The sequence below is a fragment of the Podarcis raffonei genome, chromosome 12 (assembly GCF_027172205.1).
Source record: "Podarcis raffonei isolate rPodRaf1 chromosome 12, rPodRaf1.pri, whole genome shotgun sequence".
NCBI lineage: Eukaryota > Metazoa > Chordata > Lepidosauria > Squamata > Lacertidae > Podarcis > Podarcis raffonei.
Genome location: NC_070613.1, coordinates 35,449,781 through 35,592,447, shown reverse-complemented (window position 1 = coordinate 35,592,447; position 142,667 = coordinate 35,449,781). Strand labels below are relative to the sequence as shown.

Here is a 142,667-nt window from a genome sequence, read left to right as displayed (position 1 = left end):
GAATGCTTGATTGCTACAAATATTTCATTGTTCAAATGATAATCTCATTTGGATTGGGAAGGTACTTACTTAAACCTGCTGATGGACTGTATCATTATACAATGGTTGTTTTCACTGTTGCAATATTCTTGTCTTCCAGTTTTGTTTTTGTTTTTATACCATGAACTTGCTATAAAAGTTCTGGCTCATCTTACTGTGTAACATATTATGCTTTGATCCCCTGTAACTAGTTAGATGTTAATAAATTTTACATCTCAAATACCATCACACATCCTGGTGTTTTGTGTTGCGGTTTTTAAAATTCCATTGCAGTCTGCCTTCCAAGTGGATAGTTGGAAGCCTGATGCGTCATATTTATACTCGCCCCAGGATATCACCATTGTACATTTTGCCAGGCAAAAATCCTCAATGGTTTGCTGTAACATCTGCGCGCTCTCCAGATTAATGAGGCAAATGAAAGAACATGCCATAGAAATCCCATGCCACAGCACAGATCAGAAAAAATACAGATTTCATGGAGTGTAAGAATGCACACAGGCTTAATTAAGTTGGAAAGAAACCCTGAATATGACTCACACTAGAACTTGCTCAATCTGCAGGCCCAGGTAAGCAGGCCCTTCAAATGAGATACTTCTGTTCGTTTTATTCCTTAGATAAGCAACTCTGGGGAAATAGACGGCTATTAATGGAGCTTCTGGTCTGCTCAGTCTTCCCAGTCTCCATAGTCCAGAACAAATAGATCAACCTAAGACAGTGGTGGCAAACCTATAGCAATTGTGCCAGAGTGGGCACTCGGAGCCATCTGTGGGCATGCGCGCCATCGCCCCAGCAGACGAAGTGGCCAGCCGCTCCTCCCTCCCCCCCAAGCCAGTGCTGGCAGAAAACACTCACTAGAGTGTGTTCCGGCCACAGGGTCATTGGTGGATGTTGTATGCCCCCCACTTCTGTGAGCCAGAAAAGTTTCGCCCACAGTGGCATTGGGAGGAGTTGCATGTCAGCATCGCCCTTGAGCCAGTGCCACCAACTGGACTCATCCACTTCAGCCCCGACTGGGCTAGGCGAGCTGGGTAGCACTTCCAGAGACCACCTTCTGCACAGGAACAGGTCAAAGTGCTGTGGACTCACAGCTTAGAGTTGTGAGCACCGGATTCACTTCCACAAGAAGACAGTCGTCGCACAGCAGAGTACAGCAGAGCATAAACGACTCGGAGAGCAGTTCTGTAGAATATCTTCTTTATTCTATCTACAACTATAATACACAACTATATACAGAGCTAAATGAGGTCTAAGCGAAAATGCTGAACTGCACTGAGTGTCTGCAGCTGCTCTTAGCAGCAACCTTATCTATACACACAATCTCTAACACTCAGTCTCTCTCTCTCCAACACTTTGATGTGAGGCTGGAGCGAAATAAGTAGAGAGCAGAAAACCGCCCCTCCTCTCTGGAGAATCAGCAGAGAACATCAGCAGATTCTTGGATATGGGAGGGATGAAATCTCATTGCACGCCCGCCAACCAGCTGGCGGTCTGCTGTTGGTGAGTGGGCAGGCGCACGCTGGCTGCGTTGACGTGAGGGATTTCGGCGTTTCGAAGAGTGGTTAGTGATTTTCTGTATTCTTCTAAAAAAAAAAAAAGCTGCAGAACGCTGTGCAATTCCTTCCCCCCTAAAAAGCTCAACAATTTTGGGCAATCTTCCCCCCAAAAAAGCTCAACAACTCTGGACCATCTCCCCCCATTCTCTAAAATTTGAGTCCCCAAATTCTTAGTCTTGGACACGGAGGCGTAAATTGCCGTGTTGGCACTTTGTGATAAGTGGGTTTTGGGCTGCAGTTTGGGCACTCGGTCTCTAAAAGGTTTGCCACCACTGCCCTAAGATGACACCTAGTAGGCTCCTTGACAGATGGAAACCATTACAAACTGGCCAGGCAGCCACACCTAAATTTCACGCTGCTTGCAAAAATGTGCTCTCATCTCTGTCCATCTTCTGTGCTTCCTGTGGTGATCTGGAATTCTATTTGCCTGAAGGGTTGACCATATTGAGCCAAAGATCACATGGCACAGCTCTTGCTGGACAAAGTATTGTGGTACCAGCACCAAGAAAATTGCCTCAGTGATATAAAAAAATGTCTTCAGGATTACATTTAGCCACTCCCTACATCCTCCATTGCCCCACCTTCCTCCATTGCCAATAGTTTACTGTGCAACAACTTTACCCTATGCCAGCCCCCCAAATTGCCAAAGTGGGCAATTTGAAGCACACAAGGATGATCATTGATGTCTCCTCATGTGACTTGCAGCTCCGAGGTGTTTACTGCATCCTGAAACTTTTTTTGTGTTATTGGTTTTATCTGTATGATGCAAAAATGACTGGAAATGAGCGTTAAAAACATTGATCAAGGTGCTACCAGAAACCTTTTGTTTGTGCATGTGTTTTGTTTTATGAGAACCTCTGGGTTTAAAGCAACAAAAGATGGTGAACTTATTGCTAGTGGAAAGAGTACAGGTTTACTATTTGGCTTGCTCTGCTGTCAGCTTGGCAGCATCTTTGACATGCTGCCATATCCCAAAATAAAGCTTAAAGAGATCATGGTACTGTATTTCTCCCTATTCATTTCAAAACTGTGAGGTAATAAAATATCTGCCATTTATTTAGCCCTTTGACAGTGTTCAAAGAATTAAATATACATTTTCTTGTAGTTTTTATAACAGCCATATCTTATTGTAGTTTTTATAAGGACCATGTTAAGTATGCCTATATCACTTATGTAGACATCCTATCCAGCAGGCTCATCTGCAGCCAAGACATCACCTGAATTGTACACTAAGGCACTGAATAATAGAGTTCAGGTCAGTGAAATAGAGGAAGAACAAGCAACAGCCCAGCCCAGAACACTTAAAACACCCCATATGGCAGATGGCTCATCTAAGGCATGAGTAGGCAACCTAAGGCCTGGGGGTCGGGTCCAGCCCAATCGCTTTCTAAATCCGGCCTGCGGATGATCCGGGAATCAGCGTGTTTTTACCTGAGTAGAATGTGTGCTTTTATTTAAAATGCATCTCTGGGTATTTGTGGGGCATAGGAATTTGTTCATTCTCCCTCCCCCCCCCAAAAAAATAGTCCAGCCACCCACAAGGTCTGAGGGACAGTGGACCGGCCCCCTGCTAAAAAAGTTTGCTGACCCCTGATCTAAGGCCATCTGTGAGCGCATGGCAAAGGTCACGTTTGAACTAGGAGTTTGATGATTTATACTGTAGTCTCTTAGCACCTTCACTACATCTGGTAAAAGAAACATAATTCCTATTGTTTGAAAAGACAAGATCACTACCAAAAGCATTAAGTAATTAACCTGTGGAAGAGTGGTACAAAATTCAGTTTTCAGAAAATTTCAGAATCCAAGTTTCCAGCACTGATAAGCTTTAAAACTGTTTGGGTGATGCTTGTTAAAATCTCCATAAGGGTGGCTGGATAAGATTTTTGGAGATGACAGTGGGGCATCAGAGCTTTGCATGGCTAATTCTCTTTCCCTCACCCCTGAGGGGAAAATACATTATGCAAACTGATATGTACAGTGGTACCTCGGGTTACATACGCTTCAGGTTACATACGCTTCAGGTTACAGACTCCGCTAACCCAGAAATAGTGCTTCAGGTTAAGAACTTTGCTTCAGGATGAGAACAGAAATCAGGCTCCGGCAGCGCGGCGGCAGCGGGAGGCCCCATTAGCTAAAGTGGTGCTTCAGGTTAAGAACAGTTTCAGCTTAAGTACGGATCTCCGGAACGAATTAAGTACTTAACCTGAGGTTACCACTGTACTGTACTGTACTGTATGTAGCAAGGGGCATTAACTTTTTTTAAAAAAGTAAGCCAACTTTCATCCAAAAATGGATTCTAGGGTCGCATTAAATTACAGCAAGTGAACTGTAGCATTTAAAGAAAACTTTGAACTACGGAAACATGACATCATTACAACACAATTCATTGATAAAATAAGATGAACAAGAATAAAGCTATTCAGTGTGCTAAAAATATCATGCTCTGAAATACCTAGGCAAGTGAAACATTATTGAGTTGGTGCTTAAAAGAATACAGGCAGGGCATTCAGGAAGGCATTTCAGGATCATAGTGCAGGCTCTCATTTGTATGCTAAAGATGTTGGGCTGCCATATTTCAAAAAGTAAAAACCAGATCACCCTAAAAGTTGTTGAGCTTCTTTTAGGGAGACCTCTAAATTGTTGAGCTTTTTTTTCCAGGCCAAAGAGCCACCTTTTGGAAGCCCCCCCCCCTTGGATGTCATTTCTGCCTTTGAAGTCCCAATAATATCCTGGAGAATCCAGACATATGGCAGCCCTAACAGATGAAACATGGAAAAGGGTCTCCTCTGCTGATCTTGGTGCACAAGCAGATTGATATGAGAAGAAGCATTCCTTAAGAGTTTGAGACCCAAGCCTTTTAGAATATTCCAGAGGCAGGCATAACCTATGGAGGGGCTGCAAATGCCAGAGACTTTGCAGATTGCTTCCAGGTTGGCTTTGGCTTATGCCTGGCCTGCAGTGCTATTTAAATATTATAATTTTTGAATGCCCATATGTAGCCACTAGATGTCACCAGAAATCACATAAAGTGTATTGCTTTTGTAGAAGAATAAATAAATGACCTTAAAATTATGCAGTTTTTGGTGGGGCAAGAGTCAAGTATATGGTATATCACTGGAGTGTGTTCTATATTGAGAGTTAAAATTGAGCACCATGGCAGCCTTAAAGTAATTCAATCCCAAGTCAGTCTTCATTCACCTGAGTTACAAGCTCATTTGGGAATCATTACTAATGTTACAGAAATCCTTAGATCAGCAGCTCCCAAGTTAGAGGTCAAGGTACACTAGTGATTTGAGAGAGATCTGAAGAGTGCATTCAAATTTGAAACAACAATCTATGCCCTTTGGAAGAAGTAAGGAGACCTAGCCCAAGTAATAGAATCAGATTTATTTTGGGGAGAAATTACTGGCTCCCACTTTCAGTGAAGACACAGATCCTTCAATGCAACATACTTGAGGTAGCATGTGGTCTGTAAAACTCCCTAGGAGAGCCTGCTGTTGTCCTGTTCTCCTGCCTTCATAAGATAGGTCAAGCAGCTGCTGTTTGGCTTGGGCGATCCATGAAATAAACTGGATTTCTGAATCTGCTGCTGATAGGCAAGGACACCTCAGGAATGAGTGATCCCTGCTCTCCTCCTCATCTCCAGGCCAAGAATATAAATGCACTAGGATTCCTTATGCATCCCATGCTGCAGCTGACTGGAGTCAGGGAATCCCAGAGGCAACACCATTGCTCGGTGTTATGTACTGAGTTGAATAGGATCCAAAATGGAGAAGTCTGGTTGGTCCTAGAAAAATAGGATCCAAAATGCAGCAGTCTGATTGGTCTGCAGGAGCCACCCAATCCAGCTCCAAATGGAAGTGAATCCACAACCTGATAGGCCTACAGGAGAATTCCGAAATTAGCCAATCACGTGCAGCCCATTGTGTAAATAATGTATATAAAGCAGATACTTTGGGGGAACTTCCATTCCTCCTCACCACTATGAGCTGAATAAAGAGCATGAAATCCACTCTCGACTCTGAGTATATTTCACTCAGAAATAAGAATCCCATGACTGCCTGGGAAAGGGGAGGAAAAAAATCTTGGAAAGCAATGTGAGCAAAGCTATCTTACAGTTGCAGGTGGGATGGCTGATCGTGGTTCTAGGGGCTGGTTGAGAAATGATGAGCTGGATTCAGACGAACTCAATTCCTGTTTAAGAGGGTTTATTAAATCATTACTTATTTGTCCCATTGATTTCAGTGGCATCCAAGTTTAATGGAACAAGCTATACATGACTTGATAAATCCCACTGATTTCAGTGGAAGCGAAGCACAACTAACACAGGCTGGTTGCAACCAATATAAGCAAGGATAAAGTGAGAAATCAGTGAAAGCCAACTTGACAAATGGATTTTCAAGAGTGCAGCTCACTGGGGGCCTTTAGCTAGGTTGAAAAATACCCCTGGATTATTTGGGGTTGGTTTTTAATTGGGGTGGAGAGCTGGGAAAGGAAGCATGTTTGACATTCAACGTCATCTAAAGCAAATATTTATACTGAAGTCAAGTTACATGGTAACATAACATGCATGAAACAATGCTTTATCGGGTGGTTTTTTAAAAAATCTTTTTTATGACTAAGCCCTAAGGCAGCAAGTGTTGGAAAAATACAGATCCAGATGGTTCCTAATAAAACATGAATGAGGCCAGATGGCTCTTAACAAAGTACTGCTGAGGCAAATCTTTTAAGAGATATCAGGGACTATTGTTCAAATTTTATCTGAAATTCACAAAAGTGAACAGTCAAGAAATGAGAGATCAATTTATGTTTGATCCACATAACATGCAGGTGATAACCACTTAGATTATAAAGGTGCAACTATATTATCTCTGTATTTGTGTGCCCTGTGGTGTCTATTGCTCACAGGCACAATACTCATCCTGCAAAATAATTCCCTCATGAATTTGAGTTGTACAAAAATACAGTTCTGTTCCAGTGTTGTTCCCTCTCACTTAAATAGTTATTGTACAGAAAAAATGATCCTGTGTAACTGTGTTAAGTTTAAGCCGTGTACATCACTTCTGAATTCTTTGGGGAGGGGATCCTCTATCAATACTATATGACCATAACTTTCTGCAAGGATTCATACTTTTTGTATACATGAGCAAAAACAGCCCATCTGTTGCAATAGTTGGTAGATATTACTTGGGTAAATTGGTCTCTTGGACTATGACACCTGGTGGCTAAAATAAATAACTGACACAAAGTTCTGAATTTGTTCATGAGTAGATCTTGCAGCCAAGCAAACTCTATCAAATCTCCCATTGTTATCGTAGTCCATTGAAGTCCATTGCCCATTCTTTACCTAAACATTCCTGGAATGCTGAAACGACAGAACCCATTGGGTTGTATGTATCCAGTGCTTTTTTTTCTGGGGGGACGCATACCCCTAACATTTTTGTGAATCTTTGTACTTTTGTCGATTTACTGTATTTATTTTCCCTGATCTGAACTATAAAATGGTAATTTTCTTGAGTCGAAATGAGAGTACCCCTAAAACATTTTTTTAAGGGGGAAAAACCATTGGTTGTACTGTATCTCTGAGGTGCAAGTAAGAAGATTCCTTTGGGGGTGATTCCTTTACAAAGAAATTAATATCAAGAGGGTTTTGCTGTTTTTTCCTTCCAAACATTCGGGAAGAAGAAGAAAATAATTCCAAGGGCGCTTGTGATTCAGGCATTTGAGATCTAACTCGCAGTCCTTTCAAATCCGCCAGTCAAAAATCCCCAACGATATTCAGTGGCTGCTAAGGCGGTACTGATTTCTACAGAACTTCCCCACAGACTGACCTAGGAGACCCGGCTGTCCAGGTGCATGGCTGCGCGTGCGCAGTTGGTATGGCAGCGCGAGAGCCCCAGGGCGACCGTTGGGACCCCGCCATGGCTAGTAACGGGCATTTAACGCTCGCCTGGCCCAGCTCCGCTCCGCGCGCATGCGCACCTCGGGCTTGAGAGGCGCGGGAAGGCGCCGTGGAGAGGCTGGTGGGCGGGGCAAAGAGAGAGCGATACACTGTCCGGGTGGGTGGAAGGGAATATAGCAGCAGCTAATCCGCGCTCTTCCACCTCATGGTCCCTTTATTTATTTTTATGGTCCCCTTACTTTATTTTACAAGACACTTTCAGAAAGGCAGAGAGAGCTTTCGAAATAGAGGCTGGTAGGGGGGATATGGAGGGTGAGAGGAAATTTATTATTGTTATTACAACGCATGGATTTCCCCTTATTATCTTTCTCTATATAGGCTTGTTTAGGCAAAAAAGGGGGTGAAATCCATTAAGGAATGCAGTACAATATGAGATCATCACTCCCCGAACTTCAGAGCATGGGAAAGTCACCCAAAGATATATAATGTGGCATAAAATTTGGCTTTTTTATTGTATTATAATCTGGGGCTGCATTTTTATGCGCACCCCCCCCCCAAAAAGAAGAAAACACCCTGAGGTACATGAAATGATTCTCCCCTCACTTTCCTGGAGCTGGGGAGAAGGGCATATCATACCTCATTCAATTCACCTCCACCTTTATGAATTTAAAAGGTTTCAGCCCCAACTTGCCACCTGCCAACAGGCCTCCAAGGCAGCTGGCATGAAGAGTGGTTGGGGCAACTCAGCCTGGTGGGTGGAGTGTCCATATAATGAAATTATTGTTATAAGTGACAAAGCAGTATACTAAATTTAAGGCAAAGTTCTCTCCTCCCCCCTGACTTTTGATGCATGCTTATTTATGGTGAAGTAGGGGTTTATTTGTTTATTAAATTTGTATACCTCCCTTCATCAGTAGATCTCAGGGCGGTTCACAACCGAAATTAGTGATTGTAAATGAGGGGAGAGGGATTTATTCCAGATTAATTAGCAGAGTGCATGGGGCTGTGACCTTTTTGTAAGTGTATCACCATATACAGAGACAATGTTATCTGGTATCTAATCGGGATTCTGTACATGGAGATAGTTTTTTCGTTGTTGCTCACTGCCCATTGTTCAGATTAGTTATAAAGTTGCTATTCCACCCCCCCTCCAAGTGCAGTTAATAACTTGTCTTGACTATATATAAATTAGGGTATCAATGCTCCTACACATCTTGCAAGCATTTTAAGGATTGCAAGATGCGTGAACAATAATAGTCTTTATTTGTAGGTTGTGTCTTACAAGGTTTGACCTGATGGCTTCATGTTTATTCCTGGTTCCAGGTTTTTCTTTTAAAATGCCACTACTTGAGAAACAAGGTAAGAGAGACTTATTTAATGCTACTTTTTAGTATGGTGAATACTAAAGTGATCAGATATGCATCATGAACTGTTAATTTCTTAAAATGGTTGATTTCTCCACTCCAGTTATGTCCCAGTGGAAGGTACTTTTGCAGGGCAAAATGTGATACCATCAGATAATATCTGTTGTTCCATGTATATTCACCATAAGAAGGGCCACTGTTGCAAGCAAAGAGTGTTTATAAATATAGAATTGTACTGTGGTGAGTGTTTTGCTAGTTGATTAACAGCTCTGGCAATAATTTTAAGAGCTATTTTATTTGTGTGTATGATATCTTCTCATTTATAGGCATCTTTTAAAGCTCCCCTTGGGTAACCCTTAAGCCTGTTGCCAGGTATTCTGAAGGATTTCTGTAAAAGAGATCTTATTTGGAAGACGCACTGTGTGCAGGGCACCCCGAGCTGCCCTCTTTATGTATCTGTGGCCAGGGAGAGGTGGAAAATACTGTTAAGTATGTATTTATTACTCCATGCAAAATTGTCCTAGGGATAGATTTCTCAGTGTGAATCTTCAGAATTTCCTTTTTGAATGGTAGGAAGACAAAATGCACTTGCTGATGGATATACTATATATAAGGTTTCTACATTTCCTTTAAAAGCCCAACAGATTAAACCAAATTTCCTTTTACAGCATGGGTTCCAGTGTGCTAGGGACTGGTTATGCTAAAATGTACCTCAACTAACACTGTTTTTTTGTGATGATCAATAGTTTTTAGCAAATAAATTTGACTGAGTGATAAGGAATTGTAAGTCTATCTGAAAATATTGTCTTTAGAACATACTGGCCCATGGTAGTGATCTATTAACACAACAGCAGCACAATAACAAGTCTGCTAATGGTGGTTAATTAGGTGTCTCAAAGTCATTCACAATTGGGGTTTCATATTAATATCAGACACTTTTGACCTCTATGACCCAATTTCACAAGATGCAGAGAAAAAGCACATTCTGAAAGTCTATTCTGAGTGGAACCATTTGCGATACAGATTTGAATGATACCCCATGTTAGCACCTCACTGCATGTGAAAAACTAGTGCATTAGGGACCAAAGTTTTAGCCTAGCCATAAAACATTCCATGTATGCTTTATGCAGGGAAATTATCAGATTTTTGTCATTTTCCTGAATTTTGAAGTAGAACAATCTAAGGCAGTACCACATGCTACTTCTGCAAATGATGGGCCGCACTGTACAGTCTCTGGAGATGAGGGATAATTGCAGCTCAGCTATAAAGGTCCATCCTGCAATCTGTCTTCCTATTTTAAAATCTATTGATCCTGATAGTGAGTGGAAATGTATTCTAAGTGTTGGTTCTTCCAGATATGATAATTTAAGGAAAGGGTGCTCTGTATGTAAACTGCCCTAGAATCTCTTCTTAATGGTGGTCTATAAAATTTTCACAGAAATAAATGTAACATTGAATACTCATGTTCAAAAGGAACTTGCAAAATGATCCATATGACCTGGTTCCATAAAATCGCTAAGGTGTGTGTGTATTATTATTTGAAAATGTCAAAGCAACTAGTATCAAAACTAGCAGATACGATAAGCCAGAATACACTGTAGAACAGAATTAATCAAATAGATGACATTCTTCCCCCCACAGGATGTATTGTGCATCAAACTGAGCACGTCCCTTTGCAATTTTCTGCAAGCAGAGCTTCTGAATTTCAATTGTATTTGGCATAAAATGGTCTGATTCATGCTGGTAATTTCTCATCATGCTAATCATCAACATTCTGCAACTGTTTCTTAACATCCTGGCCTCCTTCCGTGACATTTTGCCACCATTCCCAAAAATATAATTCTTTATTAGCACTTTGCCCTCACTGATATTCTTACATGTTTTTATCTTGTAAACTCCACTCTATCTCATAGATCTGAGTGGGGGCTAATATATTCAGTATTATATGCAGATACAGTGATGAACTAACTTATGTAAGCAAGTAGTACAGACACAAATATATTTGTCTCTAATTACCTGTGATAGTATAACCTACCATCTCTGCATGTTTAACCATAGAAAATAGTGAGCAGATGCTAGTGAAAAATGAAACCTATCTGCAGATTTTGTAAGTACTCCCATTTGAAAGATTGATGTGACTTTTAAAAATTAAATTGTATGTAAATTAAAATTCATTATAAAAATGGATATTTTTTTTATTTAAGAAAAAACAAGGACCAGAGAAAGAGGCTTGTACATGAAATCTGCACCTTTTTGGACAGCAGCCAATCTGTAAGTAATTTATGAAACAAATCTTGCCCATGAAAATGAAAGCTGTGTATATGCAGGTAAGGAATGTCTTATGGAGCAATGCTTAATTTTATGGGTGCCCTTTAATTTTCCCTGTGTCTTTGTGTTGTGTGAGAGAGGGTTGTATCTGCTCAGAGTAGATGCCTAAGTTAATAATGTCTGTTAATTTCAATGGGTCTACTCTGAGTAAAAGTAACACTCGATACAACCTAGAGAGTGTCGTCTTTGAAATAGTTGGTAAAGCCCACTTACATCTCTTTTCAAAATGTAGATTCTGCCAAGAACTTTCACCCACTGGCTTTTACTGTACATACAGTTACCACATTATTAGCGCAATACGTTTGGCGTATACTCTGAGATACTATTATTGCACCACATACGGTAGTCTAGGACTGTGTGCTCATGAGTCCTGGCTCAAACTGAGCCCTTGGAGCTGCCCATGGCTTCCTTGAGGTAAAGTGTCAGTGGGCCACATTTTAAAGCTGCCATAAAATTTGGACTTTTGGGGAAGTGGATCGTGTCTGTTTTGGAAGGCTATGGCCAATACTGAAGCAACATTGCTACTTAAAGCAATCCTAACCGTGTCTACTCACAAGCAAGTCCTGTTGAATTAAATGGAGCTAACTCCCAAGTAAGGGGGGTTAGTGTTGCAACCTAAATTATTCCACAACTTTTTCAGAATTTAATTTAAAAAAATAAAAATATTTAAGTGCCTGCAAAAAAAAAGAGAAGATAATAATAATCTACGTGCTTGGCCACATGTACCTATATATCAGTTGAAAGCCTAAGCAGTGGATGTTTCTCAGAATTGTGATATGTCAGAAGCAAGTCTGGAACTGCCAAATTCCACGTATAAAGCAAAGAGCAACCATTAAAGCCTTTGGAAATACAATTATCTGAGAAAAGCAAACCTGAGCTTTGAGATATGTTCTTGGACTGCAACAATAATGTTTTGTTTGGTTGTGTTTTTGTTTGTTTGTTTAGGTCCAGGAGATTGATGCTCTGAGAACAGAAAATAGGAAGCTAAAAAATGCGGTACCTATCTGACATTTTATATATATTTTATGAATGGCTTAAAGCCTGTTCTTATGCTTCGGTGCCAGGGTTGGAGGTGGTTGTTTCAATCAGAACTTTACTCTTGGTGGCCAGAAATAATCCCTTGCTTGAGTTCTGAATTAAATATTAGCAACAGAGGTAATTTATGCCAATTCATAGGATCTAAGGCAGTAGTTCCCAATCCCCCACCCAACAGACCTCTTGAAAATAGCTGAGGTACTTGGCAGACCACTTAATGACATTTCTGCCTGTTGTAGCCATTGTAATGCACTGTGCCAAGTGCTGTCTGATTTTTAATTGCATGTTAATTGCTTTTATTTCTTACATATTGTATTTTAGTGTATTACAATTTGAATTCCATACAATCCAAAAATAAGAAAAATTGAAAAATCAATTAAAAATAAAAATGAATATGTTATGCAATCAACGTGCCACGTACTGTTTTCAACTACAAATCAATTAACATGCCACACACCACCTGAATGAAGCTTGTGGACTACTGATGGTTCATGGACCACAGTTTTGGAACCCCTGATCTAAGAGGAAATATATCCTATATCTCAAATCTGCTGGTTTTGGGCAAGATGTTGGAGCATGTGGCTTCTCGGCTTCAGGTAGTTTTGGATTATTCCAGTCTGCTTTGGGGATGGAAGCAGATTTGGTCATGCTGGTGGATGACTTCTGCTGGGAAATAGACGCAGAAAGTGCTACCCTGTTAGTTCTTTTGGACCTCTCAGTAACACTTCAAGTCATTGAAGATGTCATCCTTCTAAGTTGTTTATATGGGTTGAATTTAGGATGCATGTTATTCTTCCAGTCCTTCCTGGATAAGCAGCCGTAGAAGGTGGTGTTGGGGAGCTACTGTTCCACTCGATGCCCATTGAGGAGCCGCAATGCTGATGCTTTTTTAACTGTTGCAGGAAGTCATCTAGAGGTTTGAAGTGTCATCAGTATGTGGATGACACCCAGCTCTGCATCTCATTTCTATCTTCCAATCCCAGGAAGCCTGCTGAGCTCTTGAATGGGTTTCTGGAAGCAGTTTTGGTGGGGATGAGGGCAAACAACCTGAGGCGGGATGGCGTGTCCCATTTTGCAGCTTGAGGCAAAACTGGAAGTGCCTCCCTATCCTACTGCCGCCACACCACCTCACTGAAGCATCCCTTACCTAGGTTGTATAGCATCATCTCGACATAAATTGGCTTCAATGCCAGCACCACTTCTCTGCTGCTGGCAGAAGCAATGGGGCATGAGGGGTGCCTCGTGGGTGAGCTGGCTCTGACCTGAGGCTGCATCCAGGTAAAATGGAGGTATTTTGGTAGTGAAACTGACTGCTCTGGATTGAGGTTTACAGTTTATCTTTGATGGGGTTGCAGTCTCCTTTAAAGACCAAGTGTGTAGTTTGGTAGTTCTCTTGAACTCAGCACTAGCAGGTTAAGGTCAGCTGGTGGTGGTAGCCAGGAGTGCTTTTTTGCAGCTTAGGCTGGTTTGCTAACTGCAACTTTATCTGGAGAGGTTAGACATTATCTTGGTTATCCATGTGCTAGCCGTGTTCTGGCTGGACTACTGCAATGCACTCTGTGTAGAGCTGCCTTAAAATACAGTTCAGAAACTTCAGCTGATACAGAATGGATCATGTGATACCAATACTGTACTAGTTGCACTAATTGCTGGTGTGTTTAGGAGCTCAATTTAGAATTCTGTTTTAACCATTAAAGCCCAAAATGAATTGTGTCCAAGTTATCTGAAGGATTCTCTCCCTGCATACCAGTCTGCATGTATTTTGATATTCTTACCTACACACCTCTGAGAGCAATTAGGTTTGTAAGCATGAGGGAAAGGGTCTTTTATGCTGTGACCCACATTGCTGAAATTATTTACTAGCTGATCACTTCAGGAGTTCAGGAAGGTCCCCAGACCCACTTGGTTTTGTCTGCTTTTTCTTGAGTTGTGATCTGTGGATGGCTTTTGTTGTAGTTATTTACTGTACTTTGTGGGATGGGATGCTTGTTGATTTTTTAGTGGTTAATTATTTTGTTCTACTGTATTGTATTTTAGTTGTATGTGGCCTTGGTGAGATTTTCCTCTTAAAGGAAGTGGCTTAAAATAGATAAAATAGTGTGTAAATATTTTGATCTAATACTGTTCTAATTCTTTTCCACATTAGAACTCCCGGCTGCGTTATAAAACAAAAGGTATGTATTTACAAAAGTAAACCCATTGAGGAGCATTCTTAGAGACGCAGCATATTTTATTTTGTGATAGGCAATAAGGATGAAGATATATTCAAGCAAGTAAGTAGGTTTCAAAGAGTAGGGGGTTTGTGGGTAAGAGAACAGGTAACATTTGTAGTGATTATTGCAATACCATGTTGGGAGAGGGTACTTTTATCTTAAAATAGCAACTAAAATTCCACTTGCAAGGAGCAGAATTATATTTTTCTTTCTTCTTAGATTGGGCCCTAAAGAAAGAAGAATATGAAAAGTAAGACATGATATGTTAACATAACATTTTAAACAACAGACTGTGGTCATATCTAAACTTCCACTATTCTGTGGATATGATTCAATACACCTGGAAATTTAGGTTGCACAGTTGAAGTAAATTTAGCATTCTTGCACAACAACCACACACACACCCCGCCCCCCCCCCAAAAAAATACTCTGGATTTTTTGTGATAAGATAAGTGACAGGGAAATGTATGGAACTTTGTGGGATAACACTGACATTGAACAACATCATATAACTTCTGTGCATTTCGGAACAGAAAGATCACACACACATGCACACATTCATGGGCTTGTGGTCTGTCAGCCTCCACCATTAGGCTAGCAGCTTGTGAATGCACATTTTATATTTGCTAACCATTTTGGTTAGCATCCTTCACATGATAAAGAGTAGCGTTTAAATGTAAACATATGGATATGAATTTGTGTTTGTATTTTGATTTACTTTCAAAGTGAAATTGAGAGGCTTTCGGGTGAGATATCAAATTACTTGAATGTCACAAACTTCTGGGTGAGTATAAATTACTTCAGGGGTGGTATATACACTTCTGAAAAAGTGATATCTGGTCAATTGGGTTATCAAGTCATTGGGTTGTATCCATTGCTGTGCCATCAGAGTTCCATTGATTCAATAGGATTTCTGTTTGCTCTTCTCCCCTTGTCCCTCTCCCCAAATCTGCTCCAGAAGGTCTCCCAACCTAATTTTGAGAGTGCACAGAGGGCAGGAAAGGGAAAGAAGGTTCCTTTGTTTGCATGAAAATTCCTTGCCCCACTGGAGCTGTAGCATTGGATACAGCCAATAGACTGGCCCAATCTAGCTAAAGAAACCCATGAAAAAGCAAGGGAGAAAGTAATAATAACTATGGACTTTCCATAGTACTTAATCATGAATACTTTTAGCTTGTTGAATCTAGAGAATGGCAGAAGCCCTGGCCATGAATTATATACATTTGTTGCTCTTTACAGATACAGTATTAGAAAATGTTTTGAAGTTTATTTCTCCAAATGCAACATTCGCTCTTGGCTTATTATATGTACTCTGCTGAATTTTTATGCTGATTTTTCCCCCTATGTTGTTCTGCTTTGTGTATGTGTGTTCATACATGGATAGTGATATTTTTATCACTAATAATTTTGTATGTGTATGATTTCTTACTGAAGGGTGTCCTGCAAAAAAACAAAACCCTTCCACAATCTAATAAACAAATAAAACTAGGATTGGAAAGATTGGGGTTGTGACATGTCATATATCACTTTCCATTACACTTTCCATTATAAAGACGTTTTACTTGGTTTGCTGAAATATCAGTTAGATTGTGTCTTTCTTTTTTAGTATGAAGAGTCTGAGCTTCTCAATAGCCAAGGTATGTTGTTTTAGTGACTGTAAAGGACATTGATGTTTATTATACATCTGCTTACTTTTATGTTAGTCTGTATGCCCTTCCTAGTAATCCTACTGTGTAAGGTGCCAAAATTTCACATTACTGTACTAAATATTTTAACCCATTGTAATCAGCAATAAGAGGGGAACTTCAAACTGAACCTTCATATGATATTGAAGGCTAAACCTTGATTCTGAACTACAGTGAGATACAGTAGTAGTAGTAGTAGTAGTAGTAGTAGTAGTAGTAGTAATTTATTTATTTATACCCCCACCCATCCGGCTGGGCCTCCCCAGCCACTCTGGGTGGCTCCCAACAGATTAAAAACAGAATAAAACATCACACATTGAAAGTTTTCCTAAACAGTCCCTCTGAAGGAGCAGGTATGCAGGTTAGAGGTACGTCTGGATCGATTGCTGTCACTTGAACCCCAGGTGGCCTCAGTGGCGAGTAGTGCCTTCCACAGCTTTAGCTGGTATCCCAGCTTTGCCCCTATCGGGACAGGGGTAGCCTAAATTTTATGTTCTGGTAATCTCTAGGTTAGATCATTGCAATGTGTTATATGTGGGGCTGCTTCTGAAGATAGTTTAAAACTGCAGCTGGTGCAGAATTTAGTAGCCAGTGGCAACACAGTTTGAACATATAACACCAATCCTAGCCTGACTGAACTGGGCATCAGTTACTTTCTAGGCCCAATTCCCAGAGTGTTGGTTATGACTTATAAGGCCTTAAATGGCTCAGGACCGCAATACCTCAAGGACTGCCTCTCCCCATATGAGCCAACCTGGACCCTGTGATCATCATCTGAGGATGTTCCTTATGTGTCCCTCCACAAGAGGTCCAGAAGGTGGCAACACAAGAATGATCCTTTCCTGCAGTGGCTTCCTGTCTGTGGAATGCTTTCCTCAAGGAGGCTTGCTTGGTGCCGCCATTATATATCTTGTCTAGGGCAAGATAAAGTGACTAACAATTTAATAAATAAAATAAAGTCTTTGGCACTGGTTAAGATCCCTGGAATTCTTTCCATCTTTTCTAATGTTAGATGCTAGAAGTATCCTCCATCTTATGCACTTGCTGACTGATACAGCAAGTTTTATACTGTTAGACCAAGCAAAGAGATATTGAAAGATTCCCAGGTGTGCATGTGTATAACATAATATTCAATTTTACAGATAAAAGAATTCTAAGTGAACCTAGAAAACATGCCAGGTGAGGGCTTGACTTTTTCACCCCATTATCTACTTACAGAAAGTTGTTCTAAGTAAATGACTGTGTATGAAGTCTGGTAATATATTTTCTTTAAAATTCAGTTATTTTAGCTAAAATTCTGCAGCCACACTGCTTAACAAAAGACGATAAAAAAATATTCAGTGAGTTCTCACTTGTCTGTGGACATATTTTTCATATCCGCCTAATTGAAACACAGTTTTAATTAGAAAATGCCTTTTCCCTTTGAGCTCTTTCCCCCTTGAGCTATGTACCTGAATAAACTATCTGCTATTTTTTACCTGTAAATCAATATCTGTGACTTTTTAAATGATAAGATTTTCATTTCAATATCCACAGCACTCAGACAGAGGGTGCTTTTGTGCTGGAGAAGAGGTAAGGGCAACTGCATAATTTAGTTTGTTTTGAAATTGCTTGTATGTGAAAGGCATATCCCTGGTGGAGTTTCCCCAAGGAATTAATGCTAGGTTGACTAAAAAGAAGAAGATGATCCCTGTTTAGAAGCATGCTACGCATTTGCCACTTTTGCATAGTGCAGAGTGTGTATGTACAAATGCACTAGCATATTCTACTGGAATATTTATTAACGAAAAGGGAACGGTTAAGGAACCTGAAAATAACACAGCTTCTATTTAAACACCATTCCAGGTAATGGCAGGGTACATGCAGTTTCACATTCTCCTATGAAGTAGATGCACATTTATGACAATGTGGGATACAGAATCACTACATTTATTTGTTTTTGGCTAACTGACATCATTGCTTACCAGCTTCTTGAGGCATTTTATGTAGCCAATTGCTATAGCAATTACTTATCTCATTTGATTAGTTCTTGTTTAATGAACAATAACATCAAAATAAGTTTCTTAAGAGGCCTCTGTTACCAATGCCAGTTCCTCGAAGTACCTAAACATGAGGGGTTGCCAACTGCTACTCTACAATTCTTCAGAGTATAAATATAGAGGTACCAAAGACCAAGTTTTTATTATTATTATTATTTTCAGAATTGTATCACCTGCTTTTTTTCCTTCAAAAAGCAGTCAGTCAAAGCAGCTAAGAAGTACAAAAGCAAGAGTGATTCAACCGTTAAGATACAAATCATCAAATTAAAACATCAGCAAAAAATGACATAAGGAACAGCACTAACATAGAACCAACAACAACATATTGCTTTAAAAAAGAGTGCTTTCAATGCTGGTGGGATATAAATATATGACTACAACCTAACTTATTGATCAGGGATTTCCATATATGAGGTACCACCACAGAGAAAGCCCTCTTGCATATGGTCATCAGTTTTGTCTTAGAACACATGCAAGAGGCAGGGGTGGTTAGATTGGCTCCTGCCAAGGGCCCAGGCATAGAGTGAAGTCAGGCTGCTCGCCTGTCTGTACACTTCCAGGGCCACTCCTTTGCTGCTCTGGGTGGCCGGATGAGGCGTACAGGCTCCTCAGGCAAGGGCACAAGGGACAGAGTGGGGGAGCACCGATACAGCTCCTTGCCAAGGGCACCAGGGAGCCAAGTTTTACCCAGACATGGGTAAAACAGCTGATCTTAAATGATAGATCTTAAAGTTCACATAAGAGGAGACAGTCAAGCAGATTGACCCCGTGCTATTTAGGGCTTGGTAAGTAATAACCAAGACAATGAACTGCACTCTTTTGATGTAAAGAATATGTAACAAACTTCCACAATGAAATGCTTAGAATCATGCCAGATATGAAATTGGTATAGGCTGCAATCCTATACCAATTTACCTGATAGTATGCCTCAACAGGACTTAATTCTGGTTTGATATGTATGGGATTGTACTATAACTGCAGGATTGACCCCTTGTTCATTTGGGGACTGTGGTATATGAGGAAGAAAGATTAAATCTTTCCTCCTGCTGTAGTCATGACAAAACTCACTCACTTGAAGGTTAATTTTGCTTTTATTCCATCCCACAGAACTGTTGAAACTCAGACTGGAGAAGATGGCTCTAGGTATCATACAGTGAAAAATTAATTCTTCTTTAAAACATTAATTTGATTCTCTGTGTACTTAAAATTAATGAAGTGAGGGGGTCACTAAATAATTCAAGTACTTTGCGAATAGTAACTCTTTGGATTTTCCGTGAGGGTGACAAGGATTATCCTTTGTGGATTTTAAGGACAAGTTGCTACCCACTGACTTAGTTTGGCAAAATTTCTGAGACTTTCATATTCAAGTCAGAGAATGGTCGCTGTGGACAGGCAACTTTAGTGACAATAATGTGATGATACAGTGTAGCTATTGTGGTGTGGGGCATCCAAAACCAGCTAAATGTTGAGGCCTTAAGAATTTTGCACCAGTCCTTACATGGCCACAAGTGTGCTCTGACCTGAATAGGAGAACAGGACACCTCTTATCACTCCCACTTTCTACCTTTCACCTCATTGTGGGAGTGACACAATCCACAATCTGGAATTCAAGATTGACTCTCCAGCGAGTATGTATAGGATTGCAGTCATAAAGTGGTGGACCACATCACAGATTATGAACCTGATCTGTTATTATTTTCCCCGATTTAGCTATGTTGTTGAAGACTCATTATCACAGGTAAGCAAAGTGTCTGGGGCTAGGTGGGCAGCTGCTGTGCAATTCTTATACCTTAAATCCAAACACATTGGACATAGAAAGTCATGCTGATTCTCTGCCGAACAATTTCTTTAATCTAAAATCTGATCTGCCCACTTTTTACAGCCATACCAGCCAGCTTGAAAATTTAGCTGTTTTTGCAACTTCCTGTGGTGGCGGCAAGCTGGAATCTTGTACTTGCAGTGTTTCTGTTGTGTTTGTCACTGCCTGTAGAAGAGTCCTCACTATATTAACAATATGAAGCAAACACAGGATTGAGTATTTCACATTTTATTCACTTTAGTTTATTGTACTTATATCTTACGTATTCCCCCTTGATGCCTATTTATCCAACTATTAAAATTAGTCAGTAAATACAAATAGTGAATTGTATCCAACTAACTCATACTCAGAGTAAACCTGAAATCAATGCATATGACTAACTTAAATCCATTGATTTCAACATGTTATATGACTTAAGTTGATAAAACCCAGTATATTTGGGGGGTGGGGTGGGGGGTGGTAATCACAACAGCTGCTTACTCTAGGTGTTTATTGGTTGAAGTGGACTTTTTTTGTAGAAATGCTTAGAATATATTTTTTAAAAACCTATTCATCTAATATTCTCTTTGCAGGATGAGTTTGAATAGCAGGAGTCCAGTGTGGTGTAACAATAACCTATTTGAGTGCTGGAGAGCTTTCATGTTTGACATTTTAAATTTTGGTGAACCATATTAAAATATTTATAGCTATATGCCAAATAAAGAGATTTTAATCCTGCTATAGTTTGAGTTAGTATAGTTATTATTAATAAATTGTTGGTGTGAAAAGCATCAAAGGTATCTGTCTTCACTTGGACAAAATTGCATTTCTTCTGGTGCAGTTTAGAGATTGTTTATCAATACAATAAAGCATCACATAGGCATTGGGTCCATAGGGGCTATGCATGATCTCTACCACTTGTGGATAGGGGCAGCTGCTGCACGTTCTACTGAAAGCCACTCCTAAAGACTGAAATGCAAAACGTACAGTCTGTGACTGCATTGAAATACATGCAGAGTAGGCACTTTGATTACTAACAATTCTAATTGCAATAGGTTAATAGTGGATTCAGGGAACCATTGTCTCTATTCGAGGTCAAACAGGAGAGTTAGGATTGCTTTTGACATCATTCGAATATTTTCCCCTCCCTCGCATATGAGAAGCCCCTTCCCATTCCATGCTGGCCAGACTGACAACTATTTTTAGGGTGCTTCCTAATGGGTGTTTATTGTAGAATGGGCGCGCCTCAAACGTGTGCATCTTTTACAGCGCATATTGTTGCCATCAAATGCCAGCCTGTCTCTCTCTCCCCCCCCCCATTTAATTTAATTTACCATCGCAGGAAGTAGCCTTAGTTAACCCCAAGAAATCGGTGCAAATCCACCCTTTCCCTGTCTCTACGCCCGCCCTTTGTCCTTCCACGCGCTCTTCCCTTTTCCTAGCCAGCGGCATACTGGGCGGGGCGCGGGGGGAAAGGGCGTGGCCCCCGCCGGACTGGGCGTCGCGTCCTGGAGTGAGAGGCAGGCGCAAACAATGAGTTGCAGTCCAGCTGCGCGGAAGAGGGTCGCGCAGACGTCGGGTTCGTGAGCGGCGGCGCGCGGGCGAACGCGGAGCAGCCGTGAGTAAAGGGCCCTCCTCCGCGCGTAAAGTCTCCACAGCTTCTCCCCCCCTTCGCCTCTTCTGTCGCTCGCGGAGTTCTGCCTTGCTTTCTCTCCTGTGCTCCCTTCGTGTAACGCCCCACAGCCCTCCCTTTCGAAAGCCTTGCCTTAAAAAAGGAAAACGACAACAAATTCTGGACGTGGGTCCGTCTCTCCCGCACCTCAGGTTCCTCAGGGCTCGCGCAATAAGAACGCAAAAGAGCCCCACCGTTTGAAGGGCAAGGCTGCTGAGACTGCAGCCCTTGGACCTTGTCTCCTCAGAGGGAAGCCTTCCTCCCAGGTCAAGGGGCTTCACGCTGCAACCTCCAGTTCCCCACAAGTGGCCAGGCAAGGGAAGTCCACAAGCAGGTATAAAGCCAGCAGTGGAGGAGACGGCTATAGATGGCCACTACTGGCCACAATGGCTAGACTCTGCCTCCACGGCCAGAGGCAGCCGTGCCTCTGAAGACCAGTGGCTGGAAACCACAGGAGGCGCCAGGGGTCTCCTTTGTGCTCAAATCCTGCTTGCACTTTTCCCTCAAGCACCTGGTTGGCCGCCGTGGGGACGGGATGCTGGAGTGATCCAGCACGCTCTTCTTATGTTCCCTCCTTGTTTGCTGCCCAACACCTGATGAGTAATATTGGCTAATACATTGTTTGTTTTCCTCTTATTTTCTTGCCTATCTTCTGCCATGGAGCCAGCCCTGATGGGCAGGATACAAATAATAAAATCATCAGCATTATTATCCCCTGAGGTAGTGTTTGTGTGGTTCCCAGGTGGTCACCCATCCGGGCATTAACCTTCACAGCAGGGCCAAAACTAGACTTTATTTCACCTGGGTTCAGCTTGACACCTGTCCCCTCCCCCCACATGCATTTGTGTACACACACACACGCACACAGGATGGAAGCCTCAATGGCACCCTTATGGAGACTTCATCTGGGGCACAAAACCCAGCTAGTCCCAGTAGCTAGTCCCAGACTGGTTTAGCTTCACTGAACTGGTGGCCTCGCGTGTCTCCAGATCATGTTGCAGTAGCCATTGATAAACTTGCTTTTGGGCTTTCCATTTCCTTTTAAAGTCATCCAAGGCCAGCAGCAATTGCCACATCATGCAATGGTCAATTCCCAATATTAATTATGAATACTCTGAAGAGCTACCGGTACTTCCCTTTGTCTTTCCTGGAACTTCTGTGATGTAATTTCATCTTGTCTGCTACTCACCCCGCAACACTAGTATTGAAAGAGGAAGAGGAGGATCCTCTTTATCCATGTTCTCTCGACTATACATAATTCTATAATGTCACGTCACCCCTAAAATCATTTTAAAGTGTTTTAGCTAGTTTAAAAACTTAATTTTTGTGCCCTATGGACACTATATACTATATTCCATATTGAGTTGCTTCACCCTTTTCTTTTATACACACTCCTAAAATAGAATTGCTGTAAAAAAAACCCACCAACCTTCACACACACACATGCACCATTCCCTCTTCCACCCACATATTGTATACCAGTACCAGTGATATGTTTTCATGGGTCTTATTTATACACAGCCATGCTGATTTTTCAGACATGGTTTGTAGCCACACAACAGTGTTGGCCTCTTCCCCACACATAACTGTATAGCAGTGATGTAAACGATTTACATTTATCTGTATCCTGCCTTTCTTCAAGAAGCTCAAGGCGGTATACACAGTTTTCTTTATTTAAATACTTACCGGTATCTGTTGCCTTTCTTGGCCAAGTTAATTTCTCTCTTTGCATTTTATTCACTCTGCGTTTGTTCTTCACAACGACACAGTGAGGTCTGAGAGATAGTGACGGCCCCAAAGTTACCAGGTGACTTTCATGACTGAAGTTGTGGGTGCAGTTTTCATTACAATTGCCCAACAATATATTCTGCTCTGATTAGTCTTTCTTTTGTCTTCTGCCATCAATGCATTTCCACTTCAGGTTTCCTTGTAAATACAACTGCATTAAGTATTCATAGAATCATAGAGTTGGAAGAGACCACAAGGGCCATCGAGTCCAACCCCCTGCCAAGCAGGAAACACCATCAGAGCACTCCTGACATATGGTTGTCAAGCCTCTGCTTAAAGACCTCCAAAGAAGGAGACTCCACCACACTCCTTGGCAGCAAATTCCACTGTTGAACAGCTCTTACTGTCAGGAAGTTCTTCCTAATGTTTAGGTGGAATCTTCTTTCTTGTAGTTTGGATCCATTGCTCCGTGTCCGCTTCTCTGGAGCAGCAGAAAACAACCTTTCTCCCTCCTCTATGTGACATCCTTTTATATATTTGAACATGGCTATCATATCACCCCTTAACCTCCTCTTCTCCAGGCTAAACATGCCCAGCTCCCTTAGCTGTTCCTCATAAGGCATTGTTTCCAGGCCTTTGACCATTTTGGTTGCCCTCCTCTGGACACGTTCCAGTTTGTCAGTGTCCTTCTTGAACTGTGGTGCCCAGAACTGGACACAGTACTCCAGGTGAGGTCTAACCAGAGCAGAATACAGTGGCACTATTACTTCCCTTGATCTAGATGCTATACTCCTATTGATGCAGCCCAGAATTGCATTGGCTTTTTTAGCTGCCGCGTCACACTGTTGGCTCATGTCAAGTTTGTGGTCAACCAAGACTCCTAGATCCTTTTCACATGTACTGCTCTCAAGCCAGGTGTCACCCATCTTGTATTTGTGCCTCTCATTTTTTTTTTTTTTTGCCCAAGTGCAATACTTTACATTTCTCCCTGTTAAAATTCATCTTGTTTGTTTTGGCCCAGTTCTCTAATCTGTCAAGGTCGTTTTGAAGTGTGATCCTGTCCTCTGGGGTGTTAGCCACCCCTCCCACTTTGGTGTCATTGCAAATTTGATCAGGATGCCCTTGAGTCCATCATCCAAGTCGTTGATAAAGATGTTGAATAAGACCGGGCCCAAGACAGAACCCTGTGGCACCCCACTAGTCCCTCTTCTCCAGGATGAAGAGGAACCATTGATGAGCACCCTTTGGGTTCGGTCAGTCAGCCAGTTACAAATCCACTGAGTGGTAGCATAGTCAAGACCGCATTTTACCAGCTTCTTTACAAGAATATCATGGGGCACCTTGTCAAATGCCTTGCTGAAATCAAGGTAGGCTACATCCACTGCGTTCCCTTCATCCACCAGGCTTGTAATTCTGTCAAAAAACGAGATCAGGTTAGTCTGACATGACTTATTTTTCAGAAATCCATGCTGACTATTGGTGATCACAGCATTCCTTTCTAGGTGCTCACAGACTGTTTGCTGAATGATCTGCTCCAGAAACTTCCCTGGTATTGATGTCAGACTGACTGGGCGGTAATTATTTGGGTCCTCTCTTTCCCCCTTTTTGAAAATAGGGACAACGTTTGCCCTCCTCCAGTCTGCCGGGACTTCGCCTGTTCTCCAGGAATTCTCAAAGATGACTGCCAGTGGTTCTGAGATCACATCTGCCAGTTCTTTTAATACTCTTGGATGCAGTTCATCTGGCCCTGGAGACTTGAATACATCTAAACTAGCCAAGTATTCTTGTACTATCTCCTTAGTTATTCTGGGCTGTGTTTCCTCTGCTGAATCATTTGCTCCAAATTCTTCAGGTCGGGCATTGTTTTCTTTATCAGAGAAGACTGAGGCAAAGAAGGCATTGAGGAGTTCAGCCCTTTCTGTGTCCCCTGTTTGCATCTCACCATCTTCTCCTCTGAGTGACCCCACTGTTTCTTTGTTCTTCCTTTTGCTACAAACATACCCATAAAAGCCTTTTTTGTTGCTTTTAACCTCTCTAGCAAGCCTGAGTTCATTCTGTGCTTTAGCTTTTCTGACTTTGTGTCTACACATGCTGGCTATTTGTTTGAATTCCTCTTTGGTGGTTTCCCCCCTTTTCCATTTTTTGTATACATCCTTTTGTAATCTTAACTCAGTTAAAAGTTCTCTAGATAGCCACCCTGGCTTCTTTAGGCACCTTCCATGTTTCCGTCTCATTGGTATTGCCTGAAGTTGTGCTTTTACTATCTCCCTCTTAACAAACTCCCAGCCATCATGAACTCCCTTTCCTTTTAGTATTACTGTCCATGGGATCTGACCCAGCACTTCCCTAAGTTTTATGAAGTCGGCTTTCTTAAAGTCAAGAAATTGAGTCCTAGTATGCTTGGCTGCTCCTTTCCGCTGTATAGTAAACTTCAGAAGAGCATGATCACTCGTGCCTAATGATCCTTCCACTTCTAGCCCACTAACCAGGTCATCAACATTGGTTAGGACCAGATCTAAAATGGCTGTTCCTCTTGTTGCTTCTCCCACTTTCTGGACAATGAAGTTGTCTGCAAGGCCAGTGAGGAATCTGTTTGACCTTATGCTCTTGGCTGAGTTTGACATCCAACAAATATCTGGGTAATTGAAGTCCCCCATTACTACTATCTCCCTTCCTTTTGCATGCTTGGCCATCTGTTCCAGGAAGGCATCATCTATGTCCTCCGTTTGGCTTGGGGATCTATAGTAAACTCCCACAATGAGGACACTGTTATTCTTCTCTCCCTTAATTTTGACCCAAATGCTCTCACTTTGGCTTTGAGGTTCTAAATCTTGGATCTCTTCACAGGTATACACATCCCTGACATATAAATTGGTATTGGTAGGTTTCAATCACTTGTTACCACATTTTTAAGTATAGCAGTTTGGCTGGCATTACTGGGACTTGTATAAGTGTTTTACTATCCTCTCCTCCCCTGCGCCACAAGATCCTACATATGATTACTCAAAAATAAGCTCCACTTAGTCCAATGGGGCTTATTCCCAGATAAGGTGGTGGACTCTCCTTCATTTGAGGTTTTTAAAAAGTGTTTGGATGACCATCTATCAAAGATTCTTTAGCTGTGATTGTTTAGCAGTGACATTGCAGGGGGTTGAACTAGATGGGCCCCTTCCAACTTTACAGTTCTACCATTCAAAATGAGAGAAGTCTTCATCTGTTCCAGCCTTCTCTCACTGTGCAAATCATTTGAAATGTCTGTAAAATTTGGAACCAATTCATACATTTATTTTTGAGGTACAGTAAAGTTCATGTGATGTCTTGACCACTTCATTTTCACCTCTGAAAATAAGGAGCAGTTTGTGTGAAAAAATAAACTGTTCCTAAGAGCACGAGTGTATTACGTCAATTAAAAAACAGTTATTTCATTCAGGACTACTGCAGCTTTTCAGCTGTAGGGAATTTTGCACAAATGGCTCCCTGTGTGAAAATAAAAAGTACGAGGCCATCACACAAGGGTATTGCAACTTCAAAATAGTTATGTGAATTGTTCCTATGTTTGACTTGGAAGAACATATCCAGGGCCCTCCACTGCATTTTAAAATAAGGAGAATGCAAGGCATCCTGGGAACTGTAGTTTGTTATGGATGCTGCAAAGGGAGTAACTACAGTTCCCAGGATTAGGGGAAAAGCAATGTACTTTAAATGTGCATCGAATACACTTTTAATGTATGGTGTGGATCTGCCCACAGCTTACTTTGTTTGCATTTAAAAGATATAATTTTAACTCAAAAATGTGGGCACAACCTACTGATGACTTTCCATTATAATGGGGAATTTGGTACCCATATAATTCTCCCACTGAAATAAAAAATATTTGAGTTTAGTTGGTATGTGCTCTTGGAAGGGACTACAACTCCATAGTAGAGTGCAAAGGGTTTGAAATCCTGGCCTCTCCATTTAAAACCACCTGGCAGCTGGTGAAGTGAAGTACACTCTGCCTGAGACCTTGGTCTAGTGCAAGGCACAGGCAAACTTGGCCCTCCAGATGTTTTGGGACTACAACTCCCATCATCCCTAGCTAGCAGGACCAGTGGTCAGGGATGGTGGGAGCTGTAGTCCCAAAACATGTGGAGGGCCGAGTTTGCCTGGCCTAGTGAATCAGAGTTGACAATACTAGGCTGAATGGACAAATATAGTCTTCCTTGCAGTAAGATTATGTGTCTTGTGTTTTTTTAAAGGTAGAATTTAATTTAAATTAGTAATTTTTGGGGGATGGACAGACATGTTTTTAAGTGAAAGTTGGAATTGACTTAGTGAAATGGTTTTTGGAGGCACTGCTTTACAGCAGCCACAATCTTATTTCCAGGGTCAAATTATTGGGTGATTGTCTTTTAGCAGTAGTGCTGTGGGGTGCATCAAGGTACCGTCGTGTACCCAATGTTGATTAACATCTATATGAAGATGTTGGGAGTGGTGGTGGACTGGATGAGGGCCAACAAACTTGACTCTGAATCCTGGCAAGATGGAGGCACTGTGTGTTGGTGATCCTCAAGTCCAGATAACTGGTCAGTTGCCTGCTTTGGATGGGGTCGTACTCACCCTGCAATAGCAGGTTTGTAGTCCGGGGTGCTCCTGTGTCCATCTTTGCTTCTAGAGACCCAGGGAACCTCAATGGTAAAAGGAGTGCCTTTTACCAGCTTCAATGGGTAAGACAGCTGCAGCCATTTCTGGACCGCATTCACTGTCCACTGTTGCCTGTGTGCTGCTAAACTCCAGGATTACTGCAATGTGCTCTGTGTGGGGCTCCTCCTGACGTTGGTTCGGAAATGGCAGCTACTGCAAACTACGGAAGTTCAGCTGCTCACTGGTCACTGCCTTAGTACGTCATTGCTGAAATAATTCCTCTGCTAGTTAGCAAGTAGACGAAGTTTAGGTTTTGGTGTATAAAATCCTATACAGCTTGGGACCAGGATACAGGAAAGATTGTTGAAATTTGTCAGGTGCATTTTGCAATTGGCTATTGGCCACTTGCAACCAGGTGAAGATGCTCAGATGCCAGGATGACGCCTGACATCACCATCTGGAGGTGCGTGCCTGGGGATCCTTGGATCTTGTCTGTTTTCACATACTAACAACACATCCTGTAGAATTCTATCTGTGATATTTTGTCTGCACGATCAGAACAAATTTCAGCAACCAAAAGATCATATTGAAAAATAGAACCTTCGAGCTGTCTGGCCCGCAAACAGCAACTAGACACTCCTTTTTGGCCACTTGTAACCCTGGTTTTAGGGACACGGGTGGTGCTGTGGGTTATACCACAGAGCCTAGGACTTGCCGATCAGAAGGTCGCGGTTCAAATCCCCGCGATGGGGTGAACTCCCGTTGCTCAGTCCCAGCTCCAGCCAACCTAGCAGTTCGAAAGCACATCAAAGTACAAGTAGATAAATAGGTACCACTCTGGCGGGAAGGTAAACGGCATTTCCGTGCACTGCTCTGGTTTGCCAGAAGCGGCTTAGTCATGCTGGCCACATGACCCGGAAGCTGTACGCCGGCTCCCTCGGCCAATAAAGCGAGATGAGCGCCGCAACCCCAGAGTCGGCCACGACTGGACCTAATGGTCAGGGGTCCCTTTTTAACCCTGGTTTAAGGAGCCATTTGGTGCCTGGCTTACATATCAGCGTTTCTAACACTGCTCCCCCATTAATATACCCAACTGACCATTGTGAGCTACAGCTGAGGGCCTCGTGCTGACATTATTTATGTGTTTGCCATCCTGAGCAAGTGCATATAGATTGAAATAATGGTAGTAGTAGTAGTAGTAGTCGTCATCGCCGTAAGGAATTTCCAGCCTTCCTTTAGCAAGTAGTTTAGTGTGTGTTAGAATGATATCTGGAAAGCCCAAATGATTGTTGAGGGTGGGGGGGCAGACTTTCAATATAATTCCCACGCAGAAATATTCTAGTGCAGCAGCTTGGATATTCATTCCTGCACACAAGGGTTCCTCCACAAAACAGATGGTTGGCACTGCTAGCTTTGGCAGCGCTGATCAGACATTTGGGCGGGGGTGTATTTGGAATTGGTCTTCCGCCCGAAACAGATGATTAGAGCAGGGAGTGCCAACCATCTAGAGCAAAAAGCATTCTCCATTCCACAAGAGTCTTTAGCTGAGATGCCGAATGCCCTGCCCCACTTTATCACAGTCTAATGCAGGCCCTGTTCTAGAAAAACTATCCATCTGCTGGTCTGAATCTGTTTTGAATGAAGGTGATGGTGTTTACTCACATTATATTTTTTAAAATGATTTTTAAAATGTTTTAAAAATGATTAAATTTCAAAACTTGGCTTTAGGCAGTAGATCTTACATGCTACAGTTCAGAGAAGAACATTTGCTTCACGTTTCATTTAAATTCAGAGAAGTTAGGTGTTTTGATTTATGACAGTTAAATAACTATCATGCTATTAATGTTTGGCAAATAGCATGCTTTTTAATAAATCTCATCTCTGTCAGAAGAACCCTGTCAGAAAGGAAACCCCCCCATCCATTTGTTGTCAATGTGCTGCAGCTATTCAGTTCATTTCACAACAGTTACTTGCCTACCAAAATAGAGATAAAAATTAATAGCTTGCCCATTGCTACATGCATGAATTTTGGTGTGGGGGAATCTTTAATTTCCAGTTTTAGAAAACACTGGTTGTAAATAGCTAGTTGTTCTGAGGATTACCAAATTTTTCTTAAAAGAAGAAACCCTGAAAAGGGATGGGGCAGGAAATACTTTGACTTTTTTTAAAAAAAATCACTTTTATGTAACCTCAAAGGAATATATAGAAAAATCATGGCCAGAGTCTGAGAGAGAGGCTTTCATTTTATGTTCTTCTTTAGGAATTCTAGCTGACCAGTGCAGGAACAAAAAATTTTTTTGCCTGAACTCTGACTGTGGGAGTGTCTATATACAGTGGTACCTCGGGTTAAGAACTTAATTCGTTCTGGATGTCTGTATAACCTGAGATACCACTGTAATCTGTACATGTAAACTGTACCTTTGTTGTAATCTCCTCTTTATCCTTCTTATAAGTACAGTGGTACCTCAGGTTACATACGCTTCAGATTACAGACTCTGCTAACCCAGAAATAGTACCTCGGGTTAAGAACTTTGCTTCAGGGTGAGAACAGAAATCATGCTCCGGCGGTGCGGCAGCAGCGGGAGGCCCCATTAGCTAAAGTGGTGCTTCAGGTTAAGAACAGTTTCAGGTTAAGAATGGACCTCCAGAACAAATTAAGTTCTTAGCCTGAGGTACCACTGTATCTACAGGGGAACTCCCAAGCACTTTATATCCGAGTCAGCCCTGATGTCTTTCTAGTATAAGAAAGAACAAGGGATAATTGGATGACATTTCTGCTTCACTTCTGGCACTCTGAAGAACTCTTTTTAGCTGAAAACTATCTCTTAATATTTTTGCTTAGAATTGAAACTAGACCACTAGTCTGTCAAGGAGGTCTGGCACCTGCATCTGACACTTTTTGTGTTACAAAGACACATGTCGTGTCTTCAGCAAAGTGAGTTGTTTGCCACACAAGTTAAAACTAATTAGTTCCATTTTTAAGGATTACCGTATATGTTGCCTGTTCTAATACATGCTGCCTTGCGGCTTGCTTGGTTCAGTATTTAGTCACATGTTCCAGTCACATTGTGGCTGTATAAAAACAGCAGATTCATCAATGAAACTCAAAGTTGTGCACATAAATTATAACTCGCAGTTACATTAATATAAGTTGTTTACATATTGGATAAAACAAATTTCAAACTACTTTACAGAACTGTATTCGCAAATGCTTTACAGATGTTGGTGGTTTGGGGCTCTGTTCTTTCCACTGAATGTTCCAAAATCTTTCCCTCATAGAATTGTAGAGTTAGAAGGGACCATGAGGGTCATCTAGTCCAACCCCCTGCAATGCAGGAATCTTTTGCCCAACATGGGGCTCAAACCCACGATTAGGAGTCACGGCTTGCTTGATATACACTCTGTCCTTGCAGCAATCATTCTTCTTGCTGCATTAAAGGACTGAAACTTGCATGGAAGTTTGTACTTGATAGTGGCACCCAAGCATACACACCCTATCAGATATAAAGAGTGCTTATGTATGAAACCAACACTTTCTCTAAAATAGGTTTAAGCAGAGGCTCCTTTCCCAGTCATCAAGGGCATGTATTTTGGAATGTGCACATATTGTTGTTTGTTTATTGTGACCATTTATAGTCTGCTGTTTATTCAAAGGTCCCAGTGTGGAACATACATAAATATTTAAAACCAGAAATTAACAATTAACAGGTAACACCTGTAGTGTAAACTTTGATACTGGCAGTGGAGGTAGAAAACATCACCTAGGCAAGCAACTTTTTTCCTTTCTCATATATTGCAGTATACCTGCACTGTTGCAATTAAAATTTCCCCAGGAAATCACCTATCCATGCCTGCAGCCATCTCAATTCATGTTTTGATTTTACCCTTTCAGGTATTTAAGAAAGTGAAAACAAAACCAGGATGTTTGCAAAAGCAACGAAGAATTTTGTGAGAGAAATTGACTGTGGAGGAGACTTGATCCCCGTATCTCAGCTCAATAACTTGGACAAATTACAGTTCCTGAACATAGTGACAAAGAAGAAGAAAACCTGGTGCTGGCAGAAACCCAAGTATCATCTCTTATCAGTCACATTGAATGATGTGCTTGCTAAAGATGAACCCATAAAACCAGGTAAAATTAGTTACACGTTGCCACAGGAGATAAGGAAGTATAAAGTCCAAGCTGTTAATAAAAAAGTATTTCAAATCAGACTGCAGAAGATTTGCCTGCTTTAATTTTTGAAAACTTTTAAATATTCAGTTTCGTAAAGGCAGATGTTGCCATGTTAATGCATTTTAACATGTCCTTTTAAAGTATATATAAGATACTAATAATTTTTCCAATGCGAACACAAGTGGAATTTTATTGCACTGATGTTCTTAAGTGGCTATCAGGCTTTTCTGTATTTCAGATACACATCCTCAAGTTGGTAACTTTCAGAAGAGTAAGTCTGTTTCAGAAGAAAAACCCACAGCATTTTTGATATTGATAAAAATATGTATATACCACTAACTTTATAGAAAACATGTACAGCAAATATAAAACCCACAGGAAACACAAGAAAAATGGGAAAGCAAAAAAATTACAAGGAAATGGCCAATCACATAATATTCATCCAGTTGAAAAGTCCTGTTGACACACACTCACAAATAATACTAAGTATAATACTGATGGGACTTCGCTCCCAATGTTTCCATATATTAAATAACATTGGGGATAGCAGAGCCTTGTGACGCCTCGCAGACATGTAAGATTTATTGTGGTGCAAATTTCTGTGAGCTATAGTCCACTTCATCATTAGTTGCAGTCAGGATGAAGCAACTTTAGCAGAACATAGAATCGTAGAATTAAAGCATTCTATGATTTCTGCTTGTGTTTCCAACCTAATGTTTTGATGGTTAAGCTACTTCTATGTTTTTGCTTGTTTTCCAAGTGGTTGTGGAGTCTGATTTTGTGAAGTACGAGGGGAAGTTTGAAGACTATGTCAAAGGAAACATTGAAACTTCATTTGGAACGATTAATCTAGGAGCTGGAGGAAGAGGTGTTGTGGAAAGCCAGTCGTCATTTGGAAATCTGAAAAAGCAAGAAGCTGACTTACAGAAGCTTATGAAGGATGTCAAGGGAAAGTAGGTATTCAGCTTCAAAGCTGGTATCCTTGTGAAGTTTTTTTTTAATAAAAAATGCACTTAATATTAAGGCAGTGTAGTTGAAGGTGCAATATTTCCACAGTACTTTCCAAAATTGTGAATATTTTTTTATATAATAAGTATGTATTTGTTATGAAACAATCTGAATTAACTGACTTTGCAATATGTTTTGCCATTTTGCTCTGATGGAAGATCTCAAGGTAAGCTTTTTTTTTTTTGAAATGTCCATAACTTCTAAGGGGTAATTATTATTATTTCAGGACACTTTTAATGTGTGATGTTCTGTTGTGTTGTTGTTGGGTTTCTGTACATCAGAGATTTCCAAAATTCTTGTTGTGACATTAGAGTGTTAGCTTCAATGTGTAGGTGCATTGCACGAATGCTCTCCGCACTCCTCCCGGGGCTGGGAAGGGGTTAGTTTAACCTCCAGTTTGCTAGTAAAACTGACTATGTCACAAAATGATGCATGTCTAAAATGTGTGACACCAACATGGAAAGTTTGGAAAGCTCTGCTGTATATTATGTTGGAAGTTGTGCAGAGTGGCTGAGGCAACGCAGTCAGATGGGTGGGATACAAAAAATAATAATTTTATTAGCTGAGTTAGTCTGTTATGGCAAAGGCAACAAAGGGTCTTCTAGCACATAAAACCTTAAAAACCCAAAAACCTTATGCCATCATAATTAAGGTAGCATGGTTGTTGGTGCCTTTACTGATCTTTCCATAATTGCAGTGAGCTAAGTAACCACCCAACTGGGTGCGGCTTTTAAATGGTTTTTAATTGAGGAAGATACAGAACAAGGTACTGCCACAACCTCGAAAGCTGTTGAGCCAAACTGAAGCTTTATAGTACAGATCGTGCTTTGTAAGCATGCCTGAAATTAATCCACTGGAAAGCTGTATTTTGAATTGGATTAATAGACGAACTAACATGGGGCTCTGCTTGGTGGAATGTGACAGAGGATTAGATTAGTGTGTGCTGGTCTAGTTAGCTCCCTTCCAAGCGGATAAAACTTGGCTTTATATAATTGCAGACGGTGTTTTGGGTAGAGGGAATGAGGTGGTGGTTTATTGCTCCAGCACTCTGGGGAGAGACAAGAAACAAGATCCAGAGTTCAAACCCCTTTGCAATTTCATAACTACTGTATTTTTCGCTCTATAGGACGCACCGGACCACATGACACACCTAGTTTTTAGAGGGGGAAAAAATCATTCCCCCCCCCAGCCCCAAAGAGCGGCAGACAGGCTGCGCGCAGCCTGTCCGCTTCTTCCAGAGCTTCTCGGGGCTGCAGGGGAAGCCTGGGTTTCCCCCCCAGCTCCAAAGAGCGAAGAAGCCAAGACAGTGAGTGGGATCCATCCCACTGGGTGTCTTGGCTTCTGCCATAGCCATGCAACCTCTCCAGCCAGGAGCTAAACCTCTCCAGCGCGGCTAAAGAAGCGTGGCTAAAGAAGACAAGGCAGCGAGCGCAATCCATCCGGCTCGCTGCCTTGGCTTCCTCTTTAGCCTTGTGCAGCCTCTCCAGCCGGGGGAGGCTGCGCGTGGCTATGGCAATTCCCCCACCTCCCGCAAAAGCCCATAGGAGCCACGCACCCTTTAAGGACTGGCTGCGTCAGTCCCTTCTCCCTCCTGGGGAGAAGCCCGCGAAGCTTGTGTGCGGCTCTTGGGGACTTTTCCTGCCTGCCTCCCCCCTGCATTCGCTCCTTAGGACGCACAGAATTTCCCCCTTAGTTTTTAAGAGGGGAAAAATGTGTCCTATGGAGCGAAAAATACGGTATATACTATGTTCCCCACCACCACCAAAACAATAATTCTTCCCACCCCCACTTCCTTTGTGTATACTTGTGCTACTCCTGATCAACATCTGTAGAAACCTACTGCTTCCTATGGAATTGAATAGCCGTAGAATGAATTATCCTTGGTGTTGACTAATCATATAGACTTATTTACTGATGTATGTCAGTTAGGTGAAGAGGGGATAGGTAGAGTGCATACAATAGATTATAAATAGTATTTGTACAACCTTTAAGAAGAGAGACAACACCAACATGTTTGGAATCTTATGCAGAGAATGCGTGTTTGGAATCGCGCAGGGCAGGGCAGTAGGTAGCAACAACAACGAAAAAGGGGGTAGTGAAAGGACCGAGTACTAGGTCCTGCTTCTCACCTGTGTACACAAACCTTCTGCTTCAAATACAAGCTCCTAAAGTGGCTTTTCCTTGGAGGACTATCTGGGATTTGTTACAAATGTTTGCATGTAACATCTAGTTCAGGTATTGAGTCTCCTTGAAACAGAGGAAGGAGCAAGAACTTTTGCACTTAACTGTGCAAAAGAATGAATATATCCTCAGTTGCTATCCTCTTAGATTTACCTGTTAATTGATATTAGGATGCATTTTCTAGACACTGTAATAGCTAGCTTGTAAAAGCTTGCTGTAATTGATGTTATTAGCTTAACAGTGTGCCATTAACAGGTTTCTTTGACTCTAATGAATCCTGCTCTCTGGAGATTATTAAGGAAGTCTACAGTCTTCTTTGGGGAAATATTTTTTTCCATTCTCTTGGCACATTGGGACATGATTACCTATTAATACCATTAGATTTTTGAAAGGATTGCCTGCTCCCATACAAACCAGCCTTGTTGAGACTTTCATCGGAGGTTCTTATTGTGAATGCCCCTGCTTGCTCACATGACGTGGCTGGCTGCCAGGCATAAGGTGATGCCCCAGCTATGGAACTGCATCCTCAGATTGATTTACCAGACACTGACAAACTAGCAAGGAACATCTGCTTGCAAAACTCTTGTTTGTGCCTCTCTGGTTTGCAATTTGCCACCAAAGAATGAACTCTTTATCAGCCTCTTACAGATCAGTGCTCTGCACGTAGTTCATGGGTTGTCAACCTGGTCCCTACCGACCACTAGTGGGCATTTCAGGATTCTAGGTGGGTGGTAGGGAATTCTACAACACAAGCTGAATCATCTTTCCATTGAGCACTGAGAGGCAGTAAGGAGATTTTTACCATCAAGAAAGATGCATTAGTGGGCGGTAGGTATAAAAAGGTTGACTACCCCTGGTGTAGTTAATAAAGATATTTTTTTTCCTGGGTAGCAATTTTTGTCTGTTTCATACTCCTTCTTCAGGGCTGTTAATCTGCACAATACATTGCTGCAACAAATGCTTGAAAGAAAGCATGAAGTTCTTTGTATCCTGACAAAAAGAATAGTAACAACCCAGAAATGTTTAATATCTGAACATATTCAGACAGAAGAAAAAATGGCTAGTATGGTGGGGATAAAGACAAAAGTTATCAAGGTAAGAACTGGGGGAAAAATTGAATGCAGTTCATTATAGATACGTACTGTTGAATTGCACCTCGCACACATTTAACTTGAGTAATTTCAGCTTTACGTACTTGGCGGCTGGCCAGCTGAAATCGTGCAAATTAAATGCACGCCGGGCAGAGAGCTGAAGAACTCTTAGAATGGCTTGCCAGGCTTTGGGAAGCTCTTGTGTGGTCTCTGGGAGGCTGACATGAGATCTCAGACAGCCCTGCAAGATCTGGCGAAAACCTCCCCAGAGCCCAGTAAGCAAGGTGGAAAGCACCATGCGTGGGGCAAGATCTGCTTGGCGCACCAACTTCAAAAAGGTAGTGATGCTTGCACGGGATACATTCCAGGGTTGTTTTGACTATACACAATTTTGGCTTTATGCACAATCCCCGGAACATAACCCCTGCATAAGTTGCAGTTTGACTGTGTTTTCCTAAAGTAAACTGTGACATGTTCCATTTAGCATCTTAACAGCATCTGTGCTGTTATAGGCCCCTGTAGCTTTCCTGCTTCTGAACAGTTCTTCACAAGTATGCAGTGATTCCACATGCCGAGGTGCAGCTCTGTGGGACATTCTCCTACGGAAGCTCAGTTGCAAGGAAAGCTTTGCAATAATACATTCCTTTAATTTCCTCGTTTCATTTCGGCACATACTGGGGAAGCTCCTTATGGATTGCCCCCTAAGTCTAATCAGGGGTGAGAAAATCTTTGGCCCTCCAGATTCTTTTGGACCACTACCCCCCACCATCTGTAACCTTGGGCTGGGGGAGCTGGAGCCCCAACAACATCCAAGGAAGCCACAGGGTCCACATCCCTGGTCTGCTTACTAAAAATTACATGGCTTCATAGAACTAAAGTTCTGTATACATGTTTGTGCCTGCCCAACCCCCCAGCCCCACGACTTTCTGCTGGCAGGTGTTTAAGAATATTGGTGCCTATGAAAAGAAAAAATCAGGATTACTCTGGAGCAGTGCTAGCTGGGGTGCCTTTGGGCAAGATACCTCGAACAGGCTCCGCTCTCTGCACCCATCTCCACCTTGCCACTGCCCATTTGCTTGCCCTCTCCTTCTGGGTGCAATCTGCACTACCACCCAGAGGGAGAGTGAAAAGCAAGTGGAGAACATTGCTTTATTCTCGCCCTGCTTGGGGAAGGGAGGCAGCCAAAGAAAGGAAGAGGAGCAGCAGGGCCACGAAGCTCAGGAAGTCAGTAGCTGGTCTCTTACAAAGCTTTGAACCCAGGTGCCCAGTGATGCTGGCCTCTGCCCTTGAATCTGCTCCAGATTAAGATTTTGAGACTGCTCCTTTAAAAGAGTGAACCCTGAGCGATCTGAGGGACATTTGTCAGGATGCTTTTCCTAAATGTGTATTTAATTAAGACACTGCAAAAATGGCGCACCATCTTTTCAATGTGGAAATATTCCTATCCAGGTTGGAAGCTATATATTAGCATAGAGGTGCTTTGCCAAACCTATATCACAAACTCAGGCTAACAATATAAAACACTTGCATTGGACTGAAGTCCTATTAAGTCTACTGCTCCGGTCAGTGGTGTAGAAGCTCACAAGCAGTGTTACAGAGATGGTCCCACATGGCTGTGTCTCTGGTACCCTGGTAAGCAGAAAGTTATATACTGCCTCTATTGCTGGACGATCAATATATAGCCATGGAGGATCATTCTTATGGTAGACCTGTGGCCAATTCCAATAATGGTTTAAAAACCAATTTAAGCTTTTTTGGGCACAGCCAACTAGCAGAGGTTGGTATATTAGGACAAACGGGGCACTGTCCTGCCAAACTCAGCTTGCCCTCTGACATTCCTCATCTGTCTACCCTCTTTCTTCTGCACCAGGCAGAGCTCTGCCTGTCCTTCACGCTGGTTTCACCTAAGGCTTCTCTAATGGGCACCAGCAACTACTTGTGGCCAACCTTGTGGAAACAAATTCTGTAACATCTGCACCCTGTGAAAAATAACACATTTTCGTTTTCTGTTTCATCAACTTGTGTAACTGGCTTAGAAAGGATGGAGAGAGCCTTTTTTGTGGTTGTTGTTTTTTTGTAGTGCTGCATAACTAAGTATGTTGTTTATCTTGACGTTCATTTTGTCTGCAAGTTATTACTGGCACTGAATTAAGCCAGTGTAAATTAAAGAGCGGATTAATATCTCCCTCAGGTATCAGTGAGTGAAAATGGGAATGTGATAAAGGATTCTAATGTGATCTTGGAGATCCCTGCTCCCACAGCTATTGCTTATGGTGTAATAGAACTTTATGTAAAGCGTGACGGACAATTTGGTAAGTAATATGTTCATCTTCTTCCCTTGAGCAGCATTACCAAGCTCTGTAGCCTGATGAGCGATGCATTTTTGCTAGGATTAGGACATGATACAGTCAATCAAGTTGTTCACTGTCCGATAACTTTTGAATAGAGTTAGAGGGGAGAAACAATACAAGGATTTGGAAGTGTACACAGATGCTTGAAGTCATTCTTGCCTTTGCTGAATTTGGAAATGCACTTTTACATTTAAGAGGGACTCTGTCCACAGTGTTTTGTCTTGGGTGTATTACAAAAGAGTCTTTCTGTTATCGTAAATGAGCAAACGTATTAGTGACACAAGAGTCTTACTCCCCAACAGATCCATCTGTCAGAGTCGGTCTTGTTCTTTTGCTAACTCATTCAGCTGCTATAATCCATTGTTGCTCATACACCATCTGCTTTTACAGTAGAGTTTCTCCTAGCCTTCTTTTCAATCATTCCCCTCCTGCTGAACCTCTATAGTACTTCATAAGCACCCTGCAGGGTTTTGTGTATTTTTTGGTGGAAGTTTCAGCGATTTATGGATGTTCAACACAAAAATGGAAGCAGAGAAAACTTCTTCCACTCTGTTCACTGCCTCTGCCTCCCAAACCTCCCACGGGACTCAAAGCATCAGGCAGGAAACAGTTAAAGGAGTTATTGAAAGGGAAATTCACAGCTTTGCAGTAGACATCATCCAGTGAGGGTTGCCTTATTTGACCTGCAAAAAATGATCTTACTAGTGCAGGGGAAACAATTTGTCAAATGGGTGGGACCACCTGCCTGTCAATCAACTGACATCATAATGGTCAGGGGTAGCCCAAGACATTTGGGTATCTGAGGTGGACCCCAGAATGGCTCTCTCCCTATCAGGGAAGATCTACATCAGGAACAACGGGAAGAGAAGGAAGATCAACCCTGCCACCTTGCCCCATGGGTGGGCTGGCTCTCATAATGGTGTCAGGTGGTTTGGCACTTTGACGTTCCAAAGTCAGGACTTCAAAGCACCTTGCATGCACCAAGGTATGGCTATAATGAAGGTCTTTCCCTTCATTTTAGCTGCTGCTGTGCTGTGCTGATACAAGGAAGGAAAAAGCTATTTTAGCATCACTTTACTGCTTGTGAAGGTGCTTTGAAGCCCCAACTTGAGGACTTCACAGCACATTCAAACTGAGCAGGATTCAGGACGGGGGTTGCGTTGAAACCACTGCTTGAAACAAAGGGGAGAACTTCATTTTAGCAGAGGTTTCTATCCTACTTAACACTGGGTTCACCTGAACCATGCAGGATTGACCTCCCTGGCCAATTCTGCTTTGTACAATGCTTTAGAAGCTCCCAACAACCAAGTGGTGGTTGGGCACTTCAGAAGCTGCCCAAGGGGGCTTTGTAGTTGTAGGGTGGGTGAGTAGGTGTGGCTTGCCCAAAATGGCTTTGTGGGCAGGCAAAGTTTGGCCTGTGGGCAAGACGTTCCCCATCCCTGAACTAGTGAGAGGAATCAAAGGTTTCCTCATTATGCCCCTCCAGAGTTGGTGACCTGCAGTGCCTCAGACTTATATGTGTCCATGTCAGAATTGATGTTCGAAGGACCTGATGCCTGAATTGACCCTTGCCTGCTGGGTATCTAGTTTGCAGTGATTTCAGACAGAATTTCTTTTCTACCATTTATGATCCTCTTCCACTTGCTCATCCTCCTCAGCAATGCAAGAGTATCATATAGGCTTGCCTGGAACTCATTTGACATTGGCAAAAGGCCAGTGAAAAGATCCATCTGAGGGGCAGGTTAAATGCAAAGCCTTCAAGCACCTCATTTGTTTGCAATGTTCATGGGTGGTAGCATACGAGGTTTTTTGGCTGATATAAGAGAACGGGGCACATATTATTGTTGCTGCGGTTGTTAAGATATTCTGGTTCATCTCCACATATCAATTTTAACACTATGGATATAATTTGATAGAGTGCTTGTGTGTATGCACAGATCTTAAGATGACAACTAAGCATGAACATTAATGATAAAATATTAACATTTCCAGCCTCTATATCTTCTCCCTATTGGAATGGTTTGTTTGATCGAGATAACAAGTGCAGCACCCTTGGGTTTATTAACTTCTGTCCTCTTCGTTGCTGCCCTGCCCTTTTTGGTATTTGGTGATCTTATCTCTCAGGCGTCATATAAGATGGATGTCTCCACTATCTCAGTTTATGTATAGGGAAAGTTTTTAATGTTTTATTATGTTTTTACGTGGGGTCTGCCGCAGAACAAGAGTCCACAACCCTACCTCATGGGGGGATGTCTAGTGAACGAAGTGTGTCATCAAGCAAACCATATTTCCTCTAATACCCAGTTAGTCACTCCTCCGGCAGGAGCTAGTGAAATAAGTATGTTAGCATGGGAACGTAGATGCTGCAAGGCAAACTGTTTCCACTATTCAGGGAGGATACGCTATAGCAGAAGGGCGTTCCTGATCTCTTTCCTTGGTGCCCAGCAACTTGAGCAAAGAATAACTCCCTTCAAATTGGGCCCATAAAAGTTTTATTGACTTGTGTAGTAAAGTTTTATGGCAGCAAATCGCAAGGGATTATTTCATGCATGATGATCGATCAGTTTTCCATACAGTGGTACCTCGGGTTAAATACTTAATTCATTCCAGAGGTCCGTTCTTAACCTGAAACTGTTCTTAACCTGAAGACCACTTTACCTAATGGGCCCTCCCGCTTCCGCTGCGCTGCTGCCATGCAATTTCTGTTCTCATCCTGAAGCAAATTTCTTAGCCCGAGGTACTATTTCTGAGTTAGCGGAGTGTGTAACCTGAAGCGTATGTAACCTGAAGCGCATGTAACCCGAGGTACCACTGTATTCTGTTTCTTCCCATTGAATTGCAAAAAGGACCAAGTCTAGAGTTCTGGATTAGCACCATCTGTACCCTTGGTATATCATCTCCTTTATACTGTTGCAATGCTCTTGGAATACTTCTTCTGTTTGCTATATTTACCGTATTTTACGCACCATAGGACGCACTTTTTCCCTCCTAAAAAGCAAGGGAAAATGTGTGTGCATCCTATGGAGCGAATGCAGGGGGGAGGCAGGCGGGGAAAGCCCCCAAGAGCCGCACACAAGCTCCGTGCGCTCTTGCGGGCTTTTCCACAGGAGGGAGAAGGGACTGACTGGCCGCATCAGTCCCTTCTCCCACCTCCCAGAAAAGCCAGGAGAAGCCGTGCAGCCCTTTTAAAGTGTGCACAGCTTCTGCCGGTTTTGTGGGAGGTGGGGGAATTCCCCCACCTCCCAGAAAAGCCAGGAGAAGCCGCGATCTCTTTAAAGGGGTTGCGCAGCTTCTGCGGGCTTTTGGGAGAGGTGAGGGAATCTCCCCACCTCCCAGTAAAGCCAGGAAAGCCCTGCACAGCGTCTCCCGGCAAGGAGAGGCTTCACGGGGCTAAAGGGGAAGCCAAAACAGCGAGCAGGATCCATCCTGGTCGCTGCTTTGGCTTGCTCCATAGCTGCGCACAACCCCTCCGGCAAGGAGAGGCTGCACGGGGCTATGGCTTCTTTAGCCCTGCACAGCGTCTCCCGGCAAGGAGAGGTTGTGCGGGGCTAAAGAGGAAGCCAAAACAGTGAGCGGGATCCATCCTGCTCGCTGCCTTGGCTTGTGCCATAGCCTCGCGCAACCCCTCCGGCAGGGAGAGGTTGTGTGCAGCCTGTACGCTGCTCTTTGGGGCTGAGGGAGAAAAAAGGTTTTTTTTCTTGATTCCCCCCCCTAAAAACTGGGTGCGCCCTATGGTCCGGTGCGCCCTATGGTGCGAAAAATACGGTAAGTAAGTTTGCCTCTCTGTAGCCCTGCCCTCCAAATGGCCAGAATGTGTATGAACACAGTCTCGGCTCACGTACAGTCCCCATCTCAGATTCTTGCTCACTTTGCATCCACAGTGAGCCTCTGGTTGCAAATTGATATATCGAAGTGGGATAGAAGTAAATCCTTGCCACATAATTTCAGGGTAGCTCATATCTGCTCACAAGGGGGTGCTTTGCTTTATGCTTCTGTGTTTTCCTTAATTTCCAATGCTCTTTCTGGGAATGCATCTGGTAGTATTGGTAGCACATGTGGCTCTTGAGTGCTTTATAACTCTTAACAAACCACAGCCCATATTGCTTTGTGGCTTTGCCAGCATGGAATACACAGTGCCTTTTTGCCAGCTAGAATTAGGGAATTGTAATCATGCAAATAGGCTTTAGGAAGAGTGGGAAGGGGAGTGCTCTAACAGCCACTGATATCACATACAGTGGTACCTCGGGTTACATATGCTTCAGGTTACAGACTCTGCTAACCAAGAAATGGTGCTTCAGGTTAAGAACTTTGCTTCAGGATGAGAACAGAAATTGTGCTCTGGTGGCACGGCAGCAGCGGGAGGCCCCATTAGCTAAAGTGGTCATTCAGGTTAAGAACAGTTTCAGGTTAAGTACGGACCTCTGGAATGAATTAAGTACTTAACCTGAGGTACCACTGTAGCTGTGAAGCTTGGACAGTTGACCAGCTATGATATGGTTTGTCCACATTAATATTTGGGGGGAGGTCCTTTGGCTGTATGTACAGTATACATTTAAAGCACATTTTGTTGTCGTCCCTAAAAAAAAGAATATTGGGAACTGTGGTTTGTTAAAGGTCCTGGGAACTGTAGCTCTGTGAGAGGTTAATTGCAGTTCCCAGAATTCTTGGGTAGGCAGTAAGTTTTAAATTTGCTTTTCGTATGGTGCATATCTGGATCACAGGTCCAGGTGCCACTTACTCCTGGCTGCTTCCTATCTGGCTTATGAAGATATCTTTTCCTCCTGCCTGATCCTGGAGTTCAGAAGGATAACGCAGGCTTCCAGACAGACTTACTCACTTGGGACATTATTAGATAAGATTGCCCTGGGAACAGAAGTTAATTCAATAGCGTTACCAATATCTCTTCTTTCCAATGTTCGCAGCCAGCTCTTATTAGCTTTAACAGAGGCACGAGGAGCGCCATGGCGGAGTCTCATTACTCTTGGGAATAGCTTTAATTTGTATTGCTCTCTCTGTCCCCCCCCCCATCTTGCCGTGTTGCTTGCCTGGGTCTCAAAGGGTTTTTAATATGCCAACAGCTCCACAAACAATTGCTTCCTTCATCTCATTCTCCAGCACAGAGGTTTGCGTGGCCGCGGCTTTTTTATCTTTGATGGAAATGCTTCTTTCCTGGTGCTCTGTTTGTATTTCCCTTTTTATACACATTCTCAATTCAGCAAGAAGGGATATGGATGTGGAACAGTTATATTTAAATTCCGAACATGGGCTGTGAAGTTGACAGTTAGCGTTGCTCCTCCCGTCTCACATTTATCCTTAAGTCTGCTGTTCTCTTCATGCAGATTTCATTACAGTTTTGCAAGAGTGCTGGGGAAAGTGAAATCTCGTCCATTTTCTCATAGATCCGTTTCTCAAAACATCCATGTTGTTAACTCTGGCTCTGATGATAATAATCACAATATAATAATGATTTATTATTTATACCCCGCCCATCTGGCTGAGTCTCCCCAGCCACTCTGGGCGGCTCCCAATCAAATGTTAAAAACAGTACAGCATTAAATATTAAAAACGTCCCTAAACAGGGCTGCCTTCAGATGTCTTTTAAAGATAGGATAACTGCTTATTTCCTTCACATCACATCTGAAGGGAGGGTGTTCCACAGGGTGGGCGCCACTACCGAGAAGGCCCTCTGTCTGAGAATTTGTTTTCTACGCAATTGACATGGAATCAGTTACCTAGATGAATGATGGACTCTCCCTCACTAGGGGTCTTTAAACAGAGCCAGTGGAAAGCTATCATCTGTCGAGGGATCTTCTAGCTCTTGAGTTTTTTCAGAGGAAAGAATTGAACTAGAGCAGTGATGGCCAAACGTGGCCCCTCATCATCCCTCACCACTGGTCCTGTTAGCTAGGGATGATGGGAGTCCGTAAACAGCTGGAGGGCCAAGTTTAGCCATCACTGAAGTAGAGGGCCATCAAAAACCACCCCCACTCCTTTAGAAAGTTCACATCCACACTACAAATTAAAAGAGCATGGCTTCCACCCCCCCAAAGAATCCTGGGACCCATAGTTCGTTGAGGGTGCTGGAAATCTTTGGAAGAGGCAATGTGTTTTAAATGTATGGTGCAGCTGCATCCAGAAACAAAGCATATAATATTATTGTAGTCTTTCCTTCTGCAAAATGAGAGCGCTGCAATCTGACTGTTATATGTATTTTCTAAAAGCTTATAAAGCATAGAGTGAATTGGTGGTGATACTCCAAAGTGCTCGCCCCCCCCCCTCTCTCTCTTTCAAAAAAGATCACACTTTGAATAGAAAGGGGCAGGTCGTTTAGCTGCTGTCTCTTCAAGATTCCATAAGAGTTCTCTGAAAAGTCAGGAAAAACCTCCTTGAAGTCCTTTCCTGGCTGGGCTGTATGTGTGGTCTGATGTCCACTAGGGGGAGTGGTGGAGCCAGATCCAAATCTAACCAGTTCCATTCTTTGTCAAAAGCAAATCTGCACATATTTCTGTGTGGGCTACACAGAGCAAACTTAACCCAAAGGTGTGTAGTCAAGTAGCCCATCCTATGGGAATGGTACTTAATGACAGCAAGCCACACAATATTTAGGTTTTCATTCCACTCTCTTTCTGTACAGATGGGACAAAGAGGGAGTATGAATCCTGAATCGCTAGGACTTAAGTTCCTTTGGGTGACAGCAGAAAAACCATAACGGTATTCATCCTAGTAGTTTGCTTCTATTAGCAAATGTGTATTTTGATGAATGGACAGCCGAGTAAATGGACAGTTAGATACAATCTCTTTCACATAACTGTGGGTCTCGTGGTGTGATGTGGTATTTACTGTAACATGACAGGAGGGAAATGTTTCTCATGGCAACCTTCACTAGTTAAAAAAAATTGAACATGGTACTTGGATCCAATTCTCATTTATATCTTTGAGGAACTGTAAACTAAACATACCATGTTTTAGCAAACTTGCTAATTAGCTAGTTGTGTAGCCCTCCTTCCCAACCAGTTAAAGACTTGCTGGGCAGTAATTTAGCAGTTTTCTTTCTCTCTCTAAAAGTTCAGGTGCACAGGAAGAAAAGTTTAACGTGTGTGTGTGTGTTTGGCAGGCTAACATGTAATCAAAAGACATCTGCTGGGTAATTTTTTGTTGCTGTGTTTCCAAAGTCTTTCTGGATAACTCAATCAAGCCCTTTCTGTTTGACAGAATTCTGCCTGCTACATGACCAAGAGGGTGGCTTTGAAAGGGAGAGTATGGAAGGATCAGCTTATCATTCTGCAGCTTTCCGATATTCTTTCTTCCCCCATCTTCTGGATGCTGTCGATAGCGAGAATCCGCCAGGCCCTGTCCCCAGTGATGCCCCATTAAGTGTTTTGAGCAAAGGTAGGACTGAGTGGAAAGTGTTAAGAAGTACAAAAGAAAACCTGGCTCACATTAAGAACAAAATGGGAGATCAACCTGTTTTCAGTTTTAAATAGGTCTTCTGAAAAGCTCTTAGATATCAGGGTACACAAAGGATCGTTGGGATGTGCATAGGAGAAGAGTGTTGGAGATAATTTGCCAACCTGATTGCTGCAGCATGGAAAGAGGGGTTTAAAATTCCCCTCCTGGTCTGTATTTCCAGCTCTTGAACCTAAGAAATAGACAATTATATTGGTATTGCAGCAAACTTCACACCCAGCCCTTAGCCTGAGCAAGACAGTGTTGTACAACTTAATGTTAAATGGAGAGGGAAACACTGGTGTCAGCTGCTGGTTCATAAAATTCTCATCCCTCTGAGTAGAAAAGGCCACATGCTCCACGTGTTGATATGTACAAAATAAAGAGGTGGTGTTTTGGATTTGAGCAAGGATTTTTTTTGTTACCAATGAATTGAGATCCTCTCAATGGATTTGAGATTGGTGTCCACCATTGGATATATTTATACCACTCTTCCCCTCGAAGTACGTATGTGGGTTTGCTTTGGATTCCCCCAAAAAAACTGGGAGGGGGAACGAATTAGATCTTCCCTTTTGTCCACCTCCAAGTTGCTCTGTACAATTGCATCCATATTTCTGGAGTGTTTTCTATGCACACGTTTTTCAAGGTGTGGTTTCCTTTTACATAGCATGCTATTGATCTATAGGCTCCTCTCCTGGACAACCGTTATGGCATGCGAAGGTACCAAATGTCAAAATGTGGTGCTTTGGAACGTGTGCTTCCTGTTCTGCTTGGAAGGTAGATCATCCCTTGCCGTGAACTTAATTGCGAACTATTTTGGCTACACTGTGCCCCTTCCAGACTGTTCCAAATTAATGTTTTAGGATGCACGCATGGAATAGCAATTTTTGGAGAGCATTTGTTGCACAGCATGGAAACATTTTCTTAATTAAATTCCCCAGCAGAGGCTTACTTAGCACCTTGACCCTGCAGAACCTTGTTTTTGCTCAGGAAGCGCCGCCTTACTCCACAAAGCCATGAGAGAGGTAGGTGCAGCAGCTGTAAATGAGGGTCAAATTGAGATTTAGGGCAGCGAAAATTGGTTGCTGGTGTGCGCTTGCTGTATCTTGCCCAATTAAGGTCTAGTCAGACAAAGTTGTGACAAGAAAAAGAATTAGTTTGCAGGACAGGGGAGAGCAGGTTGCAGCTTGCTTTGCCTTACAGCTTTGAAGCTGCTTTTTCTGCTTCAGTAAAGCGCTTCCATAAGACCTTTGCATAAGGCCTCTGAATGTGGTCTTTTCCCCAAGTTGGTCCAGAGCTATGATAAAAATCGGCCATTTTTCAATCAATGAAACAAAATAGGACTTTCTCTGGAACAGGTAAATTGATTGAAAAAAAGGAATCTCTCTGTATTGCTGAAATTGAAGTGTTTTTTGTTGAGTATCCTCACGACTGTTTTCTTGGTTTGCTGCTCTGTGTGACTATTTCAAAGGCTTGTGGCTGCATCTTGATTTCATTGGCTTACTCTACCCAGTTCAAGCAATCCTTAAACGTAGTTGCAACTGATCCAAATTTAGGCCTCATTTGCCATTCAATCCCAGGTTTTATTATCGGCTCTATAAATGAATAGTACATGAATGTACTATGGGTTTTTCTCTTTTACGGGCTGAGTGCATCCAGAAAGTGCATTTATGTTGCAGTTTGAGTTATGTTTGAGTTCCGGGCATTCACTGTGTTAGCTACCCTTCATACATTTTCCGCACATAAAAGCTTCCTCTTTCTAGAATTGCAGGTTGTGTTTTAAAAAAAGGAAATCAGTTTTCAAAATAAATGCTGCATTTGTAGAGTTGCCCCATATACACCCTGATAAATCATAATGGAGTAAAACATGTACAGTATATTTATATAGATGTAGCATTTATTAAAATGAAACAAAAAAAAAGAAATAAGTGGTGCATTGGGTGAAAAAGGGCAAATTCAGCATTTTAAAAAAACATTTCCATTTATGAAGAAGAGGCACAACAATAACTGGGAACAGATATGCTGTAAAACATCTGGGGCCCTCCAGATGTTGAACTCCAATTCCCATCAGGTCCAGCCAGCATGGCCGGAGGTGAAGTCCAACTTCTGGAGCGGCACCGGTCCCCTGCACCCCTAAACCATTTGCAGAGTTTTACCTCTCTAGCGTAGCGCAAGCTTTCCTGCAACAAAACCCAGAAGTCAAATGCAAAGTAGTTAACAAATGGAGGGCAAATTTGCCACCGTGCTGTGATTTCTAACCCAGGAATGTTATGCCTTGAAAACATATTTAGTAATGCTCTAGTTCAGAAATGGAGATCTTGTCGTCGTCCCCCAAACTGCAAGCCCCAGCCCCAGCCAGCATGGCCAGTGGTCAGAAATGATGGGAGTTGCAGTCCAGTAACATCTGGTGCTGCATCCCTGCTTTTAAAAAATGTTTCATTGAACTGGTAACCTTTGGTTGAGATGCTGTTGAAAGTGTTGCCCCTTCAAATCCCTTTCAGTGTGGTTTCTATCAGCATGTACTTGCTTAATGTGTGTCCCCTTTTGTCTCTGAAAGATGCCTTGCAGTTCAAGACCCATTTCCAGACCTTCATGAAGCTAACGGAGGAAAAGCAGGGAACTTTATACCAACTACTCTGTGATTTTCTGCTTCAGGAAGAAATGGTGACTGAGCTGGAGGATGTGGTAATCTTTTTTCTTTCTTTCTAAATACACAAACTTTCTCCTTTTTATTTATAAGCAAGAATAGCTGATTTTCAAACCGCCCCCCCCCCATGGGCTGATGTGTTTCTGATTCCATATTCAGCATCCCATCAACATTGTCTGTTCTTTACAGCTGGACCATATATGTACAGAAGACAAACCAGAACTCCTTGTAATGGTGGAGTCAAAGCCACCAGAGCAGAAAAACATAGAGGATTTCTTACAGCTTGTTGGAATCCGTTTACGGAACAAACAGTTCCTGCAGAAGGACCCACTTTCCAACAAGGAGCTCCTCTTAGCGGCTCACATCCTCCTCAGTGCTATAGCAGGTACAGTAAGAAAAAAGAAATTAGCTGCTTGGTGGTTCTAGAACTGGGAAAGAAACACCCACCCTGAAAGACTTTGGAAAACGGACCACAGCTGTAGGCTAGATTGGGTCAATGGCCAAATTTTGTGTGAAGCAGTTGCCATTTCTTCCCATCCGTGACATCATTTGTCTACTCTATTCCAACTCCCTGCGATGAAGGAATATTTTGCCCAACGTGGGGATTAAAAGTCTCATGCTCTGCCAACTGAGCACTTTTGCTTTCTCCTGTGATAGAAGTAAATAGCATGCAGTCTTGAGCAGCAGCATTGTGAGTGCAAAGCTCAGTCACCTGGTTCAAGAAGCCAGTTTGCTACATTCTGTGAAGTTGATGGCTGGGAAACTGAGGCTGGAAAGAGAGATGTTCGCTTCTGCTGGGAAACTTGTTAAGCTATTGCTGGTTCCTGAAGAATAGCGATGTCTGTTCTGCTACTTGATTATTATTTTTTAGGATTATTTTTCTCATTCCCTCCCCCATGTCCCCCAGTTCTAGATTTCATGAGTTTACATTGTTAAGGTTTCCATATGGGCTTGTTTCACTGATATGATATGTACAAATTTTCAATTTCATCCTTCTGAACGTTTCGGTTTGCCTCTTATTTCCTTGCTGCAGAACTGTCTGATTATGCACTTGTCTTGCTTCGCGCCTGCTGCGAACTCCAGGTTGTCCCCGCTCTATGTTGCTTGGTAAGTCCTGCAATCGCAAGTGTGCAAAGTCACGATAGCAGTGTGGCTTTGCCCCTTGCATCATCTGCGGCCGGCATGGCCAGTAATCAAGGATGTTGACAATTGTCATCAGTAGCATGTGGAGGGCCAGAGTCTCTGTCATTCCTGGCACATATAGCCCCGCCCCCATTATAGCCTCACACGAGCCCTAGGATAGGCTGATACTGACTGACAAGGTCATCTAGTGAGTTTCCTGCCCAAGTGGGGATTTGAACACAGGTGTGGGTTAAACCACAGAGCCTAGGACTTGCCGATCAGAAGGTTGGCGGTTCAAATCCCCACAACGGGGGTAAGGTCCCGTTGTTCGGTCCCTGCTCCTGCCAACCTAGCAGTTTGAGAGCATGTCAAAGTGCAAGTAGATAAATAGGTACCACTCCGGCGGGAAAGTAAACTGCCTTTCCGTGCACTGCTCTGGTTCGCCAGAAGCAGCTTAGTCATGCTGGCCACATGACCTGGAAGCTTCCTCAGCCACTAAAGCGAGATGAGCGCCGCAACCCCAGAATCGGCCACGACTGGACCTTTTACCTTTACCCTTGTTCAGCACTCTCTCTAGACACTTCCTAAATATTTTAAGTTCACCCTCGCTACTGAAGAGGTTCACTTGAAATTTCATTGTAAATGCCTCTTAACCTTCCTTCTCTCTGTCTCTGAACAGCCTAACAGGACCTCGGCGGATGGCACGCTAACACTTGCAGATCCAGTGCTAGCTCCCCTTGCTGACACCCAAAGGTTTCAGATAGCACAAAGGCTGTTTGCTTTATCAAACATTAACCTTGAGATGACCGAGTCTTGCATAAAAGCTGTAACCATGAAGAAACCCAGATTTTCCCCAATCATTCTCTATATAGCATTGTATGGACTTCATGCATTAGGCTGTAAAACAGCTCAGGCTTGAAGCAGCGGCCTGGGTGGTTTAATAGGATAACTAACGGCAGTATTTAATATCTGTCATAATAGAGTTGGACCTGGCTGATTTGCATCATTACAATGGGAACATGGGCAAATTGGCTGTGCCACTGGAGCATGGCAGAAGTTGAAATGGAGTGTACAAATGAAAATATTGAAGAGCCATGCAAGGGCGCTTCATCTGCAATGCACATATTAAAACACATCTTCAGTATTTGTCTCCTCAGAGGTTACTTCAGAAGCATTTATTTGTTCTATAAGCAGCCTTTGCATTATTGTATATACTAGAGCAGAGGTCTTCAGTGAGTTGGGACCATCTAGTGGGTCTCGGTCTGATCTACCAGCATTGCAAATATATGGTGAAAGAGTTAAGAAAGGAGTCTCCAAATATATGTCTCAGTTAAATGTGGATCTTAGGCCTGAAAAGGTTGAAGATCCCTGTACTAGACTGTTTTGTTATCCAGAACATCTTTGTGGAAGGAGTCATTTCAAATCTGGCCCAATTCCCTTTCCTTGAGGAAGAGGTTGTAGCCACACACGCTTTGAGTGCAAAACACCCTTGGTTTAATCTCTGACACCATGTGTTAGCAGAAATCTAGGGGTGCAAGAAGTCTTTGCTAAGTGGGCAAAGTATAAGGAAGCATTGTGTATTCATCCTGCTCATCTGGGTTCCACTCCTTCCTTTGAAACAGATTGCTTTTTCCAAAAGTCTAAACCAACAGGTTTTGAAACATGCCCTATGTTAACTAGGATGGCGTATTCAATGTTTTACTCAATTAAAGAGGGAATTCACTCGCATGGATAATCTGTACATTTCTGTCTGGCCCCTTTGCTTCCCCCATTTTCTCAGCAAAGCAGTGATGTTCAGTGGTGACATTTACCCTACAAAATGATGTTCAGCAACATTCCGTCAGAGGCATTCAGGAAAGGGCCAGGAAAACTTGCGAGGCAACCCTTTTTCCAATATTAAATTTATTTCATATATACAAAAATACTTTATTAGGAGTTAACAGGATTTCACAGCTTTGTACATTTCAACAATTATACAGAACAACATATGCCTTTAGCGTGAAAACATTGAGGGTTTTAAAAAAAGTTACTGTAGTTTAGCTGAGTAGCACTTAGCCTTGTTCTATGGAACTACTTTAGCAGTTAATTTCCCCGTGGTCCATCAGAATAATCTAAATTGATCAATGCACCAGACAATATTTTTCTGGGATTAGGCTATCAAGGGACATCTTACAGTTCTTATCGACGAAAGTCCTCTTCGGGTGTGACTGCCCAGTGAGGCAACATGAACAGAATGGAGCCGCAAGGCTGTGCACTTAGCTCTGTCTCTCGAGGGCATGCAAATCCTTCCAGCCCTTTGCACAATTGAAATAAACTTCTGCAGCGAGGAGCCTTGTTAGTTCCATTGAAGCTCCCCATGATACCGCAGACATTGACTTTCCTGGTTCTCAGTTGTATAGGAAGCCTCCAGGTAGGTACAAGTCTCCTCACCACAGAAGTTTACTTAAACTACACAGCGCCTTCCTCTACCAATGCTGTCTCTTAGGGCAATAAGGCCTGGAGAGGACTAAAGTCCAAGGTTTAATCAGATTGCACAAATAATACATATCAACTTCAGTGCACATACAGAAACCAAATAATAAGTGATAGATGCTTCATAAAAACCTAAAAAGTACCAGCAATCTAAATTATGAATTGTATAACCTTGACATAATTCAAAGTTTTGGAATCTATCCTTATAAAATACAAATAATAATAATGTACAGTTGTGTAGGACTTGAATATAAAAAATGCATGTTAGTGGCAGTTGATATGCTACGTTAGTTTGAATACTGATGCCTGTACAAAGGTTTGTTTTTCCTCATCAGTGCACTACCCATTTGATAAAGCTTACCAATTTTCTAGTAGCATGTAAGAATGGCTATTTTAGGACAGCCTCAATGACACATTTCTCTTGTCTTTAAACTGAAACAAGCAGGTTAAAATTAATTCATGGAAGACTGATCAAAGTTCTCTGCCACAGTCATGCCAAAACAACAGATCCAACCTATGCCTATTCAGTAGGGAAAATTAAGGGGAGATTACTCTCCTAGCTGCAATAAAGTATTTGTCTACTATAGAAGCTGCACTATAGCATTCTACAAAATAAACCCATAGGAGGCAAAGCCCTTCAGTACTTTTTTATAGATCTTTTAAATACAAAAAAAGCACTTACCGGTATAACTAGATTGTGGCCAACTGTTTTATCCTCTTCATAGCTGCTATTTACTTAGTTTTTATAATGACAAAGTTCCTCTTTAGCAGCTATAGTCAAAACACTGAACTGTAATTTAAAATGTAAGCCAAAGTAGTTTACAGCCAAGACAAAAGCTTCTGATTTAAATTTGGGAAAATATTTAAAATTTGGATCAGTGATACCAAAACTGTGATTAACTTCTCCCAGCTAGACCACACAACTTCCTTACGGCTTATGGAACGCTGTACCTTGCTCCGAGGTTATAAAAAAATACTCAAGATCCCAAATCGGCAAGTTTCATACTATTTCATTACAACAACGAATTTTGCTTGCCTTTTTTGTTTGTGTCTAGTATCATCATTCCCAGGGTGAAAACCAATATGGACTTCCTAGTTGATACCCAATTTTGTGCACATCTGTGCCATTTGAAGAACAAGATCATCTTTCTCCCTTGCTCACAAGACTCCACTGGAGTTCTTGAAAGCAGCTGCCACTACCCTCCCAAAGATTCTACAGCCTATATAAAATAAAGTACCCAAGCCGACATGTAGTTTCTTCTGCATCTGTAGACAGTATAAAAACAAAGCACTGAAACCCTGGATATACCACTGCATCTTCCTTTTGAGATTTCTAGCCCATACATTTCACTCAGACTTGATTTTTTTTATTTTATGAAGCCTTAAGTTGCTGGGTTTTCTTTTCTAAAAAAAAATTTCCCAGGAAAAACTCATGCTTGGAAATCTGTGACCCCTAAAGCAAGATCTAGCAACCTTCCTGTAGTTTTCTCCAAGGTTAAATGGCTTCAGTTTATTCATAGATTTTCTAAAAAGAGAGTTCATTACAACTGTAGCAAAGTTGTTAGCACAAGACAAACAGGGCCTTATACTTAAGCAAAGGGATTTGTGTTTTTGGCATACACATCCAGTAAGTTTCCAGGTTCTGCATTGAAGACAAAGAGATACATGTATCTCTAAGGCATCACTGCATGATGTGAAGCAGAAAGGGAAACACTTGCTCACCAAAAACCCCTAGACTCAATTTCCCATGCCTTCTGCCCTGCCCTGGCTCTACCTCCACCCTTGTAGTTTTACATTGCAGACTTATAGTCTGTCACTAGATACCTTCTACTCCTTATGTTACAGTATAATATGGAAACAGCCCAGGCAATATATTTACAAATTACTTGAGAATATTTTAACACTATAGCAGCTCTGTTGTTCAAAAGATCAAGTAACCGGATACATACAAAAAACCGTATATAAGCTAAACTTAACTTTGAGTAGATCTGAATCAGCCTCATCCATATTGTCTGCAATCCTCAACATTTTGGTGTGAATTTTTCAAGTGAAAAAACTGCAAGCAGAATTCCAATATTCTCATTCTAAGCTTATGTACAAGTATTAAACTCTGTATCGCGCAATGAACTGCATAGTACCCAAGGAATTCAAAATAAAACATTTTCTTTAAAAAAAAATACAACCATATAAGTTGGCTTAAGATCTACAGTTCACTTTTAGAAGATTGCCAGATTTTTATCCCTCAATAAAAAGCTCTCTCAAGAGACTCTGAGCACATATTTCTTTGAAGGTGGGTAGTAAAATGACCAATGCACTTCTAAAGGTGTTCCATTTGTTTTCTACCAGACTTACCTACTACTGTAGGACATTTCTACCCATCTTTCTAATTCCTGCTGATCTGTGTGACTTTAGACTATGTCCAATAGAGGCAGTCGGATAAACCAATGCTATTTTTATTGTGGCGCTGTGGGTTGGCGCTGTGGGTTAAACCACAGAGCCTAGAGCTTGCCGATTAGAAGGTTGGCGGTTCGAATCCCCACGACGGGGTGAGCTCCCGTTGCTCGGTCCCTGCTCCTGCCAACCGAGCAGTTCGAAAGCACATCAAAGTGCAAATAGATAAATAGGTACCGCTCCGGCAGGAAGGTAAACGGCATTTCCGTGTGCTGCTCTGGTTCGCCAGAAGTGGCTTAGTCATGCTGGCCGCATGACCTGGAAGCTGTACACCGGCTTCCTCGGCCAATAAAGCGAGATGAGCACCGCAACCCCAGAGTCGGCCACAACTGGACCTAATGGTCAGGGGTCCCTTTACCTATAGGTGGCACACAGCTGATCATGTGCAGTTCAGTAAATGAAACAAAAAGCGGCAAGCAATTGTGTTTTGGCAGAAGTGACAAGTGGCTTCATTGGGTAATTAGAATGTAGAGCACAACCATGTATGTATGTATGTATGCATGTATGTATGTATTTGAGTTCACTGGTGCTTACTCTCAGGTAATGGAAAATACATGTGAAGTTGCCCGCATTCTTCTCACTTTAGAAGGGAGGGAAGCAATTTTTTAAAAACCCAGCTTGAGCCCCTAAAAGCACATAATGTAGCAAGTGCTCTTTCCAGTATTGTTTGGGATCATTATGCACTGGAAACTGCAGAGGCAAATGGTCATCTGCCTCGGACAGTAGCTACACTGGCAACAGTTCTCTGAGAGTTCAGACAAAAGTCTTTCCAGGACTACCTGGAGGTGCCAGGGACTGAACCTGGTACATTTGCATGCAAAGCAGATTCTCAGCCAATGAGCTGTGGCCCCTCTCTTTAAAAAAGTTTTGATACAACAACAGTACAATACTGAGCACATCGCCATGGCACTGTCCTCAGCAGAAGGACTGGGATTTTGGCTGCTATTATCTGCCTCTCCCCTCCAAACGTATGATAACAATACAAGGGCTCAACATTTGAAAATGCTGCAAGCTCAGCATTTTAAAGTACAAGTACAGCAAAAGTTGATTTAGTGGCACTGTGGTGTGGAAAGTAAAATCACTTTTTGAATATTAATTAGGGAGGAGCTAGCTCAACCCTCCTTTGGCATCACAGTTCAAAAAGTCAGTTTATTCTGCCATCATGTAAAAAGGCATGATTTCATGTTAAACACAGTTGTTCCTAGATCTGTTTCCTGCTGGAGAATGGCAATGACACATGTTTCAAACACACACCAGACCATGGTTGGACTCAAAAGGATCAACCCATGGCTTGGCTATTGCTGCTCCTAATGACACAGTTTAACCAGTTCTTCCAAAATCTTCACAGTAGCAGTATAAAAACTGCATGTCCAGAGAGCTCACTAGCTCTCTCTCAATGTGCCTGACTTTAGGGGCAGCAGTTAAGACAAACATTAGTGTTTCCTATCACTTTTCTTTTCGTCTACTGCCCCTGGGCAGCACTATCCATTTTCAGAGCTTGTGGGACTTATAACCAACATCTAATTCCTGTTAATTTTTCATGAAACTCTGACCTATTTGCTAGTAGCTCTTCCTGCTTTCCAACCGAAGTGAGCCATACCCATCCACTGTGCTAAAAGCAGAACAGAACGCTAAGAGGATAGGGAGCAGATTATGTGGCTATTCAGTCTTAGGATTCTCTCTCTCAAAAATAGTTCACGTTTGGAATCTGAGCAAGAAGAGCCCCAAAGCCTGGGCTATCTTTGCTCAAGCTGGTCCAAAGATGATGCACCAAACCTACTGAAGCACTGGAAAACAAAGGAGCGGGAGTTAACATCTGAGGTTAGGATTCACTGACCTCTTGCAAGGCGCCATTTAAACACAGCTTTGTCCACCAAAAGTAATCATCACATTGTGCCTCATCCTTTAATCCTACAACAGCATCAAAACTGCGGACATACACTTTTAAAGTGTCATTCTGGGTACCACACAGGAATATAATCTTTCCACAGTCTCAGCTGAATACATTTTTCAAATACGTAGCCTAGAGATTTAACGTAATAGAAGTTCTTAAAAAATATGTTATATTGTTAAAAGCTAAAATCTTAAGTAGCAACAGCAATTAAGACAAAGGTATGCAATAATCTGCATAACATTTACAAAATATACTGAAGTATTTAAAAAAATACCTTAAAGGTTTTAAATATATAATACCTTTTTGGTGTCTCATCGTGTCTCTGTATAAGGTAAAAACTATCCAAACCCTGTTTTCTTGTGCACAATCAAAAAAAATTATAAAACATTTTAAGAACTTGTTTGCACTGTCTCAGCCTTTTCCAAGCTTCTCCTTTGTTGGCATCCTATGTATGGAACTTTGGTGTTGAAAATAAAATCTGAAGCCAAGTGCCTGCCTTCACATGGAAAAAATAAATGAAATGGCAGATGACAACCAATTCAGGCACCTAGCATGTTAGTGATGAATGGGCGTATTTACAACAGCAAGCATAATATAAACTATGGTCACCAGACTAGTCTGTCTAAGTGACAATCTGCATTTATATTCATTAAACAGAATATACATCAGCAAAAGTATTTAAGTGAATATGAACCTAAGTTAGTAGATGAATTAATTTTGCCAAAAGAGAAGAGTTACTATGAACACTGGAAGAAAAAGAAACATGATTGTAAAACATAAATAAACCCACTTATAAATAACATTGATTTTTAGGAACTGACAATAATTTTAGGTTCACAAGCTATTTGGTGAATAACACAAGGTAACATGTAGCTCAGAAGTCCCATCACGTCATATTTCATAACACACATAATCACTCATAATATTCTGGCGTAAAATAAAAGCGCGTCACAGAACAATATAGAAATACAGAGCAAAGTCATTGTAAAGGAGCAGGTTCTGTTATTTTAAAGCAATGGTTTTTCACAAGTGAGAACAAACATCCTACATGCTGAGCCTCACTGCAAGGTTCTGTGTTGTAAGGCTCTCTTAGGCTATTTCACCATGATCCCAAACACAATGAATCACATTACATAACTCAGACAGTAATACTTGTTTCTAATGGGTAGAAATGTTGGCTCACCAGAGCAGCCTCCTAGGGAAAGTTCAAGGTATTGCTTTTACTGTCAGTAAAAAGATATACAGGGAAGTCTACAGTACATCTGCCTAAGACAAGACAACTGCAAAACATGTCTATGAACATTAAGCAAAAAGGTGTCAGTAACATGGCTCAGTGCTGGTTGCTTAAGTATTGAAAATTCTGATCACATCAAGGAGAGATACATGTTTATTAGGATAAGGATTAGTGTCTTCTTCTAAATAAGAAAAAACCAGCCAGATAAAACACTTGATTTAAACAGAGTTTTACAAAAAACAACAACATTTTTCAAGTATTTTTCTCCTTATCACAGTGAAAATGTAAGACCAGATGTAGAAGTGAATGTTCCTTAGATGAGTAAAAGGCAAAGTAGTAAATCAAAACATTTATAAAAATGCTTCAACGCATTTCCTTCATGTGGTATGAATAGAAAGATTTGTAAAAAGTTAGAAAAATTAAAATAAATTACATATTAAGTACACTTTCCCTTCAATATATTGTATAAAAACTTGGAATAGCATACCATTATCTAAATATACACAGAATACAAATGCATCAGGTGCTGTTAGTGACTGGCACCTCTGTACAATGTGTTATCGGTATAATGTTTATGATGTGCAGAAAGCCTAGTTTGGTGCTTACACCAGTCTTCAAAAAGAACTGTCAGTATACCCAGCTAATTGGAACCCACTGTGGTTCCGTCCTCAGCTTCTCTGTAGCGGTTTGCAATTTTTCAAAGGCTTTGTCTAGATTGTCATTCACAATGATCAGATCAAAATAGTGGCTGTAAGCTCTCTGAATCCGTGCACTCTCATCAACTGTTTTCTTCAAATCAGTGTCCTGTTTGAAGATTGAAACAAATAAAAACATGATCTGAAAAGCAAAGGAAACTATAAATTCTGCTTTTGTTTTACTTCAGTTAAGGTTTTAAAACTGGCACCCAGATTTTAAACATAATTTATTCAGAAGACATTCTTGAGGATCTCAGTGGGAACTGCTTCCTAGCAAAATGTAGTAGAGACAGGCTTAGAAATGCAATGATATCCTAAAGAGTACAAGTTTTATTCAATGCATGAAAATACTATATTTATTATATGAAGGTCTAAAATCCTTGATGCCCATAATTACATATAAACACTCTAGAATAATATTTGCATGTTAGTAAGTTGACTATAGCTCTGAATCAGCCAACTCTGAAAATATTTTTTTTCAAGTAGCACTATTGCCTCCAGCTCAGATTACAGCAATACAATGTACATGCATTTGAAAAAGCCCTAGAAAACTTTAGTTAGCAATACAGTGAAGCAGCTGCATCCGTGCCAACATATCTCACCACTAACACTAACCCTACAAATGATGCCAGTTTGTTGCCAAAGACACTTCAAAGAGCTAGTGATTATATATAAAGCTCTAAAAAGCCTGGGACCCAAGTACCTGAAGGACAGCATTCTACCACACAAATCTGCTCAAAGTCTGGGATCATCATGTAAGGCCCTCCTCTATCTGAAGTTATATATGAGTGGTGACTTGGGAGATGCCTCACCTGAGAAATATGCTTCCCAGGGAGCCTTTACTCTTAAGTTCTTTTTATGTAATTTCAGCACCAGGGAAATGCCTTTTAATTTGCCTAGCTGTTTTTAACATGTAAAGCAAGTCATCACTCATACTGGTGAATTTATGGGTTGCATTCATTGTTCCTCCTGATGTTTCATTATGCAGCTTTCATATACTTTGTGTGTTCATTGTTTTAATGCATTCTACCCCAAGTGATTTTACTGAGGGATGGCAGGAAAAAAACCAGGTGCCATGCTATGATAAGTAGATAATATAATGCATCTTTAAGATCACAACCTTTCACAGAAACAAGGTGTATGGCCATCTTTCAATTAAACAGCCGCATTTCTTGGAAATGCCGCATTAACTTTATTTGCTGCATTAATCATATCCACACACCCGAATCCTTGTGTATTGGGAGGTTAAAAAAAACAAACCCCATTATGAACATCACTTAGCAAAGCCATCTGCCTACCTAGACCTTCTTGTAAGGCAGCAGTTATCAAGGGGAAGGAAAAGTACTACCTGCAGCAATGTATGGAAGTGTCCATGGTGTAAAAACCCAGGAAATGTAAGAAACTTAGGGACTGAAGGTGGCCACCAAGTACACAAGGCATAGAAATGCTAGTGTTGATGCAATGGGTCAAGTTTGTTCATATATACATTTTTTAAAGTTAGATTTGCCTTACTGTAAGAAGTTTGGTTGTAATCCCTGCATCTACCACGGCTTTGTGCATGGCACGCAATGTCTCAAGTTCTGGAGCAGCAATGAACACTACGTAGGGCATAAACTCTGAAGTCCGCAATATTTTAAGTGCCTAGAGAAAGAGAGCATCAGCTAGATCACACAACATTCTGAGATAGAAAGGAGCATTATTGAAAACAACTTCATACACTAAAAGCAGGAAACTTTAAGAGGATGGAAAGTGTGCAAAATATATATCCCACATTTAAAATATTAAAATTCAGCCTTGCACGATTCAAAGAAATTAGTAAATAGTGAGAATAAATTATGTAACGTCGTAACTGAGTGTTACTTGCTTCTCTAATGATGACCAAAGGCTGCAACCCTGGAGTAAAGTATCTTTAGCTGCACTTTTAATGAGAAGGGTTCTGCTATGCTTTGTCACCTGCAAATCAAATGTTCTCTTCACTGATTAGTTAATGGGATTATAGTCACTATCTGTAATGCAGAGGCTCTCTTAAGGTTAAAACTGCCTTCATATGGTCAGCTATACAATCTTTCCTTTCGATGCTTCTTTTTTAATATAGTATTCTCGAGCATACCTGTGGATTTACATCCAAGATGCACGTCCTTCCAGTCTGAACCACTTCAAGGATAGAATCTATTTTGGTGCCATAAAGGTTTCCTTCATATTCTCCATGTTCCAAGTATCTTCCAGCTTTAACATCAGCCTCCATTTCAACTCGGGACACAAACCTGTAGGCTTGAGCATCTTTTTCATCATCCCTTGGCTTTCGTGATGTAACTAGATAAGTTTGACAAATGCACAACACATCAAAAGTTAGACTGACATCGCCACTTGTCTATTCATGCAATTGGATCTTACAGGGCTCAGATCCAAAACGTGTCCTACATGAGCGGAATGGCATTTCAATCCAAGGGTGGGTTCCCAATTTTTACCAATTTGTATTCTCAAATGTTGGCGCCAAAAACCTGAGAAGTTCCTGAACAGGAACATCAAATGTCACTCTTAAAATTATAAACAAAATTGTCAAGGTATTTTTAAACCAGAACTGCAGACATTCTTACATAGCATAAAGCCCAATGCTGAATCAGAAATAAATCCAAGCTCCATGCAGCTTATTCTCCCCAAGCGAGTGTGTTTTGGTACGGTTTGCTGGCACTCCATTACTGCTAGTCAGACAAAGCTACACCACCACCCCAAAAGCACTGTAAAAATGTTTACTTACAAAATATAAGCCACGTTTATTTCTAGTGTTTTAATCTGAATTACTCTAGCTTTCTTCTTGCATCACAATATATAATACCAGCCTGAATCTAACATCATCAGAGAGAAAGAAGGGAAAGATCAGAATCAAGGGTGACAGTACATACAACTTACATGGCACTGTGGTTCCAAACTTTGTGGGATTTAGTACAATAAACCTGTTTTTCAAACTTCTTCGGCCCACTCCCTGGGCTCCTATTAACACCAATGTCTTTCTTTGAAATGGAGGCATTTTGGCTACTTCCTCATATATCTGAATTTCATGGCGGTCAAATTCTGGACACATTTAACATAATAAAAACAAGACAGTGGAACATTATACAGTTTTGACACTGTTCAGCCCTCTTGCTATACCTTAGGATACAGACAATTTCCTCCAAAACTTCCCCAAGGATGCTAACAACCTTGCTGGGCTTTTGGCGGTATACGAATGTTCTCTACATACACATACTAAATCATAACATCCATGCATTGTGAAAGGGGTTCACTCCTTCACACAAATTGGGAATAATAATGACCCCATGGTTCCCAACAGAATGGAGGAACCTATGCACACGGGGCTGCTTGCTCACTAGTGCTGAAGGCAGACACAGAGCAGAGCCAGTGGGTAGACTCCCACTCCCGACATTTATTGCATATACATGGAGATGCTTGCACACTAAACACTAAACAATATGGGGAAAACACTTTGGAGTTTATTATTTTTACTATGGGTTCTGCATTTACTTTGTTATGTCCTGTATTTTAATACTACATAGAAGCCATTGGGAAGACAGCTATCATAAAAAGCAGCATATAAATATTGTAAATTTCAAGAATATAAAATATTCCAAATATGATTTGGAAAACATTAGGTTAGATTGCAAGAATATACAAATGGAAATAGAGAAAAGCTAAATTTCACCAGGAGCCATTTTCTGGACTGGTATGGCTAAGAACAGGTGCTCAATATAGAAGTATCATAACAGGAGGAAATGAAGATAAAAGCGCTTTTTTCAAATTAATATTCTCCTTATGTTGAAAATTATAAATTAAGAAACAAAATACAAATCAAGCACAATTCAAAATGTTCCTGCTGGGTTTGTTCTGTTGTGATGCAGTATTTAATGCTAAAAGTTCATATACCTGCATTCCTAGTTGTGAGATACATCATCTTTTTCTTCTTTTTACTACTTATTGTTCCACAAAAAGGACCTGAAAATAAATGGGGGAAAGTAAAAATATACTCCATGGCAACTCAGGATAAACCTTCATCCATGCTAGGAAAGATTGGAATGATCTTTTACAAGCAAAAGCTATGCTACCCTTGAGTAAATTGGGTTTATGCAACTGTGGCAGACAAATACCTGTGTTTATAAAGTCAGTTTGCTTTCTACTTAATATTGCCTGTGTACCAGCAGGTGGCAGAAAGGCCTCAAATTTGCAAGGGAGTGAATATTTTAATTGTTGCTTTTTGTTTTATCTCAGGTCAAATAATTTGTAATTGCCAAAACCACTGATGCACTTCCATTATTCATACCTTCTTGATCTTGCAGATTCAGAAGTGATGCAAAGAACTACACTGCTATGCTCCTTACCTGAATTGTCCCAATCCCGTCGAACAAATGCTTTCCTCTTTTCTTCCAAGAACTGGCTAGGAATAAGTCCTGCACTTCCTCCTTCTTTGACATGGCTAGCCTGGAATCAAATTAAACATGTTTTGGCACCAACCCATAGTAAAACAACAACAACTACTACTACTAACGTAACAAATATATTATTTAATATGCTGCAGTTTAGCTACATCAACATGTTTGGATTTAAAGCAATACCACATACTGCTACTAGGTAATAACTAGAACATTTAGTTCAATGTGGGTGTCAGAATAGATGGGTCTTCTGAAACAGTGATTTGAATTTTCTCCCCCACACTCCACCCAAAAAACCCAACTACAACTTACTCTTCATTGAACATCCCCAGAGTGTACTTTTGCTGGTTTATTACCAGTTAAATGTTTAAGCATTCGTTTCATAGTCTTATTTCTAGTATGAAATGTTGACTCAAGTGGTTCATAAACAATCTCAAACATTTTATAGCCAGATTTAGACTGAGGTCTACACGAATCTTCCAATTTCTTCAGAAATCTCCCGAGAACTTCATTTGTTGTTATTTTGCAAACTAAAATGTCATCCCAACACAAGGAAGAGCTTTGCAGAATCAGATCAAAGATCCATCTATTACAGCATCCTGCTTTTTGCTGTGACCCAGGAGATGCATTTGAAAGCCCACAAGCAAGAAATGAAAGCCATAGCTTTCTTCTGCTGTCAAAATCAGCTGCTGTGGCATATTGTCTCTGATCCTGTAAATTGCATCATGACTAGTACTCCATACTAGACTTATCCTCCATGAATTTGTCTATTCTCTAAGAAGCTAGAGACCATCTATCTAGAGGTCATCTCCAGAACTTGTGGCAGCAAATTTCACAAATTAACTGAGCACTGTATGGAGTCATTCCCTTTTTCTTGTCTCTCCTTTATCTCTTTTCAATCAGCTTCATTAAATTACTTCAGAGTACAAGTATCACGGGAGAGGGAGAGAATCCTTTGACCATTTTTTCCACCTTAGACATAATGTTCCTTTGTTCATCTCCCCCCTCCCCTTACTCACCCTTTTTCTAAACTAAAAAGCCCCAGATGTTGTAGCCTTTTCTTGCAAGTTACATCCAATCCCTGTTCATTTTGACTGGCTTTTTCTACACCTTTTCCAGCTGTGGGGTATCCTTTTGTGAGGTGCAGCATCCAGAACTGCACAAAATATTCCAAGTACAGATGGACCAACAGAGCACATCATAGATTTGTATAAAGGCACTACAATGCTGGAGGTTTTATTTTGGACCTCTTTCCTAATCATTCGTAGCATGGAATTCACTTTTTTCACAGCTGCTGCACACCACAGCTTCTTTAGGAGCTATCCACCATAACAAAAATGTCTTTCCCGATTAGCCACCACTAGTTCAGACCCGGATGTGAAGGTATGATTTTCTGCCTCGTGTGCATCGCAGGAGAGACAACACAAAAGCCTGCAGGATCTGATAGCATTAGTGACAAGGAGTCAGACAGTAACTGCCAGAGCCCCCTTCTAGAGCCCCTTCGTGAACCACTGCAAAACCCTCTTAATGCCTACATCATAAAGCCTATACAGAAAGAAACCGTGGTCAAGTTATCAAAAGCCACTGAGAGGTCTAGAATGGTTTGCTCTCCTTCTGTTTTTCTCCCAGCCTAGGAAGGACAAAGCAGTCTCAATAGCCTGCCCATGCTTCAAAAGCCAGACCTGAACCCTGACCGAAGAAGATCTAGAAACTGTGCCTGATCCATGTGCCTGGAGTTCTATAGCAACTTTGTGCTTGTATATTCAGCCCAGAACAGGAGTATCAGCAACAAAGCAATAATTAAGAACTTCTGGGCCCAGAGTAGGCTTATTCAGAAGTAGTCACACCACTGTCACTTTTAAAAGTGGGCCACTTTGACTAGCAAGCAGATGTTTAACACCTTCCTGGACACAGCTGATGAATCCCTTGCTGTTTGTAATGAATCAAGATGGGCAAGGGTTGAAAAGACACAAAGTGGGCTGTACTTGTCCACATTCCTCAACCTCAAAAACTGAATCCAACTGAATCAAGACCACAGGACCAAGTAATGTTCTAATCACTTCATAGACTGACATGGTTAAAATTGTTGCATCTGATAGACAGCAGACACAAGTGCCTTTATCATTGGAGTGCTTTGCATACAAGTCCCACTGGATTCCTTATCATCACCATATGGGCCAAATTGCAGACCTTGAACCACACAGAAAAGTTCCATTGGAAAACACCCTGAAGATAAAGCATTGTTGAAAAAAGAACTGCTTCTTTACTGACATTCCAGCCATGGGGTTTAATCTATAATGAGCTCCAACCAGTGATCAGATTCACTGGAAGTCTTCCACCCCCTCCACAAGTCTTCATAATTGCTTCACTGTCGTCAGCTCCCCTGAATACTAAGGAACTGAAGTAATTCTTAGTAGAAAAATGGTGCTTAGGAACAATTGTGCCAACTGCCTAATAACACCACAGAGTGGCCAAGGTATAGACAAAAGCACTAAACATGCCAACCAGAAAATCCCAATGTTCTTTGGAATGCTGTAACTTCCAATGGCATGTGTTTCCCATTCATCTAGTGTGGAGAGATCCATTAAAGCTCTTCATTCTGCTTTTTTAAATATAATGCTAAGTAATTTTGTGTCATTTCTCACTTCACTGCCCACCCCTAACTTGAGATCACTTACCAGCAACTTAAGAAGCATCAGTTCCAACAATGATCCCTGGAGAATCCTTATTATCTCTCTATGGTAAACATTCAATTTATTTCTACTCTTCGCTTTCAGTTATGAATCTCTTATTCCATGAGTGCTAAGGTTTACTCAGGAGACACTGATGAAGACCTTTTAGAAATCCATGTACAGCACTGTCTACATGATCACCCTTATCCACATGCTTGACACTAAGAACTATAAAAGTTTAGTGGATGACTGCTCTTGCAGAACCCATGCTGATTCTTCTATATAGTTCTTCTATATGCTTGACAAAATCATATTTAATAAAGCTTTCTACCAATTTATTTGGAACAGAAAGCAACACAAACCACAACTATTTCCTCTAATTTCAGTAGATTGTGTTCTTAGTAAGATAAAGAAGCTTGACTTTTGTAACCCAACCATAAGTGTTGAAGATAGCAGGTGTCATTCTTTCTCCTTTTACTTATTCCCAATACTGGGGTATAAACTTAAATCCAGTTCAAATCCAAAAACTTGCATATGTGGCCAACAGCCCGTAAATAATGTAAGAAAATGCAAACCAATCTAATCCAATCAACTTGAATAAAATCACAATATTCACATGAAATTCATATTCTGGCAAGGGGTGGGAGAGTGAGGAAAAATGGAGCAAAAACAGAGCAAAGCTGCTTATAGTACTAAGCTATATGGAAATAAGGCAAATAATTCCATAGGAAGTGTTTCTTCCACCTCCATTTCTCTTGAAATATCTGGGCTGATCTCCACTTACACAGCAGGATCCCCAGTCACGCTCTGGAAAGAAAGCTAGAAAAAAAACTAGAATGCAGTGGGCAGAATGCTAGGATAAACCACAGCTGCTAGAGCAGTGAGCCTAGTGAAATGAGATGCTTTGAATCACAGAGCCAAGGTAATATCAAAGTTCGACCACATCCTTTTTTGCTCAATAAATACACAAAATCTGCCAACCTCGCTAGCCTAAAGTTATATAAGAAACCTACCACCTCATACATTGTTCCTCACTAGGTTTTCTATAAAACATTCATGCTATATTCCGACTGAATAAAGCAGCCTCAGGTAACCTGGCTCCCTAGCAATCAGCAGTGGACCAATTTAAAACATTCCTGTCTCTCTCATTCCATTATTTTTCTTCATATAAAAATTCATTGCAACCATTTGGAATGAACTAATTCTGACCACGAGGGGATGTACATTAAAAATAGCTGCCTACAATTGAAGTTTGAAAGCAATCCCTTATGACACTGAATCATAGGCAGATCAGTCTGTCTATGTGCATTTGAATAGGAAGACTTTGCACAACGATAAAATATGCAACAAATAAATGAATAAAGCTGAGGAAATGACAAGTCTAGAGAAGACTGAATTAAACTTATTGTCTTCTAACCTGCCACCAGTTTGGGTCTTCACGATTCACAATTTGAAGAATTTCTCCTTTAGAAAACTTGAGCCCTGCTTCTTTGCATGGAATCAGGTTGTCGTTATATGGATTATAATCGAAGTGACACTTAACAAATACCTGTAACGAATAATGAAAGGGCTTAGCAAGTTCACATGATGCTTACTACTTAACTCCAGACAATGCACGTTTTTAAGAAGACAATTAAGTTTCTAGCAAGTATAAAAGCAGTTCGCACAAATGGGCACAAATTACTGACATTGGTCTGTTTTCACATCACACTTACCCCGACCATGGCTAATCATGGCTTAGCCCAAATGAGTAAGCGTGTGGGCTCCCAGAGAGCAGAACACAGCCAGCTTGGTCTTCCCTGGTTGTTTTGTTGTTGTGCTTTGCTAAGCCATTGTTTTGCTGAACTTGTTGTCTGAACCCAGACTTGCGCTTTAGCTCACTCCAGGCAAATCACAAGCTGTACACCATAGGGTAAACAGTGGTTAAAGATTGTGGCTTGTCTAGAGAGAGCTGACGCACAAGCCTGGGCTCAAACACACTAAGCCAAACCATGAACTTGTCTTAGCAAAGCACATTAATGAAACTGGAGAGCAGCACAGCAGCTACAAGTTCCCCTCTGAGTGCTCACACATTCACTCATGCGCATTTGACTTGTGTGATGTATGAATGAGGGCATTAAACTTAGTGGCTGCATAAACTATGTTTTAAGTGTTTAAAATATTTCCCAAACATTAGCTAACAATAATCATAGGAGGTGAGGGCAATGCTTATTAAGAAGGGTGCACGACTGAAACTTGTGCGGCAATCCCTGCTATCTACCATGAAAAGAAACCTGCTCCTTAGTTCCAAGTGCAGAAAGGCTGCAGTTGACCAATGGAATAAGGGAATGCTCAGTTAATATGGCTTCCTTGCTCCTCCTACTAATAACCACCTCAGTTATCAATGGAATAGTAAGCCTTAAGAGACTTCTTTTTGAATACATTTAAAGTTAAATTTATGTGGTGTGCTTTATTCCAGTTTTTTTGCAGGTTAGCAGAGCATATATGGGTGGTTCTATATTTTCTGCCGCATATTGCTTTATTTATTTATTTATTTTCTAAAAATGCAAACTGCCAAGAGCCTTTTTGAGAGAAAATACTAGGGAAAAATCAAAACCAAAATGTAAACACTAGTCAGATACACATTACCGAAGAATTGAGAACACTTTGAATGTCTACCAACAACTTACATTTGATGACAAAACTAATACTTTCCAAACATTTAATCAGTATAGTTTGTTCTGTGCTTTTCAAAGAAAAATATCCCTTTTGACATAACAAATTGATCCAGCAAATCCTTCTTCTGTAAAGATGGGCTCACTACTTATGCAATGAGGTTTTCTTTTCTACTCTGCATATTTGAGAACTGAATCAGAGCCCAGCCAACCAAATGTAACTTCACAACATGTTAGTACTGTGTAGACTTAATATTTTTCATAAACTTTTTAAATATAGAAAATTGTAATCTTGAGAAAAAACAAAATGCTAACCTAAGAATTTATAAAAGAAGACTAAATGTAGCTCATTTTTTGTTTTAACTATAAACTGTATATAGTTTAAGCATATGTTGGACACAAAGGTATCAAAGTAAATGATATACTTTTTCTCATTTAAGAGGAATTCAGGAAAGTAATGTAAAGCCCTTTTGTAGACAGTAAAGAGCAGCTTCAGAGGTGATCTCCTGCTCTGTTGATACACTGACGAGTTGTGGCAACGTATGTATTCTAAATGAAAGAAAACCTTGTGCAATTATGTTAGATTATAATCTAACAAGAGAGTCATATTAATCCTGCATAGTATACACTCTACATAAGGATTTCATATTCCATCAAGTGGCCATTGGTGATCCACTGACTGTAGACAACTAATTACTATAGTTATGAGAATATATATATATATATATATATATATATATATATATATATATATATATATACATATACATAAACACACACACACACGAACACAAATATAAAAATAAAATAAAACATATAACCAAATTTATCCCTTGCAATAGTTGATTTAATTAACATTAAACGAAAGGAAACAAATTAAGTGCCTTCAAGTGAAACATAGTACTACTCACCTGTTGGGGAATAATATTATCTCTGTAGCTAGGAAGGATCTTCAGAGTGACACTTCCACTAATACTTTTCAGAAGTTCTTGCAACTCTTTTGGATTGTTTCCAACTTCATGACCATTAACCTCTTTAATAATATCACCCACATGTAGAAGACCTTGTCGATCTATCATTCCTCCATGAAGGATTCTTGCAATTACCAGATCGTTATTCTCCACCCTAAATGTCACACCCTAAATGAACAGTGGAAGGGCATCAGAGTTTATCTCTGCAACATATACCCACATTTTAAAACTAGACTCTTAATACTGTGATTGCGTATCACAAGAGAGTTGTTAAAACTTTTATGTTCCTGAAATCCAAAAAATGAAAAGTACTTCAAATAAGGAACTGACTAACAAAAATCTATTTGTCAGGCTTTCAGCTAACTGACAGCAATGATTCCAGACAATTCTGAGTTCATTAAGGTTTATTCCATTGTGTAGGTAGCAAGAATGTATGCTACCCAGTTAACATATATAAAATCAAGGCCCCTGAGGAGTTTCTGGTAAATGCCATTATTTTACCCAACACAACTAAAGGTTTGAACAGCTCTTGAAAATTCTGAACTACTCAGATGCACTTAAGAACTTTCCCCTTCCCTACTTCTTAGGCTATAGCTTATACACCTTAGGCTATAGCTTCAGTTGAGAATGCATTTATCTTCTTACAACATAGGTTAAGAGAAGCAAGAAAGTCAATACACACAGACATGTCAAATATTCCTCCCCTCTGTATGTAGGGAAGGTGGGAAAACGGAATGCTCTTTCACAATTTACTTACCAGCGGCTCCCCTGCTCTTTTGTGAATGCCAAGTATACGGATGGCATCCACGGGCACTATCTGATTGTTCACTGAAGAATTATTGATTTCTGGGCTAGAGGGAGGAGATTCATAACACTTTGATGCCACAATATCATGGGCTTCCAAGAGTGACTGCAAAAAACAAAACAAACATACATATGTAATGGAGTGTAGCAGTGTGGTTACTAAAGTTACATTTGTTTCTAAGTGATAATTGCCCCAACAGTCAGAAAAGGAGAAATGTAATAACTCCTCAACATTTCTGTGAACAAGTGGACACTGCAAAATTTCATAAGCTCAATTCGCATGTCAAAACAGCAAGACAGTAAGCTTCTAGTTAATCCTTTGTTACTAGTTTTCATTTTAAGGTAATTCTTCCTATGCATGTTCTGCAATTTAGAAAGTGGTGCTTAAATCTCATTTAAACTACAGCAACAAATTGTTTAAGATTAACAGAGGTTTTTTTCCACTTCAGCATGACGCAAAGCATAACTAACTCTCTGGATAAAGGACACAGTGTTTTATCTTTAATTAGATGAAAATTGATTTTGATACATTATAGTGAGTGAACAAAAGTATTTTTTATTGTTAAGAATCAAGTAATCTTACCAGAAAGTGTGGCTCCTTCAGTATACCAACCAACTCTGCAATGTTTTCATCTTTATTTATTAATGGACTGATGTCTTCAAGAATCTCATTTACCAATTCCAGATTGTTGTCCCTGACAGCCTCAAGCTTAGAATCTTCCAGTCGTTCATGAGCCTGTGAAGATTGGAAAATAGACCTTAGATTGACTGGAAAATTTTTGATTAACAACTCTGCTTCTCCAACTGTATTGCCTCTGGTTGCTTGTTCAGATAGTCTAGCATACAACTCTATCTTCTGAATAGTTATTTGGTTCCCCTACCTCTAGCAATACAAGCAAGATACTATGGCTAGCATACAGCTCTGTGGGAGCAATAAAATGTATCTAGCTACAGAAACAAGGTTAGCAGGTTTTTTCCTCACCTTCGCAACTGTTATGGGGACTAAAGGTAAAGGTAAAGGTACCCCTGCCCATACGGGCCAGTCGTGTCCGACTCTAGGGTTGTGCGCCCATTTCACTTAAGAGGCTAGGGGCCAGCTCTGTCCGGAGACACTTCCGGGTCACGTGGCCAGTGTGACGAAGCTGCTCTGGCAAGCCAGCACCAGCGCAGCACACGGAAACGCCGTTTACCTTCCTGCTATAAAGCGGTACCTATTTATCTACTTGCACTTAGGGGTGCTTTCGAACTGCTAGGTGGGCAGGAGCTGGGACCGAAGGACGGGAGCTCACCCCGCTGCAGGGATTCGAACCGCCAACCATGCGGTCGGCAAGTCCTAGGCACTGAGGTTTTACCCACAGCGCCACCCGCGTCCCTGTTATGGGGACCAGTGTTCACTTAATTCTGTGCACCGTCACCATACATGCGAAACTGATTTCTTAAAGCATAAATAGGCCAACAAAGTTGGCAGCTGTGGGTGATATATGGTTAGTGAAAGCACCTTTTACCCGGAATCACAGAATTGTAGAGGTGGAAGGGACCCCGAGGATCATCTAGTCCAACCCTCTGCAATGCAGCTGTCTCATCTGGGGATTGAACCTGAGATCTTGGTGTTATCAGACCATGCTCTACCCAACTGAGCTATCATAAATCCTCATTGGGAAGGGTTTTCTCTGGCCTTCCTGAATTGTGATGCTGCTGCCTTGTATACTGTTTTGCTCACTGATCTATTTACGGCACTTTATTACTTTAGTCTGCTCTTCACTGCTATGAGTGCCTTTGAGCTAAAAAACCAGCATACAAATAAATTGTAATCACACTCCTTGAGATCTTGATGCAAGGAAAGTGTTGCTAGCAAAATGTAATCTGGATATCCAAATTTCCAGCATATACACATTTTATCTTTAAAAGTCTGTTAACAGTGCATTCAAGAATTCTGATATGGAAACTATAAACTCATATATTTAGTTTCTCTCTTTAAGCAGCCATCAGATTCTCTACTCGATTCATTTTTTTGGCACAAGTATAGATTTATCCTCAACTATTGTAAGTTTTAGAAAAACAGATCAGCGTTCCTTTACTGAACTTATGTATACAATGTTGTGATCCTAACTGTCTATAATATGGGAAACTGCCTTAAGTAATAGTTGCCAGTGAACTCAGAGTCACCAGAAACATATCTAGAGTGTCTGTGGGAAGAGTAGAACACCGGGTTGAAAGGAGCAGACAAAATCCCCCCGAAATGCTCAGGCCTTTCAAAAGGCTTATAATTATAATTCATTTTGTTTCTATATCACTTTGTATTATTAAGGAAAAATAATCTGAAATTGGTTTTCAACACATTAAAACATCAAATACAACAATCCAGTTCTAAAACATTACAATCCCCTTTCCATGCTGGATGACATCACTTTGTACACAGGGACTTGAAGCATATTCAGCTGTGAGGTAAGTTCTTCACACTCATTGCAGAATCTTGCTAGTCCATACCAAGAGGGTTATAGACACAGAAATCTAGGCCCCACTGCACACATGATAAAGTCCAGCAACTTTCCATATACTGAGTTCTTTCCAGCCCCACCTTCATGCTAAATTCTGAAGTTAATATTAATATTAATATATACTTATATATATATTTAAACAACACTGTCACCTTAGCAAGTGATCTTACAATAGGATTCTCCATAATTCCTTTCAAGAAAATAAGGTCTATTTCTTCAGCTCCTGCTGATGGAGGCAAGTCCGTAAGGTTGTCCAAAACTTGCTGCATTGCTGCTGAAAACAAAGATGAAAAGGGAGAAGTTGAGCAAGAGCTCATTTTTAAAAAAGTTAGGCTTAATCAAATAAATTCAGCATGCCGATTTTTCCTTTAAAACTGTCATTAAACTATTTAAGGCCCAAGCACACTGTTTTCACGTTATCTGATTATCTATTTTTTAAAGAAGCATTTCAACAGTTTACATATAAGTGTGTAAAAAGCTAAGTCATTGTAATGGTTATGGGGTTGCTTGTGCGTAAGTTGCCGCCACTCCTGGGTAGGTGGCCTGGTTAAACCTTTCCTGGCTGGACAGCCCCTCACTTCGTGGCTGCTCAGTCGCTGGCAGAATCCGACAGTGGGCGTTTCTTCAACCTTTTCCAACATAAAAGTTGTTTGACGCCCAGTCTCCTCCTAGCCTCCCTGCGCGGAAGCCTTCTGCGCAGGGTGGGCATGGGTAGCGGAGGACCTGTGCTCTCTCCGCTGGTGTCCAGTGAAGAGTCTCTGAGCCTGCTCTCCGCTTCCCCCATTGGTCCCCCTCCATCCCTGGTGTCGCGCTGATTTTCTTCCCCAACAGGAGACCTGCCTCTCTCCCTACTTGGCCCCTCTCCAGCATCGTCGTGGAGCCCCTCCTCCTCCTCCTCTCGTTCCAATGGCAGTTCCCTGACAGTCATCATTACTGCTTATGGCACAGTTCAAACCCAGTTACTGTGTATGTTGTATGCTTAGAATAGAGATATAAAAGACATGGTCAATAGTGCTGAACCTAAATGGATGTAATTACTGCCCGCAATTGTATTTGAAGGCACAAGTATACTCTCACAGTTGCTTTAAATTTTAGCTGATCAAAATCCCACCACCATTAAACAAAACATCTTAAGTGCATAATATTGAGAAAAGAAGGTATGCCAGTATTCAGAAATAAGCTGAGAAGAAAAAGCAGCTACCACTTTCAAAGCCACAAAAACACAAGCAACAAGTCTGTTAAGAACACAAATCTCATTTGAGAAAATTCCAGTAGATTCTGTACTGTTGTAATCCAGTTGCCTTTATTGTATAAGATGAACAGAAGACACTCTTAATAGCCCCTTCTTCAAAAATCTATTTCTTTTTCTAGCCAGTTGTACTAAGTACAATTTTTCAGCCATATAGTACCATTCTCAAAGTGAAATGGAGTTGGGTTTTAAGGAATAGCTGCTATACCCACACTTTCTAATAAATGCATCCCATTTCTTCCTAGCAAACAAGTTCTCACTGAAAGCATGTGTAGGAGGCTAATGACAGTCACATTATGCTTTCAGAAATTCTGACAGCAATGGGGATTTTTTTCTTTAGTGGATAAACCAAGGTTGTTGCCAATCACTCTTAAGGTTTCTGAAACATAATGCAGTTGTGATAGTTAACATAAAGATTAGGGGGAGCAACGCAGGCATAGCAGAAAATTCAAGTTAATAATCCAGGCTGTTCTGGAACTTGAAGAAACAGATACTAGCACCTAGCCATCTAAAATATTTTTCCAGTTCTGCCTAAAGAAACCAAGACAACCAGTGTAAGCTGCCACCATGTTTAAACTCAAAGATCTTGAAAGATGCACAAACATTTTTCTTACATCTAATATGTCTGTGTACACCCACAGGTTTTCTACATGCTTGAGACAAATGTATAAGCTACATGGTGTTCAGTTCCAGTCTCTACACCTCAGAAAAAGGTATTATACATCTGGAAAAGGACAACCAAATGATCCACTCCCCTATGATGAAAGGTTACAATATCGGGAGCTTTTTAGTTTAGAAAACAAGAAAAAGGAAGGGGGCAGGACATGACAGACGTGTGTAAAATTATGCATGGTGTGAACAAAAACAGACATACTAGAACAGCGGCCATCCAGTGAAGCTGAATATTGCAAGGACAGTTCAGGACAGTCAAAAGAAAGTACTTCTTCACAGGGCACACAGTTAAAATTGTCTCTCAATGGCTATGTTTCACCAAGTAACTGAAGTTGCCATTGTCTTAGGGAGTAATGTGGTAGGGACAAATGATGTTTGTATAATACCTATTACTGGAACCAATTTGTATAATAATTGAGAATATACGGGAGGGGGGGGGGGACTAAAAAATTCTACTTCACTAAACCCAAGGCTCACATCCTAATCAATATACAGTGGTACCTCGGGTTAAGTACTTAATTCATTCCGGAGGTCGGTACTTAACCTGAAACTGTTCTTAACCTGAAGCACCACTTTAGCTAATGGGGCCTCCTGCTGCTGCCACGCCGCCGGAGCCTGATTTCTGTTCTCATCCTGAAGCAAAGTTCTTAACCTGAGGTACTATTTCTGGGTTAGCGGAGTTTGTAACCTGAAGCGTATGTAACCTGAAGTGTCTGTAACCCGAAGTACCACTGTATTTATACCCCATCCATCTGGCTGGGCCTCCCCAGCCACTCAGGAGGCTCCCAACAGAATATTAAAAAAGCGATAAAATATCAAACATTAAACATTCAAACAGGGCTGCCTTCAGATGTTTGCTAAAGTCAGGTAGTTGTTTATTTCCTTGACATCTGATGGGAGGGCGTTCCAAAGGTTGGGCGACACTTCCGAGAAGGCCCTCTGTCTGGTTCCCTGTAACCTCACTGCTCGCAGTGAAGGAATCGTCAGAAGGCCCTCGGAGTGGGACCTCAGTGTCCGGGCTGAACGATGGGGGTGGAGACACTCCTTCAGGTACCACTGTATATAGTAGCTCCTGAAAATTTATATTGTGCCAATTGTACAAAACACAATCAGTCTTGCTGTTGTAATTTATTTGATATGGCCCATTTCAGGTACACATCTTGCAACATGAGCCCACATTATAACTGTTAATTGTTATAAAAGCAAATGTATTATTATTAGAAAATGAATAATAAGCTCTTTCATAAAATGTAACAAGGCTGCTTACAACATAATAGTAGCAATAAAATCAGTCTTTAATTACGTTTAATAGATACCTATAGACCGAATAAAGCATCAGTAGATACTGGTTGGTTTTAAAAAAACCTCATATTGTGAAAGCCTATCTAAACAGTTCAGTTTTTAGAAGATGTCTGAAATTGGGCTGGAACAACTCCCCTCTAATAAATTTGGGAGCATGTGCATGACACCGCCTCTCTATTCCAATTATTTAATCCAAAAAACCCTGTAAGGTAGAGGCTATTCTGAGAAATGAGACTGGCCCAAGATGAGCCAATTAATTCCATGGCTAGAACATAACCTATTACAGTGTGACTGGCAGTGAATCACCACGGCTTCTTTTCCCAACATCCAATCCCATCCCATCTCAGGGACAGATCCACAAATTTTGCACATTCATACCACTACCACCAGGCTTGCTCATATCTTGCCTCATATCCTCGCCACTCCACTGGAAGTCTGAGGAGCAACAGCTTCTCATTTTGGCTCTGTCCAGTTGCTATAGCTGGAACAAGGAAGGACACCATGGTATCTCTAGAGTTATTTTGACTTTCTCTGTTGTGTGTAGATTGGCTGGCTCTTCAAAACTCATTTGCTCAACAGACATTTGTCCTTTATTTTAACACACTGTCATTTGGATTATATAAAAGAATAATTTAGTGTGTGGATAGGTCTGCAATTTTAATGAATGTTGATTCCCTTTATTCAAAATCCAGAGAGAGATGGCAACCAGCCCAATCCATTATGTTCATGTCCACCATTCTAAAAAACAACTTCTATCAGACTTCTATCAACAGTTGTTCATACAGAGCTCCACAAACAAGCAATTAAGACTATCTCAACCATTTTCAAACAGTGGTGGTTTATCCAACAATATCAGTCTTGTATAAATTATATTAATCTATACTATTAAAATGCAGTGGCCGACATTTATCTTTGTGAGGAAGCACATACTTCCTCAGCAGGATATAAATGATCCTAACAAGTTAGGTTAATGTCCGTCCAGCCCAGAATGTAATATTCAACTGTGGTGGCCAGTATAATTTCTTTCTAAGGTCATGTATTACAAGAAAAGTTATATGGAACTGTAATTCACTCTAAGCTTAAGGAAGACAATGTTTTAATGGCATCTTACAAATGAGCTTCATCATACTGGTTAATAGCTGTAAGTCAGAACTACCAGTTTAGGTATGTCTTTTTCTGAACCCAGTCGTGCTGTTGGCCATGAAAATATCCTTCAGCAATTAATCAATAGCTCCTTAGTACCATGAATGAAAGCATTTTCTTTAAAGTAAACATACAAATTATACAATTCTCTTGAAACAAGTTATCCTTAAAGAAACCAATTACTTATCATCATGAATTATGCCCATCATATTCCACATGAACACCAATTCATATTTATCAAGGTTATAAACCCTAAGCCTTTACATGTGATTGCATGTGATACTATAATGTCTAATCTGAAAGCTACACACGTCTTAGGAAAACAGCCCTGGTCTATCTATCTCAATACTGACTGGCAGCAGCTCGCCAGGATTTCAGAGAGGAGTTTTTCCCATTCCTACCTGGATATGCCAGGAATTGAACCTGGAACTTACAGCATTCAAAGCAGACGCGGTACCACTGAGGTATGGCCCTTCCCCACATATTTTAGAGGCACAGCAAAACATAGGATATTTCAAACATTCTTCATCTTAAGATACAATGTAAAAGGTTGAAGGCAACTGTTTCTCATTTCGGGGTCCCCCCCCCTCTCTCTCTCACACACACACACACACACACTATTACTCTACAATTTTGAAGGAAATGATTCATTTTTCCCCTCAAGAGCAGCTTCAATTCAATGCTTCCAGCAGAATCGTATAAAGAATGGTGGATATATTAAAGTCTTAAATAGTGTTTTTACGCATTAATACAAGTATGGTCAATGCCATTCTTTAAAAAAATGCTTTCCAAAATTAGGCCACTCCTTTGCTTATTCCAGGCTTGCATAGTTACCTATTCATAATCTACAGCAGCTATGTAGTGTCAAAATTCCCAGTGCAATTCCAGGCATGCTTACTCCAAAATCCTGCTGAGTATAATGAGACTTGCTTCTAAGTAAGTGTACTTAGGAATGAAGCTTTAAACAGATTACATCTTTCTATTTTCCCACCCTAGCTACAAAACTATGTTCTATATTGATTAGGACTCCATGATATTTAGAATATGCTTGCCATTAGTAATCTGCCAGTACTATTTATCATGTATGTAGTTCTCCCAAGCTGAACAGTTGTTATCACAGCCACAATTCTACATCAACTGTGACATTTATGGCTTTTGTAGGCTACTGGAGAAAACTGAACATCTGAAGGACAGAAAACAATCTTATAATTCAATACAAGCAGTGACTCCCATCAGAAAGCGACACAGATGCAGTAACATTATTTGTTATCTGCTAGATTTCCAATTGGGTCCCTAACTGGGTTACAACAGCTCCTACCATACAAATACAAGCCCTCAGTTTGAAAATGTCACAAATGTTAGAATGGTCTTCCAGGCTTGTTCCCACCCGCCATGCTGTTTCACAGCAGTTCCCACATTAGTGTGGCATGCAAACATGTTAATGTGCCACATCAGGTTTGACAGGCAGAAAAGCGGGCAAATAAATTGACTGAGCATATGTATACACAGAATAAATCCACAGCCAAACTTGGAGAGTAGGACACATCTGACTTGTTCCTGGCACCCTACCATGAACATAGAGCACATGCTGCGCCAGAGTGCAAGCTGACCCTTGATCTGCATGCAAGAGTCACAGTTTATTGATCATTCAAAACCAGGGCTTTGGTCTAAGTGGAATCAACTCAAGTATTATAGTTTGATTCAGTTAAGGAAGAACACAGGAAGTTGCCTTATACCAAGTTGCCACAGGCCAATCTAGTTCAGTGTTTGCACTGACTGGCATCAGCCCTCCAGGGTTTCAGACTTTGCTTTCCTATAGGTCAGCCTTTTCCAGCCCTCTCTATAGTACATGAGTGCTATTGCATTCATTTTCTGTTTGTGGGCTTCCCATAGGCATTTGGTTGGCCACTGTGGGAACAGAATACTGGACCTTTGGTCTGACCCAGCAGGTCTCTTTTTGTTCTTAGCCTTGAGATGCCAGGTTGCACCTAGGACCTTTTCATGCCAAGAATGTGTTCTACGACTCAGCTATATTGATTCTCCTAAGGCAGGGATTACCAACATGTTGCCTGCTGGGTCCTCTCCCCACATTAGAAGCTTGAAAACAGCATCCTATTGTAGCCAACATAGATTATGTGTTACCCCACAACTATTTCTCTATTTTGCAATTGAACTGGGTGAGTTAAGGTTTAGTTCCCTATATTTCAGATAATGTTACATTGTGGTTAGAGCCTCTAGTAATTTTGAGGAATATATAGCAGCTATGTGGAGATCCTAGGGATGAATATATGGATACAAACAACCACCACAGGGGTCTTTTTTCCATGAAAGATGCAAAGCTGATACTAGCTGATGCCTTTTGGGGGTTACAAAAATGTTAAGTGATTGCCTCAAGTGTTTTAGATGACTCCTGCAAACATTTAATGAGTCTTCTGGCACCTTCAAGAGCAACAGATTTGTGGTAGCATAAGGTTTCATGGATTAGAGCAGACTTTGTCAGATGCATGCCATGAAGTGTTCTCAGGACGCAGATGTATGTGCACACATGGGTACAAAGGGGTGTGTGTGCAAAGAGCAGAGCCAAAAGGATAAGGAACCCTTTATCCATGCTATCATTATGAAAGGCTCTGGAATGAAGTGTGTGTGTCCAACTAAGTGTGTGTATGTTCCTTATTAAATGTGTGTATTCCTTATTTGACACATTCACAAGCTGAGCAATTGCTAAAAATCCATGACAACATTTTTAAGTTTTCTGAATTGTCCTCCGAGGAAAAATTTAAGCCTTGCTTTCAGTGTTTAAATGGCTATTTTTACAATTTAACTTTCAGCATCTGCTTTGCCATCACCTACTGCCATAGTTTTTCTTTCCTCCTGCTTCTAAGACTATTGATTTAATGCATGCTCCAATAATACATTAAAGTGTTAAAAACTGCCTGAAGCTGTAAAAGTTTTTCTATGGCTTGTGAAATGGAAGGGGCATGATCACAGCAATAGGAGTAATCAAAGGGCCATAGGCGATTTCTATCGCTATATAGCTGCATGTAAAAGATGAAAGGACCGCAGAAGTAGGCTGCACTGCTACCAGAACTCTACCTTTAGTCATTTGAAGCCAAATCTACTGAAAGTTGCTAAAAAGATATCAAAGCTGTACCACTATCCCAAAAGAAATCTAACAGGGCACCAAGTTCAGTAAGTTCTAAATAATTCAATAAACATAACTAGAAAAATATTAGTTTGCACTCTGGTTGCAAGTGTGCCTTATTAGCAACTGATATGGAGCGCACAATTACAGTGACAGGAGAGGAAATAAAGCTGCATCTGGGCTTCTTGAGTGATTTTGCTCTCAAGATAAAGAGCCTAAATAACAAAGATTGAGAATCCCAAGGATACATCATATAAAGAAGCTTATTATGGATGGAAAACAAGGAGAAGGAAGAGAACACACAATGACAATGGGTCCTGTTTCTGACTTTAATTATGCTGGTTGGGTTGTTGGAGTCACTGATTATGCAGTAAGATTCAAACCTATTGAAAATCCATGCTGATAAACAGAGAGAAGATCTGAGCTGCAAAAAGCCTACAGTTACAGCGGAAAATAAAGGAAATGAAATATTACAATGCCTGAAAAGGAGCATCAGCCTCAAGAGTTTCAGTTCTAGTAATAAGAGCACTGACAGATTGACACTTGACTGATTCCTCCCAGAAGCTTTATAAACCATGATACAGTTCACACATAAGTCTCTCCTTCCTAAAGCAAACATAAGACTCAGTGGTAGCCAAGATGCAGGGACATTGTGACCTGTGCCACTAATATCCCAGTTAGGCAGTCCAGAAAGATAAGATACTGATAGGTTAAAAAAGAAAAAAGATAATAGGGTCATGTTCCTCCTGCCCATCTCCTAGCACTGATAATCTGCAAGGACAACTAAGGCAATTTCAGTTTCAAAGTAAGTCCAAAAAACAGATTTCAAGATCTAAATGAGTTTCCTCACAAAACCTGGAGCAGGGTTTTCACCACTTAAAATACACTCTTCCAATGCTAAACCTAAAACACTGAACAATAAAGCTTCCTATTAGGGCAGAGGAAATGCGTCATCTAATACTAAGAATCACCCTTGTTCAATTCACCTGATCCTGTATTAACATTCAGTTACTCAGTTACTTATCATGCTAATTGCTTTACTAGTGAATTGTATGCCACTTCCAAGACCCACATGCCAAATTGGTTCTTGTTGAAAACACCAATAATGTCCTAAAATCCATTTGAACATTATCCAGAAGATTGTAAACCCTTTGTTAGGAATGATAGTGAATCTTTTGCCAAAAATTATGCAGCTCATCAAGAATAAATCAAGGTATATAAAAGATTGCATCAATGTATTCATGTCTAATTTCAGCACCCTGCCAAAAAAACCTTTGAACACTGTATTGTTTTTAATTGATACTTTCTAACCACACTTATTATAGTTGAATAGTCAGAAGACTGTACAAGAAGACAAATTTATTCTAATCTTAGGTACAAAAGTACCTATGCAGAAAACAATTCTGTGTGTATATATATATTAATATATATTAATGGCCAGGCTTTCTAATTTAACAGCCAAAACTTTAACAATATTCCTGCTCATGTTGTGTGTGACTAAGTAACTGCTAATGTCTGAAGGAAAAGATGGGTCCAACCAAAAATGTGACTACAATCTTTCAGATGAGCAGCACAACAGATTTTCAATCTGTACAGATGTAAGTGGTATGTCATCATCAGTGGCTAAACTTGGATGTCTAAAAACTTGGCTATCTCCATCCTTTTTCAGGGGGAAAACTTTTTTCCTTCCAAATTTCAAACTGAGAGTTGCAAATGCATGTACTATTTTATTATTAAAGAAATTTTATTGGAAAGAACAATAGCAGTGCTTGCTTCCAAGAGACTGCCAACTGAGGAAGTGAACATACTAAAGAAAGTTGAAGTGCTTCTGAAAAGGAAGACATTTTGACAATTTTTCAATGAATCCACATTCCTTTAAAATTAATTTTCTCATCTCAATCTACCACTGTAAGAAGTGGGGTTCGTGTCTTTTGTTGTCTCAGTATCATACATAATGGGACATCAGACATGGGGTTTTTTTATAATGCTGTTTTTTGTATTTAGCCACATCAATTAACTTACAATCGTCAAAAACTGCTGATGAGGGAAGTGGTCTAAAGTTTACTCTATAAATCAAACTGTTTGGGCTTTTTCAGTATTAAAATGTGATTACAGTCATACCCTGGGTTACAGAGGCTTCAGGTTGCATTTTTTCGGGTTACAGACTCGCCGAAACCTGGAAGTACCAGAATGGGTTACTTCCTGGTCTCGGCAGTCGAGCATACACAGAAGCGCTAAATTACACTTTGTGCATGCGCAGAAGTGCCGAATCACAACCCGTGTGTGTGCAGACGCGCTGCTGCGGGTTGCGAACGCTGTGGGTTGCGAACGTGCATCCCACATGGATCATGTTCGCAACCCGAGCATCCACTGTAAAGCTTCCCTGTGCTGGAAAACAGATATCCACATTTAGTTTGTTAAAACAATTATCTGAAAGGCAGATTAGAGTGTGTCAGACAATTTGTACATTTAATTTGTATCAAACTCAGATTTCTCAGGTGGTGAGAAACAGCCAGCCTTGTATACCTGGCATAGTCATCAGTTTAGCTGTAGGAATCCTAAAAATGAACCACTGTTCAGCTAAGAAGCTCAATTAATACACTGGACAAGTCTGGCTTAAACACTGTCGTAAGCTCCTCAGAGGAAAGAATCCAGCAAGAGCTATAGCTGAAGCTTGTGTCATCCAACATAGGATGGCTTTTCTGCCAAACCCTGCCTACACAGGTTGATGAAAGTGTGTCATGTGACAACTGTTGACTGAACTACTATGTAAGACTGATTAGCAGCATCCTGTTTTGTGTTAGTTCAGTCTTAAATATTTTCATATTTCTTGTCTAATTACATTCCAAACAATCTAAAGCTGCATTCCTAACCCCAATTACCTGGTAGCCTCATTAACTCAATAGGACTTCCGAGTAAACAATGTCATTTATACAAAGCACTTGGTTGATTTCCTGCATTCTCCCTAGTTCTGTTCCAGGCTTTCTGCCTTCACTCTAGCAGTTAAGTCTGCTTGCTTAAATCACTTGCTTTTCAAGCATCTTCTAGAAACTGGTGTCTTGCTCACTCATACTTGTGGGGCAGCTTGTATTTTTTGACAAGAGTACCTGATGTATTTGAGGTCTGAACAAGGAGCACACACCACACAAATGTAAACATTTATTGTACCTTCAAATGATTTGGGCTCTCATTTCCAGAACCAGGCAGAAGTAAAATACATGGCTGCCCAGACCCCATTAACCAAGAAAATTATGTGAATGAACTGAGAAAAGGGGGTTAAGGGGATTCTGCCAAGGGCTCAGAGAAGATAACATTCTGGTCATATTTCAGAAGGGAAGTATGCTAGTGTAGAAGAAGAAAGTTAAGGGAACTTCAGAGGCTGGGTCATTTGGAACAGGAGAAGGAGACAATTTTGTATCAAAAACAGAAAGATCTGGCTACAATCTTCTAACCACTTCAGTCATATGGTTATAGTGAACTGAAATGGAACAAATCAGAAATGCTACACAAACAAGAGAATAACTTAACACATTCATATGGCAACTCATGATAGGCACAAATAGAAAGTCAACCAAACCAGAAATAACTCAAATAGTGCCGAGAATCTGCTAACAGTCCAATCCTAATCATGTTTGCTCAGAAATATTTCAATGGTACTTACTTCAAAAGAAGCAAGTAAGTTTACGATTGCAGCTTAAGTCTCCTAGCAACAACAATAATACTATTTAGTTCAACATGTATGTGGGCAGGGTATCAGTCATTCAATTTCAAGGAGAACAGCACCAGAAAGAAAGAAAATTGGCTAAAAAAACAACCTAAATACACACAGTTGAGAATCAGATTACTGCAGAGAGCATGGGAATTACTAAAGGATTAAATAGGAGGCCCTTCTTCATGTGTCTTCTCCATGAGAGGTGTGGAGGTGGCAATGCGAAAAAAGGCCTTTTCTGCAGTGGCTTTCCATTTGTGGAATGCTCTCCCCAGGGAGGTTCAGCTGGCACCTTCATTATACAGCTCTTCAACCAGAAGATAATTAACATCTTATGCCCTTTTAAATGTGTTTGCGGGGGGGGGGGGGATTACTGGTTTGTTTTGTTCTTGTTATTATGTATTATATATTTTATCTTGTATTTTTATGCTGTGAACCGCCTCGAGATCTACAGATGAAGGGCGGTATACAAATTTAATAAATAAATAATAATAAAACTGAAGATTGATGCAAAGGAAAAGAAATACACGTATCCAATCAAATTATGAAGATCCATATTCACTTGATAGATCAGGTGATCCAGGCAAATCTGCATCTGTATCACTGGTGCAAATATCATGTATTTTGGAAAATCAAGACCTCAGTTGATGAAGGACAAATGCCAGAAAATACCAATATAGTGGTAATTAAACAGAGCCAAGGAAGAGCTACAAAGCAAAGGAAGACTATAGAAGGAAAAACCTTCTCCAAATTGATGAAACGGAAGAACACAACTCTAGCGAGGTAACTATATTTTAAAGGGCACCAAGATGTCTGTTTAAGAACACTCAGTAGCAGCACTAACTCAGGACACAGAAAGGATTAGATGAAGGTCATAAAAGCAACCCTGAAAAACCTTAATTTAAAAATTCTATTTGCTTCATCACAGACACTACTGAAGAAAAATAACCACCTAAGCTACAACTTCGTCAATTCAACAGAATCATACATTCATGTAGAGGGAATAAAGGGAAAGGAAAGGAAAATCAATTCAGTAAGAAAGCATAAGAATCAGGTGTCATTTAAAATCTGAAATGGCAAGGCAATTTAACTTTTAACAAAACGTTAGCCCCTTTCAGACAATAGATGGTAGCCAGCACAAAACTTTCAAAAATGACCCAGGGAGCTATCAGTACACAGGAAATCAACCAAACATTTGACAAGCATTATGGGTGGAAATCACCAAGGCTAGAATTGTTAAAAATAGATGTACATGCCATGCATAGAAGTGTCAGCACAGCTTCAGCAAAGTAAGTAACATCCCACCAAACTATCTGAATTCTCCAAGGGTTTCAGCAAAATGAACTCCATATACTGGATTTTTCAGAATATTTTTATTATGAAAAGTCCTTCCAACAAACGATTTCCAGTGCAATTTGGGTGTAGCCAAAAGCATTTTAATCACAACCTTTAACATTTTACTCTAACATTGTTTTTTTCCTGCATGTTTTGGAGGCTTTGTACAGTTCCTTTGTTCACAATACACGCCCAACTCCTCTAAGTTTGACTGAATTATTATTTGCATTTGGGGAATATGTGAGCCCCATTAGATGCTGCTGACTCTGCTTGGTATGCAAAATAATTAAGAGGAAGAGAAAACTAAAACAGAGGCCAAGAGCCAAAGACCATTTATGGGTGTAGTTTTCCAGCACCTTATCTTCCAATGGCATATAGTTCACCCCTGAAAGCTGCTTCTGAAGGTTTTGCATCCTCCACAGCAAGATTTAACATGATGATAGGAAAAACTGATATCCCCCATGCCAAGTGTAATAAAGTTATTTCAACCAAAACAATGCAGAGCAAAGGTCATCACTCCTGCTTCTAATAGTAGTTTCTAGGTCATTGTGCTAGGCAATAAGTCAGCTCCTAGTAATCAAGATCTTCTGTAAGACAACTCAGTACATTTGTTTCTCTGAGGTACATTTTGACCAAACTTCCCTTTGCATTACAAGGCTGATCTGTTGTACCAACCACTGAATAAGGCTGGTATTCTATGCAAGCTTTATTGCCAGCTCTTACATCAAAGGCTCTCTTATATAAACTGCGCCTTGATATCATCTGATGTATCCATTCATGAAAAGCCTCTCACCAAAGAACCAGCAGCCATCTGATTATATATATATATATATATATATATATATATATATATATATATATATATATATGATTATCTGACTCAGCCATATCTATATAAGATCTGTCTAACAATTAAAGGCATGTCCTAAGTAGGTTTGTTAACTGCTGTTACTTTCATCATTTGGACTGACTGGGTGTATGGAGTGCCTTAAATTAACAGAATCTTGGCTGACTGAACATTTGTAAGGGTTGTCAGTAACTAGTGTTTGGATAACCCCAGAGTAACATGTAGCCCAGCCTTCTCCATGTAGTCCAGCAACATCTGGAGGAACACAGGTTCACAGTGCCTGGCAAGTAAGGTGGGTTTATAAGAGGCCTACTGAATTAGCTAAAGTCAGTTTTTAGTTTCCTTTATTATTTGGAATGCTGAAACTACTTCAATGCTACACTACTTGCTACTGCAATAGGAAAGGCTGTCAAGCTAATTATTGCCATTCAGAATATCTTTAGATCAGGACTTCCCAAACTTGGGTCTCCAGCTGCTTTTGGACTACAATTTCCATCATCCCTGACCACTGTTCCTGCTAGCTAAGGCTGATGGGAATTGTAGTCCAACAACAACCGGAGACCCAAATTTGGGAAACCCTGCTTTAGATGTATAGTCACTTAGCATGGCCGTGAAAACAACTTCTGGTCTAACAAAATCTAGGTGGGCAATGTCAAGTTACAACTGCCTTTACAACTGAAAACCTCCAAAAGTATTTCACTGCTTTAAAGAAGGGAAGGGGACCCTGGTGACTGCCAGATAGTTGGACTGTAACTCCCATCATTGCTGGTGCTGGGTGGAAATGATGTGAGTTATAGTTCAGCAACATCTGGAAGTCACCCAGTTCCCAATCCTTGCTTTAAACTGATGATTAACACAGAGAGAATGTAAACTTAAGATTTAATTTCAGGATATGCACCAAAGTACACCTAAGAAGTTCCCGTGAAACACACTTATTTCAAGTACACTATTTAAAGTTAATATTGTTTAAATTGATACAAAACATTTGATGAGATTTTGTGACTTTATTATTGTATCTATCCCATTTCATTTATTCCTATGAAATGTTTTTTTAAGAGCCCTATTGATTGTCTACTATGTATAGATTCAGGCCATTGTATTACCATGTGTGTACAAAACTCACAGGCCAGTGACATAAGAGAATGACTTATTCAACTGGATTTTGTGTGAGAAAAGACAATCAGACAAACACACCACACATTTGACAAAGATATAAGATTGGCAAACACACCACAGGGCATTGTATCAATGCAGTGTCAATTTGCAGAACTACTAGTCTTTACTAACATCCACTTTCATAAGCAGCATATTGCAGTATGGCTCCAGCTTTCAAGTTTAAGAAAGGAACACCATCATAAGGCAATGATTCTGGGGATTGCAACATGTTCTGGTAGCATTTCAATCCCCCGAACACACTATTACCACACAAGTCAATATATCATTTGTCAGTTTACAACATTTAAAAGTGTTCATACCCTTGAGGCCCCCACTAGATCCCACTATGCCTTTTTCTCAAAACTCTTAAAACTATGACACCGAACGGATATCATATTCCATATTTACATGTTTTTACTTATACATACACAGTGCCCCCTCCCCAAGTAGGCTAAAAATGATTGAGAAAGCGAACAAGACACAAGAAGTCGTCTAAGGTCTAAAATCGGCTTATCCAACAGCCCCCTAGATACTTCAAATTCCATATTCATGCTATCTGAAAATACTTTCTCTCCAAACATAATATTCACTTGTCCTTTTTGCAGCAATCAACAGCTGCATACTAATAATGTGCTATGATCTACAAGTTGCTTCGATAATTTAAATATTATCCAAATGTACCTGAGCATGCACTGAAACCTGGAAATCATTGTGAAAATAAAATTCATCCCTAGATGCACAGCTTTCCACATATATCATTTATTTATTTCAACAGTATTTATATAAAGCACAATTTTTTAAAAAAACCCTCTAAGCAGTTTGCATAAAATGACTTGGTCTTATCAATGTTTTCTGACAAGGAATTATTTTCAATGAGCTGTTAAATAATATCAAAAAATTATGTATGAATACATATCTAACACTGCAATTCATTAATAAAGCTTGCAACACACCTGCTTAGACACGTCTTCATCAGGATTTTAGGCTAATACGTGAGACATCATTTTTTCTTCCACACAGCCATTCCCTTTAATGAAAGGGAATAGGAAGTTAATTAATACATGATACTAATTTATCGCCATTTGTAAATACAGCTGCTTCATTTAGAAGAAACACTATTGTACCAATTTTACAAGAGCTATTCAGGCTTTTCATAAAGATTTTTGGCTTGCAAAATTTGTCCCAGTACAGCAGACAGTCACTTCTTCAGGGTTCTGTCAGTCTCCATATTAAATGATTATTGACAACATAAATATGGTCAGAATAACGATCCAGGAGTAAAACTCTAGATATGATCAAGGCTCAGATGAGACGGTGTACATACAGTGAAATATTGAGATGTCACTGTAATATTAATACAAAAGACAGCTACTAAAAGGAACATTTAACAAAATAAAGTGGCCTATATATCCAAAAACAAACTCCATTATCATTCAGGGCACAATGCCCTGCTGCAATAAACATCTAGCTCTAATTAATAATTTCCTAGTTCACAAACAGCAAAAAGGAGATGGTTGAATCGTCTACCATCTTATCAGCTTATATATCAAGTACAAGATTATTAGAATGACAGAGAACAGTAGCGAGCCTTTTAGAAACAACCCCCCACTGACATGATAGAAGCCATCAGCCATAATAAGAACATTATGACAGTCATCCAATAAACAGATACTAGTGGTTCAAATACAATATACCAGAATTTGCTCAAAGCTTCCTCTAGTCCAAAGGTCTATTTATAGTTACCCTGCCTCTGTTCAGTTTCCAAAGGCCCCTCCTCTTCCCAAAGCCAATAAAATGAAGTTTAATGGATGGATGTAATCCTGAGCTCTGTGCAGCAGAATTGGAAAGAAGCTCTGCAGCACCAGTCATCCAGATCGCTGCACCTAGCTCAAACAGGTGAAAAGGAACCACATAACCAGATCACCACCACTGGTTCTACCACGAGCCAAACGTGATTATCTTATACTGCTGTGTCGTCAGAGCATTAATTTAAATGACGCCCGCCCTTCCTTCTGTCAGCAATAGCCACAACCAATTGGCGGAAAGCCAGAAGCAAGTTCACTCCATTCAGAGCCCAGCCCAACTTACAACAAATGACATCCATGCAAGGTTTTTTTTTTCCCCCATTCACATTTTGTGCCTTAAGTAAAACTATTTCAGCTGCTGTGGCGTGAGAGGCACCCAAGGCATTTCGAAGAGTTAAAATCCAAAAAATTGGGGGTGGGGGTGGGTTAGTAGGTGGGAGAAAGCTACGCTCTACAGTTTCGTAAGGACGAAGCCGATCACACCAAGAAAGCATGATCAAGCCAAAGAACCGACTGGCTAATTTCCCCTTTCCCCTTGTATAGCAACACCCTGGGCACTCAAGAATTGCTACCGTGGGGGGGGGGTGGCTTTGGCACGTTGCCACCCGCAACCCCCCACCTCGCTGCATTTGTGGCGGATTGCAACATTTACCTACCTTCTCCCCCCCCCTCCAGCCTCCCTTCCCCCGCGGCCAATCCACGCGCTCGCCCTGCCTCCCGCCTCCTGGGCTCCAAATCCAGCGAGGTGACAGCACCGCCGTGGCAATCGCAGCCCACCCACCCACCACCCTTTCCCCCCTCCCTTTCCACCTTCAGTTTCAATGCGGATCGCAGCCACCGGTTTCCCCACCACCAACCAAAAAATAAATTAATAATCAACAGCCCAACAAAATACGTGCCTTTCACCTGGTGGAAGAAGCCCAAGGTTTTTGGGGAAGGGAAAGAAGAGCGCGCGGGAGCGACTCTTGGGTGGGTGGGATTTGTCCCCACACCGCCCCGAGGATTTGCTGGAGGAGGCGGGGTGAGCGAGGGAAGGGGAGGGAAGGAGGGCGGACAGGATAATCCCGCAGAGGGCGGGGAGATAATCCCGGGCGAGAGGGAAAAGATTATCTCCCCTCCCTCCCCTGGCAAGTATTTTCTCCTCCACCACCACCGGGGATAATCCAGGGGAGCGCTAAGAGAGGAAGGGGCCATACGAGGCCCGACAAAAAGGGCGGGGGGGGGGCAGAAGAGAGGTGCCAGGAGCCCCTATGGCACAACGGGGAGGAGGGGGGAAGGGTCTTCTCTCTACCTGAGGGAGCCCCTCTCAGCCCCAGGCAGGCGAGGCGAGGAGGCCGCCCCATGGCTCCCTTCGCGCTGAGAGGAGAGTCACGGGGCAGCTGCCGCCGCCTCCTCCTCCTCGTCCCACACGAGCCTCTCTTTCCTCAGCCCGAATAGTAGAGAAACTCCCAGCTCCACACATAAACACCCACACACACCCGGGGGGGGGGAGCAACAGGACCGCCGCGCCGCCCCTCCGCGTGGAGAGGCGCAGGCGCCCGCCCGGCCCCCGGCACAGCTCGCGCCGGACTGTTGAGGAGGCAGTTGCTGCTGGGGCAGTTACCGGCGAGGCGGCCGTTGGTTGGTTGGAACGTTGGTCGGTCGGCTGCCTTGGCCTCGTCTCGCTCGCGCGCGCGCACACCCTCCGCCTCCTACTCCTCAGTGGGCGCCGCTCTGCCTCAGCCCCATCTAACGCTCTGGAAGTCTCCAGCCAGGAGCCCGCGAAACCGCCACCGCCACTACCGCCGGCGGCAGCAGCAGCAGCAGCAGCAGCAGGGCGCACGCGCGCGCGTAGAGCGCTCCCTGCCTCTTGAGAGAGGCACCGTATCTGTAGCGTGTGTGGCTCTGTGAGAGCGCGAGCGCGCGCACTCCCACAATACACGCACAGAGGAGAAAGCGGGAAGCCGCCGCGCTCTCCCCCCCCCTCGCGCGCGTCCCGGTGGAGGCGCGCGCGCGAAAGTTTTCCCTCCCGTTTGCCTCGCCAATTGATTTTGCTGGAAGCGAGCGAGCTAGCGCGCGGGAAGGACGGGGAAACCCCACCCCTTTTCTTCGAAGGCTCCTCCCCCTTTTAACCCCTTAAAATAATTTTAACAACTCGTCTTGGTGTTGGTTGGATCCAGCCTCGCTTCGCTTGGGAGCAAAGGGTTGCCTGATTGAAGAAGTAAAGCGCTGCAGGTTTTAATATCTAAGTAAACGTCGCAAGAATTTCACTGTAAATATGCCTTCTTATCAGAGCCTTCCCCCCCCCCCCACTGCAGGGCGCGATGTGGGGGAAAGGGAGCTCGGGTTTATGTAGGCTGCGGGCACACCGTGCATTTAAAGCGCATGGCTTCTCCCAAGGAATGCTGGGGATCGTAGTTTGTGCCCCCCTTCACAGAACTACAATTCCCAACACCTTTAAACTACAGTTCCCAGGATTCTAAAGGGAGAGACTGTGCTTTAAATGAGTGGTGCATATGCAGCCTAACCTCCCTCACAGAGTTGCTGTGGGAATAAAAGGAGGAAGAGGGAACCACCTTGAACCTGTTGTTAGGACATAAATGGTGTAATACTAAAAATAAAATGAAAAATTAAAATGATTGTTTCTTCTTTTTATCTGAGCTAAGTGAGAATGTGCTCCTGTTGTTCATGCAGTACTTTTTTTTTACTCCCAAGACCAAACGTATACTCTTGACAATAAGTGCTATTGATTTCCATACAGTTGACCTTCAAATGGATTATCACTTGTTCATAGTTTGTGTGGATGATCTTGCAATACACCCTGTTTGTTTAATAATAATAATAATTAATAATAGCAATATTAGCATTAATAGCCATGATAATAACAATGTGTTATAATGTTACTGTATAACAAACAAAATCCAAATGGAAAACCCTAGGCTACATGAATTATGAATAACAAATATGAGGCTTTGTTTCCCACATTTAAAGATCCAGGAGGATTTTCATAATCTATGGAAATGGTATTAAAAGCAGGGAAAGAGGCCATTCTTAAAATCAGGAAACAACCATGAGGTAGCAGAGTACTTTTTCTGTTTTAGTACAGTATATCTGTACTTCCTGTTCCTATATCATTGTATACTACAGACTGGCTTCAACATGTTTTCTGACTGAACAGTCACAAATGCATTGTTCTCCCCTTTTTTTCTTGTTCAGTGAGGTCCACGCCCCAGGCCTGTGTGCCAATCTCAGATTGACACTTCTACTAAAATGGCAGACAGGTGTGCTTAGTTATTGATCTGCAGTCCTTTGGGGGCCCAATGTGTGTGTTTTAGTGCATATCTTAACCTGATAACCTCAACAGAAACCTTGAGGGAAACAAAGTTAAGGGCTTAGAGGGAAATTTGATGAAAAGCTCTTGTGCTGTAAGCCTCTGTGCATTTCTGTGTACTGAAGAAAGGATTTGGCAGCCCAGTACAACTGATTTCAATGTGGCTTTTTCCTGAGTGTGTGCAGGACTGTGGCATAAGGCTCATGCAAGAAACAGAATTTATTTATTTACAAAATGCATGTAACCATCTCATCAATAAATATCCCCATAGCAACTTATGAGCAAGGCAATGTTAAAAATACAATACACAGTAATTCCCAAACAACAATAAAAGACAAAAACAAAATGTTCCTTGTAACAGATACAGTTTGCAACCCAGATTTAAAGCAGATGAGAGGGTGGCTGCTGTACACTATCCAAAACAATTAGCTCTGTCTCTCGGTGTGCATAGGGCCAGAGACATGGAGGGTAAGGGAGCTGTTGCAGTGACCTGTAACACTGTTGCCATGTTTGCCATTCTGTCAGAGAACAAGCAACAGTACACTTGTAGCAAGTGCAAGATGGTTGTCTTGCTGGAAGAGAAGGTGTAGCAACTTGAGACCTGCCTAGCCACACCTCAAGCAACAGTATAAGTAGATAAATAGGTACTGCTGCGGCGGGAAAGTAAACAGTGTTTCTGTGCGCTCTGGTTTCCATCACGGTGTCCCATTGCTCCAGAAGTGGTTTAGTCATGCTGGCCACATGACCCAGAAAGCTGTCTGTGGACAAACGCCGGCTCCCTCGGCCTGAAAGCGAGATGAGCGCTGCAACCCCATAGTCACCTTTGACTGGACTCAACTGTCCAAGGGTCCTTTACCTTTTACTTTTTTTTACCTGGTTTAGTGCTGTGCCTTCCTGACACAGAGATTTGGAGTCTTAATCTTACCCAGTGGGCACAAGTTAGTTAGGATGACACTGACCTTTGCTGAAATTAACAAAACCAATCTTCCCTATTTTTGCCTTTGGGAATGGCCATACTGAGAGTCATTTCTATTATATACAGTGGTACCTCGGGTTAAGTACTTAATTCGTTCCGGAGGTCCGTTCTTAACCTGAAACTGTTCTTAACCTGAAGCACCACTTTAGCTAATGGGGCCTCCTGCTGCTGCCACACCACCGGAGCATGATTTCTGTTCTCATCCTGAAGCAAAGTTCTTAACCCGAGCTATTATTTCTGGGTTAGCAGAGTCTGTAACCTGAAGCGTATGTAACCCGAGGTACCACTGTAATATTTTAGCAAAATGTTTTGAGATACCAAAATGCCCAATGAAGTTTTTAGAAAGAACTGAGACTCAAGGACTTTTGTTGTTGTTGTTGTTGTGGTGGTGGTGCACTCACTGTGGTATTCATTATATTTGCCTTAAAAGGACTACTCTGCAACAATTAGATTATGGACTGCAGCCAAGTGCACTCATTTGCCTTTAACTCTCTCGCATTTCTCTGCAAAATTTGGCGGCATTTGAGAATAACCAAGCACAAGTGTGTGCCCTACCGCATCGTTTATGCTGACACTAACAGCAGTATCAACACACTGTACTAGAGAAAAGGCAGAGCCAGTGACCAACAGTAATGGTACCAAGGAAAGTATCCAAGCAGAAGAAAGGAGCTAATCATCCAAACAAATGGCCACAGCGTAGCATTCATGGCTTGGGAACGAGTTTGATCCATCAAAAGAAAATCTAAACTGTCAAGTGAGCAAAAATAAAATCAGATGATGTTTTATGTTTCTATTTCCATGCCAAAACGCCACTGTTGTTGGCTCTTGTGATGGCATTTAGGAATGCACATAGACATGGTAATGAACTTTATTGAGAGAACAAGATCACAGTGAACATATGGGGCTAAATGCACCCAAATGCAAGCAGTTTGAACAACTCTCATTAATTTTGATAGCTGGGTTAATAAAAAAAACACACCTGCGTGTTCTCCCACCAAAATCTATGAGACTATGGCTGTAGTCCTAACCCTGTTTACCGGGAAGTAAGCCCCCTCAGGACTTATTTCGGAGCCAAAGAGGTGAGAATTGTGCTGTTAAATGAGCTGAACTTGAATGCATCCTTACTTAGCCTTCATATTGCAGTCAAAGAGAATGATACATATTGACAGACTGGAACTCAGAAAGTGTGGCAGGGGGAGAATAATGAGGTGCAGGAACACAGCCATTCGGGATTAAAGTTCACTTGCAAACAAAATTTATTACATATTGATTTTAATTTGCTAGGCAGCAGTAGCCCTTTCCACCTGACAACAAACAAGCTGAATTTCACATACCTGGAGTCTCAAAAGGTACAGATTTACATTTGACCTACCAGAAGAAATTAAAACAGTAACAAACCCCTAACAACCCTTTTGTAGATTCGAAAACCAGGAATATAAAGCCTTGCTGCACGTGAGCGAGGCCTGTATCAAGGGACTGAAATATTAGATGCCTATGTGGCAATTGCTTGAATTACAGTAGCAACTGTGGCTCCGTGATCTGTGCTCAGATATTGTGACTGTACTAAATCCACTGGAAGGCTCTGCCGGCCCAGAACATCAGGGGAAATGAGGAGCATGGGATGCAGACAAGGAAAAATAATGATTTTTTAGTAAAACAAGCAACATTCTTTTAACCATATTTTTGTAAAAAGAAATCAAGTGTGAGTTGCTTTTTTAAAGAAATATCAAACAACTTTTCAAACATCAATTATTCAGGGGCTTGAATCGCCTAGGGATTTTTGCCAAAAATGTTAAAAGTAAAGGGACCCTTGACCATTAGGTCCAGTCTTGGCCAACTCTGGGGTTGCGGCGCTCATCTCGCTTTACTGGCCGAGGGAGCCAGCGTACAGCTTCCGGGTCATGTGGCCAGCATGACTAAGCCGCTTCTGGCGAACCAGAGCAGCACACGGAAACGCCGTTTACCTTCCCACCAGAGCAGTACCTATTTATCTACTTGCACTTTGACGTGTTTTCGAACTGCTAGGTTGGCAGGAGCTAGGACCAAACAATGGGAGCTCACCCCATCACAGGGATTTGAACCGCCGACCTTCTGATCGGCAAGCCCTAGGCTCTGTGGTTTAGACCACAGCACCACCCACATCCCTGCCTAAAATGTTACGCAGTATATACATTTTCTAAATACACCTGGTGACCATTTTAGGTGCACCCAATTCATGCGCAATTGCCAATGCATGGGCCCTTTTGGACCTGGAAGAAGGCAGCACAAGGGTGGAGTGGGGCGTAACAGGGTGGGGGGCACTTATATTCACTTTGCCGACACGTGGAGGCCAGGAATGAAACCCCCACGTGAAATTTTCACTGCCTGTAAGTACGTAGCAAACATTCCCATTAAAGCAGTGGTGGGCAACCTCTAGGCCACAAACCAAATTGAGCCCATCAGACATTCCTCTACCAACCATGCTCACCTATTCCTACACTTGATGTTATATGAGTGGGGCAGGTAAAGACACTGAGGCAAAGAAACCATTGGGAGTCTTAAGGGAGTCCTTGGCAAGCAGGCCGCAACCACACTCGGAAAACCATTTACCTTTCTGGTGGCTTCTCCTCAAAACGCATATTGTAGAGCTGGAGAAGGTGCTGAATAGAGCAACCAAAATGTTCAAGCTCCTCTCTGAGAAAAGGTTATAACACTGGAGCTTTTTAGCTTTGAAAAAGAGTCAACGGAGAACCCGAAAACTGTCTATAAGGCTATGCATGGTGTGGGGAAAGGGGATAGAGAGAAGCTTTCCCCTTCCCCCCTCCCTCATAGCGCAGAACACAGGGAAGATTTGGGACAGAAAAAAGAACATGCTTTTCACACAGTGCATGGTTAAGCCACAGAATTTGCTCTCACTAGATATTGTGATGCTTGCCAACTTGGATGGCTTTAAAAGGGTAATTAAGCATATTCATGGAGGATTAAGCTATCAAGGACCACTAGTCATAATGGCTGAACATACCCAAATACTATCGCCACAAGTGGCGATAGTGCTATTGTGCTCGCGTCCTGCTTACAGACTTAATAATAATTTTATTATTTATATACTGCCCATCTGACTGGGTTGCCCCAGCTATCCTGGGCAGCTTCCAGGAAAATATAAAAACACAGTAAAACATCATATATTATAAACTTCCCTATACAGTGCTGCCTTCAGATGCCTTCTCAAAGTCTGATAGTTATTTATCTGATCAACATCGGATGGGAGGGCACAGGTGCCACTACTGAGAAGGCTCTCTGCCTGGTTCCTTGTAACTTTTTCTTCTTGCAGTGAATTTCCCATAAGCAGTTGGTTGGACACTGTGAGAACAGGATGCTGGGCCAGATGTTATGATCTAACAGGATTCTTCCTATGTTCTTACGTACCAGGCATATCAACAGGATTAAGCTAACCATAACAAACATCATAAAACACATCTACAGTGGTACCCCAGGTTAAGAACTTAATTCGTTCTGGAGGTCTGTTCTTAACCTGAAACTGTTCTTAACCTGAGGTACCACTTTAGCTAATAGGGCCTCCTCCTGCTGCCGTGCGGCCGCGCAATTTCTGTTCTCATCCTGAAGCAAAGTTCTTAACCCGAAGTACTATTTCTGGGCTAGCGGAGTCTGTAACCTGAAGCGTCTGTAACCTGAAGCATCTGTAACCCGAGGTACCACTGTATTTCTCATCTTCCTTTGTATCTCAAGACAGTATACATAAAGGTCCAAGGCAGTCACCCATCTAGGTACTGACTGGAACAAGACCTGCTTGGTTTCATCAAGGCTGCTGTATCAGGGCCTTCAGAGCATATTCTGGGACCATGGGAATATGCCAGGGCAAAAAAGAAAAAATTCAGACGTCTGATAAAGAAAATGGAGACTGGGATAAAGATGCAATACTTGGTGTTTCACAATACAAGCCTGCCCAGTTGACTCAGAAGTAAAACTATTGAGTTCGATAGAATTTACAGCCAGTCTGTATAGGATTGCAGCCTTGATCTCTTTAATAACATCCCCATGTTTTCCCCTTCAAGAACAGTTTACATGGAAGCCAATAATTTCATAAAGGCCAGTTCAGAAAATACACACAAGGGTCCCTTGCTAGGATCTAAATCTGAATGAAATTGTATAAGTGTTATGAGCCAACAGGAGTGTCTCTGAACAGTAATCCTGTGCATATACCAGAGAAAGCTTTCACAAACCCTGCTATTCATGGTTTTATAACTGTGTGGTGAGCTAAACGCCTTTCACTCTTTGGGTGTGAGTCAGATATTGCCACACACAACCTAAAATGGTATTTTATCCATTGAGCACCCTGCACCAAGACCAGCTGCACACATGAGGGGCCTTTACAAAATTAAAAATACAAAAATAAAATAAAATCCTATGATAGACATTTTTGTAGGCATCCTGTCAAGTATTCATGCTTCACATGTCTCAAACTAACAGCACAGAAACCAGATTTTTCTTTCACACTGGGGCATTAAGATCCTGGTAGTTTGGTTTGATTTGGTTATTTTGCATGGCTGAAAGGCTGCACATGAAGCATCACACAAGATTGGACCTCATCAGTGGCAGCCTCTCCTCCTCCTTGCCAGCTCTCCAGCAGCCCAAGGGTAGCATCCAGCAGTGGCCATAGAGAGGCCATGGACAGGCCATGGGGAGCTCCCTCACAGCCACCACTGCTGGTGCAGCTTAGGACAAGCACCAGGTCCTCCTCCCTGAGCTCAGTGGTGCTGCCACTGGCAGTGGGGGACATTCCGGGATCAAATCAGAAGCCGGGATACTTTCTTAATTCAAGGACTGTCCCTGGAAAATACGGACACTTGGAGGGCATACAAATAAATCTGTTCTTTGTTTTTAGATGCAAGGTTGATTGAAGGGAGTATACTTGCAGGACTGGCCCTTGGCCAAATCGTACAGCACATGATGAACAAGCCTTCTGCTCTCTTTTTTATTTTCCATTTCCTGAATTTGATGCACAATTTATTCCTGTCACCATTGTTGTTGTTGCTTAGTCGTGTCCAACTCTTCGTGACCTCAGCGTACTCCAGGCACTCCTGTCTTCCACTGCCTCCCGCAGTTTGGTCAAACTCATGTTGGCAGCTTCGAGAACACTGTCCAACCATCTCATCCCCTGTTGTCCCCTTCTCCTTGCACCCTCCATCTTTCCCAACATCAGGGTCTTTTCCAGGGAGTCTTCTCTTCTCATGAGGTGGCCAAAATATTGGAGCCTCAGTTTCAGGATCTGTCCTTCCAGTGAGTACTCAGGGCTGATTTCCTTCAGAATGGAGAGGTTTGATCTTCTTGCAGTCCATGGGACTCTCAAGAGTCTCCTCCAGCACCATAATTCAAAAGCATCAATTCTTCAGCGACCAGCCTTCTTGATGATCCAGCTCTCACTTCCATACATCACCATATAGGACGATAAGTGTCCGTGCGTGGATCTGATAACAATTGTTCACATGCACACTCTTCGTTGAACTATGAATTTTCTCATGAATAAAGGGGGAGGGGAATCCTACTGTTAACACAACACAAGTATCACCAGTTTTTACAAAGGAAGACGTACTGTTGGTGCTATTTGTTTCAGCAGTTGAATAGGTAGTTGAGGAGTTTGTTTGTGGTCAGCACGCCACTAAGACTGGTGCTTCTTCAAGACCTGCACAGCATGCTTTCACCTCCCTGCAATCCCAGTCCTGCACACTTTGGACTTAGGCCATGCCAAAGATAATAAGAACATAGCGTTTGGAGGGATTTCAAAGGCTATTTCATCCAACTCCCTGATCATGCAGGAAGTCCATTAGTAATTCTCCCCTTGGTAGAAGTGACAATCTAGCTGCTGCCTGAAACCTCCTAAAGAATGAGATTCCACCACCTGCCAGGGCAGTCTGCTACACTTCAGGATAGGAGATAAATCCAGTTTGGATCACTAATTTGACTTTCCAAAAAATTACACAAATCAAAACAGGGCCATCCTTCAAAATTTGCAATTATATGAATTTTGCAGTGATGTTCTCCAGCCAAGTAATGTTTGCAAAAATGCAGAAGCTAGAGTAGCGTGGCATAAAAAACACAAATATTAGTGGAAGTAATGTTCAGAGATGCATTATTCAAGGGCCAATTGCAGAAATATGTATATTAGGCAAAAATGCATGCAAAATTCATATTAAAATGCTGTTGAAATATCACGGGGACTTTTAAAAAATGAAAACCGATGCAGATGTGGAAAATCAAACTTATGACTGGAAAAATGAGAAAACAAAATTGGTATATTTCCTCATCTCTAGTTGCACTGCCAAATAGCTTGCCCCATATCAGGAAGTTTGTTCCAATGTTTAGCTGTTGGTTCATGTCCCACCCTCTGTTGTGGTAGAAAACAAATTTGCTCTATCTTCTGTGTGTTGGTCCTTAAAACATTTGGCAATCATATCCACTCTTAATCACCTCTTCTCCAGGAAGAAGAAGAAGAAGAGAAGAAGAAGAAGAGTTTGGATTTGATATCCCGCCTTTCACTCCCTTTAAGGAGTCTCAAAGCGCTAACATTCTCCTTTCCCTTCCTCCCCCACAACAAACACTCTGTGAGGTGAGTGGGGCTGAGAGACTTCAAAGAAGTGTGACTGGCCCAAGGTCACCCAGCAGCTGCATGTGGAGGAGCGGAAATGCGAACCCGGTTCCCCAGATTACGAGACTACCGCTCTTAACCACTACACCACACTGGGTAAACATACCCAGCTCCTTCAACCTGCCTTCACATGAATGACTCTCAAGGCCAGTGCTTTTTTTTTAATGTGCCGGTACTACACACACACACACACACACACACACACACACAGGTTTTACCTAATTTTATGCGGTTTAACTTTAACCATTTCAAACATTAAAAGGAAAGGTTCCTTTGAACCTTTGGACCTCCCTCCCTCTCTCCATGGGTTCCATATTTAAAATAAAGTTTTCTGCATCTTTTACCATTATCCATCTGTTATATATCCATAGTTACAGTGGTACCTCGGGTTACAGACGCTTCAGGTTACAGACTCCACTAACCCAGAAATAGTACCTCGGGTTAAGAACTTTGCTTCAGGATGAGAACAGAAATCGTGCTCTGGTGGCGTGGCGGCAGCAGGAGGCCCCATTAGCTAAAGTGGTGCTTCAGGTTAAGAACAGTTTCAGGTTAAGAACGGACCTCCGGAACGAATTAAGTACTTAACCCGAGGTACCATTGTACTATAGTTAGTTCCCCATTACAAGTGGCATTACATCCCTGCCAGTGATTTTAACTGTTTACAGTGGTCTTTTAAATAAATTAAATACTTACTCCAGTCTTTTAAGTATACTGGATCTTCTGGGTTTCTGATCTTCCCCATCAGTTTTGCCATCACTGCATAGTCCATCAGTTTTGTCTGCCACTCTTCTCTTGTTGGTACTTCTCCTTCCCTCCATCTCTGGGCTAGAAGCATTCTCGCTGCTTTCGTTGCACACATAAAAATTATTTTATCTTCTTTTGGTATCTCTTCACCTATTATACCTAACAGAAAAGCTTCTCAGTACTGCATACTCTTAAGTACCCCCAGAAATAAAGCACTGCCAGGGCCCATATGACTAACTTCCCACACAGAGAGCATTTCCATTTGGATTTTCCGTGCAGGTCATCATGTGTGTTGTAGGATGAATACCGTAGACTGCAAAGCGCATTTGAAGGACGTGTCTCCCCACCCAGAATCCTGGGAGCTGCCATTTGTTCAGAGCGCTTGGAATTGTAGCCCTGCGAGGAATAAACAGCAGACCCCAGGATTCTTTGGGAAGAAGTTTCATGCTTAAAATGCACTATAAATGGATGGTGTGTGAACAGCCTTATCAGTCCCAGGGCAACTGGCAGAGAGGGGAAGCAAACAGCCTCCAGCAACAGCTTCGTTGCTGCCAAATGTTCTTCCTGGGAAGCCGCGTGCAACCTGCCAACAGGCCCTTGATCTCCTTGCCTGGTCCAAAACGTGCTCAGTTCTGCTTGCCAGTCTCTGTTAGAAAAACTGAGGATTCTTTCAAATGATTAGAGCAAAACGACATGATTCCTTTTTGAATGTTCATGTTCCCCCCCTTTTTTTTCTTTTTGGCCTGTCACATAATTTCTTTCCTTACCTTTTTTCCATTTCCCTAATCATGGACACACACACACACTGTATTTTTTAAAAAAACAAAAATGTTAAAATGCATTTTACCAACAGCCGAGGCACTTTGAAACCTTTGGGTGAAACATAAAAGGCAACTTGTGAGAGCTTAAGGGGCTGGTTTCTTTTTGGAAAATAAAAAAGCAGGAAAGTTGCCGACTAGAGTCAAGGTAGGGGAATATTGTCTGAAAGCCACAGTTGACCTCCTACCTTCAAAAGGTAGGATGAAAGTCTTTTTTATATATATAAAGAGAAAGAAAGAGAGACTGCCGGTGGCTTTTTAGCTGTGTGCCATTCATCTGTGGCTGTGTCAAGCAGGATTTTTATTCTTGCTGGAGACGAGCTACTGTAAATGTAACAAATTAAACACTTCTTTAATTGAATGGTTTTTCGCAAGGAATTGAAAGTGAACAGCAGTGCCTTGTTATAAGCGACCCAAAAGCTAAGCCAGATCATGCGAATAATGACTCACAACATGGAAGGAGTTCATTGTGTGTATCATAGTAGACAAGAGTCTCTGAATCAGGAGAAATATATATACATGAGAAGCTCAAATGGATCAGACAGAATTCCTAATTGGGCCAGCATCCTGTTTCTCACAGCGGACTTATGGGGAGCCCACAGGCAGGACCTAAGCACAACAGCACTCATCTTCCCACTCACAATTCCCAACAACTGGTATTCAGAGGCAAATTGCCTTCAACACTGGCAGTGCACAACCATCAGGGGTGGTAACCTCATGCTACATGAATTTGCCGAATCGCCCTTCGGAGTCTTTGAGTTGGAGGCCATCCCGAGAAAGCAGATTGACCAGATCCTCCAAGTATTCCTATTTTCCAGGGACAGTCTTGGATATACAGGAGCCACCCTGGTTTCTGATTTCATAGAACTGTCAAGTTGGAAGGGACCCCAATGATCATCTTTCTAGTCCAACCCCCTGCAATGCAAGAATCTCAGCTAAAACAAACATGGCAAGTGGCCATCCAACCTCTGCTTAAAAACCTCCAAGGAAGGAGAGTCCACAACCTCCTGAGGGAGACTGCTCCCAGGATTTGATCCTGGAATGTCCCACTTTTCCTTAGGCTGTCCCTATTTTTATCAGAGAAATGTTGGAGGGTATGGAGTTACGTGACCCACGAGCTAAGGAGATAAGTAACCATACAACCTTTAGAAGACATCTGAAGGCTGCCCTTAGGGAGAAGTTTTTTAAAAAATGTTTAATGTTTTATTATCCATATGTTTTATTATTCCATATGTTGGAAGCTGCCCAGAGTGACTGGGGCAGCCCAGTCAGATGGGCAGGGTATTAATAATAAAATTGTTGTTGTTGGTATGGAATGGGACATTCCTATTTTCATTGGAGAAATGTTGGAGGTTATGAGGTTCCACAGTTAGCTGAGGATTTAATTTGGTCCTTAATCTTGCAACATTCAGTTTCATTGGATGGCCCTAAATTCTAGCTTTGTAAAGGAGGGAGAAGAACTACGGCCTCAGCCCAGTATGCCTGAATTAGCGTCTCCACCCCCATCGTTCTGCCCGGACACTGAGGTCCAGCTCCCAGGGCCTTCTGGTGGTTCCCTCACTGCAAGAAGTGAGGTTACAGGGAGAGGGTGAGCTCCCTTCCATCAGATGTCAAGGAAATAAACAACTATCCGACTTTTAGAAGACATCTGAAGGCAGCCCTGTTTTAATGTTTGATGTTTCATCGTGTTTTTAATATTCTGTTGGGAGCCGCCCAGAGTGGCTGGGGAAACCCAGCCAGAAGGGCAGGGTATAAATAATAATAATAAAAAATAAATAAATTATTATTACTACTAATACTACCCACTTTCTTCACATCCATTTTATACCCTTCTTACTCACGTCTTAAAAAATAAACCAAAATGTCCCAAACTCAGCATTTCTTCAGAGGGGAGTTGCTTCACTCGCTTGATCATTTCGATTGTTCATTCCCTCAACTCTTCCATCTCTGCAATATCCTTTTTGAGGTACACAGTATTTTGAGTGCAGTTGAATAACTTCAGGAAACAGTGCATTCGCAGATCTTCTCTTAGTCCTCTAGAGAGTTCTAAAAGTATGAGTAACTTACTCTGAAATAGTGTCATACCATCTAACACAAGTTATCCCCAGAGTGCTTCTACATTAGAAGTCAATGTGGGAACTATCTGCTTATTTTTCTATGTGGGCTCGGTTTTTGGTCTAAGGAATGCGCCTGCAGACACACGAGCCGTGGAAAGTTTAAAAATAACAAACGCAGCAGCATTCATATTACAATTATTTCTGATGGCAACTGGTGTGTGCGAGAGAGAAATCGATACTTTTTCTTACCGTTGGTAACAAGTTAACTGTGACTGCACCTTCTTGTATCCACCATTCTGGTGCGGCAGGAAACAGAAGTAGCAGGTTATTATTAGGTTTATTTTGATAAAGTTTCATCAAAATACATACACAAGCAGTTTAAATTAAGTTTAAATGAGCTACATGGAAAGGAAGAGGGAATGCATATAAACACATTCCTCAGTCTTGTTTTTGTTATATTCATATTTAATTACAAAAAGAGGAAAACAACCCTACTTCACTACCAGGTCCATAAATGGGCATACTCTGGAAAAGGACCGCTTCCACTGGTACATTTAGTAAAATCCAAGCAGGTTCTAACAAAAATATATTGTTTACTTTGGCCATTTTAATATTTTCAATTTGTTGATAATTTTTTTCCTGAAGCGCTACCTGCTAGACCTTTGGAAGCAAGATTTCAACGTAGTAATGCTGATGTTCTTCATAAGTCTGGCAACAACAGCCGTTGCTGCAAGAAGTGGTTTCGAAATCAGCATATTGTTCCAAAAAAAAAAAAAAGAGTTCAATAATGCCGATTGTGGAGAGGGCAAGACTGAGTTTCACAATTCATCCAATTTTTCTGAATGCTAGTTCCCATAAACTTTGCACTTTGCCCCATTCCCGCCATATGAATATGAACCAATAAGATGACATCCTCTCCAATTTAGTGGGGACTCAGGAACCACCACTTATGAGTGATCTGTAAATACAATTCTGTGGTGTTGGCGGACATAACCTAAAAAAGAGGCTTGGGCCAGACTGGAATCATAAAACTGCAGAGTTGAAAGTGACCCTGACTTGATTGTGAGCAACGCAGTACATCCGCCCCATAGCTTTTGCGGGATACCATCATCGCTGGCACAAATAATCATGAATGCACAATAATAATAATAATAATATGCCTGAAAGGACCCTATTTGTGAATCATTCCAGGATCAAATAAAAAACCTGGACGGCTTCTGTAAATCCTGCAAAATAGGATCTGTGAGAAGCGGGCAGATCAAAGTTTAAAAATGGGAGACAGAAAAAGTCATGTGTTTTCTTTATTTACTAAGTTACATACCCCTTCTGAAACTGGTGTTTGCCCTAATAGGAAAAACATATATGATAACAGTATCTGCTTTGCGAGGGACGCGGGTGGCGCTGTGGGTAAAAGCCTCAGCGCCTAGGGCTTGCCGATCGAAAGGTAGGCGGTTCGAATCCCCGCGGCGGGGTGCGCTCCCGTTGTTCGGTCCCAGCGCCTGCCAACCTAGCAGTTCGAAAGCACCCCCGGGTGCAAGTAGATAAATAGGGACTGCTTACTAGCGGGAAGGTAAACGGCGTTTCCGTGTGCAGCTCTGGCTTGCCAGAGCAGCTTTGTCACGCTGGCCACGTGACCCGGAAGTGTCTCCGGACAGCGCTGGCCCCCGGCCTCTTGAGTGAGATGGGCGCACAACCCTAGAGTCTGTCAAGACTGGCCCGTACGGGCAGGGGTACCTTTACCTTTTATCTGCTTTGCAGAGATCCTTGGCCTAGAGCAGGGGTTGGCAACGTGCAGCCCATGGGCCACATGCGGCCCACGAAGAGCATTTTACCAGCCCACGAGCCGCCCCCAAACTGAGCCACCCGCTCACTGAGTGGCGCCAAAAATCATGTCTGCGCAGGCGCGATTTTCGGCGTCGGGGCATGCACAGAAGTGATTTCCGGCGCTGCAGACATATGCAGACACGATTTCTGGCATCGCGCCACACCAGTCCAGCCCACGGACGATCTCCGTGGGAATAATCTGGCCCATGGCCAGTAAACCTTGTTGACCCCTGGCCTAGAGACAGCAGGAACGGAGAGTTTCTATCTAGAGGTAGCTGAAACTCAGGGCGCAACTTTGGGGAGGTTGCAGAAATTGCTCCTGGGAGATCTGCTGCTTCTTTTTATCAGTCTGTTTGTTTTGAGTGGGCTCTGTATGCATCTTTGTAAATAAAGCAACAATAGCAAAAAGCAGTATAAGTTTTCAGTACTCCCCCCCCCCTTAATCCAAAGAAAACTACGTGTTGCAACAGTCATCCTGGAACTTCTCGCTGTTCACAGAAGTGGGGCAATGTGTATAATCCATCCTTTTTTCTTACTATCATTATTTTGCTGAGAGTGTTCACTGCTAAAACCTCTTAGCAACACTCTGCTGGTAATTTCTTTTCTATCCCATTTTACACAGAGGCAGAGAGACCCATACAAATGAAAACTTTTTCCTTTCCTTCTGAAAAGCACTCAAGACTTTGCAAACTCTAAAGGGAAAATCCATTTGGGGGATATTTCCATTTCCATTTACAGCTGAAACCTCTGGAGCCACAGTAGGTGCAACATCTGAGTCCTATCATGAAATGTATGTTCAGCTGAGGCTAGGAATGAATTATTTATTTGTTTGTTGAACAAAATGTATATGCCACAAAATTTTAAAAAATGTAGGCAGTTGACATAAAATCGTATAAAATATTAATTAAAAATAGCAATAAAAGCAGACTTTCAACACAGTAGGCATAATACAAATGATTTAAAGAATCAATAAAATTAACAGTTTGTTTTTTAAAAAATATGCAAAATAAAATTACAGTGGTACCTCTGGTTACGTACTTAATTCGTTCCGGAGGTCCATTCTTAACATGAAACTGTTCTTAACCTGAAGCACCACTTTAGCTAATGGGGCCTCCTGCTGCTGCCGCGCCGCCGGAGCCTGATTTCTGTTCTCATCCTGAAGCAAAGTTCTTAACCCGAGGTACTATTTCTGGGTTAGCGGAGTTTGTAACCTGAAGCGTATGTAACCTGAAGTGTCTGTAACCCGAAGTACCACTGTATTTATACCCCATCCATCTGGCTGGGCCTCCCCAGCCACTCAGGAGGCTCCCAACAGAATATTAAAAAAGCGATAAAATATCAAACATTAAACATTAAAACAGGGCTGCCTTCAGATGTTTGCTAAAGTCAGGTAGTTGTTTATTTCCTTGACATCTGATGGGAGGGCGTTCCAAAGGTTGGGCGACACTTCCGAGAAGGCCCTCTGTCTGGTTCCCTGTAACCTCACTTCTCGCAGTGAAGGAATCGTCAGAAGGCCCTCGGAGCGGGACCTCAGTGTCCGGGCTGAACGATGGGGGTGGAGACACTCCTTCAGGTATACTGGGCCGAGGCCATTTAGGGCTTTAAAGGTCAGCATCAACACTTTGAATTGTGCTCAGAAACATACTGGGAAACGTATTTTATATACCACCCTTCATCATAAGATCCCAGGGTTGTTCACAGAATAAAATACAGGATAAAAACAAAGTAAAATGAAACAGCAAAACAATAACCTCCCCCTTCCCACAGACACATTTAATAGGCTGTAGAATATTAATCAGCCAAAGACCTGGTTGAAAAGGAACGTTTTTGCCTGGCACCTAAAATATATATAATGAAGGTGCCAGGTGAACCTCTCTGGGGAGACCATTTCACAAATGATGTAGATGTATCTGCGCACACATTACATTAAACAGTTTCACATGCAAGCCCTGATCAGCATCATGTGTGTGACTCCTGCTGCTGTCCTGATGACTACCGAGAAGTCACTCTTCCTGGTTCCCTGTAACCTCACTTCTTGCAGTGAGGGAACTTCCATTTAGAGCTTTAAAGGTCAGCACCAACACTAAATTGTGATCGAAAATGTACTGGGAGCCAACGAAGATCTTTCAGAACCAGTGTAATATGGTCTTGGCAGCCACTCCCAGTCACCAGTCTGGCTGCCGCATTGTGGATTAGTTGTAGTTTCCAGGTCACCTTTGTAGAATTCATACACCTGGAACCTATTGCACCTCTGCCTATGAACATAGGATTGAGCTTGAGGTATCACTTGGTTTGCTCCCTAAATGGTCTCGGCACATTTTGCAGTACATTACTTCTGCCATGAAGCTCAACAGGACATACATTAATGGCCTATTAACATGCGATTTCTGTGTGCAGAGTACATAGCTTCAGTCCTCTGAGTGGTGTACTAATTGCCTATTTGCATATGCCTAGCCGTGCTATGAAAATTCAGGCCCTTTTACATCCCCTGAAAAATGTCAATGCTGACTTTAGCAAATCGTACGTATCCTTTGGTTGCCCTTTCAGTATGAGCAATCCATGTTAAGAAGTGGGATTTTATTTACCTGTTGGGACAGTGATTTAAATTAGACAGCTTTGCATATCCTTCTGAGTCATGCCTTCTTGCTAGCTCAGTATTCAAACAAATTCCACCCCCCCACTCCCCAGTTGATATACACGCTCATAGAGCCATGCAAAGCAAAACGGAAGATGGCAAGGGTTTTTAACACACACATAGGCTACAGTTGACTGTTTCACTGTCAACAGGAAAGGACAGCGGGAGCATAGATGGATGTGTGTCAAGCCACACGCTCTTCTTAGCTGCTCCAAATGGAAGAGAAGAAACTGCTGATCCAGGCAAGGGAATAGATGCTGGAAGGCTGAGGGAGGGGAGCATGAGGAAGGGATGCTAGCAGGAGCGCTCAGCCACTGTGATGTTACAGGTGCACTTTTCCAACATTGTCAGCATTAATTTATACCAGTTCCACCTTAGTGGAGTGACAACCTGCCTCTCCTCAGTAGGGTTTCAAGGACAGCAGCAGGTAGACAACAATTGGTTCTGCTTACTTTGCAGTATGGAAGACAGGCACCTCCATCGACCACACTGGATATTGACAGAGTTTTCCAAGCCAGCCCTCCCACACACTCTCCTATGTAAGAATTAGAAATCCCATAGACCAGCGGTTCTCAACCTGTGGGTCTCCAGATGTTGTGGGACTACAACTCCCATCATCCCTGAGCTCTGGCCTTGCTAGCTAGAGGTGATGGGAGTTGTAGTTCAACAACATCTGGGGACCCACAGGTTGAGAAAGGATGCCATAGACCACCCAAGTGTCTCTATTTCCCAGGGACAGTCCCAGATTTACAGAAGCTGTCCCAGTTTCTGATTTGATCCCGGAATGTCCTGCTTTTCCTTAGGATGTCCCTATTTTCATCGGAGAAATGTTGGAGGGTATGGAGTTCTGCGACCCCCTGAGCCAAGGAGTTCAGTAGATATACAAACTTTAGAAGGCACCTGAAGGCAGCCCTGTATAGGGAAGGTTTTAATGTTAAATGTTCTATTATGTTTTTATATATGTTGGAAGCTGCCCAGAGTGGCTGGGGCAACTCAGTCAGGTGGGCGGGGTATTATTATTATTAATATTATCATGAAATAGGACGTCCCCATTTTCATCGGGGAAATGTTGGAAGGTATGTAGACACACCCAAGAGACATTCATTTCAGACCCCACCCTTGCAGCTGGAGTGCCTGGAGGAAGTCATCCACAGACATTAAGAAAGATTAACATTGCTTAGTCAAGTCCGTGACTACTGATTCACAGGAATCAAGAGTACAGAACGAGTCAGAGCACTCTTTTCCTTCTAACAAACCTCCCGCTTCTTTGCAGTATTGCCGACTTGGCGCTACGTCCCAGTCCTATTCTGTAGACTCCATTGTGTTGCCCCTGGCAGACATTTCAGCCCGTTTACAGTCCTTGGAATAGCTATGCTTTCCAATTGTAATTTTGGCTCTCCTCAGAAAGTAAGACAGAGGCCAGAGATAAGGTGATTCATGCTTAGGAATGAACCTGAGGTCATTTTGATTCTTAGAATTGCTATTTCTGCTCCATGACATCGCCCTGAGCTTACACGGCTCCTTGGGCAATGCTTTGTTTATCTTGTTCAGCTGGGAGTGATGCTCCACCCTCTTTCGTTGAAGGGTCAGGTGTGACAGGAAGATACAAAAAGGAGTCCATAGCATCATTCAGCCACAGCTTAACATTGCCCTGGAACTGTTTTTCAATGCGGGGGGGGGGGGAGCTGAGGATATTGCTATAAGAAACTGAATGCCCTTGGACATCTTAGAACTCAACCTAGTATGCCAATCATCTTCCATTTTTATCGTTACTTCCATTCTGTTGTTTCTATTGCACTTAAGTTATAGTGTGGCTGTTTCTAAAAGCTGGTGCAATGAGATCATTGTAGAGACTTTCTTTTGCAACGTAAGGTTGAGGAGCTTAAGATTTGTAGGGTCAGAAACAGAGGGCAGGCATAACCAGTGCTTCTTTTCTGGGGGTACTTAATAATAATAATAATAATAATAAATTACTTATAACCTGCCCATCTGGCTGAGTTTCCCTAGCCACTCTGGGCAGCTCCCGACAGAATATCAATAATGATGATGATGATGGTAATGATGATGATGATGATGATGATGATAATAATAATAATAATAATAATGCGATAAAATATCAAACATTAAAAACTTTCCTAAGTTTTTGGTGCAGTACTGGCACCTCTTTTTTCTAGAAGTAAAGTACTGATTTAAAACTGTGGCACTTACTGTAACAACTTTATAGTGAGTACTGGCACATTTCTTTTCTAGAAAGGAAACATTGTGGCTGAGGAACAGCATCTGTGCTGCCTAAGATTTAGGAAGCGGAGATGGGGTGAGGGGGCTGTGGTCCATCAATTGCTGGTGAACTCCAACTCCCATCAGCCTTTATGGAGGTTAATTTCAGCATCTTTTGTACTTCACAGTCAGTATTTCAAAACACTGATAGCCTGTCTCTCTTCTTACTCTATTTATTTCAATTGCATACAGAGGGAACTATTGCAGTTCCCTTATGGATGTGGTACTATCCATATATTCTCTTGCATCGTCACACAAGAAAACATACTTAAAACATATTTCAAAGGTATTGAATTAAAATACAGTCAATGTGTAATTTGTTAGATGTATTCATATTTTCTTTAAAAATTCTTTATTCTATCTATCTATCTATCTATCTATCTATCTATCTATCTATCTATATGAATTTTAAAGAAAATTCTTAAAGAAATTTTAAAGAAATAGAGAGGCAAACAAAATGATCATATATATATATATATATATATGAACATTTTGTTTGCCTCTTTAAGTGGCTTCATTGTCAGTTTCTCTTCCCACAGGGGTGGAAAGCTTTAATTACTCATTCCAACTTTTCTATTCACCATAAAAAAACCATGTCAGGATATCAGTTATTACATTACAGTGGTACCTCAGGTTAAGTACTTAAGTCGTTCCGGAGGTCCATTCTTAACCTGAAACTGTTCTTAACCTGAAGCACCACTTTAGCTAATGGGGCCTCCTGCTGCTGCCGCGCCGCCAGAGCACGATTTCTGTTCTCATCCTGAAGCAAAGTTCTTAACCTGAAGCACTATTTCTGGGTTAGTGGAGTCTGTAACCTGAAGCGTATGTAACCCGAGGTACCACTGTATTACGATTTTCTCCCTACACCCCAGCAGAAACTGACATTGAGGGAATTGCAGCACACTATGATGCCTGTCAGATCAGAAGCATGTATTCTATGCAGGGCTTCTCGGTTCTGGTACCTCTCAGGTGGGCACCACTGCCATGCTAAGAGAACGAGGGAGGCATTCATGGTGAGTTCTGGCACCTCTGTTTCTAGAAAAATAGTATTGCTTCTATGGAAGTAAATCTGGACATGTTGGAACAAATGGAACCTTGTGGATATGTCTGACCAAGAAGCCTTAGATATCTTCCTTAATTCAGGAGGAGAGGACAGTACTATGCCATCTCCTATCAGACTGTAAAAAAGGTAAAAGGTAAAGGGACGTCCAGTCGTGACCAACTCTGGGGTTGTGGCGCTCATCTCGCTAAGCCACTTCTGGCGAACCAGAGCAGCGCACGGAAACGCCGTTTACCTTCCCACCGGAGTGGTACCTATTTATCTACTTGCACTTTGATGTGCTTTCAAACTGCTAGGTGGGCAGGAGCAGAGACTGAGCAACGGGAGCTCACCCCATCGCGGGGATTCAAACCGCCGACCTTCTGATCGGCAAGTCCTAGGCTCTGTGGTTTAACCCACAGCGCCACCCGCGTCCCTTTGGATCAGACTGTAGAACTGGTCAAAATGAAATCAGCCTTCAAGTTCCTACTCAATCGCATTGAGAGAGTTGTCTTCCACAACATCAGCCTGGACTGATTCTGCCAGCCAAGATTCCAGTGACGGAGAATCACCTGTGGTCTAGTCAGATGAGGAAGATGTGCATGTAGGCACTGCCCTTGTTGCTATAAATGCAGAACTGAAAGGCGCTTCTGATGTTAGTGAGGAGAGTGATTTGCAAACAAATTGAGGTATTATGCTCTAAAGGAAACAGGACCCTAGAATGAATGAATGAACGAATGAACAAATGAATGAATGAGTAAAGAAGTGTTTGAGCTTGCTTTTGTTACTCTGAATTATTATTATTTTTGAATTGGTTTCTATTGAGGCTTTTCTTGTGCAATAAGCAAACAAATAAACAAAGAAAAGTAAAAATAAAAATAAATCAGAAATATTTTATTTCAGTGTGACTTACTTGAAGGATATAGCAGGACAGACTTGGGTTATACAAGGGGCAAAGCAGCAGATATTCCTTGCTAATCCCCTAGGCTGGTTCAACACGAATCAATAAAACAAATAGAATCTGCAAATTGGGAGCTTTCAGTCAGCTTTAGAAAGGATCTTTGCTCAATGGAATTTACACGTGAATAGGCATTCTTGAAGGATCTTGACTGTTGAGATAATTCAGTGCTTTGTAGAAGCTCTAATTCCACTTTCAGCTAATTGCAGAAAGACAGTAACCTGGTGCTTAACAGTGCAATCCTACGTCTTTCTACTTCTACTCAGAAGTCAATCTTACTGAGTTCAATGGGACCTACTCTCAGGTAAATTTAGATCGGAAGCCTAGATCTGAATCAACGAGACTGAAAAGTGCTCAACTTTCGGTGGATCTTGCCCTGCAATCCCCACCCCCCATCCACAGCTTAATATTTTTAAGTGATTAATGTTTTAAAACTTGCCCACAAGGCAAATTGACAGCATGGTGGCTGACCTGCAAGATCAGAGGACATACTCAGCAGCCCATCAAATTGGAATATAATTTCCATTGCTGTGCTTTCACATTTGTATGTATAACAGTTGGAGTAGCCTGGAGTGAGCAATGTGGCTCTATGGGACTTCTAATGTATTTCAAAGGCAATACAACCTACATTTCTCTGAACCAAGTATTCTGATTTTAGCAGTATCCTTCCTGCTGCACACAGTATTTCGTGTCCTCTGAAGAAACGAGAAAACGTCTCTCAAAATGCAATCATTCATAAAGAAACATTTTTCATGGAAGGTGTGAGAAGCATAACCAATTCTATTAACGCCCAATTCATAAGCTAAAGGGTACTTGTTGGCATGCTGTACAGTTAACCTTGTGCTACTTCAGGTTGTAGGTAGAAGGGGACATATTTTTGAATGTGGCCTTGCAATAGAACACTTTCTCCCTATTATATCAAGGAGTAAAAGGTAAAGGGACCCCTGACCATTAGGTCCAGTCGTGGCCGACTCTGGGGTTGCGGCGCTCATCTCGCTTTATTGGCCGAGGGAGCCGGCGTACAGCTTCCGGGTCATGCGGCCAGCATGACTAAGCCGCTTCTGGCGAACCAGAGCAGCACACAGAAACGTCGTTTACCTTCCTGCCAGATGTGCTTTCAAACTGCTTGTTTGGCAGCAGCAGGGACCAAGCAATGGGAGCTCACCCTGTCACGGGGATGCGAACCGCTGACCTTCTGATCGGCAAGTCCTAGGTTCTGTGGTTTAACCCACAGCGCCACCCGCGTCCCTATCAAGGAGAGGGCTATGCTAAACTTCTCTCTTTAATATATCAGTTTGTGACATGGATGCATCAAATTTATATATTATGAAGCGCTGAAAAATGAAAAACAAAACTAGAACCTGAAGTGGTACAATACAGTCCTGGGTCATAACCACACCATACTTTTTAAGCACATGGGTTGTTCCAAAGAATTCTGGGAACTGTCATTTGTTAAGAGTGCTGCGAATTGTAGCCCTGGGGAGGGTTAACTACAGTTGCAAAGATTATTTGTATGGTATGGATGTGACTTGTGTAAGATGCTGGTCATCCAATCTATTGTGCTTCAGTAGAGCCCAGTGGTATTTTCGTTTTAGGCAATAAAAGTTGGAAAAAAATTAATTTAGGAATGGTCTCCTATGCAATGTATGATAAACTATGATAAAATCCCTAATTCCTGCATCTTCTTCCTGTCTTTGGAATATCCTTGCCTCTTGGTTCTCAAAATCCAAGAGGCAAGGATATTCCAAAGGCAGGGAGAAAATGCAGGAATTAGGGATTTTATCATAGTCCATAGGCTACAGTTGACTCCATCTAAGCAATCTAATGGACAAAGATGCCCTAGATAATGAACTAAAGTTAAAAAACCAGAGCCCCTTTAATAGGCTATAAAGATTTAATTCAATGTTATTAATCATCATCATTATTCTTAGACTTCCACCCTTGAGCTTAAAAATTGGTCTCTGCCAGAGCCTTTAACTGTCTCTTCTCCCACAAAATTTGCAGAGGTTGTTAATTCCTCAGTTTGCACTCTGATCATATTTTATAGTGCCAGGAACTTGCCTTTAACAAAATTAAATGGATTTCTAGTGCTTACCGGGGCCAGATTCAGATGAAGAGAGGCCCCAGGCTACTCCACTTATGAGGCCCCTCCCCACCCCAATGTTAGGATTCTTTTCCCGTGTTGCAGTCATGGGATTGTTTATATCACATGACGGTGTATATTTTCATTCCACATTGTGGGAAGCCATGAATTAAAAAAAGAGGTGCTGGTGAGTACAGTGGTACCACTGGTTACGAACTTAATTTGTTCCGGGGGTCTGTTCTTAACCTGAAACTCTTCTTAACCTGAGGTACCACTTTAGCTAATGGGGCCTCCTGCTGCTGCCACACGATTCCCCTAGATTTAGAGGCCCTAGGCTTCAACCTACTTAGCCTATACATAAATCCGGCACTGGTGCTTACTTACAAGGCTCTTCCTGTGGTAGCACCAGGAGGGAGAAAAGGGGTGTGGCAAGAGGAACAGACAAAGCACAAGGCATTTCTGAAGAGGGACAAACTATGCCCCGTTTGGTTTCTGTAAGCAGGTGGAGAAATAGGAACATAGGAAGTGGCTTGTGCTTATTCAGGCTATTGGTTCATCTAACTGCATTGTACACAGTGGTGTAGTAGCAAATTCAGAAGGATAAGGTCTCTTCATGACAGTCACAACCGTGCCCCCTCATAGCCATGCCACTTCTAAGATTATACAATAATCTTATACTGGTAAGGGACACATAATGCTCTTCCTGGGGTTGTTTACCCACCTTTGGTCCCCACCCTGCACTCAGCTCTCACCTGTGGTAAAATATGGACTGGACGAGGTAACTGTTAGGTGGATTCGTAACTGGTTGACTGACTGAACCCAAAGAGTGCTCATTAATGGTTCCTTATTATCCTGGGATAATTGACCATAGGAGTGCTACAGGGTTCTACCTTGGGCCCATTGTTGTTCAGTAGGTTTCTAAATGACTTGAAGGAATTGAGGGGATGCTTGTCAAATCTGCAGATGACGCCAAACTGGGAAGGGTGGTTAATGCTGCAGAAGACAGAATCAGGACTCTGCTTCATTGGAGGTTTTTAAGCAGAGGTTGGATGGCCATCAGTCATGAACGCTTTCGTTGCAATACATGCGTTGCGGGGGTGGTTGTGGTTTGGACTCTGTGTTGGACTGATGTCAGCAAAGATCAGATTTCTGCAGAGGAAGGATAGTTACAGGGTACACAAGTCATTTCTTTTGTTGTCATGGCGTTTGAAAATAATTACTTGACTACCCCAGGCTCTGTAATTCATATAGATCGTTCTCTCATATTTTACATGATTTAATTTACTTTTAAAAAATGTAATCTGGGCACACCGGGAAGCCTTCTCAGAGCTATTCAGATGGGCACAACGCAACAAAAATGTATCATTATCCTCATTAAACACATAATCTCCCTTGGTTCATCTGCGAAAGAGGTTGTTGTTCGCCAAAGGCATTCCTGGCAGTCGCTGAGTGCTGAAACTCCTTAGAATGAACCTCTCCAGGACAGAGCGGAGGTGTTGCTTCCAATTTTTATTTACAAGAGTTTGAGCAATAACATAATGGATTTTGCATGCAGAAATGTGTGCTTCATTTGCAGAAAAGTTTGACTTTTTACTTAAATTATATAGCAGTACTAAGCCATGTTTTAAATGCCGCATTACGACCATGCGCCGCAGGCAGATGTATTTTGGAAAGCATACAAGACAAGGTAGAATCTTTTGGTGCAGCAATTTTAACTACTCCCATGCCCTGCATGTCCATCGAACTATTGGAGCTTCCATTGGGTTTCTGAAAACAGACACTGAAATCTGTGATTATGCATTATCCACATAATGGTAACCAGAGTTTAACATTACATGGATGAGCTGGGGAAGTGTGGGGAGGCACTCTGTGAAATTAATTTCCTCCCTTCCATTTTCTCCTGTGGGTTGGATTTATTTACACCTGCCCTTTTGAATGGCCTTTTGGAAGTCCTGCCAGGTTCTGAGGAAGCAGTAACTACTTGACAAGATTTGGCTGTGGCAGATCAGTGCCTCCTAGCTTTGACCATGCCCACTCCCAACCCTCAGTAACCCCATTTGTAGGATTCCAGCCTCATGTTTGAATCTAATTAGTGCACGAAGGGGTTAAGCCATAGAGTAGGCTGTCCTGCCAGGCTTCGCCTATGTCACCATTTCCCACCTTGAGAAGAAATGAGTCATCAAGCCTTTGATCTCTCCCTCTCTCTCTCTCCATGTGGATTTCAATATGTAAGGAGCTCTAAGCATGGCTTTAACCAGCCTCTTTGGTTTCAGACCAGAACAGAGTCCAGAACGAGTGGGGTTTTTTTCTATACCAATAGTCTGGCATTTTTACATTTTGTGACTAAGCAACATTTTGACTGCCTCTGCATCTATTCTGACTGCTGTATGGAAAAGCCCATGAATCTGACCTTTGAAGAGTTTTGTAGGTATTTTATCACTTACCAAACATGTGATCTCTTTCTATGCTAGGGAAGTGGGGTAGCTTGGAACGAGACTTTAAAAGGGGATATTTTGGGACTCATGGGAAGGACACATTTAAAAAGTTTTACAGCCTATATTTCTACACTTTGCTGAGTGTTTGCAATGTTAAATCTCTGCTGGGGTTCTGTCACCAAAGAGTACTTGGGTCTTGGCGACCAAGATTCAGCACTATTTTTGACCTTTCGCTTGATGTGGCTCCCACTAGGCAAAACTTCCACACACCATGCTCTCCCTTGGTAGGCAGATATGATTCCATTGGTGTGTGGGTTTTCTGTCATTCTGATCTCTCCATCAGATGTGTGAGTGATCCACCACATAATCACGTCTCTCAGCCTGTGGATCTGGTGGTTTGAATTGCTCTGTTATCCCATGTTTGATGAGGAGAAATAAAAATAACTCTTTTAATGCTTTTATGGCTGCTCACTGTGGCTAAACAAATCTGTCAGTTTTGGTTCTCCAAGTTTCTCCTTATTTCCAATCTTGAATTTATTTCCCTTTACAATATTTCTGCAACAATATGCAAGTTGTTGTTGTTATTTTATAAAATGCTGGTGAAAATTCACCAGCATTTTAGTGCAAATTTCTTCTTTGTATGCAATTTTGACTAATATACATATTTTTGCAAGTAATTCCCCCTTATAAAACGTATTTTTGTATTTCATATGTTATTTTCACCAGTACATGCATTTTAATGCACTTATCAGTTGTATTTTTGTACACATGACTTGACTGGAGAACTGCAATACAAAATTCTCAGAAGTGCGAATTTTGAAGAATGGTTTTGCTTTGCTTTGTGTATTGTTTCAAAAAGTGTGAATTTGGTAGATTCACCTTTAAATGCAAACTGAATCTAATTTCTCCCCCCTTTCTACTATTTTAGCACCTCTTTTTAACAAAATGCTTTAATAATAAAACACTGCATTCAGCTTCCCCACAGTTTTTTTCTGCTTCCCTTCATTTCAACAAAGAAACATTGTAAAAATGTGATATTAAAAAGAGAGAATGCAGATCTGTAAGCAGTCAGCATAAAAAGTCGCTCATTCTTATTATTCATTGTTGTGGGGAGTTATTCTTGGTTTGACAATATAATTATAAACACTTCTTTAGTCTATTCCAGAAATTTTCTTATTTTTCTCTGCTCATGTGTTTTTTCTGCTCACATTTGTGCCAGTCTATTTTATGCTATTATTAATTTCTAAAAACCATGAATGTAGCTTAAATTGAATCCTATGATTCCCCCACTTATTTTTATTGCCTCTATATCTTCCTGCCTTTGGAAGGAATGAAGTATATGAACACCCTGGTTATTTTTTTTAATAAAAAAAATACAATTTCCCTCGCACTGAGTTAACCTTCTAAACAGCTGGGTGCTCCTTTTCTTCCACAAAGTAGTTCCTCCCCCCTCACACATAGGATTTCAATTTCAGCAGACACATTTACATTTCTCCTTCTTGTCTAAGCTCCTATAATTTATTTCCCAACTTTTTATAATTGCTTCTTTCCTAACACGGATATCTTATCTATGGTTTTCTAACTGCCAGGCCCTTGTGTTTCCATATCTATTTCTTTCTATAATTTTGCTAGCTTTCTCTTTCTCTGCGTGTAATTTTTTCATTCTCTATGGAGTATTATCTGTCTTATATCATTGTGCTATATTATTTCCTCCAGGGCGCGTGGGGTGTTAAGAGAGGGGTAGTACTTCTGGGGGAGAAGGAACACATCATATTCCTTCTGGAGTAGTTTGTCCGCCTTTGGTCCCCCACCTGCCCTCTGCTCCCACCTGTGGCTCCTAGAAGCTGTCAGCATGAGACAGCGGGGTTGCACCCCGGAAACGACTTCCATTGGTCGGCCAAACCAGGTGAGGGCAGCTGACGGATCTCAAACCCTCAGTGAGTTAGGGACTCCCCCTGCATGTGAAGATAGGCTCTGGAGGATAGAGCGGACAAGACCAATAGTGGATCCAATGGTTAAGAAGGCGATTTCTGCACATACTGTAGAGAGAAGTGTGGGGCAGATGGGGCTCACTCTGTGTGTGTGTGTGTGTGTGTGTGTGTGTGTGTGTGTGTGTGTGTAGGGGTTTTGATAATTTTATACATATAAAACATAACCATTTCAAACATTAAAATACAAGGTTCTTTTGGACCTCCTTCCCTCCCTCCATGGGTTCCATATTTAAGTTTAAATTTGCTGCATCTTTTACCATTATTCATCTGTTATATAACCATAATTATCATAAATAATTGCACATTACAAGCGTCATTACATCCCTGCCAAAGATTTTAACTGTTTACAGTGATCTTTTAAATAAGTTACATATTCAGTCTTTAGAAAATACTTGATCTTCCTGGTTTTGGGTCTTCCCCATCAGTTTCGCCATCTCCGCGTACTCCATCAGTTTCATCTGCCATTCTTCTTTTGTTGGTTTTGCCATTCTTCTTTTGTTGATCCTTCTTTCCATCTCTGGGCTAGTAGCATTCCCGCTGCCATTGTTGCATACATAAAAAGTCTTTTGTCTTCTCTTGGTAGTTCTTCTCCTATTATACAGTAAGGCTTCTGGTTTTTTAACAAAAGTATTTTTAAACATTTTCTTTAATTCATTATATATCATTTCCCAGAAAGCCTTTACCAATGTACATGTCCACCACATATGATAAAAAGTACCCTCCGTCTCTTTACATTTCCAACACAATTTTGAACTTGTTTTTCTACATTTTAGCAATTTTACTTGGTGTTAGATACCATCGGTACATCACAGTTGGGGCTCCTCAACCTGGGAAGGTAGCCCATCTAGGGGGAAAGAAAGCTCTGATCCTAAACCTCTGCTGCCTTGTGCGATCTCTTCGGGAGAAGAAAAGGCTAAGGAGCAAATCCTGCACAAATCTAGAGTGGAGGCCCTAAGACAGCGTCTTGTATGCCTCCATCCAGCAACTCCTGCAGCCAAGCTGGTGTCAAACACGTTGCTCTGCTTTCCTTTGCCCAAACCCTCTGCTATTGTTTTTCTTTCTTGTGTGTACTCTTATTTCCCTTTGCTATTCCTAATACGGCAACTTCATTTATCCTTCTGCCCATGCTCAGAAGTTCCCACACTCCCAGTGTTCTGCTAATACTGTCGGTTTTGTTGTCTGCCTTGAACTCTTTTTCGATCTTTTCTAAACTGGTTACTCTTTTGGTTTAATTGTATTCAACTGTCTAAGAAGCAGATGGTTCTTCATATTCAGTGTCTTTGACACAGTTGATCATTCTTTTCTCTTTTTTTGTATACTCTAGTTTTAGTACTCCTGTGAAATTCTTATTCTCACACCATATTTCTACCATAGTTACCATGCTGTCCCACCATCAATAATTCACTCTCCTTTTCCTTTCTTCTGTCCATCAGGGCTCTTCGATGGTCAGCTTCTAGGCTTTTTATTCGCTAATCCTTTAGATCAAGGGTGGGCCACTGTCTGGATCAGGTCCTGCAAGCCATTTGGAGTAGTTCCTCTGCCCCCCATCTTCTTCCCCCCAACTGCGTTGCCTGAGACGAAAGTGCTACTAATGTGTCTTCAAATCTGAATGGAACTGAATCCTCACCTCCCTCCAATTTCCCCACATCTCTACCTGGGAGTGATTGCTCTTTGAACATGGTGTGGTTTCCTTCTGAGTATAGGATTGCATGGCCTGTGCAATCTTGCACTCAGCAAGATGTCTTTGGGACCATGGGGGTGATGGAAAGGCATGGTTAGGGCAGATTGAGCTAACACAAGTCCATCCTGTTATTGCTAATCACAACACCGAGATGCCAACAAGCACTTCCAGTCAAGGGTTAACAGCAAAGGTGTGTCAGAGCCAGCCCATTCCACTCATTCTGGATAACCCTGATGTTCCCCAGATCCCTGGCTGGGGACTGGGAGGGATAAACGCCCAATGCCTGAGCCAAGGTCTCCCTACATCTGAAACTTTAATAACGTTGTGGCCAATTTTAATCCCATAGCACTTTGTATTGAGTCGTTATTCCACTTGGGAGTCGCCTGGGGTTGGGAGGACTCCGCCTGTCCACACAATTATCCTTACTACAGATCACAGATTAAAAAGGTATGCTGTCATGGATGGTTTCTACTCCATCAGCATGATTTGGCTGGAAGAGGAGGAGGAAGGAAGAGCAGATGGGCTGGAAGGCTGGCACCCAGGGATGGAGAGCAGCCCCTTGTGGCTCTGGATTTCAGAGAAGGGGAAGCAGATCGGCCGGTTCTCTCCAACTCCCCTTCTGTGGAGTGTAGAGCCTCATCTGGGGGCAACACATTGTGGCCAGGCCAGCTCTGTTCCTGAACGACTGCCAGAGCCTGTCGAGTGGCTGCCATCCATCATTCCTCCAAAGGATTTAGTATGCCGGGCAGATAGGCAAGATAAAGAAAATGTATTATTATAGTCATCCATATCATAGCTATGAAAGCAGAGGAGCAATAGGATGAAAATCTGTCATGATGATTGCCTTCCACAAGCGTTCAGCAGTTCTTGAAAAAAACAGGCCAGGAAGGCACCATTATTTTTGTTCCTTTGACTTGTAGGTGTTTCACTCAAGGAGTCTCTTCTGCCGCCTGAACCAATAATTTTCAGATGAGGCGAAGCTGTGTACACACTACATTTTAAAGTGAGTTCAATGCAGTTTGCGCGTTGCTGTCTTTACTGTCATCAACCTGGAGATATCCCAAAGTTTCTTCTGATTTTGATGTGCTCACTTGCGTTTTAATGCAAAAAGAAAAGTATGATTAATTTGGATTAATTAATTAATTTGAAGTGGTCATTTGAAAACACCCAGTTTTGCATCTGAACCTGCCCTTGAGGTTGTCAGTGGACATAGACCTACGTTAAGTTATCCCCCCTTCTTTTTGTGTGTGTTCCTGTTCAGACTGCCATTCATTTTTATTTCTGGTACCCTCAGATACCAGTCTGACAGAGCAATGCAAAGTATGGGAAGTTAGTGGAACTTAACACTAGCTTATGTTAAGCCCATTTAAGTCACCCCTATTCTGAACTCCATTCAGGAGCTAGGCTGCTGCCGGCTGAGCCAGCCTGTGTGGCAGAGGGAAAACAGAGCTAGGCTTACGCCATCCGTTTTGTTAGTGTAGGTTCTGCCGGGCTGCAGGGTCATAAGTCCCTCCTTGACCCCTTTTGCTCCTGCCATACACCTCAGATGCCCCCTTTCTTGAGACTTAGGCCAGTGTAAGTAAGCCCCACTGGCATAGCCCTGGCTAAGCCAGGTTGAAGGAGTTATGCTGTCTTAGCCAGGACAGCCCACTCGCTCATCCTCCCAGATGCTCTTGGATTTTGATTGTGGTGTTAACCTGTTTGCAAAGGTAACAGATGAACCTGCATCCCTTTCTAATTACTGTTTACCAAACCTCAAAGCAACCCCAGGAGAGGGGAAGAGAACCCTAAAACATGCCTCTTGCATAATAAAACCAAACTCACAACACCATCCGTCTTTCTGTACCCCATCTCTACATGCTCTGCCTACAGTATGTTGAACATTCGATGCTTCTGACAGCGTGAAAGAAACACGTTAATGCCCACAGCTTTTTATTAGCCGAGCCAAAGTTGTTTTAATTTTCTGCTGGCAACTGCAGTAGTTCCATCAGACTGCACACCTGAGTTGAATCCAGAACAGGACGCCTTCCTCGCTCTAGTTAGGGGAGTTTTTAACGCTTTAACAGCGTATGGGAAAGGAAGACCCAGAGCTGCACAGTACATGACGCTGAATGATATTCACCTCACATCCAGCAGACTTTCTCAAGTCAAGGACAGCCTGTATTTCATGTAATGCAAATATAAACTACCTGGGCACATTTATTACCCAAAGTCTATCTCTGTGGCAGAAAACTGTCTTTTTAAATGATTCCAAACAAGAGGCATATCTTCCCAGCTTCCCAGCGTAGTTCTGGCTTTATGAAACCACATGCCAATAAAGAAACCAAGATCATCACAGACAAATAATGTGGTTTTGACTGAGCATCTCCCTACCCATATGATTGATTGATTGATTTGTACCCTGAAGGTAGATATTTAAGGCAGTGTGCCAATAGCCTGGGCTCATTAAATCATTCAGCCTGTTATTCTAGCCATCAATTCACCTTGAATTGGCATTTAAAAAAACGAGTTAATGCCAAGCATAGCTATCTAATCGGCTTCCTTTCTCTCTCTCGTGTCTTCCAGGACTCATGTGCCTTTAATAACTGCATAATGCATAGAAATTCAGCATGCGGCTTTCCCTAGCATGGACAACTTCATTGTCCAGAAAGTGGGAGAAGCTACAAGAGGAACAGCCATTTTAGATCTGGTCCTAACCAATGTTGATGACCTGGTTAGTGGGGTAGAAGTGGAAGGATCATTAGGCGCGAGTGATCATGCTCTTCTGAAGTTTACTATACAGCGGAAAGGAGCAGCCAAGCATACTAGGACTCAATTTCTCGACTTTAAGAAAGCCGACTTCATAAAACTTAGGGAAGTGCTGGGTGAGATCCCATGGACAGTAATACTAAAAGGAAAGGGAGTTCATGATGGCTGGGAGTTTGTTAAGAGGGAGATAGTAAAAGCACAACTTCAGGCAATACCAATGAGACGGAAACATGGAAGGTGCCTAAAGAAGCCAGGGTGGCTATCTAAAGAACTTTTAACTGAGTTAAGATTAAAAAAGGATGTGTACAAAAAATGGAAAAGGGGGGAAACCACCAAAGAGGAATTCAAACAAATAGCCAGCACGTGTAGACACAAAGTCAGAAAAGCTAAAGCACAGAATGAACTCAGGCTTGCTAGAGAGGTTAAAAGCAACAAAAAAGGCTTTTATGGGTATGTTCGTAGCAAAAGGAAGAACAAAGAAACAGTGGGGTCACTCAGAGGAGAAGATGGTGAAATGCAAACAGGGGACTCAGAAAGGGCTGAACTCCTCAATGCCTTCTTTGCCTCAGTCTTCTCCGATAAAGAAAACAATGCCCGACCTGAAGAATTTGGAGCAAATGATTCAGCAGAGGAAACACAGCCTAGAATAACTAAGGAGATAGTACAAGAATACTTGGCTAGTCTAGATGTATTCAAGTCTCCAGGGCCAGATGAACTGCATCCAAGAGTATTAAAAGAACTGGCAGATGTGATTTCAGAACCACTGGCAGTCATCTTTGAGAATTCCTGGAGAACAGGCGAAGTCCCGGAAGACTGGAGGAGGGCAAATGTTGTCCCTATTTTCAAAAAGGGGAAAAGAGAGGACCCAAATAATTACCGCCCAGTCAGTCTGACATCAATACCAGGGAAGATTCTGGAGCAGATCATTAAGCAAACAGTCTGTGAGCACCTGGAAAGGAATGCTGTGATCACCAATAGTCAGCATGGATTTCTGAAAAATAAGTCATGTCAGACTAACCTGATCTCGTTTTTTGACAGAATTACAAGCCTGGTAGATGAAGGGAACGCAGTGGATGTAGCCTACCTTGATTTCAGCAAGGCATTTGACAAGGTGCCCCATGATATTCTTGTAAAGAAGCTGGTAAAATGCGGTCTTGACTATGCTACCACTCAGTGGATTTGTAACTGGCTGACTGACCGAACCCAAAGGGTGCTCATCAATGGTTCCTCTTCATCCTGGAGAAGAGTGACTAGTGGGGTGCCACAGGGTTCTGTCTTGGGCCCGGTCTTATTCAACATCTTTATCAACGACTTGGATGATGGACTCAAGGGCATCCTGATCAAATTTGCAGATGACACCAAACTGGGAGGGGTGGCTAACACCCCAGAGGACAGGAACACACTTCAAAACGACCTTGACAGATTAGAGAACTGGGCCAAAACAAACAAGATGAATTTTAACAGGGAGAAATGTAAAGTATTGCACTTGGGCAAAAAAAATGAGAGGCACAAATACAAGATGGGTGACACCTGGCTTGAGAGCACTACATGTGAAAAGGATCTAGGAGTCTTGGTTGACCACAAACTTGACATGAGCCAACAGTGTGACGCGGCAGCTAAAAAAGCCAATGCAATTCTGGGCTGCATCAATAGGAGTATCGCATCTAGATCAAGGGAAGTAATAGTGCCACTGTATTCTGCTCTGGTCAGACCTCACCTGGAGTACTGTGTCCAGTTCTGGGCACCACAGTTCAAGAAGGACATTGACAAACTGGAACGTGTCCAGAGGAGGGCAACCAAAATGGTCAAAGGCCTGGAAACGATGCCTTATGAGGAACGGCTAAGGGAGCTGGGCATGTTTAGCCTGGAGAAGAGGAGGTTAAGGGGTGATATGATAGCCATGTTCAAATATATAAAAGGATGTCACATAGAGGAGGGAGAAAGGTTGTTTTCTGCTGCTCCAGAGAAGCGGACACGGAGCAATGGATCCAAACTACAAGAAAGAAGATTCCACCTAAACATTAGGAAGAACTTCCTGACAGTAAGAGCTGTTCGACAGTGGAATTTGCTGCCAAGGAGTGTGGTGGAGTCTCCTTCTTTGGAGGTCTTTAAGCAGAGGCTTGACAACCATATGTCAGGAGTGCTCTGATGGTGTTTCCTGCTTGGCAGGGGGTTGGACTCGATGGCCCTTGTGGTCTCTTCCAACTCTATGATTCTATGATTCTATGATTCTATGAAATGAACTGAATGAGAAAATAAACTGCCTGAGTTAAATTTGTGCCTGTTGTGCAGGCAGGGCAACTCAGCAGTTCCAGATGTCAAACTCCCCCCTTCCCCACAATCACTTTCTCCTTGCTTGGTTTGGATTGATTTTGTTTATAAGCTGACCAGACGTTTTATGAACAGCTGAGCTTTTCATTTCTTTTTCATACCAACCTATTAGGGTTGTTGGTGCCTAAAGGATATATAGGGCTGGTTGTTATCTTTTGACAGGACTGTCATGAGAGAGGCTCTATCCGAGCACATTCGTCGACAGTTGTGGCAGCCATCGCAGTTGGCCTGAGCTCTTCTTCGGCCTCTAGAGATCTGCTGGGAAGCAATTTGGAGTCGATTGCGCAGGTTGACAAAACACCCTTGCCTCAGCTCGCTGGCATCAACAACAGCTTCTAATTCCAGCTAGGCTTAGAGTCAAATCAAACCTGCCAGCACTTAACTTAAGTGGCACAGTCCTCTCAGTCACCCTGGAAGACCTGTGAGGATGACTTGTCTCCAGGAAGCTCCAAGTGTAAAATATTGCTTGGAATGCAAAGGCTGGAAAGCGAGTTCAACCTCTTAGAAAAAGAACATGGGATGGTACTTTCCACATGGACCGTGACATCAAGGCACTTTCAAATCTGTTATCCCCTTTATGCAATACACTGCAAGGTGATACTGGTCTGTGAGGACTGCACCACGTGTTCTTCAAAAACATTTTAATTGGTCCAGAAGACGTCTTCCTGATGTGTGTGATTTCTACCCAAAAAAGGAAATAAATGCTCCCCCACCTGGATTCTGGGGTAGTACAGTAGATTAAGAGGTCTCTATATCTGTTGACTACAGATGTTGATCTATTTTTCAGATTCAGAATATGAATTCGGCACTCCTGTAATGCACATTTATGTTCTGAATAGAGATTATGTCTTCCATAGTTCTTCTCTGGCTTGGATTATAATATAAACCAGAGAAGAATTAAGGGGAAGAATGAGTTGTTCTTCCCTCCAGCCGTTACCCACTGACTGTGGCTGTTTACTACAGAAACAGCAAACACAGCCATGAAGTAAGTCTCCCTTTCCCCTCCCTTGCTCTCTTCCCCTCCACTCCCATTTCTTTCCCTGGCACCAGGACTAGGCCCCCTGGGAAAATCACATTTCCCTGATCCCCTGGCATTTGGACACTGTATTTGCAAGTGGGAGAAGTGATACGAGAGAGATATAATCTGAGGGGTAATGTCACTGCACTTAGGTCCTTGTGGTTATCTAACCTACAGTGAGCTCCCCCCCCCCCATCATGGTTTGGTTACGCATTGTGTACAAACCATTTCCGCACTGCAGTGTTTGCTGCCATGTGTCCTTTAAGCTCTGGGGAGCTTGAGGCAAGCAGCTCAAGATCTACGGTGGCAATTTTCCTCAAGATTGCTGTGGGAGGCTGACTCGTTCCCTGGCTGGCCTGTATATTCAGCTCCAGTTATGTTTCTCTCACATGCTTAATCTCCACAGAGGCATCTCCTCACAAACATGGACCCTCATCACGAAGACACCTGCTTTCTCCATTTTATTTTACATTTCTCTTCCAGGTAGGACGTGGCGCCTACATTTTGTTGCTGTCGCTTTTATTGACCTCTCTTTACGCTATCCTACCCCTCCACCCAAAAACAACAACAACCCACGAAACACTTATGCCTGATTGGAATACTTATTGTCCTGCTTTTGCCCTGCTTTTCATTCACCATGATCTCATTTTGTAACTGGCAACGCTCCACACTGCTGGTTTACTGCACGTCACAAACCAAAGATTCGCAACCGAGAAAGACAAATTGTGCAGTTTCGCCGCATGCGGAGTAAATGAGAAAAATGACATCAATTATGCAAATGTTATTGAGGGTCTAATATAATTACTCAGGCTTGATTTATGAGACACAGCATATGAAGGTGCATTATCCTGAGTCAGATGATTGTTTTTTCTGGTCTAGCGTTGTCTACTTTGACTTACAAAAGCTTCCTTAGGTATCAGGCGGAGGTCTTCCCCACTGAAGACTAAACATGGGACCTGCATACAAAAAAAGATCTGCTCGGCCACTGAGCTACGACTCCTCTCCAGAAAACTCTATTAAAATTATCTGTTGCTGATGAGACACTTTCACATAGGCTGGGTGCTCTGGTTTCATTGCAAAAAAAGAGGCGCAAAACCAGAATACTTGTCAAAAGAGTTTCCATGTCACAGCCTGGCGAGTCCCCTTGTACTTGCCACCTTCACTGAGTGTGTAAACCAGCTTTCTCCAAAACACTGCCCTTCAGATCTTTTGGACCACAAATCCCATCATCCCTGGCTATTGATCACTCTGGCTGGGGTTTATGGGAGTTGTAGTCCAAAAACATCAGGCTACATCAAGTCGGAAGAAACTTGAGCATGGAGGAGGAGGAAAGGTCAGGTTGGGGTGGAGGAAGGGGCCAAGCGGTGGCAGATTGGCCCCATGCTAGATTTGTGGGCAGTGGCTGAGGAGGAGCACCAGCGAGAGGGAAGGAGGGAAGGGGTGAGGGAGACAGAGGAGGTCGCTCCTTCCTTCTTCTCTCTATGGTCGCTTGCTTTGGGCCAGGTTCCTCATCAGCCGCAGCAACAGCGATGCAACCGCCATTTTGGGCAGGCCAAGCTCAAATACGGGAAGAAGTCCAAACGAGACAGGGGACACTTTTGTCCAAAAATGGGGAGATCCCATTTTTCTAAGGATGGGGGGCAACCTTAGATGGTTATGCAGTCCAAACCAAACTCCCAAAGCTAAAAAATGTTGATTAACAGCACTTTGCTATCCTTAGCCAAACATTAATTCTGTCATTTTGCGGGGAACAGAATTTTTGCACACAATAGATACTACATGCTAATGAAAGCTTCTTACTTTGACACTGTTCTTGGCTTACAGGTACCTTTGACAAAATGACAAGCTCCCACAAGGCCTGGCCTCTGTTAAAAGAGCAAATACCATATCTCTTTGACTATGTCCGCACTCTCTAGTCCAGCATTCTGTGCACGAAGGATTATTGCTCCTTGTTCTCTGTTGCTTACTTTCTTTGATATTGTGGGGACATGTTCTGGGAGGAGGAACAGCATGGTCACACAGATCCTATTTATAGAAACAATACTCTGTATTCATCATCGGTCATACAGCAGAGCAATTAATGGCATTAAAGAGATAAAAACTGTTTTTATCTCTATACCCCAAACCATAATACCTCTTCTGTTGCCAAAACAATATATATATATTGTTGTTACAGGTAGCAGGAAATGATTCTCCCTGTGTGGCGTTGCCCGAAACAATAAACAGATGATTGCTTTCCAGAAACTTCTTCTCATTCCAGGTTCCCAGGCGGTAGAACACATCCAGTAAACATGGAGAAATCTCCTTGATACTACTGATTAATGGATCCTGCTAATGTAGCACTTTTTCAAATCAGGATGTGGAGAATTAATGCCTGTCTGAGTCAAAGCTCTCCAGTTATTTCCAGACATGCAGAACTTAATATTCACCAGAGCTCATTTCCTGATTCTTTTCTCAATACCAGGGCTCAGACTTTGGATGGAAGAAATGTTGGTAAAGAACAAAATGCCTCTGAGTACATCCTGACTCATGAGGCTGTGCAATGAGGTGTAGGATTCAGATCCTGCCTGTGGGTAGGGTAGGTTTGCTGGTCAATCCCTTCATGGCCTTCATGCTGGTTCTTATCTCGAGCACAGCCTGATGCCTCTACTTATCTGCTATGTCATACCCTCCAACATTCCACTGGTGAAAATCGGGACACGTGACTTTGGGGGTTGGACTAGATGACCCCCAGGGTCCCTCATAATTCTACAGTTCTATGATGTATGAACTATGTGAGGCAGGCTGGGGCTGTGTGGAGCTTGCCAACTGCATGATGGCTTCAGCCAATGGGGGTCTCATCTTCTCCCCCCCCACCACCACTGTTTTCCATTTTCCTCAAACACCTTTCTTCTCTTCTCTTTTTTCCTCCCCGCGCCTCTGTCCTTCCCCTTGTGGTCTTTTTCTCCTCTTTGGAGCCTTTGCTGTCTTCTCCTCACATTGATGGGTGCTGTGTGCAACTTCCCCCAACTTAGATCATCCCAGTCTGTTAGCCATACTAGCTGAGGCTAATGATTGGATCCAACAACCTCTGAAGGGCTACATTTCCCCCATGCCTACAAAGTGTTGCCAATTTAAGGTACAGTCATACCTTGGATCTCGAACGCCTTGGCTCCAGAACAAATCAGCTCCCAAACGATCAAAACCCAGAAGTGAGTGTTCCAGTTTTCGAATGGTTTTTGGAAGCCGAACTTCCATCGGGGCTTCCGCGGCTTCCGATTCGCTGCGCTTTGGTTTTCAAACCAAAGAAGCCATGCTCTGGTTTTCAAATGTTTTGGAAATCAGACTTCCAGCATGGATTCTGTTGAACTTCCAAGGTATTCTAGGTCTCACCCAAACACAGGTGCACAGCTTAAGTGCAGAGAGCGCTTTTCCTTCACTGCCAAGAAAAACTGATACATGGGATGGTTTGCAGTTCAATGTGTGTGGAGTGTACAACCAGGTTAGTCATCTCCTTGCAGGCATCTCATGCTGTAGAAATGATCACAGGAGAAAAGGAAATGCTCTGCTTTCAATTTCTTCTCCTGTTTCCCATTTAGGAACAAGATGTCATGAAATGGCAAAGTGTGACTCAGCGACAGCAATACTCTAGATGCCCCCCCCCAGTCATTTTCAGACACCTCTAAACAGCCAGCGCTTGGTGAAAACCTATGGTCATTACTTTTTCGGGAATAGATCCAAAACAGGAAAACAGAAAGACAAAAGCACTAGCAATCTTCTAAGCCCATCAAATCCACATAAAGTCTAGTCTGCTTATTTGTTGCTGACTTTTACTTTGAACGTGTAACAAACAGATCACGATGCTTTTAAAAGGTTTCCTGTTTTTGTCTGTGTGCGCATCTCATTTTCTCTTTGCCCTACAATTGTTTTTCCTCTGTAGCTGCCCATTAGGAGTATAATCATTGTCATATTCTGCTCTGTTTTGACCAAATAGGTACGCCATCTGTTTACATCTTGCAGTTAAACCCAGCAAGGGCTAACTGTTAGTTGTGAATATAGAATCGCAGAATTGTAGAGTTGGAAGGGACCCTGAGGCTCATGTAGTCCAACCCCCTGCAAAGCAGGAATATGCAGCTGTCCCATACAGGGATCAAACCCACAACCTTGGCATTATCAGCACCACGCTCTAACCAACTGAGGTAGGTGCTGTTTGCTGTTTCATGCTCCCTGCCTCCCTTGAGAATCTCAGGTATGATTTTGAGGCCTCCTTCTAGTCCTCATGAAATTAAGAACAAAAGATAGTGGGAACATTCCTGAAACAATACGTCAATGAAAACACAGCCATCTTTCAAAAATCACATTTCTCTGAATTTTGTAGTGTAGTTCTCCAGCCATGTAATGTTACAAAAATGCATAGGCTAGGCAGGCACATTCAGACTGCGATCTACTCCCAGTATAAAATAACTGCCAGTGATCTACCCATTGTCATTGGATGATTGACCAGAGTTGTTGTTGAGCTTTTTTTAGGGAGCCAGAGAGTTGTTGAGTCAGAGTTGTTGAGTCCAAAGATCGACCAGGATTGACCAGGAACACCCCACAATCAACCAGTAGGTCGCATTTGACTGGTTGGACATGCCTGTGCTAGAGGAAAGCAAGCATGGACGCACATATATTTGTGAAAATACAAACATGCATTATATTAGGGGGAAATCGCTCACGTGTATATATGTGTATATTATGTGTATATTAGGCAAAAATGTGTATATTCACAGAAATGTGGCCTTAAATGCTGTTGAATTACTTTTAAATTATTAATTTTTGTGACAATATTGTTTTTTATTGTTCAAAAAAGAAAAAACATAATTACACTTTATGTACCGTACTTCACAAACGCAAAACCGTACACACCAGAATAAAAAAACTATAATTTACACCCCTGTGGCTTCCCTCCGCCACCCCCCGACATCCTTTATACTATAAGATCTTGTTTACATTGTGTCTTTATATTAATTGTTATATAGTAAAGGTAAAGGGACCCCTGACCATTCAGTCCAGTTGCGGATGACTCTGGGGTTGAGGTGCTCATCCCGCTTTACTGGCCGAGGGAGTCGACGTTTGTCCGCAGACAGCTTCCGGGTCATGTGGCCAGCATGACTAAGCTGCTTCTGGCGAACCAGAGCAGTGCACGGAAACGCCGTTTACCTTCCCGCCAGAGCAGTATCTATTTATCGACTTGCCCATTGACATGCTTTCAAATTGCAGGAGCAGGGAGCGAACAACGGGAGCTCACCCCGTTGCGGGGATTTGAACCGCTGACCTTCTGATTGGCAAGTCCTAGGCTCAGTGGTTTAGACCACAGCGCCACCTGCATCCCTTAATCGTTATATACCCATTGTTAATTTTACCCTAGTTTAGATCAACTTTACATACTTAATCTATGCATATCAACATGTTATCTTTAGAACAGTGTTTTTTTCATATAATCTTCAAAGCATTGCCATTCCTTCCTTAAATTCTGGTTGGACTGGTGTCTCATGGCTGCCGTTAGTCTAGCCAATTCTACAAACTCACATAATTTACTTATCCAATCTTCTTTTGTGGGGATAGTATCTCCCTTCCAGTTCCTAGCAAGTAATAGTCTGGCTGAGGCTGCGGCATATAAGAATAACCTTTTCTTATCCTGATGAATTCTGATGAGGACTTAAAAAAATAAATATTTGAAAACTGATGTGGCAATGTGGAAAAATGCGAAATGAAGATCAAATGACAGAATCACTCATCCCTATGCATGCCTGATCATTCCTTCGGGAAAGAAGAAGGCAGAAGCTTCAAGGTGTTTGTTGGGGTCCAGAATCCAGGTACATCTCAAGGAGGAGAGGGAGAGAGGAAGGAAGTCAACAGAGGTGAGAACATGGGCTGGATCAAAAGGCTCAGTGGTCCAAGTCTGGCCCAGACACCAGCAGTTCCCCATCCCTCCTTTACAGTTTCCTATAATTGTACATTGAACAAAGGAAGCAGCCAGATGCCAAGGCAGACAGTGATAGGATTAGCACCATCAGTTCCTCCCACCACCGCACCACAAACAAACAACAATGCACAGCCTTTTAGTTTTCCCCAAGGCTGCTTCTCGCCAGCCAGCTCCAAAACTCAAATTTCTATCTCCGTTGTGGGCTATATTCCAAACTCCAACATCAAACTCTTTCCTCCAGTTCCCACTCATGAAGGGTGGGCTGTGTTCAGGAATCAGGGCAAGCATCATCAGCCAGCAAACTCTTAACGAGAAAGCCTTAGGAGAAGAACATTTTGCATATCTAACTAGGATGCTTAAACAGTATTTTTATTCTATCTGAACTGCAGAGGGTTGGTGGGGGGGAGGAATACCCCTCCCCGCTATTAAATTATGCAGTGAAATTTGTTTTCGATGCTGTCTGCTTTTCTTTTTCCTTTTCCTTTTTTCCAAGTGAGCTGTATATGGGACACTGGAGAAGATTTTAGCTGCTGTAAAGTAATCTAGATAAGTAGTTTTTCCTTTGGAACAAGACAAAACAAACCCAAAGCAGCAATAATAACTCCGTGATGCACACACACTTCCATTGGGTACATTTCATTGCTTTCTTCCGCTTGTCTTATGACTAGATATACAACATGGCTGATGAACTAAAAAAAAACTTTTCCCTTTTTGTGTGTGTGATAGCTCCATACTCTGACTTATTATTGTTGACATTATTCTCTTCCTTTTCTCCTTTAAAAATATATAATTCATTTGTAACTGAAAATCGGTACTTAAAAAAAAAAGAACTATAAAATTCCGAAGAGGTAGCCATGTAAGGATCTTGCAGCAAAAACAACACATTTATGTTTTACAGCACCTTAAAAACAGAGCCGTTCATAAATGTGCTAGTCTTCAAGGTACTGTGCCTCAAGACTTGTTTGTAAAATTCTAGAAGCAGATATCCCCCAAAGGAAAACATATGTTTAAGTCCAGCAGATATTAAGCATTTCTCTACCCCTCCATTTTGCTCAACCACACTGCTTGCGCAATGGCGGCTTGTGGTGGAAGACTACGTACGGGCAAGCAGAATAATTATAATTAATCAACATTTACATGAACAGCAACCCTCAGGTGCTGAGTTATGATGACAGCTAACTAGCCAAAATGGGACTGAGAAACAAGAAGTTGGCAGCTGTAGTGTAGTGGCAAATTCAGAAGTGCAGCTACGTCATTCGCTAACTCATGCGCCTCCCTCAAAATCGGCTGCATAGGTATGATGTGGTTTCACGATCCACAAACAAGATGGTCGGCCGCTGCTCCCTCCCCCCCTTCTTGCCTTTACATACTTCTGAGAAGCCCAAAATGGACATTTCAAGTCAAAAGAGACCATATAACACCAGTCCTGAAAGATCTCCATTGGCTCCCAGTACATTTCCGAGCACAATTCAAAGTTTTGGTGCTGACCTTTAAAGCCCTAATTGGCCTCAGCCCAGTATACCTGAAGGAGCATCTCCACGCCCATCGTTCACCCGGGTCACTGAGGTCCAGCTCTGAGGGCCTTTTGGAGGTTCCCTCACTGCAAAATGTGAGGTTGCAAAGGGCCTTCTCAGCAGTGGCACCCACCCTGTGGAACGCCCTCCCCTCAGATGTCAAGGAAATAGACAACTATCTGACTTTTAGAAGACATCTGAAGGCAGCCCTGTTTAGGGATGCTTTTAATGTTTGATGTTTATCGTGTTTTAAATATTCTGTTGGGAGCTGCCCAGAGTGTCTGGGGAGGCCTGACTATTATTATTATTATTATTATTAAGAAGCTGGCCAACATGTGCGAGTCTACACTATTTTTTGATCTGTGCCAGAATCTGGTGCCTCCCGCCTCTCACTTTCCATTGGACATAATAGTGGCGGTACTGCTTCAGTGCCTCAGAAATTCTGCACGCAGTGTGACCATACCAGTTGCATTTCCTCTGCTGGCTGGAACTGTCACAAAACAGTTCCACAATGTCACAGGATTCCCTAACTCCCCCCCCTTTTTCTGCATTGCTAATCTTCTTCTCACTTCTCTTGAACAGGAAATCCACTGCACCCTTCCTCTTTCACCTTACTTGCACCTTTGGCTATTAAATTAAAAGCAGAGCACAACCATTTCTATACTTCATCCAGCCTGGTGGTTGCGCTTCGCTGAGAATTTTATTTATTTATTTCTTAGCATTCTGTGTTGCGCTTGGCGCTGCCTGAGCCACAGATACAAGTCTCTTTGCTCAACAGTCCATTAAATAATAGTAAAACGCATTGTCGTAAAGTACGGTAGTATGATTGCCCTGGCACTGCGTGAAATAGTCTTTTTATGCCTTAATTAAGCCTTATTACCTTTAAGTTTTAAGGTAATAAAAGCCATTGGGGAGAAATCTTAATTTCTGGATTGGGTATCAAATGCACCATGAATTAATTTCATACTCAATAAAAACCTTACAGCTCCTGACCAAGCAACATTTAGTCCTGTTGTGTCCAGCGCCTCTGTTTCCAGTTTCCCCCCAGTTTAACACTTGCTAATTAAATGGAAACTAATTGGTGGATCCAAGAGACTCCATATTTCAACATTAAAATGTACAATTATGAAGGACTTAGAGAGATTAGCATTTTGAGTTGAGATCTCAGCCACAATGCAATCAGAGGAATGAATTTGACAGCATTTAGCTACCTTTTTAAAATTACATGTCTGAATATACTGAGAAAAACACAGCTCACCGGAAAAAAATAATGCAAGTTGATAAAAAGGATTTGTTGCTCAATTTTTTTGGCATCGATTCCCCTGAATTTAGCAAGAGTAATGTTGCATTTGTATTGCAAGCACAACCGGTTTAATTCCCTGGTGCGCATAATCAAGGGAATTTGAAAAGATAATTTCATGTTAGATGATGCGTGAAGATATAAATAATTTAATTTATGGTTTATATATGCAAGCACCATAAATATAATTAAATACATTAATAGAGACATTGGGCTACAGAGCTGCACTGTATAATCTTATTAATGGCTTTGAGTCAAATTTCCAATAGAATGTTGAGGGCAGTTCCTCCCTTAATTTATAAATGCAGTCAAATTCAGGGCTGAATTCTATGATGTACCAGGATTTATCGTGACTGGAATAAACTGCACAGAACCTAGGTCTCACACATCTCCCCTTCTCTCTCTTTCTCCTATTTATTGAAGATTTCAATTTAAAAAAACTAAAACAAAAAGGAACCACAAGAAATACAAGCTGTAAAGCAGCTCATTGATTAATCTACATCACTGGATAGAAATGATTAATAAAATCTTCAATCAGCCAGAGAATGAAGATTTGTCAGAAGCCGTGTGAGGTGGAGAAAATACTGTATGCCTCCTCAAAGGGTCTTAGGAGAACTTCGGCTTTCTCCATCAGTTTAAGGAAATAGATTTATAGTGTTATGGAACTTCCACATTCCAAGATGGGGAACTGATATATACCAAGAATAAGAACTATGTTTATAGCACAGAAGGGTTGTTATCCCAAATTTTAGCCCCACAAGCCTATAAAGTCAGCTCATACTTTATCATGATAATGTCCCATGCTTTAGACATCCAGTCTTTATGCATTGGAGCCTCATGTTACTTCTGCTTGCTTGTGCAAACTGCCTTAGCTACAAGATAAACCATGGCTTTTCATGATGTCATTATACTTTGGTTAACTTCAGTAAGAACGCGGAGTATTCAGCCATTCAGCAGAAAGTTAGCTTAACACCTGTTTTCTGTAGAACTGGTGGAAAGATTATTAAAAACAGAATTGCCAAATATATAGAAGAACAAGCCTAGCTGATGCAGAACCAGCATGGATTCTGACGAACCATTCAGAATGAGTATGTCGAGAAGCATATACATAAGAGTCTTGCAGTCAACATGGTGCTATTTCAAAGAAGCTTTGATAAAGTCCATCACCAAAGACACTTGAGTAGGCTTAGCAGTCACAGAATAAGAGAAGAGGCCCTCATGGATCAGTAATCATTTAAAGAACAGGATACAAGAAGTAAACATACAGTGATACCTCGGGTTAAGAACTTAATTCGTTCTGGAGGTCCATTCTTAACCTGAAACTGTTCTTAACCTGAGGTACCACTTTAGCTAATGGGGCCTCCCGCTGCCGCTGCGCCACCGCCGAGCAATTTCTGTTCTCATCCTGAAGCAAAGTTCTTAACCCGAGGTACTATTTCTGGGTTAGCAGAGTCTGTAACCTGAAGTGTCTGTAACCCGAGGTACCACTGTAGTTAAACTGTGAAATTCGCTCCTGCAAGATGTAATGATGGGTATCAACATGAATGGGGTAACTGTGCCCCTGAAGGACCAGGTGCGCAGCCTGGGAGTCATTTTGGACTCACAGCTGTCCATGGAGGCGCAGGTTAATTCTGTGTCCAGGGTGGCTATCTACTAGCTCCATCTGGTACGCAGGCTGGAACCCTACCTGTCCGCAGACTGTCTTGCCAGAGTGGTGCATGCTCTAGTTATCTCCCGCTTGGACTACTGCAATGCACTCTACGTGGGGCTACCTCCAAAGGTGACCCGGAAACTGCAACTAATCCAGAATGCGTTAGCTAGACTGGTGACTGGGAGCGGCCGGCGAGACCATATAACACCGGTCCTGAAAGACCTACATTGGCTCCTAGTACGTTTCCGAACACAATTCAAAGTGTTGGCACTGACCTTTAAAGCCCTAAACAGCCTCGGCCCAGGATACCTGAAGGAGCGTCTCCACCCCCATCGTTCAGCCCAGACACTGAGGTCCAGCTCCAAGGGCCTTCTGGCGGTTCCCTCACTGCGAGAAGTGAGGTTACAGGGAACCAGGCAGAGGGCCTTCTCGGAAGTGGCACCTGCCCTGTGGAACACTCTCCCTTCAGATGTCAAGGAAATAAGCAACTATCCCACTTTTAAAAGACATCTGAAGGCAGTCCTGTTTAATGTTGAATGCTGTATTGTGTTTTTAATATTCAATTGGGAGCTGCCCAAAGTGGCTGGGGAAACCCAGTCAGATGGGCAGGCTATAAATAAGAAACTACTACTACTACTACTACTACTACTACTACTGCTACTACTACTGCTACTACTACTACCACCACCACCAATATGGATGGCTTTAAAAGGAGGCTGTCAGTGGCTACTAGCTATGATGGTTCTCTATTACCTCCAATGTTGGCAGCAGTAAACCTCTGTCTAAATACCAGTTGCTGGGAATCTCAAGTGGGGAAAGTGCTGTTCTGCTCATGTCCTGCTTGTGGACTTTGCACAGGCATCTGGCTGGGCATTGGGAGGCCAGGATGTTGAACTAGATGGGCCTTTGGCCTCATCCAACAATTCTATTCCTATGAGAAGAGAGAGTCAGTGTGGTGTAATGGTTAGAGTGTTGGATTATGACCTCAGAGAATAGGGTTCGAATCTCCACTCAGCAATGAAGCTCACTGGGTGACCTTGGGCCAGTCACTGCTTCTCAGCCTAACCCACATCACAGGGCTGTTGTGGCGATTAAATGAGGGGGGAGAACCATGCGTGTCACTTGGAGCTCCTTGGAGAAAAACGGTGGGATATAAACGCAGCAATTAATTAATTAATCTTGCTAAAACGCTCAGAGCTCGTTCCTATCTCTAGCAAGCTATAGAATTTTGATTATAGATGTTAATGAAAAACAAATCTCTAGGAGACAGAAGGCATGCTAATTTAATGCTTCCTAGTTGCAATGAATGTAGAATCTGTTTATTAGTGCTTATTGAAGGAACCGCACATTTGCTGTCATGTCAGATTACTAGTTGGTCTGCACACGATATAATTAAAACAACGAATTAGTGCCCACATACATCTTTTTGAAATCTCTTGAATCTGGAGGGCCTTATCGGCGAAATTGGTTGAACAGGGAAATGCAATGAAACTGTTGCTGTGACTTGTAAATAAATAAATAAATCACATTGGAAGATTCCAATAAAATAGCAATAACCATGGAACTGAAATATTGACACAAAATCGATGTGAGCCCTGAGGGCACTAGACTGAACTGATTCAAAAGTTCAATGGTTCCTTGGGATCTGAAATGTGTCTTGGACTCCCCTACCTGAAAGTGCTTCTATTCAATAGAAGAGATTGTGTCATATGCACAAAGCTGTCCTTCTGTGAAGTAGTGGCTGACGGGAAGAGGCAGGGATGGTCTCCCCCGGTCTACCCACACAGCATCAGTATCCCTGCTGTCTCTCCCCATCCTCTATTCCTCCTGGTAAGCTGCAACAACTCTGCTGCTGGGAGGTCTGGTGTGTGACATCATCCCTCATTGCCGGCTGCTATCACCTTTGAAGTATGTCTAGGGGAAGTGCATTCAGATAGCAGCATTTATCTGCATATTTGCCAAGAGGGAAAATGGAAACGGCAAGGCAGAGTTGTTTGGACTGCCAAAAACTATGACGACCAATGAGAGGGTGTCCCCTTCCTTGGGGACAAGGGAGTGCACTTCAAGGGAAGAACAACAAAAGAGTGTTGTATGAATCAACCCTAATCTTGGATTTCTTTACTCGTTGCATCAACCTTCCCTGACCTGGTTTGTTTTGGACTACATGCTAGCTGGAGCTGATGGGAATTGTGATCCACAACATCTGGAAGGCACCAGGTTGATTGAAGGCTGAATTTCGTCAGTTGAGTTGGATCCAGAGGAGCATCCTCCATCAGAGGAAGGTCCTTCCTTGAACTGAAGAAGCTTCCATTCATTGGAAGAAGCACATTTCTCCTATTCACTTGCATTTCAGCTCATAAAATGCTTGAGAAGGAGGAGGAAGAGGAGGAGGAGGAGGAAAAGGACCTTCCCAAGGCCAATCTGAAATACTTTGTTGTAATATTTTCTGGATATTTAGAATGCCCTATTGCAGAAACAAATAAAATGGATGGACCGGCAACATCAGTCAAACCGAACCAGAATCTCCGTTACAGCAAATTTCAGTATCTCTATAAAAATGAATCATATTGTGTTTCTATCACTCGGGGAAGACACTTGCATTTAATCGTATTTCACTTTCTGCTCGCTCCTGATCTTTAGGAATTGCCTGCGACTTGGTAGGCTGTTCAGATTAATCATTCTGTGGCAGCTGCTTGATATATCAGCTTATGCATAAACTGCCAATCACATCTGGGAGGGAAACACAGATGTAAACAAGGTCATCAGGGTGGTACCCATGGAATCTGTTTTGTTATCGGCTGCTGAGAAAGGCCTTGTGTGTGTTTAGCTTACAACAGCTTTGCAACGGGGTCAATAACAGATCTTTGAAAATTCTGTAACGTGGAGAGGCCTTGTTCCTTAGAGGAATTTCTTATTTATGGCACTCATAAAAGCAATTCTTCAGTTCATATACTTTTGCATCCTTTGGATTCAAATGCTCTCAGAGGTATCATTGTTAACAGAAACCTCCCATTACTGCTAACTAGTGATTCCTTTCTTTTGAATTTTTTTTCATAACAAATAAATCATGTTTTATGGTGATAGTAATGGAACAAACATAAGGCAAGGGGCAACATAAAGTGAGTACATAACAGAGAATGTTTGAGGCAAATTAGTACATCTGTACTAACTGATAAGGAGAAGATCATTTGGAGAAAGAAAGCTAATTCACAGTTTCTGAAGCAATAGGAGAACTGAAACACATTCCTCTGAATTTTGTATTGCAGTTCTCCAGCCAAGTAATGTGTACAAAAATGCATACCCTAGTGTAAAGTATGCATATAAATGTGTATATTAGTGAAAATAGCATACCAAAAGCATTCTATTAGGAAAACATGTTTTGCAAAAATGTGCAGATTAGGCAAAATTGCATACAAAAATGTGTACAGTAGGAGAAATTGGCACTACAATACCGACAAAATTTCCTGAGGACATCCCACCACCACCACACACAGCAAAAATAACAAACAGATATAGAACTTAAGTTTTCAAAAGTGAGAAACCAAAATAGACATATGCATCCATTGCTGCTGCCAACTTCCATCTGGACTTGGGAGCACTTCTCACAAATCACATCTTTAACTAAAAGAGTATAAAGAGAATTAAAAATAAATAAATCCCTAGATGAGTTTTAGGTAATTACTACTGCTGCTACTACTTAACGTCGGTATTAAGTATGAGGAATATTGAAAGTATGAGGTAAGTATGAGTAAGTATGAGGAATATTGAAAAAGAATTCCCAACAGGCCTTAGCAGAGATACCACAATGCTCAGCAATAAAGCCCCATGAATTGCATCTATATATTCCAATCAAAGCGCTGGTAGCCACAAAACAACAGATACAGTGGTACCTCGGTTTACAAACTTAATCCATCCTGGAAGTCCGTTCTTAAACCAAAGCATTCTTAAACCGAGGCGCGCTTTCCCTACTGAGGCCTCCCGCCGCCGGTGCCCTTCCACCGTTTGGCTTCTGTTCTTAGACCGAGGCAAAGTTTGCTAACCAGAACATATACTTCTGGTTTTGCGGAGTTCATTTACTGAATAGTTCGTTAACAGGGCTGTTCGTAGACCGAGGTACTACTGTATTACATATATAGGGTGGGACCAGTGTGTTAGTGGGAAGTGATTCAGTTGAGTTCATGTTGACCTTCAGGGCCACCTTGAGAATGAGGCCGAGGTGATGAGTCGGCTGCCAGTGCTGATTGTTCATCAGTTGCTGAGGTTGTGCAGTACAGTCGTACCTTGGTTTTCGAATAGCTTAGTTTTCCCAAACGCCACAAACCCGGAAGTGACTGTTCCACTTTGCGAACTATTTTTGGAAGCCGAACATCCGACGGGGCTTCTGCGGCTTCCGATTGGCTGCAGAAGCTTCCTGCAGCCAATGAGAAGCTGCGCTTTGGTTTCCAAACATTTTGGAAGTCCAATGGACTTCCAGAACGGATTCCATTCGACTTCCAAGGTACGACTGTACTATGCATGTTATGATCATGTACAGGTAATGACTGATTTACAGACATTTGATATGTTCATGACACATGCATTGCAGTGATCCAGAAGTGGCCGGAAAAGAGGAAGAAAGGGAGGGGGTGCAATCAGGACATAAAGGGGGAATAATGGGTTTATGGGTGCTCTGCTGTCACACTCGATGACCCAGAATGCAACACCCGCACAAATCAGGAGTTGCCTGTAGTTAGTAGTGTGTGAGTAGGTGCAATTATTTCTCTACCCTCCTGGGTGAGAGCATGTTGTAGTACAGATCTGGGCCTTCTCCGATGAGAGATGGAAGAGGATTATTATATAGTTCAATGGACGTAGAGCACAATTTCATTAGTGTTTCAGAGATGAGGTGAGTGCCTTATGTGTGTATGCTTGGCAGCAGTCCTTTGTAGATGGGGTTGTAATATTGCCGAGTGTGAGTGGCTTATGTATGAGTGGTTGCTCGATATCATGCTTGAGGTAAGGAATGGTTATAGTGCTTGTGTAAAATGGATGGTGAGATTGGGCGAGTGATTCTATGTTGTGTTGATTGAAATGTTATATTTTGCTGCCATGTCATGTTCTCTGGTTTTATTGTTAAATCATATTGTTTATGTGCTTTGTTATGTGACTCATTTGACATGGTTTTAATGTACAGTGGTACCTTTGTTCCCGAACAGCTTAGTTGATGAACAAATTGGCTCCCAAACACCACGAACCTGGAAGTAAGTGTTCCGAACCCTGGCATTGTTTCCAGGGCCAATCAGCCAATCAGAAGTTGCGCCTTGTTTCTGAACATTTTGGAAGTTGAACGGATTGAGTTTGAGAACCAAGGTACCACTGTACTGTGTGTGTGTGTGTGTGTGTGTGTGTGTGTGTGTGTGTGTGTAGGAAAACATGCTCTAAAGGTATGATTGAATGTCAGCCAATGTAAATAAAATAAAAAGTGCATACTTAGGACCTTTTATTAAACCCTTCCTAGTTATTTTGGTTGGTTGGTTGGTTGTGTGTGTGTGTGTCCATAGTACAACACTGAATGCACAAC

At 41.9% G+C, this 142,667-nt stretch overlaps 2 protein-coding genes across 11 annotated transcripts; one reads left to right on the top strand and one right to left on the bottom strand.

Annotated features, from left to right (window-relative positions):
* Window positions 1–21,442: 21,442 nt before the first annotated feature.
* Window positions 21,443–51,155, top strand: GSDME (gasdermin E). 4 transcript variants are annotated; one of them, XM_053410629.1, is made up of 11 exons: window positions 21,443–21,574; window positions 23,398–23,435; window positions 31,872–32,111; window positions 32,914–33,106; window positions 36,266–36,437; window positions 38,625–38,745; window positions 45,997–46,173; window positions 48,788–48,915; window positions 49,067–49,262; window positions 49,911–49,984; window positions 50,679–51,155. In XM_053410629.1, the coding sequence occupies exons 3-11, from the start codon at window positions 31,901–31,903 to the stop codon at window positions 50,916–50,918; spliced, it is 1,512 nt and encodes a 503-aa protein (XP_053266604.1). In that variant the 5' UTR covers window positions 21,443–21,574; window positions 23,398–23,435; window positions 31,872–31,900; the 3' UTR covers window positions 50,919–51,155. The 4 variants fall into 4 exon arrangements, with proteins under 4 accessions (XP_053266604.1, XP_053266603.1, XP_053266606.1 ...); XM_053410628.1 differs by lacking the exon at window positions 23,398–23,435; XM_053410630.1 differs by lacking the exons at window positions 21,443–21,574; window positions 23,398–23,435 and adding an exon at window positions 21,802–21,962.
* A 728-nt stretch (window positions 51,156–51,883) lies between these two features.
* On the bottom strand, window positions 51,884–91,065 carry PALS2 (protein associated with LIN7 2, MAGUK p55 family member). Of its 7 annotated transcripts, none has more exons than XM_053410621.1 (13): window positions 90,731–91,065; window positions 88,276–88,349; window positions 72,921–73,042; window positions 70,854–71,006; window positions 70,224–70,376; window positions 69,407–69,634; window positions 67,259–67,390; window positions 63,119–63,218; window positions 62,667–62,735; window positions 61,656–61,817; window positions 60,856–61,058; window positions 60,258–60,386; window positions 51,884–58,854 (listed from the first exon to the last, which is right to left on the bottom strand). In XM_053410621.1, exons 3-13 carry the CDS (start codon window positions 73,035–73,037, stop codon window positions 58,678–58,680), a joined length of 1,623 nt encoding a protein of 540 aa, XP_053266596.1. In that variant the 5' UTR covers window positions 73,038–73,042; window positions 88,276–88,349; window positions 90,731–91,065; the 3' UTR covers window positions 51,884–58,677. The 7 variants fall into 7 exon arrangements, with proteins under 7 accessions (XP_053266596.1, XP_053266602.1, XP_053266597.1 ...); XM_053410627.1 differs by having other exon boundaries at window positions 72,939–73,042; XM_053410622.1 differs by having other exon boundaries at window positions 72,921–73,039; window positions 90,731–91,064.
* Between the last annotated feature and the right edge of the window lie 51,602 nt (window positions 91,066–142,667).

Bases quoted from the DNA above. Each gene is read 5' to 3' on its own strand.
- GSDME (XM_053410628.1), top strand. From the start codon at position 31,901: ATGTTTGCAAAAGCAACGAAGAATTTTGTGAGAGAAATTGACTGTGGA. The intron at 33,107-36,265 runs GTAGGTATTCAG...CTCCTTCTTCAG, and splicing joins ATGAAGGATGTCAAGGGAAA to GGCTGTTAATCTGCACAATA. The intron at 49,263-49,910 runs GTACAGTAAGAA...TCCTTGCTGCAG, and splicing joins CCTCCTCAGTGCTATAGCAG to AACTGTCTGATTATGCACTT.
- PALS2 (XM_053410621.1), bottom strand. From the start codon at position 73,037: ATGCAGCAAGTTTTGGACAACCTTACGGACTTGCCTCCATCAGCAGGA. The intron at 62,736-63,118 runs GTAAGGAGCATA...ATTTATTTTCAG, and splicing joins ACGGGATTGGGACAATTCAG to GTCCTTTTTGTGGAACAATA. The intron at 60,387-60,855 runs GTATGCTCGAGA...CTCTTTCTCTAG, and splicing joins TCTTGGATGTAAATCCACAG to GCACTTAAAATATTGCGGAC.